General features: G+C 48.9%; 9 protein-coding genes and 1 long non-coding RNA gene across 19 annotated transcripts; 6 read left to right on the top strand and 4 right to left on the bottom strand.

Annotated features, from left to right (window-relative positions):
- The first annotated feature begins 25,045 nt into the window (after positions 1–25,045).
- On the top strand, positions 25,046–33,728 carry SLC46A1 (solute carrier family 46 member 1). The gene is made up of 5 exons (XM_004267138.4): positions 25,046–25,312; positions 26,703–27,555; positions 28,676–28,759; positions 30,901–31,057; positions 31,595–33,728. The coding sequence occupies exons 1-5, from the start codon at positions 25,085–25,087 to the stop codon at positions 31,650–31,652; spliced, it is 1,380 nt and encodes a 459-aa protein (XP_004267186.1). The 5' UTR covers positions 25,046–25,084; the 3' UTR covers positions 31,653–33,728.
- Positions 33,729–34,940: 1,212 nt separating this feature from the next.
- SARM1 (sterile alpha and TIR motif containing 1) lies at positions 34,941–52,304 on the bottom strand. Of its 2 annotated transcripts, none has more exons than XM_004267140.4 (9): positions 51,473–52,304; positions 46,424–47,039; positions 43,782–43,994; positions 43,384–43,475; positions 43,031–43,266; positions 41,064–41,166; positions 40,798–40,987; positions 35,923–36,044; positions 34,941–35,833 (listed from the first exon to the last, which is right to left on the bottom strand). In XM_004267140.4, the coding sequence occupies exons 1-9, from the start codon at positions 51,940–51,942 to the stop codon at positions 35,704–35,706; spliced, it is 2,172 nt and encodes a 723-aa protein (XP_004267188.1). In that variant the 5' UTR covers positions 51,943–52,304; the 3' UTR covers positions 34,941–35,703. The 2 variants fall into 2 exon arrangements, with proteins under 2 accessions (XP_004267188.1, XP_012387558.1); XM_012532104.3 differs by having other exon boundaries at positions 43,836–43,994; positions 51,473–52,073.
- Positions 52,305–52,373: 69 nt separating this feature from the next.
- On the top strand, positions 52,374–56,549 carry VTN (vitronectin). 2 transcript variants are annotated; one of them, XM_049701411.1, is made up of 10 exons: positions 52,374–52,624; positions 52,737–52,801; positions 53,642–53,765; positions 53,869–53,988; positions 54,065–54,412; positions 54,490–54,629; positions 54,889–55,045; positions 55,212–55,364; positions 55,777–56,127; positions 56,356–56,549. In XM_049701411.1, exons 1-10 carry the CDS (start codon positions 52,519–52,521, stop codon positions 56,466–56,468), a joined length of 1,677 nt encoding a protein of 558 aa, XP_049557368.1. In that variant the 5' UTR covers positions 52,374–52,518; the 3' UTR covers positions 56,469–56,549. The 2 variants fall into 2 exon arrangements, with proteins under 2 accessions (XP_049557368.1, XP_004267189.2); XM_004267141.3 differs by having other exon boundaries at positions 52,501–52,801.
- A 1,286-nt stretch (positions 56,550–57,835) lies between these two features.
- On the top strand, positions 57,836–58,941 carry SEBOX (SEBOX homeobox). Its single transcript, XM_033423400.2, has 3 exons — positions 57,836–57,866; positions 58,030–58,190; positions 58,363–58,941. Exons 1-3 carry the CDS (start codon positions 57,836–57,838, stop codon positions 58,741–58,743), a joined length of 573 nt encoding a protein of 190 aa, XP_033279291.2. The 3' UTR covers positions 58,744–58,941.
- A 5,218-nt stretch (positions 58,942–64,159) lies between these two features.
- Positions 64,160–69,230, bottom strand: TMEM199 (transmembrane protein 199). 2 transcript variants are annotated; one of them, XM_033423399.2, is made up of 6 exons: positions 68,979–69,230; positions 67,139–67,212; positions 66,725–66,814; positions 66,170–66,212; positions 65,846–65,958; positions 64,160–65,546 (listed from the first exon to the last, which is right to left on the bottom strand). In XM_033423399.2, the coding sequence occupies exons 1-6, from the start codon at positions 69,187–69,189 to the stop codon at positions 65,454–65,456; spliced, it is 624 nt and encodes a 207-aa protein (XP_033279290.1). In that variant the 5' UTR covers positions 69,190–69,230; the 3' UTR covers positions 64,160–65,453. The 2 variants fall into 2 exon arrangements, with proteins under 2 accessions (XP_033279290.1, XP_004267190.1); XM_004267142.4 differs by having other exon boundaries at positions 64,160–65,549; positions 68,979–69,229.
- A 75-nt stretch (positions 69,231–69,305) lies between these two features.
- On the top strand, positions 69,306–79,422 carry POLDIP2 (DNA polymerase delta interacting protein 2). Of its 2 annotated transcripts, XM_012531996.3 has the most exons (12): positions 69,306–69,550; positions 70,879–70,960; positions 72,154–72,251; positions 72,929–73,025; positions 73,194–73,269; positions 73,512–73,619; positions 74,072–74,208; positions 75,025–75,051; positions 75,261–75,386; positions 76,370–76,449; positions 76,976–77,086; positions 79,061–79,422. In XM_012531996.3, exons 1-12 carry the CDS (start codon positions 69,390–69,392, stop codon positions 79,068–79,070), a joined length of 1,113 nt encoding a protein of 370 aa, XP_012387450.1. In that variant the 5' UTR covers positions 69,306–69,389; the 3' UTR covers positions 79,071–79,422. The 2 variants fall into 2 exon arrangements, with proteins under 2 accessions (XP_012387450.1, XP_004267191.1); XM_004267143.3 differs by lacking the exon at positions 79,061–79,422 and having other exon boundaries at positions 76,976–78,029.
- On the bottom strand, positions 78,206–88,013 carry TNFAIP1 (TNF alpha induced protein 1). 2 transcript variants are annotated; one of them, XM_049701412.1, is made up of 8 exons: positions 87,853–87,987; positions 85,186–87,486; positions 84,524–84,841; positions 83,732–83,901; positions 83,216–83,305; positions 83,081–83,133; positions 82,071–82,266; positions 78,206–80,925 (listed from the first exon to the last, which is right to left on the bottom strand). In XM_049701412.1, the coding sequence occupies exons 3-8, from the start codon at positions 84,726–84,728 to the stop codon at positions 80,689–80,691; spliced, it is 951 nt and encodes a 316-aa protein (XP_049557369.1). In that variant the 5' UTR covers positions 84,729–84,841; positions 85,186–87,486; positions 87,853–87,987; the 3' UTR covers positions 78,206–80,688. The 2 variants fall into 2 exon arrangements, with proteins under 2 accessions (XP_049557369.1, XP_004267193.1); XM_004267145.4 differs by lacking the exon at positions 85,186–87,486 and having other exon boundaries at positions 87,853–88,013.
- Positions 88,014–88,156: 143 nt separating this feature from the next.
- Positions 88,157–94,511, top strand: IFT20 (intraflagellar transport 20). The gene is given in 7 exon segments (XM_012532125.3): positions 88,157–88,337; positions 91,159–91,351; positions 91,354–91,378; positions 91,538–91,666; positions 92,832–92,917; positions 93,515–93,618; positions 94,076–94,511. Coding segments are annotated over 6 exon segments (480 nt in total). The 5' UTR covers positions 88,157–88,337; positions 91,159–91,297; the 3' UTR covers positions 94,158–94,511.
- A 101-nt stretch (positions 94,512–94,612) lies between these two features.
- TMEM97 (transmembrane protein 97) lies at positions 94,613–102,533 on the bottom strand. Of its 2 annotated transcripts, XM_033423403.2 has the most exons (4): positions 102,311–102,450; positions 97,230–97,448; positions 96,898–97,042; positions 94,613–95,970 (listed from the first exon to the last, which is right to left on the bottom strand). In XM_033423403.2, exons 2-4 carry the CDS (start codon positions 97,278–97,280, stop codon positions 95,711–95,713), a joined length of 456 nt encoding a protein of 151 aa, XP_033279294.1. In that variant the 5' UTR covers positions 97,281–97,448; positions 102,311–102,450; the 3' UTR covers positions 94,613–95,710. The 2 variants fall into 2 exon arrangements, with proteins under 2 accessions (XP_033279294.1, XP_004267195.2); XM_004267147.4 differs by lacking the exon at positions 97,230–97,448 and having other exon boundaries at positions 102,311–102,533.
- LOC117200412 (uncharacterized) lies at positions 102,531–119,928 on the top strand. Of its 4 annotated transcripts, none has more exons than XR_004481971.2 (4): positions 102,531–104,476; positions 108,612–108,952; positions 110,041–110,473; positions 111,453–119,928. It is a non-coding gene; the product is annotated as an uncharacterized LOC117200412 (long non-coding RNA). The 4 variants fall into 4 exon arrangements; XR_004481972.2 differs by having other exon boundaries at positions 102,531–108,952; positions 111,453–111,572; positions 114,799–119,928; XR_004481973.2 differs by having other exon boundaries at positions 102,531–108,952; positions 111,453–114,541; positions 114,799–119,928.
- Positions 119,929–134,071: the final 14,143 nt, after the last annotated feature.

Here is a 134,071-nt window from a genome sequence, read left to right as displayed (position 1 = left end):
AATCTTTCAAGTCTCAGACTAAAACTAAACTTCCTTTGTGAACTCTCATCACAGAGTGAAAGAGAAAGCAGGTGCAGTTGCACTGCTCCTAAGTTAGCGCTAGAAGACCCTATCACAGCACATGTCACACTGCATTTTATTCTTCTGTTAACCTCCCTACATCCCCCACCAGAGTAGGTTCCATGAAGTCAGGGTCTGTCTGTACAGGTGTCCATATGCACCTCTTCAGCCTCTTGAGCTGATACTCAACAAATACATTTTGAAACAATGGATGGGTAGATGGATGAATAGATGGGTGGATGGATGGATGGGTGAGCAGATGGGATGTCCATAGGATAATTTACAAGGTTCATACCAGAGAGCCAAGCCCTCCTTCCAGCATGTTCTGAAGCTGGTCCCTGGATCTTCGGATAGGACAGATGCAGGTCATTGGTCAGGCAACAAGGCAAAGAAGTGGATGGGTTTTTACCACGATCAAGACTGTAAAGATGGGGCTTCCCTGGTGGCGCAGTGGTTGGGAGTCTGCCTGCCGATGCAGGGGACACCGGTTCGTGCCCCGGTCTGGGAAAATCTCACACGCCGCGGAGCAGCTGGGCCCGTGACCCATGGCTGCTGAGCCTGCGTGTCCGGAGCCTGTGCTCCGCAACGGGAGAAGCCACAATCGTGAGAGGCCCGCGTATTGCAAAACAAAAAACAAAAAAAACCTCTTTTCTATTCCTGTTACAGGTTGTTTACTGAGCATTTCCATCGATAACAATATCTGCCTGTAGTCAAATTAATAGATTTCTTTTGACAGTTCTTTGTATATTACAGAAGTGGATTCACACAGTATGTACTCGTTTGTCTCTGATTTCTTTCCCTCAGTGTTATGTTGGTGAGATTCACCCATATTGTTGCCTATAGTTGTAGTTCATTCATTCTTGCTGTTTATAATATTCCCTTGTGTGTATACCCACAATTTCTCTGTTTTGCTCCTGATAGACATTTGAGTTGTTTCCAGATATTTGGCTATGTTGTCAAGACTTGATATTTACTTTCAGCTCTTCAGGTATGTAGTAACATTGTATTGTGGCTTCATTTTGCAATTGCTGGTGACAAATGAAGTTGTGCAATTTCTCATATGTTTATCAGCCCATTTGAATATTCTCTTCTGTGAAATGTCTGTACAAGTCTTTTGCCCATTTAAAAAATTACGTTTTTCTTATTGATTTTTAAGAGTTCTTTATATATCCTAGATGTGAGTCCTTTGCCAGATAAATGTATTACAAATATCTTCTATTCTATGGCTTGCATTTTCACTCTTTTAAGGGTGTCTTTTGATAAATAGAAGTTTTAATTTTTAATATAGTCTAATTTATCTATTCTTTCCCTTATAATTAGTGCTCTTTGTGTCCCGTTGAAAAAAACTCTTTGCCTACTCTGAGGCTATTAAAGCATTCTCCTATGTTTTCTTCTAAAAACAACCCATCTAGAATTTATTTCTGTGTAAGGTGTAATGTAGGGGCTAATTTTTTCTTTCTATATGGCTTTCCAATTGACCCAGTACCATTTATTAAAAAGACTATCCTGGGAATGGAGATCTCAAGAGATATTATTGTAGCTTATGAAGGAGATCTTTGAAAAATGTAAGTAAATATTAGGATTACTTTTTTTTTTTTTTTTTTTTTTTTAGCGGTACGCGGGCTTCTCACTGTTGTGGCCTCTCCCGTTGCGGAGCAACAGGCTCTGGACGCGCAGGCTCCGCGGCCATGGCTCACGGGCCCAGCCGCTCCGCGGCATGTGGGATCTTCCCGGACCGGGGCACGAACCCATGTCCCCTGCATCGGCAGGCGGACTCTCAACCACTGCGCCACCAGGGAAGCCCTAGGATTACTTTTAATGCTTTTGGTTGCTAGACTGTTGTTTCTCTGCAATAGAGCCCCAAGAGGAGGTGAGGTCGAGCCAGCTCCAAAGCGTACTTTGTTACATTCTTTATTTCTAGGTGGAGTACTAAATATCTATTTTTAAAATTTGGACTTGATTCTCGCTGATAGATCTACTGTTAAAATAATTGAGACTCAGAAATCGAGAATGCATTCAGTAGACAATCCTTGGGTCCCAAGACCTTTTACAGTCGGCAGACAGAAGGATCTGAGGAGCCCAGGGTGGGAGATGGGGAGACCTCTGGAGGGATAGGCCTGAGCCTGGGTATGATGGACTTCGGGGTTAAAAATATGCCTTGGGAGTTCTCTGGCGGTCCAGTGGTTAGGACTCGGTGCTTTCACTGCAGCGGCCCTGGAGCAATCCCTGGCTGGGGTATTAAGATCCTGCAAGCCGCGCAGTGTGGCACAAACAAACGAAGAAACAAACAAACAAAAACCCCTTGATGCCCTCTCAGTTACCTTTCTTCTTTGGGATGCTCTTCCCTTAGCTGTTTGGATAGAAACATAATTTGGTCAGTTTAACCCTATTGATTAAAATCTTGTTACCCCTATTCAGTGCCAGGCACTTGTTGGACTATTTACTTCATTATTTAAATCCTCCAAATAATACTGAGAGTTTAGTATTTTTGTCACCATTTCATAGATGAAGAAATAGACTCAAAGAGCTTAGTTGGCTTTCCCAAAGTCACAAAGCTTGCAGATGTCCTAAAATTATATAATTTTCCCCTCTCCTACATCTCTGTCTCAGCAACTGATATAATAACCAGTCAGAAAATCAGCAAAGATAGAGAAGAACTAAAAAACACCATAACTAACAGTATCTAATTGACATTTACAGACTACTCTGCCCAACAACAGCAGAACACGCATTCTTTTCAAGCGCCTGGCACTGAATAGGGGTAACAAGATACTCTGGGCCATAAAACAAACTGTAACACGTTTAAAACAGTTGAAATCATACAGAGTGTGTTCTCTGACCACAGTGGAATCAAATTACAAATCAACAACAGAAAGATAACAGGAAAATCTCCAAACACTCAGAAAGATAAACAACATATTTCTAAATGGTCCGTGTGTCCAAGCAAAGTCTCAAAGTAAATTTAAAAAACACATTGAACTGAATGAAGATGAGGCATATTACAACATATCAAAATTTGTGGGACACAGCTAAAGCAGTGCTGAAAGAGGAATTTACGGGACTAAATGCTTACATTAGTAAAGAAGAAAAATCTCAAAGAATAATCTAAGCTTCCACCTCGGGAACCTAGAAAAAGTGCAAAATAAACACAAAGCTAGCAGAAAGAAAGAAATAATAAAGATAATAAAGAGCAGAAATCCATGAAATTGAAAACAGAAAATTTATTTATTTATTTATACTTAACAAAGTATCTTTAATGTTTATTTTTAAATTTAATTTAATTTTTTATTGAAGGATAGTTGATTTACAACATTGTGTTAGTTTCAGGTGTACAGCACAGTTATATATATATATGTGTATATATATGTGTGTGTGTATATATATATGTATATATATTCTTTTTCAGATTCTTTTCCCTTATAGGTTATTATAAAACTTTGAGTATAGTTCCCTGTGCTATACAGTAGGTCCTTATTAGTTATCTATTTTATGTTATAGTAGTATGTATATATTAATCCCAAACTCCTAATTTATCCCATAAATTTGTTTCCTATGTCTCTGAGTCTATTTCTGTTTTGTAAATAAGTTCATTTATATATATTTTTTAATTCGACATATAAGCGATACCATATCATATTTTGTCTTTGTCTGGCTTACTTCACGTAGTATGATAATCTCTAGGTCCATCCATGTTGCTGCAAATGGAAAACAGAAAATTTTAAATAGAGAAGGTCAAATGAGAGGAAGAAAAGCTGGTTCTTTGAAAAGATCAATAAAGTTGAGAAACTTCTAGCAAAACTGACAAAGAAAAAAGAGAGATCACATTTTTGCCTGTCCAGAATAAAGCAGCGACTATCACTACAGGCCCTGCAGACATCAAAAGGATAAGTGAATACTATGAACAACTCTACACACATAAATTTGACAACTTAGACGAAATGGACCAATTTCTCAAAAAGCACTAACTAATATAACTCACCCAATATGAAACATAAAATTTACATAGCTCCATAACTATTAAGGAAATTGATTTTGTAACTTAAAAATTCCCCCAAGAGGAATCTACAGACCCAGATGGTTTCACTGAAGAATTCTGCCAAATACAGGTATACCCCGGTTATCGAAAGTTTACTTTATGCTACTTTACTTTTATAAAAGACCTACATTAGTATCTGTTTTCGATAAGCAAAAGAAATCTGAAGGGGATTTTCATTTTTACAAAAGAATGCTAAAAGCAAAAATAGTGTCCAGAGTTTGTTTTGCAGCAAGCGTCATAGAAGCAGCACACATCCCTGGGCAGCAGGAGTGGCACTGCCAAGCTTCTTTTCTGGTAACTCCACTCAGCATCTCAGCATCAAGCTGCCATAGCTCTGAACTGTGCCTGTGAGCATCTGTGCTTTATCTCAACTTATTTTGTGCATCTGTTAGCACAATGTGTGCTAAAGAAGAAGCAAGATGTGTGTTTCTTTGATTTATTCCATTTTAGCTTAGGAAAGGTTTTCATACGAGCACTCTACTTCCAGATAGCGGGGGAAACTTGTATATAAAGAAGAATTAACACCAATTCTACAGTCTCTTCCAGAAAATAGAAGAAGAGGGAACACTTCCCAATTCATTTTATGAAGCTAATATGACTCTGATACCAAAACCAGACAAAGACGGTACCAAAAAAGTAAACTACAGACCAATAGCTCTCATGAATATAGATGAAAAGATCCTTAAAAAAATAGCAAATAAAATTCAGCAATATATAAAAAGAATTACACACCGTGACCAAGAGGGGTTTATTCTAGGCATGCAAGACTGTTTCAGTATTTGAAAATTAAACAATGTAATGCATCATATTAACAGGCCAAAGAAGAAAAATCACATGATAATATCAATCATTGCGGAAAAAGCATTCGACAAAATTTAATATTTATTCATGATAAAAACTCTCAGAAAAATAGGAATAGAGAGGCACTTCCTCACCTTGATAAAGAACATCTACGGGGCTTCCCTGGTGGCGCAGTGGTTAAGAATTCACCTGCCAATGCAGGGGACACGGGTTCGAGCCCTGGTCCTGGAAGATCCCACATGCCGCGGAACAACTCAGCCTGTGTAGCATAACTACTGAGCCTGCGCTCTAGGGCCCACGAGCCACAACTACTGAAGCCCATGAGCTACAATTACTGAAGCCCGCATGCCTAGAGCCTGTGCTTCACAACAAGAGAAGCCACCGCAATGAGAAGCCTGCACACTACAACGAAGAGTAGCCCCTGCTCATCGCAACCAGAGAAAAGCCCGCGTGCAGCAACGAAGACCCAAAAGCAGCCAAAAATTTAAAAAAATAAAAAAATAAAAAATAAATAAATAAAAATAAATAAATAAATAAAAGTAAAATTACAAAAAAAAGAGAACATCTACAAAAACCCTATAGCGAACATACTTAATGCTGAAAGACAATGTTTTTCTCCTAAGACTGGGAACAAGACAAAGACTCTCTACTCTCACCACTTTTATTCAACAAAGTACTGAAAGTGCTAGCGAGTCCAATAAGACACGACAAGGAGATGGAAGACATGCAGATCAGCAAGAAAGAGAACACCGTCCCTATTTGCAGATAACATGATTGCCTGTGTAGAAAGAAATTTCAAAGGGATTCACAAAAAGAAAGAAAAAGAAAGAAAGAGAAAAAGGAAAAAAGAAACTCCTAGAACTAATGAATATGTATTCATTCGTACATTAGTACACTGAAATTTAAAATACAATACCATTTACAAGCACTCAAAAGAAAAAAAAAAAGAAATACTTAGGTATAAACCTAACAAAACGTATACATCATTTGTATGCTGAAAACTATAAAATGCTGAAGGAAGAAATCAGAGAAGATCTAAATGAATGGAGTACACAGAGTGTTTATATATTGGAAGGCTCAACATAGTAAAGATATCAATTCTCCCCAAATTAACATACAGATTTAATACAGCCCCTATCAAAATTATAGCAGGAGTTTTTGCAGATATACACAAGGTTATTCTAAAATTTATGTGGAAATACAAAGGAACTAGAATAGCTCAAAACAATTTTCAAAAGAAAGATAAAGTGGCAGGGACAAGTCTACCCAACTTCAAGAGTTATAATATAGTAAGAGTAATCAAGACTGGTATTGGTGGGGAATTCCCTGGCGGTCCAGAGGTTAGGACTCTGCACTTTCACTGCTGAGAGCCAGGGTTCAATCCCTGGTCAGGGAATTGAGGTCCCACAAGCTCATGCAGCGAGGCCAAGAGAAAAAAAAAAAGGTCGATGAACCCATAATCAATGGAACAGAATAGTGAACCCAGAAGTAGACCCACACAAATATGCTCAGCTGATTTTTTTTTTTTTTTTTTGGCTGCTCTGTGCCATTTATGGGATCTTAGTTCCCCAACCAGGGATTGAAACCCGGGGCCTCAGTGAAAGCTCAGATTCCTGACTACTGGACCACTAGGGAATTCCCCCAACTGATTTTTTTATAAAGGAGCAAAAGTAATTCAGTGGAGGAAGGATAGCCTTTCAGCAAATGGTCCTGGAGCAGTTGGAGATACATAAGCAAAACAAACAAAAAACCTCAATCTAAACCTCACGTCTTATACAAAAATTAACTCAAAATGGATCATGTACTATGAAAATGAAAAACATGCAACTTTTAGGGAAAAAATGGGACAAAATCTTTAGGATCTAGGGCTAGGCTGACACCAAAAACACAATCCATACAAGCAAAAATTGCTAAGTCGGACTTCACCAAAATGAAAACTTTTGGTCTGTGAAAGACCCTGTTAAGAGGATGAAAGATAAGCGATAGACTGAGAAAAAAATCATTTGCAAACCACATATCCAACAGAGGACTAATATCTAGGATATAAAGGAACTTTCAAGACTCTACATTGAAAAAAAATCTAATTAGAAAGTAGACAAAAGATATGAAGAGAAATCTAATTGAAGAGAATATACAGATAGAACATTTCTTACAACTGCACGTAAATCTACAATGATCTTAAAAAAGAGTTTAATTAAAAAAATTAAATCCTTCTCTACAGATTGCAAGCGTTTGCATGACAGAGGGAAGTAAAAATCCCTTTTTTAAAGACTGTTGGGAATTCCCTGGTGGTCCAGTGGTTAGGACTCCGCGCTTCCGCTGGGGGCACAGGTTTGATCCCTTGTAGAACCGGTTTGATCCCTGGTCGGGGAATTAAGATCCTGCAAGGCACGTGGCGTGGCCAAAAAAACAAAAAACAAAAACAACAAAAGACTTTGTTGGACTTCCCTGGTGGCGCAGTGGTTAAGAATCCGCCTGCCAATGCAGGGGACACGGGTTCGAGCCCTGGTCCGGGAAGATCCCACATGCCGCAGAGCAACTAAGCCTGTGCGCCTCAACTACTGATCCTGCGCTCTAGAGCCCATGAGCCACAACTACTGAAGCCTGTGTGCCACAACTACTGAAGCCTGCGCGCCTAGAGCCCGTGCTCCACAACAAGTGAAGCCACAGCAGTGAGAAGCCTGCACACTAACGAAGAGTAGCCCCCGCTCACCGCAACTAGAGAAAGCCCACGTGCAGCAAGGAAGACCCAACATAGCCAAAAATTTAAAAAAAGAAAAAAAAAAAGACTGTTAATATTCTTCTACACACACACACACACACACACACACACACACACACACACACACGACTCCGTTGATAAAACAGTCTGGTCAATGAATCCTTAATTAATGACCATTTGCAATGAGAATTCCCAGCCCCAAAGCCTTAACGTCTCAGAGGAATGACTCTCCCAGGGTAGGATTTCCAGCTCAAGGCCAGTTCAGGGGGTATGGCCATTTTGTCAGGAGTCTCCCACAGCCCCTAACCCCCACTTGTAAATGTCCCTGGCTCTTGATAGCTGTGGGGCCTCTGGGCCTGCCCCATCTGTAAAATGGGAATGTCTACAGGTCTCAATGAGATAATATTGTTAAGTGTTTAATACAGTGACTGCGCCTTCTGTTGGTTTGCAAACTGGTCCCTGAACACAGAGGGCAAAGAGAGTCCAAATAAAGAGACAGCCACTCCAGAGGGGTAGGTGACAGGTTTAAAATCACGGGAACTTACACATCAGGCTTGTTTTGGGTGACTGCAAGAGGAGTAGATCTCCACACCCACCAGCCAGCATCTCTAAACTTTATGTAGAGGCCTTATCTGGGCTCAGTCGTATATGCCAACCAGATGGTCTCAAAACACTTGAGTATTTTAAGGCTGTGTCCTTGGGGCAGCTTCCTGGGGGTGGGAGCAGGGAGAGGGAAGCTTCTAGAGGGGAAGGCAAGCTGAAGGCACATTCCAGGCACAGGGGAGCGTGTGAGGAGCTTCCGATTGCCCTGGTCTAGCTTGCGGGTCAGCTGGTGGTCCTGTCCTCTCAATTACCCCATCCTTCTCCTCCTCCGCCTCCTCTATTACCTCCTCTTCCTCCTTTTCTTTGAGAATAGGAACACCAATTACCTGGCGATTGCAAATAGCAGGTCGTGGATTGAAGCCTGATGGGATCTGGTGAAGAAATGCTGGCAATCCAGTCTTGAGAGGATAAGAAGTCTCGTGATCAAGGAAGCCTGGGAAATGAGGTGTGTGTGCTGAGAAGGAAGTTCCTGGTAGAAGGGCATGTGATATGTTGACAGACTAACATTTCAATAGTGTGTACTTTTCTCTCCAGTGAAAAGCCCCACAGAACCAAGAGGGCTAGTCTCTGGGAGGTTCACTGAGGCTGTGGTCTGACATTTGCAAGATTCTAGGAGAGTCCTGGGGTCATGCACTTCTACTCTTTTCAGTAGAGATGACTTAGAACTGGCTTGCTAGATGTAATTGTTCATATTCATACCTTTATAGGACCTGTCATTACATAAATCAACCCATTGAAAAGAATCTTCTCTCTTGACAATTATTTGTTTAGAAAATAACCTTGCTTAATCTGCTGGGTTCACTTTCAAGATGTAGAGTGAGGTCTCTATCTGCAGGTTGGGGACTTCTTTGGAGCTTGGAGAGCACCGTCATACCAGGTATGGCCACCAGGGGGCAAGCAAGAGAGCTTGGGTCAGGTCTAGAGAGAAAGTGCATTAGGAGCAGGATGCAAAGAGATAAGGAAGAAGACAGCTAAGGTTCCCAGTCACCAGGAAGCAGGGAACCTCCCAGGCCACGGAGATTGGAATTAGTCTTGCTGCCGAAGCCTGGTCCCTGGTGTTACCTGTGGGGTGGTTGTCAATGAGCCTGTGCACGGTCCCTAAGTCCTAGCCTGGGCCTTGGTGGGGTCTGCTCTGAAAAGACTGGTGCCCTAGAACCATACTGGCTGCCTGGCTGCTTTTAGGACCATCTGTCCCAGTGCTGTGCTGTTCAGAAGAGAGCCTTGGGTAGACCCTGCTGGAGCTGGACCCAAGGTTACCCTTTGCAAACTGCACTTAATCTTTTCCATCGGGCTTCCTTTATCTCCGAAATCTATCCAAGTTGCAGCTGGGTAGAGATCAGGGTTTTCTCCTGACTGGCAATCAACTCACCTTCTGATAAGAGCGTATTGCTCTGCACGCCCCACGCCTCACTGTGTACAACCTTGGGAGAATCAGGATGCCTCTCCCATGCTGAAAGGGGCACACGTGACCCAGCCAGTCTCTCCATTTCCTGGAAACTGGATTCTTGAGAGTAATGGAATAGGGTTACAGCTGCTTTCTCCTGACAACAGTGTCCAATAAAGTGTGTCTGATGGTTCCTGCTGCCTGGATTCCCAGAACTGTCCTGCATCTTGTCTTCATTGCGACCTGGCTGTTCGGCTTTCTTTGTATTCTGAGAGTTACCCTTCCAGGGCCTTTAAACAAATCCTTTTTAAAAAGGCAGCCAGAATATGTTTCTTTTCCTTGCAACTAGAGAATGCTAAGTGACACATGGGCTGAATCTCACGAGATGACATCAAGTGTAAGGGATACTTGAAAGGGCCTGCAAATGGGTCCCAAAGCCCCTGCACGTGGGCCGAATGGTGGACACAGGAGCAGAGTGTGAGACGAAAGCTTGGGGATTCCCAGAATAACACAGCAGGAGCCAGCAAGGCAGTGAGAGTGCGCTTCCCACCCCCCCAATTATGGTTTAATTAATGAGATCAGGTAATGGGGACAAGCCAGGTGACGCTCACACGGCGTCCTGTAGAGTGATCTGTTCCTGCAAGACAGGTCACTATGGGGAGGAGTCTGGAAATCCCTTCAAAGGAGGAATAATTGGAGGAGCAGAGTTGTTCAGCCTGGAGCAGAGAAAGCACGCTATCTTAAACAATTACTTATTCGATCCTCTGACAATTATTCCTGGCATGTCAGACACGGCTATATAAGGAAAGACACATAACTTACAGTTTAGTGCCCTGATTCGGGGGAGCAGAGCTCTGTGGCTGTGCCTGCTCCAGATGGGGAGTGGGCTTCCTGGAGGAGGGGGGTATCTGACGTGAGTCTAGAAGGATGTGTAGGAAGGAGTTATTCCAGGAAATAGGCAGGGAGGGAGTGATGGGCATGGGAGAGGGACTTTTAGGCAAGGGCAGTAGCAGGGGCCAAGGGCTCTATGGGAAATGGGCAGAGTGTCTTGCATAGAGTGGGTGCTGTGTGTGAGGGAGCCGGCACCAGATCAGAAAGAGCCTCAGAGGTCAGGCCAAGGGAACTATTGAAGGTTTTTAAGTAGAGAAGTGACACAGTAAGATTTGCTTTGTATGTGTGTGTGTGTGTGTGTGTATATATATATATATATATATATATGTATGTATATATATTTATTTATTTATTTTTGGCTGTGTTGGGTCTTTGTTGCTGTGCACGGGCTTTCTCTAGTTGCCTCGAGCGGGGGCTACTGTTCGTTGCAGTGTGCGGGCTTCTCATTGTGGTGACTTCTCTTGTTGCAGAGCACAGGCTCTACGCACGTGGGCTTCAGTAGTTGCGGCACACGGGCTCAGTGGTTGTGGCTCACGGGCTTAGTTGCTCCGCGGCATGTGGGATCTTCCCAAACCAGGACTTGAACCCATGTCCCCTGCATTGGCAGGTGGATTCTTAACCACTGGGCCATCAGGGAAGTCCAAGATTTGCATTTTTTAAAATATCACTGTGGAGAAAGATTTGGAAGCAGATGAAGCCTAGAATGTATGAGACAAATTAGGAGTTAGTTGGAATAGTCCGAGGAGAGAAGGGGCCTGGGCTGGTGGAGTGGCAGTGAGGGCAGGGAAGAAATGGATGGGTGAGCTTATTGGGGTGGTAGAATAAGGGGGAGGAGAGGAAAAGAACAGGTCACGGAAGGCCTCGTCCACCAGGTAAGACACTAAGTGGTGAGGGTGGCAGCTGGTCTGAGAGCCATCCTGGCCATGGCAACAGAATCTTGGGCAGTCAAATGCCACTTTGTCAGGACAGCTAGACTGTATCTGGTTTTCAGAGGCTGACATGCAGTAACCAGGCCCATAAGGGACTGCCTCATAGTTCCAAATACCAATGTGTTAACTCTTAGTAGGGAATCAAACTTCGGAAAATCTAAAGAGATCTTTAAAGAGGGACGAGAGTACATGTGCCCATCAACAGGCACTTCTACCCCACTCATCAAGGGCCCTGGAGGCTGGAAGGGTCATCAGGGGTCACCAAGGGAGAAGGAGAATGAGGGCGTGTGTGTGTGTGTGTGTGTGTGTGTGTAGACATTGTAAGGCTATTTATGAAGACTCTGAGCAACTTGTTGGCAAGGACTGTCAACTGAGGTCTCCATGTTGCCTGTGAAGTGAAGGCTCATGTCTGCCCAGTTCAACGTCTCTCATCCTGGAGTGGATAAATTACCAACTTTCAATAAGAACCTATTGTATAGCACAGGGAACTACTCAGTACTCTGTAATGACCTATATGGGAAAAGAATCTAAAAAAGTGTGGGTATATGTATAGGCATAATTGATTCACTTTGATGTACACATGAAACTAACAACAATGTAAATCAATTATACTCCGATAAAAATTAATTTAAAAAATTATCAAATTTCATCTTTCCCTTTGATCTCCATTTCCTGGATGTCTTCCTCGTCCTATTTTGGTCCACTCTTTTCATATGACACATTTTTCCACTACAAGGAGTGCCTTATTTCTTACATCCTGTGGAAGTTAAGGATACAAAAGTTGATAAATAGATTTACATGTCATATGGTAGAGTCCATTCGTAGAGCTCATGAATGCTATAAAATTCCATATTACATAAATGTTTATGAGTATTTTTTTACAACTCAGCATCGTTTAATTTATACATGATTTTTTTTTTTTTTTTTTTTTGTGGTACGCGGGCCTCTCACTGTTGTGGCCTCTCCCGTTGCGGAGCACAGGCTCCGGAACCGCAGGCTCAGCGGCCATGGCTCACGGGCCCAGCCGCTCCGCGGCATGTGGGATCTTCCCAGACCGGGGCACGAACCTGTGTCCTCTGCATCGGCAGGCGGACTCTCAACCACTGCGCCACCAGGCAAGCCCAATTTATACATGATTTTTTTTGAGAAACATTAAAACATTGTTTTTGCAACAAGTTAATGACATGAAAAAAAAGCAGACGCGGGGATGGTAGGGAACGGAGAGACTGTTCCAGAACAAAAGAGATTTAAGAGCCGTAAGGTGCCCTTAAAATGCATTGTGTGGGCTTGTTTGAAGTCTAATTCAAACACATCAGTCATAAAAAGACTTCTTTTGGAAACAGTTATTGAATACCCAGTATTAGATCATGGCAAAGAATTGTTGTTATATTTTAAGGTATGATAATAACATTGGGATTATGTGAGAAAATGTCTATATGTTTTAGAAATGTAAAATATGGGATGAAATGACAGAACAGAACACCATAATGGCTGGAATTTGTTTTAAAATACTTCAGCAAAGGACAAAAGTGAATGAATCTGCGGCAAGATTTTGGTAATTGCTGAATCTAAGTGATGAGTATATGGGGGGTTCACTGTGCTCCTCTGTTTTGTGTGCCTTTGAACATTTTCATAATCATAAAAAGTTAAAGATGGATTAAACAGTAGCAGCAATGAAAATTAAATTTCTAGGGTAATTTCTTATCACCCTGTTTTCATTCTCTCATCTTACTGAGGAGACACAGAAATTAATTTTAAGGTTGGGAATGAGGGCTTGCTGATGCTGATTTTTCAACAGGGATTTTGTAGAAGATTGAGTGGAAGATTGTGATGTGGATGTGTTTCAGTGACCTTTCTTGAAAATTTTCAAGAGGAAATATTAAACACTTCTTTGCTTGAGAAAGGGCTCTAATGGGCTGGTTGCCTGCCAACAGTTTTGAAGACCCAGGAAGCAGCAGAGAGCAGGAGTGAGTAGTCTAGCTTTGGAAGCAGGCAGATAGGGTTCCAGTAATGTCTTTGATCCTTAATTACACAGGACTTTTTTTTTTTTTTTTTGCGGTACGCGGGCCTCTCACTGTTGTGGCCTCTCCCGTTGCGGAGCACAGGCTCCGGACGCGCAGGCTCAGCGGCCATGGCTCACGGGCCCAGCCGCTCCGCGGCATGTGGGATCTTCCCGGACCAGGGCACGAACCCGTGTCCCCTGCATCGGCAGACGGACTCTCAACCACTGCGCCACCAGGGAAGCCCTACACAGGACTTTTGATAAGTTATTCAATCGCTAAAAGCCTCAGTCTTCCCCTCTATAAAAGAGAACCGTAATAAGGTTTTATTAGGATTAGTTGAGATATTTCTGTGCTTGTCACATAGTGAGTAATCATTAACCATTAACTACTGTTATTATTCTTGCTGCATTTGGGTCACTGACATTTCTTTGTTGTTATTAATTTATTTTGTAATATGACTTTTTCAGTTTCCTAAGAAACATGCATATAGGAAAGAGTAGGGGAGATCCCACTCTCCGGAAGCTGGACGACTGCTCACATCAGTTTTTACCGGTTCTCTATTATTCATGGGAAACACCCAGGATCTCTCTGCAACACTGCTGCCTTTCCAGAAGTTGTTTTAGGATCCATAGTGGAGGGACATCTTTGCACTCGCAATTAACAGACTTAGAGTATATATGGAAAGTGATTCAGGTCCACACTTTGAAAACAGAGGAAATAGAAATAAAGAAAAGAAAATACAGACTTAAAAAGGGATTCAGATGTACATTTTGAAAACAAGAGGAATTGTAGAACACAGGTAAAGAATTTATCTGAAAGGAGATTCAGATACATATTCAAAAAAAAAGGAGGGGGGTCACGGTATTTGCTCTGAGGAATTAGGAATTCCTGCAAGAACCCTATGTTGGTATTCACCATCTGTGTTCCAGTTCATACCAGTGATCCTAAGGTGATTTATCCTGTGCTCCAGGTAGATGTTTTTGATCTTAATCCATCCTTTTATTTTTTATTTATTTTTTGGCTGCATTAGTTCTTCATTGCTGCGCGCGGGCTTTCTCTAGCTGCAGAGAGTGGGGCCTACTCTTTGTTGCGGTGCGTGGGTCGCTCATTGCTGTGGCTTCTCTTGTTGCGGAGCACGGGCTCCAGGCGCACAGGCTTCAGTAGTTGCAGCACGCAGCCTCAGTAGTTGTGGCATGCGGGCTCAGTAGCTGTGGCACACCGGCTTAGTTGCTCTGTGGCAGGTGGGATCTTCCCGGACCAGGGCTCGAACTGGTGTCCCCTGCATTGGCAGGGGGATTCTTAACCACTGCGCCACCAGGGAAGTCCCCCATCCTTTTAGAGACATCCCATTTCTTCATGTTTTAGATACACCCCTGGATACACAGTCCCATCATTTCACAGGCGTTCTTTATTTTTTTTCTCCCAGTTTTATTGAGATATAATTGACATACAGCACTGTATAAGTTTAAGGTGTACAGCATAGTGATTTGACTTACATACATCATACCATGATTATCACAATAAATTAGGTGAACATCCATCATCTCATATAGATACAAAATTAAAGAAATAGAAAAAAATTTTCTTCCTTGTGATGAGAACTTTTTGGATTTGCTCTCTTAACTTTCATATGTAACATACAGCAGTGTTAATTATATGGCTCATGCTGTACATTACATCCCTAGCACTTATTTACCTTACAACTGGGAGTTTGTACCTTTTGACTGCCTTCTTCCAATTCCCCCTCCCCCCACCTTTGGGAACCACAGATCTAATCTCTTTTCCTTTGTTTGTTTTTGAAGTAGAATTGACCTATAACACTATGTTAGTTCCTGTTACACAGCATAGTAATTTGATATTTCTGTCCATTTCAAAATGATCATCACAACAAATCTAGTTACCATATGTCACCATATAGAGATATTACATAGTTATTGACTATATTCCCTACACTGTACCCTCCATACCCGTGACGCATTTATTGATATTTTGCAACTGGAAGCTTATACCTCTTAATCGCCTCACCTATTTCTTCTTCCCTCGACTCCCTCTTCTCTCTGGCAACCACTGTTTGTTCTCTGTATCTATAACTCTGTTTCTGTTTTGTTAGGTTTGTTTGTTTTGGTTTTTAGATTCCACATATAAGTGAGATTATACAGCATCTGTCTTTCTCTGTCTGACATTTCATTTAGCATAATACCCTCTAGGTCTATCCATATTGTTGCAGATGGCAAGATTTCATTCTTTTCATGGCTGAGTAATATTCTGTTGTATATATACCACATCTTCTTTATCCATTCATCTATTGATGGGCACTTATGTTGCTTTTGAACATTGGCTAGTGCATATATGTTTTCTAATTAGTGTTTTTGTTCTTCGGATAAATACCCAGGAGTGGAATTGCTGGATTGTATGGTAGTTCTATTTTTAATTTTTTGAGGAACCTCCATACAGTTTTCCGTAGTGGCTGCACCAATCTACATTCCCATCAACAGAGCACGAGGATTCCCTTTTCTCCATATCCTCACCAACGCTGGTTATTTGTTGTCTTTTTGATGACAGCCATCCTGACAGGCGTGAGGTGACAGCTCATTGTGGTTTTGATTTGCATTTCCCTGATGATTAGTGATGTTGAGCATCTTTCCATGTGCCTGCTGGCTGTCTGTATGTCTACCTTGGGTACATGTCTGTTCAGAGTTTCTGCCTATTTTTCAATCGGATTGCTTGTTTTTTTGATGTTGAGTTGTACGAGTCACAAGTCTTCTTTTAAAATATTTAATTAATTTATTTATTATTTGGTTGCGCCAGGTCTTAGCTGCGGCAGGTGGGCTCCTTAATTGTGGCATGTGGGCTCCCCAGTTGTGGCATGTGAACTCTTAGTTGCGGCATGCATGTGGGATCTAGTTCCCTGACCAGGGATTGAACCCGGGCCCCCTGCATTAGGAGCGTGGAGTCTCAACCACTGTGCCACCAGGGAAGTCCCACAAGTCTTCTTTTAAATTTGCCCTTTTCTTTCACTGCTGAACACCTGTCACTCACTCTCAGGGCAATGAGCTCTCACCTTGGCCCAAACCCATTGCTCTCAGGTGCCTGGTGGCGTTCCGTCTTTTATCTGAAGTATATACTGCAACAGGGTCAGCTCAGGGTTTTCCCTTTTCCCATTCAGTCTTATAAAATAAGGGCAAATGTCAACCAAATGTCAAAATAACTGCATAGAAAAGCTAAGAATGGGGAAGGCTAGTGAGACAGCCTGAAGTGTTGGTTTGGGAGGGCTGCGAAGGTGTCCCAGATTAGCCTCTGACAGCCGACCTAGAAGCGTTGGAGTGTTTAAGTATGAAAGGGTCAGCGCTCGAACCGTGGAGGGCAGCTGTCTGCCTTGACAGGTTACGCTGTGGGGATGGGAGAGTGCGTCTGCTGCTGTCATGAGCGAGCCGGCCAGGGTTGGCTGGGGTTGCACCTTTTGCTTTCTCTCCCCCACTGACTGGGTTTCAGCCTCAGATATGCTTCCCTGAAATTACATCGGTCTCTGATATCAGGCCTGCCTGTCCCTAAAGCTTCAGTCCCACCTCTGAAAGAGGAGCTAATCTCACCCCAGATGTGTTGCATCTTGCTTGTTACATTCTCTAAGGGTGAGCTTATCAAGGGCCACGTTTGCTTCATTCCTTCGTATTAAATGCCCGGCTGATCTGTCCTTAACCCATTGTGGTCTGACTTCTACCCTTCCTGTGGAGCCCAATATCCAGGGCACAGGACAAAAATCTCCAATAACCGAGGCCCCATAGCAACTGTTGCCATGGGCTCTCCTGACCTCAACCGGACAGCTCGCAGCTCCATATTAGGTAAAATAGTCACCATGTAGCATCCTGACCAATCACCTAATGCCATCCTGCCAGCAGGAATTTTCTTTGTCTTGAGGCTCTGAAAGTTGGCTGCTGGCCCACAAAGGGGGTGGGCTCTCCTTTGTCTATCAGGAAGCTGGCCCGCTGTATTTGCAGCGCCCCTCACTAACACTGCTCTTTGCTCTCAATAAACTCTCTTCTAAAATACTTCGTGTCTGGAAATTCTTCTTCCAACCCATGCACAGATCACAACACTTCCCTTCCCTTGTCTCACCTGCTGAAACTTCTGGGGCACCCAGCACTGACGTATCCCACATGTCACCAATGTCAGCTGCAAATTCTTCCCTCTTGGCTTCCTCAACATTCTCTTCTGCTTCTCCTCTTCCTCCCTCTCTACCTACTCCTTCTTCCTCTGTCCATCTGAACTCATTGTGCACCTCACTGCCTCCTGCCCAGGCTCCTTGTCACTTGTCCTGTCCTCTCAGGAGGGTCTGTCCACCCCCATGGCTCTCTCTATCAGAGGCGGTTGACTCCCAGCTCTGCCCTTCCTCACGAGCTCTGGGTGCACCTGCCCGTGGGAGCCCCCCTCCACCAGGATGTCACACACGGCCACCTCGAACTCAGTAAGATCCAAACTGAACTCCGCAAGGGCATCATCTGGCCCCTGCTGACTTCTCTGGCTTCACACTCTCTCCCCTTTGTTGTAAGGTGTAGCAATACCAGACTGTGGTGGCCTTACAGCTAATTAAATCAACAAAGTATGCGAGGAAACAGAATATTTTTCAGATCCTTGGAATAGCAGCTTGACATAGTATCACAGTGATTCCATCTGCCTTCTGTTCAGAACCCATCAGTACAGGCCCCAGAGAGACTGGGATCCTGTTCCCAGACAACGGCAGAGCTCAGTAAAGGGGCTGCAATCTTGCTGGCATACAAGGCCAGGTGTTCTTTCCATGAGTGAAGGTGATGGCGGGGGAGTGGTGAACTGGCGAACACACACCCCACCTCAAAACAGGGGACAGTCTCTTTCTTTTCTTTGTTTTTTTTTTTGGTGGGATCTTAGTTCCCTGACCAGAGATCGAACCCGGGCCCACAGCAGTGAAAGCACCAAGTCTTAACCACTGGACCACCAGGAAATTCCCAAGAGATCATATTTGTTTAATGGGTAGCACAGAGCAGTTCCCGAAATGGAAGCCAATTATTACTGTATCAGCACTATCGATACATCTATGAAAAGAGCATGTTTATATGGTCAGCCTAGGAAAACAGGGTACACGAACACCACCAAGGAAGGGAAGAGCGAGCCTGGTTGATGGTGCCACAATCACTTCAGTCCCCAGACAGCTGTTCTCAGTGGTGGCTTCCCTTGTGCAGGGAGAAGATAGCCTGCCCCCAACCCCTCAACCATCCTCCTTCCTTTGGCTCTGATTCCTGCTCACCCCGCACCTTTCTGATCAGTAATTCCATCACCCATTTCCCTGTACCGGGAACGGGCAGCCCTAGATGAGCAATGTGGCCAGTACAGTCTGTGAACAGCCTTCTGGTTGGCCCCCCAGTCTCGTGTGAGTTCATTCTCTGGTGCACTCAGAAAACCAGGTGCTTGAGACCATCACCGCTGGGGTTCTGAGCCCGGAACTGAGGAAGGGCCTGAGCAAAATTGTCCTTCCTCTGAACCCCTAGACATTACCCTCATGGTCACCCCCCAACTGGGTCAGTCATGAGGAACTCCTGCAGGGCCTCCCAGAAATCAAGAAGCCTGGGTTCAGTTACCTTATTTGAGAATCCAGGGAAAATAAAAATGAACACTTGTCAAGACAGGTTTTTTGGTTGTTTTTTTTTTCAATAGCTTTATTTATTATTATTTTTATTTTTTTGGCCGTGCTGCACGGCTTGTGGGATCTTAGTTCCCCAGGCCCTCGGCAGTGAAAGCACAGAGTCCTAACCACTGGACCACCAAGGAATTCCTAAGACAGGTTTTTTTTGTTTTTTGGTTTTTTTGCGGTATGCGGGCCTCTCACTGCCGTGGACTCTCCCGTTGCGGAGCACAGGCTCCGGACGTGCAGTCTCAGCGGCCATGGCTCACGGGCCCAGCTGCTCCGCGGCACGTGCGATCCTCCCGGACCGGGGCACGAACCCATGTCCCCCGCATCGGCAGGCGGACTCGCAACCACCGCGCCACCAGGGAAGCCCCTAAGACAGGTTTTTATAGTACATTTTTTTTTTTTTTTTTGCGGTACGCGGGCCTCTCACTGTTGTGGCCTCTCCCGTTGCGGAGCACAGACTCCGGATGCGCAGGCTCAGCGGCCATGGCTCACGGGCCCAGCCGCTCCGCGGCACGTGGGATCTTCCCGGACCGGGGCACGAACCCGTATCCCCTGCATTGGCAGGCGGACTCTCAACCACTGCGCCACCAGGGAAGCCCCTATAGTACATTTTAAACATTTACATTGAATAAATTAACACATTTTAAGACACACAACAGAATGCTGTTTAACTGTGCTATTCACGGGATAATTGCATGGACCTGCGTTTCCCAGGGCGCAGAAAGCCCTTCTCTATTTCTTCTCTCTGTTCGCCTGGTGACTCCATTTCACCACCTCATGCTTCAAAATTCAGCTCCTCTGCTGTGAATCCTTCTTTGACTTCCTTGTGAGGACGTTCTATGAACTGATTTATGCAACTGCATACTTTTCTTATTGTAATTTGGAAGTGGTAGTGCTGCCTCCCACTGGCCTGGGAATTCCCTGAGGGAAGGGATTGTGTAAACGCTAGTATGTAACCCCAGCACCTGGCAGTGAGCTTGGCAAGCAGTCGATGCTAAGTGAACCGGATGGAGGGATGGAAAGATGAGAAGGTCCTATCAGGGACAAAGTGTTTAAAATGAGACCAAGAGCAGGAGTCCCAAGACAGGAAGTGGTCTGGGGAAGCTCCCCAGTCGAGTAAGTGGCTGGGGAGCTGTGCCTGCAGCCCTGCACCTCTCTGGATCCTGGACAGCCTTCCTGTCTAAGGCTCAGCTGGTCCCCTCACCTGGGACAGCCTCACTTCTTTCTGGTAAAATCCCTGCCCATCTTCAAGCTCGATTCAACAGCAACCACCATCCGTGGCCCCTGGACCCAGTCACACAAAGTTCAGAGTTGGCATGTGAGAAGCAACAACTCGAAACAGGAAATGTCTTTACCCTATCTAAAAACAAGAACAGCTCTCCAGAAGCTGTGGTTGGCCACTTGTGAAAAGGAAGCAGAGGCTTTGGGTGGAAGTCATGACAAGACTGCCATTTGGATGAGGAATCTTTGCTGCAATCATCTCTTTCACAGTGGTTGGTTGTAAGACAGTGCTCTACGGGCATGAACCAACTGGGAGTGAAGAAACCATTGTAGCTTCCACGGGCTTCCCCAAAGCTGGTCAACAAAACTTACTGAGCGCATGGCCCAGGGCTAGACAACACTGTCATTAGATACTTTTCATTCCTGAGGCCATGGCAGACAGAACTAATGGATCACATGACTCCTTCCCACCAAGCCAGAGAAGCAGCCCATCTCAATGTTGCAATCCAGGCAGCTGCAATCAATTGACTGAGGTTGGTGCATGCCATCAAATCTATTTAACATTTCATTTTATCGCGTGCCAGGCCCATTGCTAGGAGATGCAGAGATGAATAAAACAATGTCTCTGGCCTCAAGTCTGGAGGCAGGATGTGGGTAGGGGTTGGGAAGAGACAATCCTGTGAACACGTACTTATAACCAGGTGAAGTCTAAAACCAGAATTAGATGTCTGAATACGGTCCTGTGGAAGCACATACTAAGCAATGATTAATTCTGCCTGGAAGTACGGTCCAGAGATGGGTCTTGAAGGATGAATAGGAGTTGACTAGGCCAAGCAAGGTGGGAAGGGTATTCCTGGCAAAAGGACTAACATATACTAAGGCTTGGGATCCAGAAAACACTGGAGTGGGTATAGGGAGAAGGAAACCTATACCCAGGGTGGGGAGGACTTTTCCCTGCATCTCTCTAAGCCACAGATATGACATCTGTGAAAATAATAGTACCTACCTCATAAAGTTGTGGTGAGGGTTGAATAAGATAATATGTAATGCCCCCACACAGTGCCTGGTTCAAGGAAAGTCAGCTCCTTTTTTTTTTTTTGGTGGTACGTGGGCCTCTCACTGTTGTGGCCTCTCCCATTGCGGAGCACAGGCTTCCGACGCGCAGGCTCAGCGGCCATGGCTCACGGGCCCAGCCACTCCGCGGCATGTGGGATCTTCCCAGACCGGGGCACGAACCCGTGTCCCCCGCATCGGCAGGCAGACGCTCAACCACTGCGCCACCAGGGAAGCCCAAGTCAGCTCCTTTTGATGTCTCCAGAATACCAAGGGGCAGAATTCCCTGGCAGTCCAGTGGTTAGGACTCCACGCTTTCACTGCTGAGGTCCCAGGTTCGATCCCTGGTTGGGGAACTAAGATCCCACAAGCCTCCTGGCATGGCCAAAAAAAATAAACCAGAATACCAAGGGACATGAAGTTGATCTCTGGCAACAGAGCCAGGTTAGGTTTAAAGTAGGAGAACATCAGATTTTTTTAATGTTATATTTTCCATGACTAAAATGCATGTTTATATTAGAAGAGTTGAAAATATTTTAAAAAGAGAAAGAAGAAAAAAAAACCAGTCTGAGGATTGTAACCTGGGAGACAGTCTTTCAGAAAGCTCTGAGGACTGTTCTACCTGTTATAGAAGCTTTTGAGACAAAAGGTTCTACATCAAAGTAACATATTGACAGTTTCCATAGTCCAAGAAGGCGAGTAGTAGGTTATTTTGACCTCTTTACAGGATTGAGAAAGAAATGTGTCCTAAAGAGTTACCTTGCTTGTGCCAGGAGAAAACTGCTTTTTTTTTTTTTCAGGGGGCGGGGGGTGACTAGGCATTGCTGTGTCTTCTCAAGGGATCTAGTTAATGTATCATACAGCTGCTCATTGCACACTAAAGGGAGGGGGTGGTGGCTCAAATGGGCAGAGAGAGAATTTTATGGTTAAAAATGTTCTCGTCCTGCCTTGCAAATATTCTTATTTTATTGGTTAGAAGGGGCTTCTCGCCACGTGGGCACCGCAGGCTCCAGCTCTGGGACGAGCCACACCCTGTCCCATTCCCAGAGATGGACCTTGGCCTTCCATCTCTCAGTCTTAGTTCTTTATCTAGGAAATGATTCTAAGATTTCAGCTGGGCACCCCTTCCTCACTGTAGCTGACCTAACTGGGCCAAGCTTTTGTACAGGTAGCGGGGAGGGAGGGGAGGGAGCCAACCCAGGGGCTTGTATGTTTAATGTGCCATTTCCTGTCTCTAGGAAGACCACAGGGTGGTGATGGCTGTGGGGAGCTTGGGCATCCTTCAGTCCACTGGTATCTAGCCAGCATCTACCTAGTTTGAGGCTCGGACTCCTTTTGGCTCAGGGGAGGGGGGAGAGTCAATAAGCCAGCAACAAGCCCATGCACAGCCATGATGGCCAGAAACGGAGCTCTCACCACCCCAAGAATCAGGCCTGTGGGTCATGGCACAAGGCTTGCCTCCAGAAATCCACTCAGCTGCCCCCTTGTCAGGGAAGGCAGCCTTTCCTGGCTCCGCTCCTTCCAGACCAGGCCAGTCTTCTGAATTAGTACCCTCAGAGTCCCACGCTCTTCTCCTTTAAAGGTCTTTCCGCAGTTGAAATCTTAGTAGGATTTTTTTTTTTTTTTTTTTTTTGCTGTACGCGGGCCTCTCACTGTGGCCTCTCCCGTTGTGGAGCACAGGCTCCGGACACGCAGGCTCAGTGGCCATGGTTCATGGGCCCAGCCGCTCCGCGGCATGTGGGATCCTCCCGGACAGGGGCACGAACCCGTGTCCCCTCCATCGGCAGGCGGACCCTCAACCACTGCGCCACAAGGGAAGCCCTAATAGGATTCTTTGATGTCTCTCCCCGACCATTCTAGAAACTTCAGGGCCTGGTTGAGGGCTTTGTTTCCTCACTGCAGTCGACTTGAAAAAAATGCACAACATAAGAGCTGTGAGTTGAGTTTATTCAGTTTCTCACTGAGCTCTGAGAAACTGTTCCGAAGAGGTAACGGAGGAGCCGGGATATATATATAAAATTTTTTTGTATGTCTGGGACCATGCTGGGGGGGGTGGGAGGGGCTCTGGAAACACAACAGTGTAAAGAAATAAAATGTTGCCTGTCATTCCAGTTCTACAAGGATCAAGCCGTTAGCCACTGCAGTCGCCCACCCAATGGAAAGAAAAACACCTAGTCGAACATAACAAGATTACTGCTAACCACAAAGAACAGGCATCTTAAGTTAATGATTGAGTACTTTTCTATGTTTGGGAAGACACAGGAATCTAGGGTGACTGAATTTTTTCTTCAGATGTGTCTCTTAACTACCTAGGGGCGGTGTCCAAAGCACAGAATTTCCCTCAGGTGCACTGTGGGTGGATGGATGGTGGGGGACCGCAGCGGCTAATGGCTGATTTCCAGAGCCTCCCCTAGGCATTGTCCCTGACATACAAGGAGCACTCAACAAATGCACTGATAAGGGAGAAAGCCAAGTAATACCATTCCCTTTTACCGGCAATAGAACTGGCCCAGACAGGAGATCCAACTGCTTTATGCCCCTATTTCTATAGTAGGAGGACCAGGGAGCACAAGCCCACACCTAAGGGCCTCCCAGGTCCTCCACCTTCTTCTCCTCCTCCTCTGCTCCTCCAAGGGCACTGCAGAGCCAGGCCCCAGCCCCAGAAACAAGATAAGCTTCCCAGGGAAAGATCCTGTGGCAGGAGGGGAGCAAGTGACAGCCTGTTTATAACAACAACAGCACTTACAATGTATCAGACGCTTTTTCCACAGCAACTTTTTGAGGCAGGTTCTATCAGCACCACCATTTTAAAGGTGAAGAAGTGGAGGTACAAAGAGCTAAATGGCATGTCCAAGATAGTAGCGGGGCCTAGGTGATGGAACTGAGGCAGTAGAGTTGGAGGCTGCACTCTTATCCACTGAGTCGCCCCTGTCACAGCGCAGAACATCAGCATAGACATCGGAAGTCATGTGTTCTTGGGCTTCCCTGGTGGCGCAGTGGATGAGAGTCTGCTGGCCAGTGAAGGGGACACAGGTTCAATCCCTGGTTCCAGGAAGATCCCACATGCTGCGGAGCAGCTAGGCCTGTGTGCCACAACTACTGAGCCTGTGCTTTAGAGCCCAAGTGCCACAACTACTGAAGCCCCCGCGCTTAGAGCCCGTGCTCCGCAACAAGAGAAGCCCCCGCTCTCTACAACCAGAGAAAGCCCTCGTGCAGCAACGAAGACCCAACGCAGCCGAAAATAAACAAAAAAAAAATTTTTTTTTAATTAAAAAAAAAAAAAAAAGTCGTGTGTTCTTCTAGCTCAGCCTTGAGTGTCCAATGTCCTTGTTTCTTCATGAGTCAATTGAGATCCTTGATAACATCTAGCCAATAGAGTTGTTGGGACATTAATGCACTTAGAGTTTAGTACAGTGCCCAGCACATAATAAGCGATCAATGAATGTTAATTATTGATATTCTTGTTACTGTTATGGGTGTTCTGCACCTGAGGAATGCAGGGCTGTATCCTGGCACGGTCTGCAGTTGAGGTCACTCTGTAAACCAGGGGTACGGGGCCCCTCGCCTCCCCTCCCCAGCCCAGAGAGGGAGGGGCCGAGAGGAAGGGGGCCCACCACTCCTGGCCCCGCCCCACCAGGCTTAAAAAAAGAAAAAAAAAAAGAAAAAGACGCTGGGCGCAGGCGCAGAAAGCCGAGCTGTAAGCCTAGCGGCAGCTCAGCATGGAGGGACGCGCGAATTCCCGGGGCGAGTCCCGCGCCTGGCCCGCCGGGCCCGTGCTGTGCCGCGGCTGCGTGGAGCCTCTCATCTTCCTTGCCAACTTCGCCTTGGTCCTGCAGGGCCCGGTCACCACGCAGTACCTGTGGCACCGCTTCAGTGCCGACCTTGGCTACAACGGCACTCGTGACAGGGGCAGCTGCACCAACCATAGCGTGGACCCCACCGCGCAGGTAGGGGCGGCGGGGAGAAGCGAGGAGCGTGCCAGGGGCGGGCCCTGGGGGCAGCGGAGTGGGCGGGGCCTGCGTAAAGGTTGGGGGCAGCCCAGTGGGTTAGGATATTAGGTGGTGGGCGGGGCCGGAGCAAAGTTGGGGCTTGACTGAGAAATGCGTTGCGGGGATGCTTAAAGTTGATCTAGGTAAAGCGAGTTTGAGGGTTAACAAAAGAGGGTGTCCACTGAAAAAAAATGCATAAACTGAGGGACTTCCCTGGTGGCGCAGTGGTTGGGAATCTGCCTGCCAATGCAGGGGACACGGGTTCGAGCCCTGGTCCGGAAAGATCCACATGCCGCGGAGCAGCTAAGCCCGTGCGCCACAACTACTGAGCCTGCGCTCTAGAGCCCGCGAAGCCTGCGAGCCACAACTACTGAGCCCACGTGCCACAACTACTAAAGCCCGCGCACCTAGAGCCCGTGCTCCGCAACAAGAGAAGCCACCACAGTGAGAAGACCGCGCCGTGCAACGAAGACCCAACACAACCAAAAATAAATTAAAAAAAAAAAAAAAGCACAAACTGAAAGTTGAGAATTATGTTTTATTTGGCAGACTTTCTGAGGACTCAGGCCCGGGAGGCAGTCTCTGAGATAGCTCTGAGGGACTGTTCCCAAGAGGTAAGGGAGGCGCCAGGATATATAGGAGTTTTGCAATAAAAACCAGGTAGTTGGAACATCAAAAGATTACTGTTAATTGAGGAAAACCAGACATCTCAAGTTACTGGGCTTTTTTTTTTTTTTTTTTTGGCTGCACCACCTGGCTTGTGGGCTCTTAGTTTTTTAACCAGGGATTGAACCCAGCCCCAGCCGTGAAAGCACCAAGTCCTAAAAATTGGACCACCAGGGAATTCCCACGAGTCAATGAATTTAGCACTTTTCTAAGTAAGGGAAGATGCAGGAGCCTGGGCTTATTGAAATCACTCCTCTGATATGCACCTTAGCTCTCTAGAGCCAGTATCCTGTTCTGTCCCATCCTGGGTCTGTACTTGGGGCTGGCTGCAGTGGCTGAGGGCTTGGCTGTCGGCAGCCTGTTGGTCTCCATCCTGAGTTACATCAGGGCTCAGCATCAGGGGCGGCAGTAGTGGCTGAGGGCTCGATGGCCGCAGCATCCATTGTTTGCCGATGCGGCAGGCAGCAGTTTTCATTCACAGTGCTAAAAGTAAGAGAACGGATCTTGCCCATTTCCCATACCCCTCCAGTGTCAGTTTTTAAGAGTTGTACTAAAATTCTCTGAGGTTTAGGGCTCCAAAGAAAGTCCTCATCCCTGTATCTCCCAGGTTGGTGATGGTGTGGGCGATGGGCAGCCCAGAGTGAGGAACGGCACCCTGGTAATAAGACTCTTGCCTCCGCAGAAAGTGGAGACGCTTACCTCCCACTGGACCCTCTACATGAACATGGGCGGCTTCCTGGTGGGACTCTTCTCGTCCACCCTGCTGGGTGCCTGGAGTGACTGTGTGGGCCGCCGCCCGCTGCTGGTGCTGGCCTCCCTCGGCCTGCTGCTCCAGACCGTGCTGTCCATCTTTGTGGTACAGCTGCAGCTCCACGTTGGCTACTTCGTGCTGGGCCGCATCCTTTGTGCCCTCCTCGGCGATTTCAGCGGCCTCCTGGCTGCTGGCTTTGCCTCCGTGGCAGATGTCAGCTCCAGCCGCACCCGTTCCATCCGAATGGCCCTGCTGGAAGCGTGCATCGGGGTGGCAGGGATGCTGGCGAGTCTCATTGGTGGCAACTGGCTCCAGGAGCAGGGTTATGCCAACCCTTTCTGGTTGGCCTTGGCCGTGCTGATTGCCATGACTCTCTATGCAGCATTCTGCTTTGGTGAAACAGTGAAAGAGGCGACACCCGCCCGGCTCTTCACACTCCGTCACCACCGATCCATCGTCCAGCTCTATGTGACCCAGGCCCCGGAGAAGTCCAGGAAGCACTTAGCCCTGTACTCGTTGACCATCTTCGTGGTGATCACTGTGCACCTTGGGGCCCAGGACATCCTGACCCTCTATGAGCTGAGCACACCCCTCTGCTGGGACTCTAGGCTGATTGGCTACGGTTCTGCGGCTCAGCACCTCCCATACCTCACCAGCCTGCTGGGCCTGCGGCTTCTGCAGTACTGCCTGGCCGACACCTGGGTGGCTGAGATCGGTCTGGCCTTCAACATCATGGGGATGGTGGTCTTTGCATTTGCTACCATTACACCCCTCATGTTCACAGGTAAAGTGTGTGTGGGTTCAGGGACCGTTTGTCTCAGAATTGCTGGGTGAAAACTGGGGACTGGCCACCTGCTGCCGCCAAACGTAGTTCATGCCCATGTCTTCGGAAACATCACTGTGCCCCTAGCCTGCACTGGAGGACAGACAACTAAGAAACCTCATAAAAATGCCATCTTTGTTATACAGAAAATATAGACCTTCAATAGCCAAAGTAATTCATTCACATTACCAACCATAAATATTGTTAGTAAGATAGAGCCAAAGACAAAAATATGGCTCTTACACTAATTGCTCCACTCCTTGGCCTCCCACAGCCTATATTCCTGGTGCTCTTAAGCAAAGTCCAAGCCATTAATGCCTTAATACTCACTTCTCTGATAAGAATCACAGGACCTATCTCAAATATCCTTGGTCAGCTGCTTTGGGTTTTTAAAAAAGCCAGTCTTCTCAGACCGCAGCTATCAAATTCCTGCTTGTGTTAGTTCTTCTTTTCTTTCTTTCCTTTTTTTTTTGGTGGGAGGGGGCAGCTGCGAATGAGGAAGTTAGCTTTCCTGAATGGACAGATTTATTTTAATAGAGCCCTAAAATGTGTACAGTCAGCCATTCTGTAATCACAGATTTCCTAATGTGGCCGCTCGCCTGGACAGTGCTGACGGGGACCAGGTACCTTTTTCTCCTGCCCACAGCATCTTCCATGGACTCGGTGCTGGGCTCAACGCCTTCGGGGGTGCAGAGATGTTGAAGACACTGTCATTGCCCTGGGATTTGGGGGCCTTTCCCCTGAAGGGGCCCTGGGGGGCCTCATCGTGAATGCACTTCACAGGCACCACTGTTTTTTAGCAGTTTGCAGTTTTTGTTGAGGAGGTAACAGTTGCACAAGGGAGAGAAATGGTTATGAAGGAAACAGTGTAAGCCTGTGAGTAACTAAATGTCAAGGGAAAAGGAACTTGCATTTACTGTGTGCTTGCTGTCCCCCATCATTGTCTCCTTCCCCGTCAGGGAAGTTCTTCCTGTGTCCAATCCGAGTCCCTCGTGGGGTAGATACAGGACCTCTGCTACGTCTCACTTGGGCACCCCTCTCCCCAAGCCCATTTCCTTGATGATTGTTTCTTTCCTCACAGGGTACGGGCTCCTCTTCCTGTCGTTGGTCGTCACGCCTGTCATCCGGGCCAAACTCTCCAGGCTGGTGAGAGAGTCAGAGCAGGGTGAGTATCAGGGTGAGCCTGTGTCTGGCTCCTCACGCCCAGTGTTTCCTGAACTGCGCAGAGGGTAGCCACGGGCCAGGAGGCAGCTTACCTTCCTCCCTCCCACCCTGGAGAAATAAGTAGCCAAGACAACTGCATTGCTGTCACAGCGCCCAGGGCTGGCAGGGAACCACAGCGATTTGGATTTTCAGACCACAGCGTTGGAATTTGCAGTCAGCAGCTTACGATTATGTTCTTTTGCATAAGCCAAGCAGAGGATTTACTCTTTCCAGACTTCAGCTTTTCCATCTGTAAAATGGATGTGACGATGCCAGAGTTCCCTGCTTCTCTGGGGTCAGAGTGTCCAACTTTGTGATGTAGGTTTCACTGTCTCCACGTGGCGATGAAGCAGAGGCCCAGAGGGTTAAATTGATTCACCTGAGGTCACTCAGTAAGTGGTGGAACTAGGATGCACACCCAGGTCTGTTTCTAAGAGCAGCAGATCTGGGGATCTGGGTTTTAGTCCTGGCTCTGTCACAGCGGCTCTGTGATCTGGGCCTGTTTCCTCATCTGTAACACATGTGAATTGCTCTTTTTTTGTGTGTGGGGGGGAGGGGTTCTTTTATAGTTTTTTAAATTTAATTAATTAATTAATTTTTGGCTGCATTGGATCTTCGTTGCTGCATGTGGGCTTTCTCTAGTTGTGGCGAGCGGGGGCTACTCTTCGTTGCGGTGTTCAGGCTTCTCATTGCGGTGGCTTCTCTTGTTACAGAGCACAGACTCTAGGTGCACAGGCTTCAGTAGTTGTGGCACGAGGGCTCAGTAGTTGTGGCTCGCAGGCTCTTGAGTGCAGGCTCAGTAGTTGCGGTGCTCAGGCTTAGTTGCTCTGCGGCATGTGGGATCTTCCCGGACCAGGGCTCGAACCCGTGTCCCCTGCATTGGCAGGTGGGTTCTTAACCACTGCGCCACCAGGGAAGTCCTGTGAATTGCTCTTGATGACATCTGTAGGCCCTTCGAGCTCTGACAGTCTGATAGTTTAATCTCAACTTTTGTTGGGCTGTTGCTTATTTTGCAAAATTTGTGTTCTGCTGGCATATCGATTCTATTTATTTTTAAATTTTTGGCTGCGTTGGGTCTTCCTTGCTGTGCGCAGGCTTTTCTCTAGTTGCAGTGAGCGGGGTCTACTCTTTGTTGCCGTGCGCGGGCTTCTCATTGCAGTGGCTTCTCTTGTTGCGGAGCACGGGCTCTGGGCGAAAGGGCTTCAGTAGTTGTGGCTCACGGGCTTAGTTGCTCTGTGGCATGTGGGATATTCCGGACCAGGGTTCGAACCCGTGTCTCCTGCATTGGCAGGTGGATTCTTAACCACTGTGACATCAGGGAAGTCCCATGCTGTCATATCTATAAAGAATAGCTTATCAGGCCTCTTGGTCTTAGATCCCAATCCGGAAACATGTGGCTCATCCACTTTTTCCCATCTGCCCTGGAAGTAGGATCTGGTGATAGCAGAGACTCTGGTGCCATGTATAGCCCACCATGGGTTCTGTTATCCTCAGAACCCATGTGCCTTCATTCATTCACTCAATAAGCATTTTTCTAGCACCTTCACTGTGCCCAGAGATGCCAAGGGGAACAGGAGAAAAGAACAGCTCTTACTAACTGACTGCCTTCAGGGGGCCAGGCCCTGTGATAGGTGCATTACATGCGATTGTAGTGTTACCAACAATCTATGAAAGGTATTATCCTTATTTAACAGAAGGGGGACAGAAACCCAGAAAGATAAGTGTCTTATTCGGTGATCACACAGCTGATAAGTGTTGAAACTGAGAATTAGCCCAGAAATTTATCCTAAACAGGAGATGATTCCAAAGGGGATAAACCTAAAACCATTTTATCAGACTTTATCAGACTTTTGCTAGGAGATATCACATGTACTTGTAATATAGAGGTTTAATAAGAGCCATTTGTTTTGTAGCACAGGCGCTTTCCATGCATGACCTCATCGAAGCCTTATCACAACACATGATGTAGGAGTCATAGCTGAGGAAGGTGACACTCAGAGAGGTTAAGTGACTTGCTCCAGGTCACACAGCTGCGAGGTAGTGGTGTCAGGATTTGCATTTGGGTCTTTCAAATTCCTGAGTGTGCTATTTATTTCTTCACAGGTGCTCTCTTTTCTGCTGTGGCCTGTGTGAATGGCTTGGCCATGCTGACAGCCTCCGGCATCTTCAACTCGCTCTACCCAGCCACCCTGAACTTCATGAAGGGCTTCCCTTTCCTCCTGGGAGCTGGCCTCCTCTTCATCCCGGCCGTCCTGATTGGGTAATGCAGGGCCCTGACCCAGGCTCAAAATGGACCCCTTCAACCTAAATGTATCCTCTTCTTCCTCCTCCTTCCAACCTCCTCAGTCCTGGAGCTCTTCCCCTGTGGGTGTCTCAGTCCCAGCCTGACTCTCGCCTTGCAGCTGGTTGCCTAATCGTCTGGGAGCGATTCCCCGGTAGCAGGGCAGAGGCTGGTAGGGGAAGGGTCAGGCTCACAGTGCTTCTTGGCAAGGCTATGTTCTCGCACCCAGTTCCCCTCATCCCCCTCCATTTCCATTTTACAGATGGAACTACGGTGGCAGAAATGTGCTAAAGGGAAGCCTGGAGAGCTTCCTCGGCTAGTTGTGACCGGGCCACATGCTAACCTGACCCACTTGTTTCTTCCCCCAGAGCCCTCTGTCTCTGGACATTGTCTTCCACCTCTCAGCTTGGGGAGGGGGATACCTGGACCAGCCCATCCGATAAAGCCTGTGTCACTTCTTCAGGAGTTGAGGGTCCCCCCGTGTTAAATCTGGACTCTCTCTCTGGTCTCTCACAGGATACTGGAAAGGGCTAATCATTGCCCTGAATTCCAGCAGTTTTCCCAGAGCCCCTGATCTGCCTGGACCAGAGGGCAGGGGGCGAGAGGAGCAACGTGAACGCCAACCAGCTGGAAGTACACGCCTCTGGGTCCCAGTCCTCAGCAGCAGCGGCAGCTCCCCTCAAAGGGCAGTGTTCACCTTGGACCAGGTGGTCAAGCTAGACCAAGGCCCCCACCTCATCCACGCCGTGCCTGCCTGTGATTCTAGGATCTGGAATTGTAACCCAGACAGTCCCACTCAGGGCGGGCGGTGTGGGAGCCATTTGGAACAGGCATCTGTTAACCCTTTAGTCCATCAATCACATAGAACCCTCCAGGGGAGAGGAGAGGTCCTGATGGAGGGACCAGTTGAAGCATGAGGGCAGCACCTCTGCTTCCAACCCAAACTGTGCAGCCCACCGTGCTCAGTTCACGGCCAAGCAGCTACCAGTCACTCCTTAGTGATGAATACGGTACCACTGGTCAGTGCCAGCTCTGGGGGAAGGGAGGGTTGTGGGAGGGACTTGGTACCACCTGGAGGGAGAGTGCTGCTATCTCTGCGTGGGGATCAATCCCCTGGGCTTAGCAGTGCCAATCATAATAAGAAGTCTGTATAATCACCCTGGAATGAAACTTCCGGCCCCCAAGGCATTGGGCTGTGGGGCCTTCTGTTTTCCTGTTCCTAGTTTGCCCACTGTAGGTCAGATAGCAGTGGCTGCTGGAAGGGACAGGGGCCCCTGAGTTGCCATGGGATTGGTACTGGGCGTGGCCAGCTCAGTCCTCATCGGACTGCCCATTCTCTTCTCCGGAGCTGCTGGGAGGCGAAGGGCTGCCACGCTTGCATCGGGTCAGCAGAGAAGCTCCGGGCAGAGCCCTGGCCGCTCATTCCTCAGGGTCAGAGACCTACTCCCTGAAGACACCTTGCTGTGGTCTTCCTGGCTACACCAAACCAAGCAGAATCAGTTTTTGTTACCACTCAGCCCTCTAACACCTCCCATTGCTGGGCATTTCAGCAGGGCCATGTGCTGACACCATCCCTCGAGCATCTGTAGCTCAACAGGAACCTGGAGATGGGCCCGACTCCCCAGAGAATGAGGGGCCCATTTCTAGGGCGTTAGGAAAGCCTGGACCTGAAGTTGAAAGGCAGAATGGGATTTGGTATTAAGGCACTGGCTTTGATGAGGGCCATAAGCCCCCAAACAAATCAGATGACACTTGACTCTTCAAAACAGAATTGGCCACAGGGCATGGCCCCCCTGCTGGTATTTCTACCCTCATTCTCTCTCACCTGCCCTGCTAGCCAGTTTTCTGGCTAGAAATCTCGCAGGTAAAACGTGGCCCAGGGCAAACTAGGGTCAGCTGTGGTCCTCTGTAGCCTGGGCCTGTTTCCAGATTACCATCTCACTGTCCCCTGTCGTTGGGAGATCACGCAAGGAGAGGCCCCCTCCACTGACTGTCCCAGCAATGAGGGTGGTAGGAAAAAGGCTCTGGGCTGGCCTCAGGCCCAGGCTCTACTCCGGGCATTGCCTCTGGTTCGTGTGTGGCCTTGAGCAAGGCCCTCTATGAAGGGTTAGATCAGCAATGCCTCTAATTGTTTGATCATGGTTGGACAAGTTAGGAAACACTAGATTAAATACTGTTTTAAGATCCTTCCTGTCTCATACATTCTAGAATGGAATGAATGCCTCTATTCGTGGACCTAGGGGAAGGATAAATGAGTTGGAGCTGGACTTTTGACTTTTGAGTGTTTCTTGGTCAGTCATGAGCAATTCTTGGTCTTGGAGAGGGGTGGGGTGAGGCTGACTCAGCCCCGACCTGGGAGCAGCAGCTACAGCCCAGCCAAGCAGAAAACCCTGACCCCGCAGACCAGGCTGCGATGCCAGAGCCGGCTGGGGGGCGGGGGGTGAAAGGCTGTCTCTCAGCCCTTTGTCTCAGGACCGGCCCTGTGAGACCACGCCCAGGTGGAAGGTGCGGGCCAGGGTGCCTGCCCTGGCTGCGATCTGGGCAGTGTTTGTTACGGCCGGGGAGGCTGGCCCCTGAACACACTGGCCTGGCCAGGGGAGGCTCGTCACTTCAGCTGCTCCGGTGGGGCCCGGAGGCTGGGCTGTGATTCCCCAGAGAGACAGGAGGCAGGCAGCAGTAGAGAGTATGCCAAACAGAAAAAGAAACAGTGCTGGGCAACCTCTCTGAGTACTGCCCATGAGGGACCTCAGGAGGGAGTGGGACTGATTGGGGACAAAAAGACAGAAGGCTTCCCCTGGAGGAGACTCATCACACTGTATTGTTATTGTCTCTGCTCTTGAGGGCAACATCCAGTCTGCCTCAGTCACCGTCGTATCCAGGACACCGGTGGGCATTCGTGCGGCAAGAAGGAAAAGGGTCAAGTGCAGTCAGAGGACCGGCTAGAGGCAGTATCTTTGACAGGGAGGCGAGTGGAAGGAAGGAGTTCCAAGCCTGGAGCGAGACCTTTGACTTTCTGACGATGTGGCCCAAGAGCTCCGAGGGGCCTGGCCAGCACCTGCAGGAGGTGGCTCTGGGAGCTGAGCCAGCCTTCAGGTGTGAACCCACTGCCCTCAGGAGGGGAGGGGAGGGGCAGGGCAGGTGCCCGCTGAGCCCATTAGCTGGAGCCTGCATTTATTGGAAGGAGGATGCTTTCTTGCTCTCCTACCCCGGTGGAGGAAGGGGCGGAGGGACACTCCTGCTAGGTTATTTCTTTACAGCCCCTGAGTCAGCCTTCTGTTGTGAAAGCCTGTCCCCCCACGGCTAGATTCTTTGGGGCAAGAGGGAAGCCAGCCGTCTGTGGAGCAAGCCGTCTGATTCTCAGTCCCCCCGGCAGTGGACTGAGCGCCAGGAGGCCAGGTTTGCATCCTGGGGTTGCCACTGGTGACTTGGGAAAATGACATTCAGTTCCTTCTCTGTAAGATGGAGATAATACCAGGTAAGGCTGCTCTGATGATTAGAGACCATGGAGTGAAGTGTCAGGGAAATGGCAAACGTTTGTGGGCATTTGTGTTTCAGTCTTGCTTCCTAAGGTATCATTCCTTGATCACCAGCTTCAGCCCAGGTGGGAGTTTGTGAGAAGTGCAGGAACTCGGGCCCCACCCCAGGTGTCCTGAATGGGATTTTAACAAAATTCCCAGGTGATTCGAATGCACCCCATGCCCTTCCTCAGGATCTTGCCTCTTCCCAGGGAACTACAGGTTCTGCCCAGGCTACTGCTGCTGCCACAGGGGGGCTGCCTCGCCCCAGCTCCCCCTGAGCCAGTTCGGGGGCAGCCTTGGACGGGTGAGGGGCTGAGGAAGGGAGCTGGGCCATGATGGGCAGAGGCGTGGCACACAGCACCAAGGCCAGGTAGGGTGGCTAGCTGCTCTTCGAGAGGCAGCGTCCCCTGCTCAGCCTCAAGCAGGGGGCTCCCGTGCACCGGTGAGCGCAGGCCGCGGCTGCAGACCAGCCAGAGTGAGGGCCGGCTCAGTCTCACCCTGACCCCAGATGTGGCAAAGGAGGATGCACATCAGAAAGGCTGGGAGTGGACCTGGGACCAGACCAGGCCAGCTAAGGGCACTGAGTGGTTACAGGGCAAGGCCACAGGATGGCAGGAAGTGGTGAGCCCAGGGGCCAGACGCAGTCTCGGTGGAGAGCCGTGGCTAGCCTCTCATCCCTAGCTGGCTCCCGGGCCCAAGCCCTTGCTTGGTGGTGAGGGTTGGGCATTGCACTGAGCCCTGCCCGAGGCTGCCTGCCTTCACTCTACTCAGGCTGGCTGTTGGCAGGGCAGCAGAGGGGTTAGCGTGCAGCACACCCTCATTCTCCAGTCTCCAGAGCTGAGCAATGACCCTCCCACGCCCGAGACAGGACCTGGGGGCAGGGGCTAGGGGAGGTCTTAGCACCCCCAATGCCTGGCTTCCCTTCCCTTTCCAGATACTGAGGAAGCTGGGTTGGAGGTGGACGCTGAGGGTCGGGGGAGGCAGAGAGCCATTTCCTGAGAAGAGCCCAGGCTGTCTCAGCCCAGGGAAGCCGGTTTGAGGAGCTGTTCCATTGGGGGGGATGGTGGAAATGGGGGGTCACGGCAGGGCTTGGGAATTAGGGACTGGTTAAGCGGGGCCCAGGGGTGCAGCACCCTCCAAACTGGTGTCAGAGCCCGCAGATGAGTCCCGGGAGGCGCGGCCCTGCAGGAAGCGGATGATCTTCTCGATGGTGGCCTCCTGGTACTCGTGGGACCACCTGTGGGTGCAGAGGCTGGTGGGTCAGAGGGCTGGACAGAGGGAGCTGCTGGCTGGGGGCCTGTGTAACCCGCCCTGCCCCCTCCTCACTTGATGCCATTGAAGGCGAGCACAGCCTGCATGTCCTCGGGCAGGGCCTGGGGCTCTGGCCACTGGAATCCATCAATGACGGGCACGATGTTCTTGCCACAGTTCAAAGCAGTCACAATCTCCTAGAGGAAGAAGAAGGGAAGAGGAGGACACGTGGAGCCCCATCCAGGGACCTCGGGGCCAGGCTGAGCCCAAGGGGGGATGTTGGCCGTGAAGTCCACGTTGACTTCTCCCTCATCCACTGTGGTATGATAAATCTACATTTGCCCTTTGTTCCAGGTTCTCGGTACAGAGCTCCTAAAGCCCTCTCGCATGACCTGGGGGGTGGGGCTGTGCCGAATAGCTTCAGGATGGGGGCTGGTGGCCAGGAAGACTAAGCTGTGATTAGAGGGTTGGAACTTTCAGTGCCCCCCTCACCTCCAGGGAGGGGAGAAGGGCTGGAGACTGAGTTCCCTCATCAATGACTTAATCACACCTACATAATGAGACCTCCATAAAACCCCTAAGGACTGGTAGGTTGGTGAACACATCTAGGTGTGGAGAGGGTGGCCCGGAGAGGGCATGGAAGCCCTGCCCACGCTCCCACCCACCTTACTTTGCCCTGTGCATCTCTTCCATTTGGATGTTCCTGAGTTGTATCTTTTAAAACGAACCAGTAATAGTTAAGTAAAGTGCTTTCCTGAATTCTGCATGTCATTCTAGCAAATTATTGAACCTGAGGGGGGTGGTCATAGGAACCCCTGCATTTGTAGCTGAGTCAGACAGCAGTGCAGGTGGCCTGGGCCTTGCGACTGGGTCTGAAGTGAGGGCCGACTTGTGAGACTGATCCCTTAAACCATGGAGTCTGACACTGGCTCCCGGTGGGTAGTTAGTGTCAGAACTGAATTGAATTGTGGGACAGCCAGTTGGTGCTGGTGAAATGGAGAACTGGTTGTTGGTATGGGAAAAAGCCCACACAAATTTGATGTCAAGAAGTACATCGCACCCCCTGCATCCAAACTGATCCACCCTGAGCCCTGCCAGTTGTAGTCCTTATTTATTTCTCAAATCCTCTCATTTTTCTCCACCTCCACCCCCACCAGTGCCCTGCTCCAACCCCGTATTACCATTAGCCCCTACCGGGTCTCTTCTCATCCATTCTTGCTTCCTCTAATTCATTCTCCATGTTGCCCCTTCACCTAGCTACTCTTTGCAAAATGCAAATCTGATCATGTCACCCCCCCTACTTAAAACTTCACGACTCTACATGGCTCTTTGAATAAAGTTCAAGGCTCTGTGCGGTTGGCCACAGCTCACTTCTCAAACTCTATCCCTGTGCTGTCCTCCCAGCCACACAGACCTTGCAGTCCCTTAGATTTGCTACCTCCCTCCCCCCACAGGGCCTTTGCACATGCTGCTTCCTCTGACTAGAACACTCTTCCCTGCCATTTCACCTAGCTGATACCAACTCATTTTTCTGATCTGAGCTCCATCAACTTTCCTAGGGAAGTCTTCCCTCACTTCCTGACCAGGTCAGATCCCCCGTTATAGGTTCTCATAGGCTCCACATCACATGCTACACTTACAAATTTAAATTCACTAATGAGTAATTTACTTAATATCTGCTTCCCCACCAGACATAAAGGTGGGAACCATGTCCAGGTTTCACTCACCTTGTATCTCAGGATCTTTCACAAAGCCTTGCCCGTAGTCTGCCTTTGCTAAATACTTAACAGCGGACTGGCTGAATGAATGAATGAGACAGCATAGCATTTAGGGGTTATGCTCTGGAATCATCAGATCTGGGTTCACATCAAGTCTCTGACACAGGCTCTGTCATTTGAGGCAAAAACAACAGGCTCTCAAAGCCTCTGTTTTCTAATTTCTAAAATAGAGTTAATGATAGTCCCTATCTTGCAGGATTGCTGGGAGAAATAACTGTGCTATCCCATGGCAAGTGGTTAGGCTAGCGACTAGCATGCAGTGTATGCTTTAAATAAATAACAAGTGTTATTACTTCCTCCTCTGTAAAGTGGGGATAATAAAACTTACCTCACTAGGTTGTTCTGAGGATATTCCTATTAATGGGTGCTCTGGTAAGTGCTTATTGAATGTTTTTTTCCTTTCAAGGGGGTACCACAAGGATTGGACTTTTTGAGTGCAGTTCACTTGTGGTTTTCCATATTGATTACCCACTAAATGTGGCTTTGAGGAAAGCAGTTTTAAAACCAGAGGCAATTCAGTACTAAAAACAACCAAGGAGGGATGATGGAGCCTTTGGGACTGGTCCAAGGCAAATGCTCCCACCACCTGCCCACTCCTCCCTCCTTGCAGTTGGCTGGGACAGTGATGGACGCCAGGCACCCTCGTGGAGCAGAGCCTTCCTGGGGAAGGAATCTGCATAACTTCAACCCTGATTGGCTCCTGGGGCACCTCTCCATTTTACAACTGAGAAGAAGGAAGCCCAGCGAAGGGGAGGGACTTGCTCCCAAGTCACATACATGCCCAGCCCAGGAGGGGGCCAGGTCTCTGACTCAAGCATTCAGATTCCAAGTCCAAGGCTATTTCAACCAAGCCCTCTGCCTCTCTGCTGAGCACTTGGATGAATTCTCTGCAGCAACTTATGTGGGAACCTTTAGACATTTGTTTCATCCAGAATTACACAGAAGCAAAGACAGCACACTGCTCACTGTACCGATTCAGAGGCTGGCCAGTCTGACCTAGTAAACCTGGTAGATACGTATGTTTCTCCCAGTCATCTCAGCTTCATCAGAATCACTCATCTATTTAATCATTGATTCAATTATTCTAAAAACTCTTCAAGAGCCTACTTTGTACCATGCATGGTTTTAGGCATCAGGGATACAGCATGAACAAGGCAAGGTCTGAGCTCTCACGAAGCTCACAGACACTCCTCTCTCTCTCTCAGAAGGCCGCCTGCCACCTGCTCTAAGCCATGATCCTCCAGGGTGTCTCTCTGACCCAGCATCCCCTCCCCAAACCAAACCCAGTATTCAGACCCTCCTACATGGCCTCTGGGGCCTGACCCTCTTCCCCACTGTCAATCTGGGCTGCACCCTAGTGTGAAGCCTTCTCCCTAAAACCCACTGGTATGGCATCACTGCCCTCATGGGATCCCTTTTGCCAGTGCTTTCAGCACAGGTCTTCTCCCTGCCTTTAGGAACCCCATAACCTGGTTTCTTAGTTCTTATCCAGCCAGTGGTGTGCTGGTACATGTTTAACAACTAGCTCTCCAGAGGGGGAAAAAAACAACCAAACAAATAAAATCCTGATTTGTAGTTTTTACCAATTTCTTTAGTGTAACTACTCCCACCACGGCTGATTTCAAGCTACTGGCGTGACATCACTGAACTCGGAGTTGGGAAAAGATGCAGTCAGTCTGGTGTCAGCTGATTCCAATCCTATCTCACCACCTCCCCTCCCACCCTTCAGATCTGAGACATAGGACAAAGCTGGATCTTAAGAAAGTGCATGGGCTTTGGAGTCAGATAGACAGGAGGAGTTCAAAGCCCAGTTCTGATTTCTGCCCAGGCAGTGTGGCCATGGGAAAAATTATTCTACTTCTCCGAGCCTTGGTTTCTTCATCCGTAAAATGGAGAAGGCAATACCAGTGATAATGCAGGTTTCTGGCACCCTTCTCATGCCTACTTTTTTTTTTTTTTTTTTTTTTTGCGGTACGCGGGCCTCTTACTGCTGTGGCCTCTCCCATTGCGGAGCACAGGCTCCGGACGCGCAGGCTCAGCGGCCATGGCTCACGGGCCTAGCCGCTCCGCGGCATGTAGGATCTTCCCGGACCGGGGCATGAACCCGCGTCCCCCGCATTGGCAGGTGGACTCTCAACCACTGCGCCACCAGGGAAGCCCCTCATGCCTACTTTTCTTCTTTGCTCCTGCTGTTGCCCTGCCTGAGATGCCTTCTCTTCCACTGGCCTAAATTCTTAAGACTCTTCTCAAGTTCTGCTTCCTTCACGAAGCCTCCCCGGATTTTTCCAGCCCTTGATGTTTTTTTCCTTTCTCCATATTCTCATAGCAAGTAAGAGGTTCGCCTACCCGGCTTTACGTTGACACCAATTTATGTATGATCTAGTCATTCTGGTCATATCCTTGTCTCCTTAGCTGCTTTAGGACAAGGGCCCTATCCATATGACAACTGCTTCCCTTTGCCCTGGCCCCAATTCCTGCTGACTAACGAGTAATGATTAATAACCTACAGATGTGATATAGATCCATCCATCCATTCTACAAGTTCCCAATAAGTTTTTACTATGCGTTAGGCACTCAGGATACAATGGGGAATTAAACAGTGGTAGTACTCACAAAAATTATATTAATAATCGTAATTGCTGCTATCATACAGCAGTTCTTATGTGCCAGGCATTCTGCTAAGCACTTCACAAATTTTACTTCTTTTAATCTTCCTAACAATATCCTAGGGAGTTAGGTACTATAACTATCCCACTTTCCAGTGATAAACATGAAGCTGATTAGGGTTAAGTAACTTGCCCAAAGCCAGAGCCAGGATTTAAACTCACAGCTTTGTGCTCTTAACCATTCCACTGTGCCTGTCACTATGCTCTCCTGCCCCCCTTCCCTCACAGAGGTTATTTTTCAAAGCGTGTTCATCCTTCTCTGACCCTCACAACAATTCTACGAGGTGAACAGGACAGGTAAGTTACCCCCATTTTGTAGATGAGAAAACTGGGGCTCGGAGAACCTAAGTAAGTTGCTCAAGTCCTATTACAGTCAGAGCCATGGCTCCTGACTTCCAGCTGGGCTATGGAGGTTGCTGGAGTATATGCAGGTGAGAAAGAATGAAACGGGGACCTTGTGCCCTGGGCCACAGGCCAATGCTGGGACCACAGAGGCCAGCACTTACCTTGTGCACCCAGTCCTTGCAGTCGTGGTCCTGCATGCACTTGTCCAGAGCCCCAGCCGACAAAACCAGCACAAAATTGCGGGCACCCATGATACTCTGAATGAGCTTGTCCTCGAACTTGCCCGCTTCCAGCTTCTCCACATCAATGAAGACACTGAAGCCGTGCAGCTGCAGGTGCACCTTCAGGAGGCTGCAAAGAGGTCCTGTGTCACTGCCACGGCCTCCCCACAAGGCCCCAGGCAGCCTGCCTGTCCGCCCCTCCTCACCTGGCGAGCTGGGAGCCCGAGTTCCGGCGGTAGCTGATGAAGACGTCTGGAGTGTCCCCGCAGGGCTTGCAGCCGGTGCAGGGCAGCGGGGAGTGTAGCATTTCTGAAGCAGACAAGAGACGGCTTGGTGAGGGTGGGCCTTCCCCATCATTCACCACGAGGTACATCATCTCCTGCATACCCAGCCCTCTCAGCCCAGCCCAGGCAGGGTGGCTTGCTCCATAAAGGGTCAGAGAGGTGGAGAGATGGGGCCTACACTAGAGCTCCAGACCTGCACAGCCAGCTGCCCACAGGTACTCCAAACCCAACCCATCCCAAATCCTCCCCAGACCCCACTTCTTCCTAGTCTCCCACCAAAGCCAGAAACCTGGATATCAGCCTCAACTCCTGCCTCTCATTCATTCATTCAACAAATACTTACTAAGTGCTTTCTGTGTGCCAGGCAGTATTCTTAGTGCTTGGGATACAGCAATGAACAGAACAAACCCTGCCCTCATGGAGCTGACACTCAATGCTCAGGGTCAGGCACCATGCTCTGTGGATTCTGCCTACCAACATCCTGGACTCCAGCCTCAGGGCCGTCCCTGTGTCCAGGCCCTCAACTCCAGCGTCCTCAGTGGTCTCTCCAGATCCACACCTGCCCAGTCTAATCTTTTTGCCGCAGGCACCAGAGAGCTCTGCTTAAAATCCAAATCTGAGTGTGTCATTGCCCCCACTTCAAAGCTGTGCATGGCTCCCTACTCCCTACAGGAGGTGTTTGTAAGCTATTTTTGCTGTAGCACTCTCTTGTTTTTAAAAAATTAAATCTTGGGGATTTATTGGGAGCTGCAATGTAAAAATGATAGAAGTTAATCTGCTTTGGTTGAAGCAAAAGAATGGGGCCAAAGCCCAGTCCCTTGTCCCCTGTGGGAGCTTAGTACATACTTATTGAATGCATGCATGCATGAAAAGAACCCATCTTATAATATTCAGACAACAGTCACAGACAACGTTTGTCTCTTTACGAGGTATAAAGGCAGAGGTTGAGATCCCAGTTCTGTCATTTAATGACTTATAACCTTACAAAATGAATTTAAATCTCAGTTTCATCATCTGTAAAATTAACACCTGTGATGGAACTGTCCTTTATCTTTGATTATGATGATGGTTACACAGGGGTATACATTCAAAACTGTTCAAACTGGACACTTTTAAGTTAAATTATACCACTTTTATTCTTTAAAAAGTTTTAAAAGCTGACTTTAAAAAAACAAACACCCACTGCACAGAATGGATGTAGAGATTAATGAGATAATACCTCATTAATCATAATATCTCATAATCAGGACCTGGCCTCTAGTAATTGACAATAAATGTCAGCCAAATAGTAAATTAGTAAATTAAATTAATAAATAAAGAGGGCTGCTAGAGCCCTAGGATCCACTCTGCTCTCACGACCTCCCTAAAGCACCCATACTTTGTCAGCTGTGGACTAACAGGATAAGCCCTCTGTCTTCCCGCCCACATCCCCTGTACCCAGCCCCCATGCTGTCTCACCTCCACACTTGCATGTACGGCTCCCTCTGCCTGGGCTGCTCTTCCTGCTGCCACCACTCTTTTCCCCACCCCCAACACATCCTTCAAGACCTGGTCAGGCATCCTCCCCTCTCCAAAGCCTAGGCCTGGGTGGACAGGGTAGGTGGTGCTTCCTCTAGGCTCCCACTGGAGTCCTGGGCATGCCAGCTCCTGCAGCCACGTGCCTGTTTATACATCTGCCTTCCTCCCACCCTCCTACCCACCTCAGATTGGGAACTTCTTGAGGGCAAAGTGCAACATATTCATCTGCATCCTCAGAGCCCAGTGCAGCACAGCCTATGTGCTCAATCAACCCGCAGTGAGGCTCTGAGCGCCCCCCCCCCATGTGTCTCCCCTCACCCCTCCAGGGCAGGGGCAGGGGCAGGGGTAGGGGCCCAGGTGGGCAGGCTGACCTCTGGCGGCCGTGAGGATGCGGGCGCGGTGTACGCCCAGGTGGATGCCGCAGTCCTCCAGGAGCTGCTGCTCCGACACTCGGTGCAGCAGGGAGCGGTCCAGGCCGCAGCTGACCAGGCCATATGTGTATTGACGGAAGCGCGGGTCCAGGCTGCCCAGCCAGTCAGCCAGGTTGCTGCGGTCGCATGTAGCGTAGTTGGCGAAGGTCTTGAGCTCCGTGAGCTCCCTAAAGAATCTGCACCCAAGGGAGGAGAGGATGCTGACATCTTGACTGGGCACTGGCTAGAGGCGGAGGGGGCGTTTAGTTAGACGTGCCCTGGGCGGGGGAGTATGCGGGCTGGAGGCTCCGCACCTCTTGCGGGTGAGGCCTGACTTCATGCCCAGGTCGGTCTGGAGTTCCTCATCCGTGAGCCGCAGAAGCAGGTCTCCATCCACCTGCTGCTCCTGGAGGAGGGGTCAGATGTAAGGAAAGGCTCCCATCCTCAGCATTTGCACCCCACCCAGCACAAGATCAAGAGCAGGGACGTGGAGATGGCGGTAGGGGAGGCGGATGGGACCCAGATGAGAACCGAATGACCCCGAAAAACACTGAGTACAGGCTCCCCACCCCCAAAAGTCCACCCTGGTGCCGCTGGCGTGCTGCGCCGGGATGGGGCGCGGTCGCCTGTGTGCAGGGCGCCCCTAGCGGCCACGCGGCCCTCGGGGATGCGGCTGCTCCGACCGCCAGCCGGCGACCCCGTGCGGCTCTACCCGGAAGCTCTCGCAGTACTGGGAGAAGCCGATCTGCTGCAGCCATGTCTGGACCTCGGCTTCCTTCCAGCTGGCCACGCTGGGCAGGATGGGCCGCGGCACCTCCTCGCCTAGCAGGCGCAGCGCGCGCTTCGCCAGCGCCGACGTGGTACCGTTAGTGGAGTAGGAGACGAGGCGTTTCAGGCTCTGGATAGCACCTATGTCGCTGAATACCTGGGGAAGTGCGGAGAGCATGTCTTGGACCCACCAATTCACCAGCCGCCCCCAAACGTGCATGGTCCCTTCCCTCGCCTCTTCTCACCGCTGAAAACCCCACCGTCTGCCCTTGCCCTGCCTTTATCCAATAAATCACCAGGTCCTGTGGATTCCCCCTCCAGAAGCTCCTTCAACTCTTGACCAGGTAAGTCCCTCTCATGCCTCCCCTCTACAGCTTCCATCTGCCCTGAAATCAAGTCAAGTTCTCAGTATGGCTGCCAGGCCTGGCACAGTGCAGCCCCTGCCCACCAATCCCCGCTCTACTCCCCCTTCACCAAGCCACCCACCCATGGAGGCTCTCCCACCTCTGGGCCTCACTCAACCTGTGGTGTTTCCAGACGCTTAGTTCTTCTAGCCTGCTTGTGGGAATCCTACTCATCCATTGGATCCAAATTGATTGGCACCTCCAACATGCAGCCTGCTTTGATTGCCCCACAGCTTGGCCCATACCTCCAGTTAGGCCTTGTGCTACACTCTGGATGCTACTGTTGTTAATTGATAGTGCAATTCCTACTGGACTGTAAGCTGAGGTCATGTCTTAGTCACCCCTGGAGTCCCATAACTGGCACACTGCAGGGCACAGAGTGAGGGCTCACTATGTCTATATTGAACTGCGCTCACTTGGCCTTGCTGGGAAAGAGGTGCCAGAGCTGGTGGTCATGGCTGCTGCCAAGACCCACTCCAAGGGGTCCTCACTCCCTACTTCCCTTTAAATCCCTCCTCCCAAAACAGAATGGCCTGTTTTGTAAAGCCAGTCCTCCCATGGCCCAACTCTGGGGTGCAGAGAGGAGAATCAAAAGCTCCTAGAACACTGGACCTTGGAAGAGGCCTCAGAGACCCCCTAACACAACAGTCTCTTCGGCATCTATGGGGACACACGTGATGGGTGACAATCACCTGTGAGACACGCTCCTCTGATGACCCCTGTCCAGCCCCAGATGACCACTGTCGCACAGATAGGGTGGTCCGTGCAGTGTGCACCGCTCCCTGTGCACCAGCGGTCACTAACCCCCCAAACCTCCAGAGGAATACAAAGGAGGGAGTGACATTATTGGATAATCTTAATTCTGTAATATTTAAAAAACTAACACCAGAAACTTTCGATAATTTAACTATTACTAGTCTCACATCCAGGGTAAGAACTGCTGCTGTGGTCCACTCCTTCAGTTTTCCAGAGGTCAAAAGTGAGGCATATAGGGACTTCCCTGGTGGCACAGAGGATAAGACTCCGCGTTCCCAATGCAGGGGGCCACGGTTTGATCCCTGGTCAGTGAACTAGAACCCACATGCATGCCGCAACTGAGAGTTTGCATGCCACAACTAAGGAGCTCACAAGCCGCAACTAAGGAGCCTGCCTGCTGCAACTAACACCCAGCACAACCAAATAAATAAATAAATAGTAAAAAAAAAAAAAAAAAAGAATATCCCACATTAAAAAAAAAGTGAGGCACATAAAGGCCCAGAGAGGGGAAGCCAGGTACCCACAGTCACACAGCAATTAAAGCAGAGGGCAAAGGCTGCATATCAGGTCCTGAGATTGGGGACCCTTTGGGACTTGGGTGGGAGTTATCTAGCTGACACATGGATGTCCTGCCTCTGTTTACTCCATCTCCTTTTTGGACTCCAGACCCAAATGACAGAATGGCCCACTGGAGCACCCCAGGTTGTCATCCCTCAGGCACTTCAAACTCCATCTGTCCCATTGAACTCACTTTCTCTCCACCCTCAAACTATCTCACCCAGTTCACCTTATCTCAGTAGCACTGTCACCATCCACTGGGTTGTCCAAAGCCAGGACTATCCTCAGCTGCTCATCTTCCTTCACCCAGCCACCCACCAAGTTCTAACTCTGTCTCTTCAGTACCTCTGGAATCTGCTTCTCTCTGCCTCTGCTGTCATGCCCTGGTCCTCACCTCCACCATCCCAGCTGCCCCCTGCCATGGCCTTCTATCTGACCCCCCTGCCTGCAGCCTCACCCTTGCCTACCCCATCTCCACGCAGCAGTCAGGGTGATCTTTGTAGAACACAGAGATCATGCAGAGATATATGTCCCCTACATAAAACCTTGGTCTTGCCTTCAAGGCCAGAATGATGGGTCCCTCAACTTTCTCCTTGTTTCACCTCTCATGTGTATTTCAAGTCCTAGTTTTTTGTTTGTTTTTGTTTTGTTTGTTGTTTTGTTTTGTTTTTGGCTGTGCCACCGGCATGCGGGATCTTAGTTCCCTGACCCGAGATCAAACCCGTGTCCCCTACAGTGGAAGCGTGGAGTCTTAACGAATGGACCGCCAGAGAAGTTCCTCAAGTCCCAGCTGAATGTCATTTCCTCTGGGGCGCCTTCCCAGTTTCTCTTTAACCCCCTCCCCACCCAACCCCACACCCGCACCCACCTTGGTCTTGCCCTGCAGACTCTTGATGGCAGCCTCGGCACAGAGATAGAAAGCCCCGATGCACTGCGCCTCCAAGCGCGACGAGTCAAGCAGCGGCACAAGGCGCTGCAGGTCGTCAGGCCCGCGGCCCTGGCTGGTGTCACTGGCGTCCACCAGGCAGCGGGCGAAGCGGCCAGGGTCCAGTGAGGCCACTAGCGGCTCCACGAGGGCCAGCGTGCCCGAGCGCTCCACCTCGCGTTCCACCTCCTTGTTGGTGGCCAGCACCGCCACGGCGAGGCAGGCGTGCAGTCGGAGCATCTCGTCCTCGGAGAAGGCGAGCGGGAAGAGCCACTCGGCGGCGCGCTTCTCCACCATGCGCCTCTGCGCCGCCTGGCCCCCGTGCAGCGCGCAGTTGGCCAGCGCCAGCGCGCAGTGGCGGAGCAGCGGTGGGTCGGTGCGGCGGCACCAGTACAGCACCGCGTCCAGACCGCCGGCCGCCACCAGCCGCTGGCACGTCTCCTCCGAGTGCTTGAACATGTGCTCCAAAATGCCGGCCACGCTCCGCGCCAGCTCCACCGGCTCCCGCTCTTTTGCCAGGTTCAGGATCACGCCCAGTCCGATGCGCGCCACTCGGTCTCTGCCGAAGGAAAGCGGGAGGGAGGAAGTGGAGGTGCCGCAGCCCGGGGTGCTTATCTTAACCCAGGGCCTCGTTACTTATGCTTTCTGGGCCTCGCTAGCGTCAAATAGTACATGAGTCTGGTCCTTCCTGCCTCCTCCACCTCCCTCATCTCCTGCCCTGGGACAACCAGACTTCTCTGATTATAAGGGTGCTCCATCCTGGCCACACCCATTTCTTCCCAGACACCCTTCCCTGGAGAAACAGCATGTGTAGTGGTTAAGAATTCTAGCTCTAGAGCAGATCTCCTGGGTCCTGGTTTCTTCTCTACCATTTTCTAGCTGTGGGACCTTGGGTACCTTCCTTTATCTTTATTGGTTTCCTCATCTCATAAATAGGATAAAGTGCATACCCACCCCATAGAGTTATTACGAGAACTAATGTAAAAATGCATTTAAAGTGCTTGGCACAGTTCCTGGCACATAAGAAAGACTCAATAAATGTTCATTTCATCAAAATTCTCTGCACTCTATGCTGTGTGACTGGGGTGTATTTATTCATTCATTCAAAACACCATTTATTGAGGCCTTACTGTGTGCCAGGCACTGCAGTAGGGGCTGAAGATAAACAGTGCCTAAGAGAGACTGGAGCTAATAACAGCTAATATGGAGACAAACAGTAAGCAAGTAAACAACGAATGAACAGGATAATAGTTATCTGACCAAAACGATAGCAAAACCAGGTGCTGCGATGGAGAGTGCCTGGGTGGAGGGATATGTCTGAGGCAGTGACATCTGCGAGTTAAATGTCCAGAGACCCCTGCTTGCCAGTATCTGGAAGGAGAGCATAATAGGCAGAGAGAACAGCAAGGACAAAAGCCCCGAGGGCTGATGAGCTTGGCACGTTCCAGGAAAAGAAAGAAAGCCAGAGATGTTTGCAATGTCTAAAACAAACAAGGAAAAGTATAAAATCAACGAGGGACTCATATATAGAATATATAAATACATATTCAAATGAACAAGCAAAAGGCAGTAAATCCAACAGAAAAGGGGTGAAGGACACAAATGGGCAATTTACCAAAGGAAATTCAAAACGTTAACAAGCAAATAGAGATACTCTAATTCATTAGTAATCAGAGAAATAAAAATTAAACCAGCTATCACTTTACACCCATTAAATGGGCAAAAAGCAGAAGCTACTTCAAGTGGTTGAGGTGGAAGTTTCAAGGGAAGAGTGAGGAAAGAGTTCCTGGGGGCCGTTTGAGCCATCTCAAAGCATTTGGACTTCATCTTGATGGCAAATGGGGAGTCACTGAAGGGCTTCAGGAAGGGGAGTGACCTGGTTAACACATAGGTTTTAGGAAACTCGCTCTGGCTGCTGTGGGGAGGACAGGTCAAAGGGAGAGAGCTTGGAGGCCAAGAGAGGAGACAGGAGAGCTGCCACACTCCAGGCAGAGGTGAAAGTGTCCTGTCTTCCTGACCTCCACCAGTGATGTCCCTCAAAGACTTATAGGCCCAGCCAGCTATGGAGTCCTTGCCCAGTGAGCACCACAGTGACCACAGTGCTTATGACTTTGTGTCCATTGCAGGGCCCAGCTGAGCCCAGAACATGGCCTGAGGCCAGGACAGCTTTGCTGAGCTGATCACTGAACTTCTCTGTAGCCCAAAGGAACAGATGGGTTCTAATCATCCACTCGGGCAGACGGCACTGCAATTGTTCCTTTAACCAAGGAGAAAGCCAAGGCTCAGAGAGGTTACGTGGCATGCCCAGGTTACACAGCTGGTGAGAGGCATAGCTGGGATTTGAACTCACATCTGTCTGTCTCCAGGGCTCAAGATCCTTCGTCTGCACTTTGTGTTTCCAGAACAATCTGACTATATATACTCCAAGAAGATCAGAACCAGGAAGTGCTTAAGAAGTCATCTAATCCAACAACACCCCGCCTGAGGCTCATTGAAGGGAAGGGCATGTTCAGGAACATCAATTCAGAAAGAGGACTTTATTCACATTTCTATTTTTTTTTTTTTTTTTTTTGGCCGCGAGGCTTGCAGGATCTCAGTTTCCCGACCAGGGATCAAACCCAGGCCATGGCGGTGAAAGCCCGGAATCCTAACCACTAGGCTACCAGGGAACTGTGCAATTGTGCATTTCTTGAACCCCAGCCCTCACCTTTCCCTATGCACTTGGCACCTTTATAGAGTTGAACTCTGTGCTAGTTGTGACATTTATTCACTCAATTCCCAATTCTTCTACAGTCTGAGAGGCTGTGGGTCTGAGATCAAATCACAGCTCTGAAAGAGGGGTAAATTGTCCATATATACACATATATAAGCCTGTATATGTAATATACACATATATGCAAGTGCTTGTATATGCAGACTCTCTCTGGAAAGACGTACAAGAAACTTGTTTCACTGGTTTGCCTCCAGTGAACAGAAAGAAGAACGTTTAAGTGCGTATCTTTTTTGTACTTTGCACTTGAATTTATGTGCAATGGTTGTTGTTGTTTTTTTCCTTTTCCTTTCTTTCTTTTAAAAACCTGTCGCCTCCACTTATTCACTGTGTATTCTTGGGAAAGCCATTTAACCTCATTGTGGTCTCCTGAAGGGGGCAGGCTGTGACTTTAGAGGGCTAGCAGTAAGAGTGTGGTGGGACCAGGCTCGGAGCGCCCTACCCTGTTGGGCTTCTCCTGGTATTCGAGGGTCAGTGGAGCTGTGACCTAGGCTCCCGGGCAGTGAGTGTGGCAGCACCCAGGGAAGAAGAGAGCTGCAGGAAAGGGAATGGCAAAAGGAGTGGGTGCACTGATGGAAGAACCTTCTTTATGAGGAAGTTGGTTGGTGGAGGAAGGAAAAAATTTCATAGACACAAATTCTCAGTGTGTCATCACCCTCTTCCCTTCTTGCCCTCCCAGCCTCCTCTCGGAGCAGTGCAGAGGTGTGGGGAGATTATGCCTTTCTCTGGAAGGATTTTGATCGGGACCTGGCTCTCTGGGTTCTGTCCTTGGTCCTGAAGTGATGCCAACACCAGCACGTTGTTTCTTGGGACCAGAGACATGGGTTAGTGCGCCTCCTTTCTCAGTAATTCTGAACCAGGTGAGGATTGTTATTTTCAGCCTTGAAAAGTATCAGTTCTATTTGCATCTTGCAGCCCTCCTCTTCTTAGGGTGCTGGCTGCACCCATTCTCCAGGAGTTCTAGTTATAGCTGCCCTATCCCACATACCAGGCCTACAGGACACGCCCTTCAGTGCTAGCCCACCACATCCAGTGAGCACCCACTCCATTTGCTAGCCCTCCACATTCACAGCCCATCCCCAACAGGACACCTGTTGTTAGATAGAAGATTAACGACTTACTGAACAAGCAGAATCCTAACTGGGCCTCCCAACTTAAATTGCTTCATTCATGCACTTTTGAAAGTTGTATCATTTCCACCATCCACAAGCTTATCTTTACTTTTTGAAAAGGGCAAGGAAAACGCCCCTAATCCATGCCCATCACACCTTTGAGAGCTTCATAAATGGAAAGTGGCCCTTCCAAAACCCTTCTAAACCTGAAGGGCCCGAGAATTCAGCATGAGACTGGAGTGTGACAGCCTGGTCTCCTCCGGCATTAGAGGGGCAAGGAAGTGGGTCAGTGGTCCTCATATTCCAGGGGAGATCCCAAGAGGCAGGGAAGCATAGCAACCAGCCTTCAGTTGGACCCCACCTACTGTATCTTGGCACGTGTGGGGAAGATGTAGGGAACACATACTGTGGCCCCTGCCTAGCTCCACACCTCAGTTTTCTCTTCCCCCACCATCCATCCCAACTGAAAACACCCATCGTGTTTCCCATGAGCAGGCACAGCATGAGATCATGTCTGTCCTGTTACATGAAGCAAAATGAAAAAGGAGGAAGCAGGAAGTGGACTGCTGGGGGTGGCATGAAGGCAGCAGGTAACCTTAGGTAAGCACTCATTTCAGCCTGGGGGAAGAGGAAAGGGGTCCCCCCTCCTATTTTCTGAGCAGTGTGTTCTCTTTCTCTTTTAGTGGGAGTGAGACGGTATGGCAGAGAGAAGGTAGCACGGAAGGATATCCAGGCCCATCGGGAGGAGGGCTGTGGGTTTAGAGGGCTTGGGCAATGGGATCCCAGCTCCATCCTCAGAACCAGGGACAGATTTCTGTCCTGCTACTCCATTCCTCCCCTCTCTCATTTCTCACCCCACCAGCTCTGGGAGTGAATCCTGGCTGCACCATTAGTTCACTGTGTGACGCTGGGCAAGTCACTAAACTTTCCCAGGGCTCAGTTTCCTCATCTGTAAAATGGACACGCTGGTCCCCAACAGGGATATAATGCAGGGGTTTGTGAGGTGAGGCAGGAAAGGCACAGTGCGAGGCACACGGGAGACTGAGGCACTCGACCGCCCTTGCGACCCTATACCACGCGGCGCTCTCCGCCCCAGCCCGGCCCCCTCACCGGTTCTCTGCCACCAGGATCTGCTCCAGCAGGCGGGCAGCCTGCACGCGCGTCTCCAGCTCCGGCGCCTGGAGCAGGCGCAGCAGCAGGTCCAGACCACCGTCCAGGCGGATGGCGTCGCACAGACCCTGGGCTACCTCGCGGCCCATGGCTGGTAGCAGCCAGGCCTCCTCCACCAGCTGGAAGACCTCGGCTAGGCTGGCTCCCACGGCCCGCACGCCGCCCGCCTGCTTCAGAGCCGACAGCGCCTGCTGCAGCTCGGGCAGCGCGCGCTCCAGGGCGCCCTGCACCTCGGTGCTCGCCCCTGGCGACACCTCGCGGGGCCCGCGGCTGCCCGCCGCCCACCACGGCCCAGCGCAGCCGCTCCCGTCCGGCCCCGGCACCGCTAGCCGCTCGGCGCCCGACCGTGGGCCCGACATGGCGAAGAAGCGGCACAGCTTGTAGGCGGAGAGAAGCAGCGTCAGGACCATGGGCACGGGGTTTCAGGGGACATCCCTGGAGAGGCGGGGCCGGGCGGAGCGACCCAGACCTTGGGAAAAGGAGGAACCAAGAGGGGACCAGGGGGAAGATGATGCAAGAGGGAGGGTGGAGAGAAGGGTAACAGGCAAGGGCACCGACCAGAAGTTTGGGGGAGGGGTGAGGGCAGGATATAGGACGAAGAAGTTGGGGAAGGGGATGCAGGCCCAGATGCAGGGGACAGGCGGGAGGAGAGAGCGGGAAGGCGAGGAACGGACCCAGGGGCCAGAGGGTCTAGAAAGCAGCAACCAGAACAAAGAGCGGTTCCAGTCTCGCCTAGGTTCGCAGGGATGCTCTGCAGGAGCCCCGCCCCTGAGAAGCTGTGGTCGGGGAGCCGACGCCCCGCCTCTCGGTCTCGCGGGGCTCCTCCCTTGCCGCCTGCGTAGCCCCACTCCCAAGTCTTCTCCAGCTACGCCCACACGCTGGCCGGGCCTCTCCCCCTAGTCACGTTCCCTGCCTCCTCTACTGGTGGCAGGGGAAGGAGGTGGGAGGCGGAAGGACTGCTTCGGTTTTACGTTGGAGACACTGGGATGACACTGGAATGTGAGGGCAACACGGTTGAGTGTGCCTTTGCCCTACTAGTGGTTAATGCAATCATAATAGCAACGCTTGAGACGCTTTATGCCTGTTTCTCAAGTAAGTCTTACATCGTGCCTACGAGGTAGCAATTACTGCTCCCATTTAACAGCTGAACCGACTGAGGTCCATGGAGAAGATTCTCCAAAGTCACACTCCCCTCTGATTATAGAACAGAAAAAAAGCATCGGAATCTCTGAGGATCACTCCCTCCAGGTGGTGGGAGGACTTCCAGAGGTATGTGAACCCCTGAAAGTGGGCACAAAATCAGGCGTTGTGTGCCAGTGAGCATTTTCTAGGTAGAGGGATCCTATTTCTCACTGGAGCCTAGAAGTGTGGGGAACTGGGCCACTTGTTACCGATGGGGGAGGATGAGGGTGGGGTCAGGGAGTGGCCTGCTGAGAAGCAGTAAATTAGTGGAAGACTTAGGAATCACATCCAGTCCAAAGGGTTAATATTCACCCAACTTACCGTGCTGTGAAGACCAGCTTGGGGACATCAATGCACCCTGGAGATGAACCCAGAAATGAAACTTTGTTCTTTTATGATAAAAAAAGTGTCCCCAGCTCCTACCCCCTCTTTCACCGCCCTAAATACACAAGGGGTGGGTGAACCACCCAGCCAGGGATGTGCCTGATCAAACAGGTCACAGGTCAATAACCACTAATGGAGAATGAAGTTGGAGCTACTCCAGGAGTTGGGCATTTTGTCTGCTTTAGCTCCCAACACCCTGTGAGGCGAGTATGATTAGTCTCATTTCGCCCAAAAAAAAGAACTAAGGCAGGTAAAGCAGTTTGCCCCAAGGTCCCACAGCCCGTGACGGCAGAGTGGGACTTCTTTCTGCCCTCCAGATTCACTGTGCTAGTGCACTTCAGAGACGCCCCTGAGCTTGGTAAGGATCCTATTCACAGCTCTCCCAGGCCCGGAGTTCCAGGAACATGACCCTCTGCTGCAACAGCCTCTGGGGTCGGGTCACTGGGGGCTGGGCTGGGGGTTGAGCAAACAGAGCAGTAGAAAAGGCAGCTCCTCTCCTCTGGTTCCCCTCCTCCTTGTCTTGCCACTCCCTCCCTTCCTCAGGCATCAGAGCAGAGACCGCAGAGAACCTACTTCACCAGGCTCGAGGCTGGAGGCCCCGCCATGGCATCCTCAAGGCCCCTTCTGATGCTGGCCCTGCTGGCGTGGGTGGTTCTGGCTGACCAAGGTGCCGGAGGGTGTTGGTGGCCATTTGGGTCAATGTAGGGTGGGCAAGGGTGGGCAAGGGTGGTCTGGGCCTGGCCGTGCCAACTGATACCCCGTCCCCACAGAGTCATGCAAGGGCCGCTGCACTGAGGGCTTCAACTCCGACAGGAAGTGTCAGTGTGACGAGCTCTGCTCTTACTACCAGAGCTGCTGCTCCGACTACGTGGTCGAGTGCAAGCCCCAAGGTGCGTTCAGAGTGGCTGGGCGGGCCTGGGGTCCCCTCTGCAGCTGGAGACTCACTACCACCCTCCCTGCCTGCAGTGACTCGTGGGGATGTATTCACTCTGCCAGAAGACGAGTACAGCTTCCATGACTACCGCGAGGAGACCAGATCCAATACCAGCGTCCAGGCACAGCCAGAGGGCCCCACCCAGACCTTTGTCCGGCAGGCCCAGCCTGAAGAGACTACTGAGCAGGCACCTGTTCTGAACCCTGAGGAAGAAGCCCCAGGACCTGGGCGGGAGAACTCAGAGCCTGAAGTGGGGACCGTCATGCCCGAGACTGGTAATCTAGGGATCTCCGAGTCCCCAGCAGAGGAAGAGCAGTGCAGTGGGAAGCCCTTCGACGCCTTCACCGACCTCAAGAATGGTTCCCTCTTTGCCTTCCGAGGTGATCTGAGGGGCAGGTTATTGGGGTAGGGGTCTGCCCCAGGAGCATCCTCCCTCACACAGCCTCCCTCCCTCTAGGGCTCTACTGCTATGAGCTGGATGAAAAGGCAGTGAGGCCTGGGTACCCCAAGCTCATCCGCGATGTCTGGGGCATCGAGGGTCCCATTGATGCTGCCTTCACCCGCATCAACTGTCAGGGGAAGACCTACCTCTTCAAGGTGCCAGACCCAGGGGCTGTGGGTCAGGGCCGAGCGTATCTAGGCAGAGGATGAGGGCTGCTGTGCCCAGGATCAAAGTAGGCAAGAAGGCTGGATTCTGGCCTGTGGTCCCTGGCTGGGGCTCTGTGAGGACACAGAAGCCCAAGGCTCCAGGTCCTGGGTGACAAGCCTGGAAGTAGGGCTGCCGCCTTGGGCGGGGACTCTGCCTCTGTGCACAGCCAACTGCCTCCTCACCCTCTTCTCCTTCCCGACCCCTCAGGGTAGTCAGTACTGGCGCTTTGAGGATGGTGTCCTGGACCCCGATTTCCCCCGCAACATCTCTGAAGGCTTCAGGGGCATTCCGGACAACGTGGACGCAGCCTTGGCCCTCCCCGCTCATAGCTACAGTGGCCGGGAGCGCGTCTACTTCTTCAAGGGTACTCGGGAGGTGGGAGGCAGGGTGCGCACGCGCTGCAGCAGTCTTGGTCTTCTTTAAACTTCGCTGGCGACAGGCCTCAGATTATCCCCACCCCCCTCGCCAGGAGCTCCTAACTTCCGCAGCCTCTGGGCTTTCCAGCCTTGCTCATGGCCACCCTTCCGCAGGGAGACAGTACTGGGAGTACGAGTTCCAGCAGCAGCCCAGCCAAGAGGAGTGCGAAGGCAGCTCCCAGTCGGCCGTGTTCGAACACTTTGCTCTGCTGCAGCGGGACAGCTGGGAGGACATCTTCAGACTTCTCTTCTGGGGCAGTTCCTCTGGTACAGAGGGAGGGCAACTCTTGCGTACCCATCCAGAGGGCTGGGATCCCCCAGGGTAGAGGTAGGGCTGAGCTGGCCTGAGGGGCTGTGACTGTGCATCTATCGGTCAAAAGCTGTTTGCTCAGGCCAGACTTTGCTTCTGTTGACCTTTGTAGGGGAGGCCTGCCTCCACCCGGACCCCACACCTTGGACTTTGCCTAGCACAGCCAAGAGCACAGCCAGCAGAAGGAGGAGCTGTAGCTGAGGCAACCGGGGAGGGATATGGTGGAGGGAGGCCAGGGGAAAGCGTATCGAACAGGTAGTCGGAAGGCTGGGATGCTGGGCTCTGCCATTAACTTGCTGTGTGTCCTTGGACAAGGCATAGCCCGTCCTTGACCTCCAGGGCTCCCCATTAACCCCTTCCTTGCCACAGGTGGTGCTGGAAAGCCCAGGTTCATCAGCCGGGACTGGCATGGTTTGCCTGGACAAGTGGACGCGGCCATGGCTGGCCACATCTACATCTCAGGCTCAGCTCCCCGCTCCTCTCGGACCAAGATGACCAAGTCTGCGCGTCGCAATCGTAAACGCTACCGCTCGCGCCATGGCCGTGGCCGTGGCCGGAGACGCAGCCAGAACTCCTACCGGCAATCTCGCTCCACCTGGCTGTCCTGGTTCTCCAGTGAGGAGTTGGGCCTGGGAGACTATAACTATGATAACTACGAGATGGACTGGCTTTTGCCTGCCACCTGTGAGCCCACCCAGAGCGTCTACTTCTTCTCAGGAGGTGGGAGCCCTCGCCAGCCCTGTAGCTGGTCTAGCTGGGTCATCCCTGCTGTCCCTGGTCCTCATGGGCTGAACACAGCCCTTGAGTGGTGACTCCAAAATGCCAGGCCGGGAGTCCTCTGGTGCATTGTGGATGTTCACTTACCCTTCCAGGAGAGACCCAGGTCTTAGGGCAGGATGGGCAAGGCCAGGCAGGGTCTCATGCACCCTCTCCCAACCTCTCTTCCAGACAAGTACTACCGAGTGAACCTTCGCACGCGGCGAGTGGATGCTGTGATCCCTCCCTACCCACGCTCCATCGCCCAGTACTGGCTGGGCTGCCCAGTCCCTGCCCACGAGTAGGAGTCCGAGTCCAAACAGCTGGGCCTCTGCTGCTCCCTCCTCCAACATCCTCCTCCCAGCTCAATAAAGATCCCTTGGCCCTGAGTTTAAGACTACTGTCCTGACTGGGGTGGACAGGCAGGAGGCAGGGATCTGCCTGGGTAAAAGAGGGGAACTTGGGCAGTCAGTGTGACTTGGGGGAGGGGACAGAGAAGATCCTTCTTTGTGTCCACCCTGTGTTGGGCTCAGGCCCTCTCCACGAGCCAGAAAAGCTGTGGGTTGGGAGAGCCTCGTGAGAGAAAGCCTTCCTCGCACACGGAGCAGCCCCCAGCAACCCACCAGCAGCTAAGCAGGAGCTTGGACCCCTCTGAGGACGACAGGAGTCACCAAGCTACCCTACCCAGCCCTGGGTTTGTTTTGCCCCTTGTCATTGACTATGGTCTTGGAAGGGGCAGGGGCGCAGGAGGTGGTGGGTTCCAGCTCAGCTTTTCTGCCCATCCTGGACCTGAAGTGCTGTTAGCTCAGACCCTTGGGTCCCTGGGGAAGCGGTCACTGTGCTCCCCCAAACCTATCCCTATGATAATGGGCCTTTGAGGTCTCTGTCTTGGGTCTGGGGTGCAGAGCACTGAGGCGGGAGAGACAGGAAGGGCAGGAACTGAAAGGAAATTCAAATGCACCTATTTCTCTTAGAAAAGTGGCCCAGAAGACTTCCAAACGATGAGTACACTGTAAAAACAAACATCTTTCTCAAAACCCCTCAAATGTACTTGTGGAACCTCCTCCGGTTCCAAGTTCCCGGACTGTAGGAGGTCCATCTGGGCTCTTGAAGGGCCAGGGACAAAGGGCTAGGAGCAGGCAAAGCTCTAAAGCAGAACTGAGGGTGATCTGGTGGCGACATCTGCTCCCAGCCCTGCTGAGCGGAGGGTGGCTGCCGCTCATCTGCTGTCCGGCTTCTCATCCTGTCCAGCTTCCCCAGCCCCATCCTCAGTTGTGGGATAGGACTCCACCCACTCTCCCCCAAGGCAGCCAGCACCAGAGCCCCAGGAGGAGCGTCTAGAAAGGGATCTCGTTGGCTTCCTGGATGGAGCCCTGGGAGGATTTTCACAAAGTACAGGATTTCAGACACAGACTGCCAGAGTTTGAGCTTTGAGGAGGGGGGCTGGGGCCAGCTTCTTTTGTGAAGCCCCAGAGGAACAGGGTTGCCCCACCCATACCCCTGCAAGCCCCCTTTTCCTCCGGGGCTTCTCAGCCCTCCTCGAGCTGGATGCTAAACCTCCCGCCTCCTGGAGGCGGGGCCAGCCTTCTGAGCAGGATAAAACTCCACGCGGAGGGGAGAGGTGTGGGCACAGCCTTGGCATGGCCATCGGGCTCCTAACTGTGCCGGCCCCATGGCCAGTCCAGTGGACGCGTCCCCTGCAGGTGATCTGGTGGGGAAAGGGTGGGCAGGGCGAGGATGTGGGGAAGGTATGATGGGGAAGGTTGAAGAGGGGTGGGGAGTAGGAGCTTCAGGGTCTGTTGGCTTTGATGCTGCAGTGGAGGCTCTTGCAAGGAGTCCTGACTTGACCCCCATCCTGGCCTGCAGGCCATGCCAGTGGGTTGGGTCCCCACCGGAGAAAGAGGACTACCTTCAGCAGAGGGCAGCTGCTGGAGTTGGAGCGGGTGTTTGCAGCACGGCCTTACCCTGACATCGGCACCCGTGAGCACCTGGCCCGGGTCACCTGCCTTCCTGAGGCCAAGATACAGGTGAGCTGTTCCCCTCCCCCTGACCTCAGGGTCAGGGTGCTCTCACACAGCAGATTTCTAAGCTTGAGTCACAGTCCCTTCTCTCTGGATATCCTGCCTCCAGGTTCTGCTTTCCCTGTACCTGGGGGGAGGGGATGCTGGCACCGGAAGAGACTCCTTCTTTCCTTACCAGGTGTGGTTCCAGAACCGCAGAGCCAAGAGAATCAAGAATAGGAAGCCAGGAGGCCTAAGTCCCAGGCCCGAGCCTCCCCAGAGATCCCTTTCTCTTCCGGACACCATCCAGCAGTCCTGGGAGCCCCGCACCCTTGGCCAGCCTCCACCCTCCAACAGCACAGCTCAGTGTGCCTCTGTGTGTCGACATGCCTCCTGTCCAGCTCCTGGCTTGGGTTCAGGGCAGGGCTGGGTAGGGGCTAAAGCTACGGCCCCATGGGGACCGGCTGGGGCTTCAGGGGTCCATGTCTCTTCAGAGCGAGCTGCTCCCCAGACCTCACTGGGCAGCCTGTCTGACCTCATCTATGCCTCGGCAATTGTCACCAACATGGACCACTCCTAATCTAGGTCTAGAACTTGCAAGTCCCTTCCTCTGGCTCCTGTAGCCCATCCTGCCCCTTAAGACTGAACACACCAGAAGCGGATCCCCTGCCCTCTCCTTTTACACCAGGGAGTTCTCTTATGGGAAGAAAGATTAGCTCAGGGATCCCTCTCTTCCGCTGTCCTCCAGGCCAGCCTAGATGCGGGTGCTATGGAGTGACAAGGGCCTGGCTTCTGCTACCCAGCACCTGCCCCTCCAGGGACACCTGCCCATCATCTTGGCAGGAGGTACCTTACAGAGGGATGAGGTGGGAGCCCATGTTTCCCACTTTTCCTGCCAGGCCTGGTCCCCAATTCTTCTCATGCCAGCTGACAACACGTCCCCCCTCTAAAGGAGAATGGGCAGCTGCCCCTCACCCAAGGGCCCTTCGGGCCATTACCTAACTGACTGTCAAGTGAGCTAGGAGAGTGCCGATCCTCATTTTAGACTGCAGGGATCAATCCTTAACAGATCAGGGCCCCCTCTCCTGTCCTCCTGCCACCTGGATGAATTAATCACAACCATGGATCTGAAGAGGGAGTGATATTAAAGTAATAAAGTAGAGATAGGAACGCAGGGCTTACGTTTATTTAATTTTCACAAATATCAGATTGGCTGCCCTCTGACCTGGGGCTGCGGAGACAACCTGACAGATTTCGGGATGGGGTGGGTGTGGTGCATGTGGTAGCATTGGGTTTTGATATCACTGTCGTCTGTAATACCAACTAATCTCCAAATAAAACCCAAACTCTGTACCTTAATCTGGATTGTTGTGTGCTGCAAATGAATTGGGACGACGGGGGCCGTTTGCTTTTGAAATTTATCTCCATCACCTAATCCCTAAACAGGGCCAGGTTCCCCGCAGATTCTGGGTGGGAGGTATTACCCAGGCTTCTGCTGGGATTGGTTAGAGGGAGAGTTAATCGAAGGGCTTAGGGCTCTGGCTGACAGACCCTGGAGAGATGGGAGCCTCAGCTGCATCCCCTGCTCCCGGTCCCACTTGTTCCAGGACACTCCAGCTGCCTCCACTCCTGGAGCTGCTCTGCCTCAGGAAGAAAATCTTGGGATCTGCAGTTGGTCTGTGCCGGATTCAAATCCTGCCTGCTGTGTAGTCTTGGAACTCTTCAAAAGCCTATGAACCCGAAAAATGGGGATGATAATACTCATCTCCTCTCTGTGTTGGGAACAAGAAGCAATAATGTAGGTGAAGGGCTTCACGTGGTGCGTGACACTTAGTAAAAGCTCTCAACGCACGCTAGTTCCCGCTCACTCCCCCTACGGCGGGCCATGAGAAACTGGGAAGGTCCCAAACTTCTTGCTCCTCTGGCCTCCTGCCAAGGACTCCCCTTTCTCCTTGGGAAGCCCTGGACCCAGACTGCACTGGAGAAAGCACGGTATAGTGAAACAGAGGGAGTGGCTGGGGCTGAGAGCAGAGTTCCCTTCTCTGGGATGAGAACTAGAGGACGGGTCACCTGATTCCTATTTCTCATTCTGCCTTTGCAGATGGACGCCACCTGCACCATGGCCATTTCCTCAGCAGGCACTAAGGCTTTGACTGCTTTAGTCTCAGAAGCCAGCCCATAAAGGAGCTCTATATTAATGCCACAGAAACCTATTGGCTTGTGAGTAGGGGGCTGGGGTCAGGTAAGGATGCCATCCCAAGAAAGAGGAGTGTGTGGGGAATTGACTCCAATGGCATCCTGAGAAGATGCCCTGGGTCAGAAGCTATTTAAGAAGCCCTGCTCCACGGGAATTCCCTGGCGGTCCAGTGGTTAGGACTTGGCCCTTTCACTGCTGTGGGCCCAGGTTCGATCCCTGGTCGGGGAACTAAGGTCCTACAAACTGCTTGGAAAAAAAAAAAAAAAAAAGGTCTGCTCTTTATCTAAAATTTGGAAGTCTTTCAACCTGAATCCAGGTACATGGTGGCTGTGAAAACTTGAGGATATGTGTGCCCCCCGGCCCACGGAGTTTAGCACAGGTAAGTACAGCCATGACTCTCCACAAAGCTTCAGTGTAAGCTTTTTTTTTCTCTCTCATGTTTCAGGGTTTTATAACAACTTATTTTGCACAATAATATCTTTGTATAATAATTTTTATTTTAAAATGTATTTATTACTATAATCTACTTAATCATCTTACTGCTGATTTTTAAGTTGAATCCAATATAGAATTTTATTTTTTTTGGCCTCGCCGCTCAGCTTGCAAGATATTAGTTCCCCAACCAGGGATTGAATCCAGTCCCACGGAACACCAAGTCCTAACCATGATGTCTCCATGTTGCCTGTGAAGTGAAGGCTCATGTCTGCCCAGTTCAATGCCTCTCACCCTTCTCACCCTGGAGTTGATAAATTACCAAATTTCATCTTTCCCTTTTTTTTTTTGGGCTGCACCACACGGCTTGCAAGATCTTAGTTCCCCAACCAAGGATCAAACCCATGCTCCCTGCAATGGAAATGCAGAGTCCTAACCACTGGACTGCCAGGGAATTCCCTCCAATATAGAATTTTATTATTAGACATAACTCTGAGATGAACACTGGCATGTATTACAAACATCACTTACAGATATTGATAAATCACTTTTTTGTGTGGGTAGCTTTTATTTTTATTTATTTTTTAGGGGGTCCTATTGAATTTTATTTATTTGGTTTTGGTGCTTTAAAATTTTTTTTAATTTTATACTAGAATATAGTTGATTTACAATGTTGTGTTAGTTTCAGGTGTACAGCAAAGTGATTCAGTTATACATATAGATATATCTATTCTTTTTCAGACTATTTTCCATTATAGGTTATTACAAGATATTGAGTATAGTTCCCTGTGGTACACAGTAAGTCCTTGTTGATTTATCTATTTTATATAAAGAAGTGTGTATATGTTAATCCCAACCTCCTAATTTATCCCTCCCCCAACTCTTTCCCCTTTGGTAACCGTAAGTTTGTTTTCTAAGTCTGGGAATCTGTTTCTGTTTTGTAAATAAATTCATTTGTATCATTATTTAGATTCCACATATAAGTGATATTATATGATATCTTTAACTTACTTTCACTCAGTATGATAATCTCTAGGTCCATCCATGTTGCTGCAAATGGCATTATTTCATTCTTTTTTATGGCTGAGATAAATTGCTTTCTAAAAGGGCTGTTGGTATGCCTTTTTTAGATACTTATTTTTATTTTTTTATAAATTGATTTATTTTTTTATTTATTTTTGGCTGCCTTGGGTCTTCGTTGCTATGCGCGGGCCCTCTCTAGCTGCGGCAAGCGGGCGTCACTCCTCGCCGCGGTGCGCGGGTCTCTCACTGCGGTGTCCTGTTGCCGAGCACGGGCTCCAGGCACGCGGACTCAGTAGTTGTGGCGCCTGGGCGTAGCCGCTCCGCCGCACGTGGGACCCCCCGGGCCCAGGCCCCAAACCCGTGTCCCCCGCACTGGCAGGCAGACTCCCAACCACTGTGCCAGCAGGGAAGTCCCTACTTTTTTTTTTTTTTTTTTTGCGGTACGCGGGCCTCTCACTGTTGTGGCCTCTCCCGTTGCGGAGCACAGGCTCCCGATGCGCAGGCTCAGCGGCCATGGCTCACGGGTCCATCCACTCCGCGGCATGTGGGATCTTCCCGGACCAGGGCACGAACCCGTGTCCCCTGCATCAGCAGGTGGACTCCCAACCACTGCGCCACCAGGGAAGCCCCCTACATATTTTTTAAATACCTCTTTTTGCTGATCCCTGATGTAGATCATAACTGTGCAGATATCTTTAGGTCAGTGTGTGAAATGTTTTCTCTAAGAAGAGTTGAAATGGAGGATGGTTCTATATTACTGACTAAAGCCAAAGGACAAAGTGATGATCAGTTTAATCCCCAAGTCCGTCTCATGGCACATGAGTTGTCAGGCTCCCTAGTACCAAAGCTTAATGGTGACCCCACAAAAGTATAGGCAGTATTCTCCACTCTTCCCTCGAGCACCCTAAGTATGAAGTAAAAGAAAGGAGAGAGAATATAGAAAATTAGGAACTGCATCAGACACAATGAATACTTCAACCTCAGACTCCTGAAGGTCAGGAAGAGAAAAAAAGAGCTAACAATTATTAAGCACAGGGTGAGAATGAGTTCCCACTCCATGTTAGTACTTCATATGTACTTTCATTTGACCAATTTTCTAACTTTAGGAAGAGACTGAATAGTGTTAAGTGTGGAGAATGGTGACATGACAGCGAAGAGCCAGGGGTTCTAGTCTTGGCTCTAATAAGCTCTGTGGCCTTGGACAGACCAGGTGATCCTCCTGAATATTAGTGTCTTTGTGAATTGCTTCGTTGGGAAAATTAATCTAAGTTTTTGTGGCATTTAAAAATTCTGTGGTTCTCTGTTGTTTATTTATATTTTTGGCTGTGTCGGGTCTTTGTTGCTACGTGCCGGCTTTCTCTAGTTGCGGCGGGTGGGGGCTACTCTTCGTTGCGGTGCGCGGGCTTCTCATTGCGGTGGCTTCTCTTGTTGCGCAGCACGGGCTCTAGGCACATGGGCTTCTGTAGTTGCAGCACGTGGGCTCAATAGTTGTGGTACACAGGCTTAGTTGCTCTGTGGCATGCGGGATCTTCCCAGACCAGGGCTTGAACCCGTGTCCCCTGCATTGGCAGGGCAGGCAGATTCCTAACCACTGCGCCATCAGGGAAGTCCCTGGTTCTCTGTTCTGATTTATATGTTTCAGAATAAAATCTGTGTATTTTTTCCCTCATTTTTCTTACTGTTCTCGGCCCCAATACCCCAGAGATATTCATTGTCAAAGGTGGAGAATGGAATACAGACCAAAGCAAATAATTCAAATAGATTTTTTAAGCACATAGCATAGATATTGGTCTGAAGGTTAAAGTTCTTTCCATTTGCAAGACCCAGTCACTTGAGAAGGGATGAAGTCTACAAGAATTCTAAAAATCTGGCTTGGCTTTGCTTATCAGGCGCAATGAGTGACTCAGTGTAGCTTTTTAACTCAATCTTAAACAGTCTGGGTTGCTAGAAACACTGTACAACGCCACCTGCATTTTTTCTCACAGTTGACATTTCTTCCAATCAACAACAGAAATCCTAAGATTTCTCAATAAAGTTATCCGAGGCGTAACAGAAGGGCCTAAGCCCTCCCTCTCTCTCATGCAGAATATTGCCCTGAGAGGCTGACTTGCTATAATTCAAGAAATTGGCAATATTGTAGAGGAAACATCTACTGAGCCAATGAGTGTATAATTTCTAAGAACAGAATAGTGTCCTGGGAAAAAAGAAGACCATGGGAGCTCATACACTGAACAAACGGAAAGACAGAATCCACCATTAGGAGCAGACCCTGACCAATTCTCACAACTATGGAAATCTTCGGGCTTTTGTGTTGTTGTGAGATTTGAAATAAGAATACACTGGATACAATAAATATTTATTGGATAAATAATAATGCTGCTATAATTTCTAAACGTCTTATACAGATTCTATCAATACACCACTAATCTAAGTTCTTAGAAGTTTAACATTACATAGAGACTTCAGGACAACCTAGGAGTCTTTGGCTCCATTTAACAGAGGAAGAACCGAAGTAGATCATTTGACCTCTCTCAGCCTCAGTTTTGCCTTCTGGAAAAGGGGCCTAAAACCACTTCCTTTTCCAACCTCCAGGATTGTTGTGAAGACAAAAAGCAATCATGTAAAACAATTAGTCAACTGTGAACTTTTACATACTATTGTTTTGCACCTATCCAAACATGTTTAAGAATCCACATAAAATAACCTACATTAGGCTAATGTATAACAATATGTACACATATCATATATATTATAAAGTGTATACTCATATTTATATAATTATACATGTAGTTAAATCTGAAAATAGTCCCCTGTCTACCAATAATATCTCCCTTTATTAGTTGAGACAATTCACAGTAGGCATACTCTCCCCACAAATACAAACAAGCACAAGGGGTTTTGCAATTAAAAGCAAACATACTGTTTTGCCATCTGAACTGTTTTCATTTTTGGAAGCAGAGCAAAGGGTGATAGGAAGGTGGGAGGTTTAAGGAGGGCTGGTGAGTGGTGGAGACGGGCAGAAGCATATAGAAAATCTGAGCAAGGCAAGCAGAAGGAAGAAGATGAAAACAGAAACTAAGATTCCAAAAACGTAGCTGCCTTGCTTCTGAGTCCACCGTCCTGTACCACCCGGCTTTCTCTTATTTGATGTCCTCTAATTGGTTCCCCTTCCAGCACAAACTGAAGAAAGGGAATCCCTTCTGCTTTCTTGGAGTCTTCTGATCTAAATTACAGGTCTGCATCAAGATGTGTGAAGCAAGGATGACCACTGGTTTCTGCACCTGGGCAAGTTCAAGGCAGTACGGTCTACTTCTGGAAAGGCCTGGATTCTCTTTACTTCCAATGGAAGAAAAAAACCCAGCCCCAGCAATGCCCAGAATGGACTGTAGAAGGCAGATGGGCACCGGGTTCAGGAGAATGTACAGATAGACCAGTTCTTTCCAGTCGTTGTCTGAGTCTCCTCTACTGCCCACTCTGTAAATTGACAGAGGATGGGGCTCCCTGCAGGAACAGCAGGTGGTCTTGGCTCGGCCCTCTGACTAACCGGAGCTGAGTACAGAGAGCCTGATGGGTTGACTGAGAACCAGTGATTGGCAGCTGGGAGCCTGGAGTCTCCAGACTTTGATGATGAAGCACGGTTACAGCTCTCCCAGCTCACCTTCCATCACCCGCACCATGATGTAGAGCTCAGCCAGACCCACCACAGAGGCCACGATCAATGCTGCCAGTACCTGCTGGGAAGTGAGAGAACCAGGCTTAGGGGATGCAGGCCAGCTTCCAGCTCTGCAGCCTCTAGCACCTAATAAGGATGGAGAGGACCTCAACCCAGCCCATAAGTTGGGGGGAAGGAAAGAAAAGAGAATCTGGATTCTCTTGAGGTTATTACCTACCTCTATGACTGTTGGCTGGATCTAATGTCCCCCTTGTTTATCACATATACCTAACCTGTTCAAGGCATTTTCACATATGTCCTCCCTTTCCCACTAACACTCCCACCTGGGGCACCCTGCCCTGACCAGTACCTACTCACCGAGGTCATTTCTGTGAAGATATACTGGCTTCCAAGGTAAGTGCAGACGAAGGCAGCTGCCACCGTGACAATGAAGTTAAAGATGGTGATGACCAGAGCCTTCACTGACCTCACTTTGGGGAGGAGCCCAAGGAAGAAACCGTTAGGTCAGCATCCTCCAAGAGGCCCTTTTATCTCATGGCTGCCTCCCCCCTCAGCTGGGTTTCCCTCCAACAGCAAGCCTGAATAGCTCAGGCTTAAACCCAGAGCACTGGAGTGGGAAGCAGGGCCATGACTGACCAGTCCCAGGACAGGCTTTAGCAACCTGATTTCCTAGTACCTCACCTTGCTTTCCCAGGTCACTGAGGGTTCCACCATGCCTTGAATCCTGGGAAAAAGAAAAAGCAAAGGATTTCAGAATGGAAGCAGCTCAGAGGCAGCCCAGCAAGTATTCATTTGTCAGTCTGGGCTCAGCCCTCTTTATTACCCAACACATTAGTTCTGCCTTCTCCATGGATTTTGTCTGGGACCAGTTGGATTCTTCTCTGGACCACAGGTCAAGCATCTCAGAGAAGAGACATAGGTTCCCAGTACCCATGTACCCCTCTCCTGCTCCGGGGCAGGAGCATACAGAGAATAGGACGGAGCCACGTCAGAAGAATGGCTCCAGGCTCATCCCCACCCTCTATAACCTTTAAGACTCAGTCACCATCTGAGCCCAGAGACTCAGTAAATGAGTTGGGAATTGTATTTGGCTTGTATGCAGCACAGAGCTTCTACGGTCCCTTAATAGTACACAAGCCAAGTTTCCATGTTGCTTCTTTCATTTGTACCTCTTCCCAGAGCAGGGCCCTGCTTTCAGGGGCTACACAGTCCATGTATTGAAGAGCGGGCCCTTACCTGACAGGTGACATTGCGGGTGATCCGCTTATATTCCTCATTGGCCAGATGTATCTTAATCTTCTCCAGACGGGCAACTAGCTCTGGGTTCTGAGGCAGAAAAATCAAATGAGAAGAATGATACTCCCAGCTTGCTAGAAAGCATGTCACAATCACTAGTCTCAGGCGACAAAGTACTAAGAAGACCCACGTACCAGTTCTGCCTCCAGTGCTTTGGAAACTATTTTTTTTTTTTTTAAATTTCAGTTCTCCAAGCTGTCAGACTAGGAGGACAATATCTGGTTCCCCAACCCCAGCATTCAAGGATTTAAAAGACAAATTTTTGAGCCCAAATGTTGATTCATAAATTTGGATGTATCATGAGTAAACCCAACTCAACCAACACCCACTCTCACAAATATATCCCTTACATACCCGAGGAGGCTTCACAACCTCTGGGAGATAGATTTCACTGCCTTCTAGGAGCTCATGAAGGTATAGTGTGGAACCTAGGAAAAAAAGATTTCCACAAACATAATGATGCATAGAGCTGAGGTTGAAGGATTAACATCAGAGAAGGGTCTAGCTCTTCAGTTCTTTCTACCAAAATAAAACATGGCCATGCCTATACCAATTCATCTCCAGGATCATTTTCAACTGGGAAGAAACTAGGACAATCCCATGTAAGTATCTCCTAGTGCTACATACTGACTTTAATTGTTGGCTCTCAATTACCCTACCAATGTCACAGCCAATAACATGTAAGCCATTTATATTTGCCTTTAAGTTACGTAATTTCCGTGGCCACAACAGAACTTGCCCTAAATAGGTTTAAGGCGTAGTGGTGGCAAATACTCACAGGACACTGTACTAGATGATCTCTAGGGTCCTTTTCAGTTCCAATAATTGAAGAATTACCCTTCACACTTCTGGGTAGGCTGTTAATTCCGGCAAAAGACCTCACATGTCAGTTAGTCCTACTGCCCCCCTTTACATGTTCAGGGAACTGAGGCCCAAGGAAGAGAAATGACTTCTCCAAGAAGAGTTAATAGCAGAGTTAGGTCTAGAACTCATATGCTACTCCCCGTTCAGATCTTTCAACACACTTTTCCATCATCCTACATCTAAAAACAAAAACAAACAAAAAAATCCCATTAGGGAAATCCCTGGTGGTCCAGTGGTTAGGACTCCGCACTTTCACTGCTGAGGGCCCGGGTTCAATCTCTGGTTGGGGAGCTAAGATCCCACAGGCTGAGCGGCGCAGCCAAAACAAAACAAAACAAAACAAACAAACAAAAAAACCCATCAGATTTGGCACTCTTGCTAAGAAATCCAGATTCCCAAACAGGGCAAGCTCACTATGCTAAGTTGTTTTTTAGTGTGGCTTAAAAGAAAGAAACTGAACCTGTGCAGTGGTATTGGGTTAGAACTTGGACTTCCTCAAGGGTCTGGTGGGCCTAAGTGGGCCTGGAAGTAAAGAGGAGACTCAAGAGAACAGAAACTGCACAAGTAAATTTTGTCATCCACGAAGAATTCCCATGGAAATTATGAAGGGAGTGGGCTCCCCAGTGTTTATGAGGTGACTCTTTGGCTGGCCAGATGATCATTCCATGGGTGAAGGAGAGTGATGGATTTGAAACCCAGTTCCCCTAAAATTGAGTTCCCTTAATGAGTTTATAATTAATCTCTCTATCCAAAACTTTATTCCCTTTCTTGTTCCCTCTAACCTCAATCCTTTGCTAACAATACTAATGAACCAGAGTCAGATGACTAAAAGTGCTATTGCTGATAACATCTTTAATGTACTAAAAGTGCTGTTACAGATATCATCATAAACCTGCAAACTCAGGTTGTTTCTCCAGGGCAAGGTAAGCTAACAGACGCCGGAGCCATGGACCACCTGGCCTGAGAATCCTTAATCAGAGACATCCTGACTCGCAAAACGACAATTAGGAAATGTCACATGACAGTGATTATTCCCAGTCTCTTTGTTCTTCTCCCTTAAACGAAAACCCCTTAACTCAAAGACCAAGCTGAAATGCATCTGAGGCTTGTCTCCCACTCCCTTGCTTGGCACCCTGCATTGAACACTGTACTTTCCTTCACCACAACCTTGCCTCAGTAGATTGGCTTTGCTGGGAATAATGCAAGCCGCGAGTTTGGATCCGCAACAGATACATCCCTCATAAAAATGCTAGAGGTAGGAAAAAAGACCTCAGGAGAGACTAAACTCTGGAAAAAAGGAGGCGACTCTGGACTGGAGACTGGGGCTCACCCCTTTCTCTCAGGTACTGATGCAGGTCCCGGATCAGGCGGAAAGAAACCAGGCGAGCGGGGCCAGCCGGACGATCGCCGCCCTTGTGCTTCTTCCCTAGCACGGCCTCAAATTCTTCTCGCAGCTTCCCGGGCAGCTGCTCTGGCTCCAGCTCCCCGCCGGCGCTCAAAGCGCGTACAAGTCGCTCGCCAACTAACAAGGAAGACGCCATGACTAGCCGACTTTAAGGTCAGGTGACCCCGGGCTGGGACTTCCGGCCGCCTGTGCCGGAAGGAGCGCGAAGCTCGCGGGGCGGGGCAGAGGGCCAAGGGGGCGTGGAAGCGGCGCGGGGCAGTGTGGGGCGGGGGCGGAACGCCGCCCGGCGGCGGGTCGAACCCTGTGTCAGCAGCCCAGCGGGTACTCGGGCGGGACATGGCAGGCTGTGTGGCCCGGCGGGCCCTGACCGTGGGCAGTCGCTGGTGGTCCCGGTCGCTGACCGGGGCCCGAGGGCCGAGGCCACTCTGTGCGGCGGGTGGAGCTGGGACCTTCCCACCAGTGGCGACCACGACGACGCGGAGGCACCTCTCGTCCCGGTGAGGGACGAAGCACGGGGGCCGAGCCCGGAGCCCAGGGAGCGTGTCCCGGGCCAGAGGGGAGGCCAGGGAACCCGGCCGGCTGGGGGTGATTGGAGTTCGACCCGGGAGAGGGTTCTGGCCGGGAGCCGACTGCGCTGCCCGCGACGCGTGCCAGGAGCGGACAAGGGAGCGCGGCCCAGAGCCCTGGGTTGTGCAGGGCTGGCTCTGAGGGGGAACTAGTCACCCTCCCGGAGCGAATCTTACTTCCCAGAATGTGGGAATCCGAGCGCCGCTGTTAGTGGGCAGCCCTTTAATTAAGTCCTAGGGCTTTCCCCCAGCCCGTGACTGGGCCAAGGCCTCCCACAGAAAGATGCTAGAAGTGGGAAACAGGATCCGAATCTGCGCCCTGCGTGGGTCCCAGGTTTCAATGTGACCTTGGGGACACACTTTCTCTTTATGTGACTTGGGGAATGGGGTTTGAGGCCATGGGGATGGTGTGAGCAGTGTCTCTAGGGATGGGCCAGGCAGATCAAATTGGGGCAGGTGAATCAAGTGGCAGGAAACATAAAGTTCACATCTCCAAAATAGTAAGAAAACAGTGCTTTGAAGGACCCCTAGAAAGAGCAGCCCTGTCCGGAGAGACCACTGTAAGAGCTGACCTTTTAGTGGGTAAGATTAGACACGGACACTGGAGAGAGATGATAGCTATTTCCAATTTAAGGCTCCTGTAAAAACTGATTAAATCTGAACAAAAACTAGATTGAGAGAATAATAGTAGGTGTAGTGCAGGGGTGAGGACTGCAGTTTAGAGGGGGAGATGGACATGGAATTATAACACAAAATAAGTATTTTTTGAGCACCGTTTATACACTAGATTTTGAGGGAGCACAGGCTAATCAGACACAGGCGTTGCTCCCAAAGAACTTGCAGTCTCTAATGGAGATAAGACAGGGACACAAATAACTGAAATGCAAGGTGGAAAGGGCAGTTAAAATGCTGTGGGAGTTCAGGAGGGTGGGTCAGGGAAGGAATGGAGGCAAGGGATACAATTAAGCAGGGTCTGAGGGCATGATATGAGGAATGCTGAGAGTCAAGAGAGAAGAAAGTGATCTGGGAGCAGTCAGATCTTATGGAGGCATCTGTGGCTGGACCTCAAAGGAGGAAAGGCAGAATCTCTGTGGAGTGGTGGCTTAGCAGGACCCTTACCTGCTTCAGCTGGCCCCACTGCTGCCACCCTTCTCTGCTGTCATTGCCCTGGCCCCTCAGTATCCTAGTAGCTTTTACTGATGGATTAGTCCCTTCACTTCTTAGCTGTTCAGTTGCTTGTTCTTTTCCTTCCTAATCAGAAACCGACCAGAGGGCAAAGTTTTGGAGACAGTTGGTGTGTTTGAGGTGCCAAAACAGAACGGAAAATATGAGACTGGGCAGGTGAGTGCTGGGCTGCGTCATCTTTCATTTTCACTGTGTACTCTGCTTCTGAAAGGGTCAGAGTTGGTCACAGGCCTGAAAGTTACGGTTTTCTGCCTTGGTGTTTGGTGCCAGACCAGAATCAAGTTTTTTTTTTTTTTTTTTTTTTTTTAAGACGGGTTTTCTGTTTTCCTGGATTTGAGTACATTTCATGTGTCATTGGGTTCTGTTTCCAAGTTAGTGTGGACAGAGATGGTTTGGACTGTATTGAGGAGAGAGTCCTGTTGCTGAAGAGTCGTGTAACATAGTGGCTGGTAGGAAGCCAGTGGAGGGAGCTTTCAGAAAAGCAAACCTGCTTTCTGATGCTTTGTCATAGTTGAACTGATTGCAGTGAAGTAAGCTCTGGGTGTGAGGCTCTTTTTCTGTGTCAGCTTTGTGCCAAATCCACTGAGATAGATTTAGGCCCCTTGTAGGTAAGGAGGACTTTTTGTTTATTGAACTTTTTTTTCCCGTATGCCTACAATGGACTAAGCTTTATGCATTGGTGTTAAATCAGAAAGCAATGCCTTCATGGAGTTGACAGTCTAGAAAGGAATTACAATATGCAAATGGTCAACGGCTGTACAGTGTGCTAACTGGAGAGGAGGTGAGGGAAGGCTTCCTAGAGGCCTCAGCTATGGCCTAAAGGATGAGTAGGGGCTTCCCTGGTGGTGCAGTGGTTAAGAATCTGCCTGCCAATGCAGGGGACACGGGTTTGAGCCCTCGTTCGGGAAGATCCCACATGCCGCAGAGCAACTAAGCCCATGTGCCACAACTACTGATCCTGCGCTCTAGAGCCCGTGAGCCACAACTACTGAGCCTGTGTGCCACAACTACTGAGCCTGTGCTGTAGAGCCTGTGCTCCGCAACAAGAGAAGCCACCGCAATGAGAAGCCCACGCACCGCAATGAAGAGTAGCTCCCAAAGCCCGAGCACAAAGACCCAATGCAGCCAAAAATAAATAAATTAAAAAAAAAAAGGATGAGTAGAAGTCAGGCAGGTAAAGAGGCAGTAAGCATGTTCCAGAGTTGGTCTGGGTGGATCACAGAGTTCAAGGGAAAGAGTAGCAAGACCTTGTGCTGGAGTTGCCACCACTTGTGCCACTTAGTGGTCGGGGCCCCACCTGGATGGACCTGCTGGACTGCACACTGACTGAGGCCTCTCTTTTCTCCCAGCTTTTCCTTCACAGTGTTTTTGGCTACCGAGGTGTTGTCCTGTTTCCCTGGCAGGCCAGACTGTATGACCGGGATGTGGCTTCTGTAGCTCCAGAAAAGTAAGTTTCCCTATCATTGTGCCTCACAGTATCCTCAGGAGGAGGCCTGACTCATGGCAGACATACATAATTGGGGTCCCAGCACTGAAGGCAGCATCCTTCTGGGCCTTAGGAGCGGTCCCAGAACACTCCCTTGGCACTAATACCCATGGAGACAAAAGTCTTAAGCTAGGAGGTCCCTTTAGGTCTCCCCAAGATGCTCTCCCAAGGCATTCTCAATTTGCATTATAAGTACCCCAGAGGGCATCTGGGGGACTAGGCTTCTTGATTTCTTGATGTTCAGTTAGAATCTTTCCCTTAATCTCTTATCATCACTAGAGTACATTAAAAAAGAAAAGGCCCAGCTCCATTAAATGATCACAGACAGCCCCCGGGATGTGAGAAGAGTGGGGTGCGCTGGGCTCCAGGGACTAAGGCAGCAGTTTGATTTTCTCAGCTTGGCCCTTTTTTTCTAAGAGGCATCCAGAGAGTGAGACAAATAATGACTCTACACCACACTCTGTTGCTTGCCCCTGACTGAGGAATGCTGGGCCAGGGTGTGCTGCACAGCTACCCAGCTGGTGCTAAGCTCCTTCAGCTCGGGCACTGGTCTGTTGAGGTGAGGGGGTGGTAGGGAGCTGGGGCAGGCACTGCTTCCGTTTCTCTGGGGTTGATCTTGGGCTTCTCCTGCCCCATAGAGCAGAGAACCCTGCCGGCCATGGCTCGAAGGAGGTGAAAGGCAAAACTCACACTTACTATCAGGTGCTGATTGATGCCCGAGACTGTCCACATATAGTAAGTAAGCAAGATGGTTGCGCCTGGGGTTCCTTTCCATGGGAAAGCCCCGAACCGTGATGGGGACTAAGAAGGAGAGGGGTCAAACAGGCCCAGATCAGCACTGGGCCCTAAGTCCTCAGGACTGGATAGTGACCGAGAAGATCCCTGACTCGCTTCTTGCCTTAGTCTCAGAGATCTCAGACAGAAGCTGTGACTTTCTTGGCTAACCATGATGACAGCCGGGCCCTCTATGCCATCCCAGGTGAGTAAGGAGCATCTGAGTGGTGCCTGTCAATGAGGGGGGTCTGGTGTGTCTCAGGGAGAGGATTCTGAGGCCTTTCTGCTGTCCTTTAATCTGCTGGGAGGAAGTATAGACGCTGAGAGCAGTGGTGCCAGGGTCGTCCCACCCTGCCATAAGGCCAGGAATTGTGTTTCTTTTCAGCCCCATTCCTCCCCGCCTCTTATGTGAGTTTCACTGTCTCTTTGTCTCTGTCTCTCTGCCAGGCCTGGATTATGTCAGCCATGAAGACATCCTCCCCTACACCTCCACTGATCAGGTTCCCATCCAGCACGAGCTCTTTGAAAGATTTCTTCTATATGACCAGACAAAAGGTAACTTCTGTCATAGAGGGAAGGTGGAGTGGGAGGGCCCTTTCTTCAAAGAGAATATCCCAGCCGCAATTTCAAAGCTCTATTTCTACAATCTTATTTAATCTCCCATTAGACCTGTCAGGTAGATGGCTATTATCTCCTCCTTACAGATATGGAAACAGACTCAGGGATGATGAGAAGGGACTCAAGGTTGCTAGGTAGTGGCAGAGTGAGGTCTGAAAACCAGGGCTCCTAACTCCCAGTCCATTTCTCTTCCTCTGACGTCACATACCTCCTCAGGGCTTATTCTTGGTAGGCAGTTTTGTGCGTTCTTCCAGCCTGTGCTCTTGCTCACGTTTGGGTGTCTTGTTTACCTGGGCCACCACTGGGAAGGGTTTTCTAGGAGGAGCAGTTGGGCAGGGTGTAACGCCCTGGATGCTGGCCTGGACTAACCAGTCGATCTCTTGCCCCAGCACCCCCTTTTGCGGCTCGGGAGACGCTACGGGCCTGGCAAGAGAAGAATCACCCCTGGCTGGAGCTCTCCGATGTCCACCGGGAAACAACCGAGAACATCCGTGTCACCGTCATCCCCTTCTACATGGGCATGAGGGTATGTGCCCAGCCTGGGACCTCCCCTCAGGGCTAGGCCCCCAGGTTCTGTGTGGTGTCCCCAGTGACTGCTGGTGTGGGTTCCAAATTTAAACCACGTGCCTGTGGTTCTGCTTTCAAGTGCTGCATGTATTGATTGGGATTGAGCAGCCTCTTGGCAACAGCTGACACTAAGACCTAGAGCAAGGAAACTCTCAGATCCCAGGAAGGAGGCCTCCTGGCTGACTCTTCCTTCTCTTCCGGCTCAAAGGGAGCCATGTCTATGAAGAATATACACATACTTGTTTAAATCAGTGTAGGCTTATCTTCCCACTTTTTATGCATTTATTGAGCTATTTCTTGCTTGGCCATAAGCTAGGTCCTGGGGATACAAATATAAATGAAACCCTGTCCCCTGCCTTTCAGGAGCTCATGGTAGTGGCGGGAGGCCAACATACAGCATTCCAAGTATTGAAATAAGGTTGGGATATGGAAAGGCCGAGGAGGAGGACAGCAGCCTGGACCAGCAGTAATGTGGGGGAAGACAGGGAGGGTGGTGAGAAAGGGAAGAGCCCCAGGGCTGGTTTTTGTTGGCATCCAGCTCTGTTCGTGATCTTGATAGGAATGAAGAGGAAGGGCGCCAGGGATGGACCCAAGGGAGGCTGCCTCCCTCTGGGCTTGTTGGCCATAGTTGAGACATCATCAACCCACAGATACCTGTGGCTTTGTTCTGTCTTTGCAAGTACGTGGAATACATCCACTCCCTTGGAGAGATGTTGATTGGAATAGACTTGTTCCTGCCCTCTGGGCCTGAAATTCTTTGTGTTTTTTCCCCCAGGAAGCCCAGAATTCCCACGTCTACTGGGTGAGTGTCTCCCTCGGGAGGAGGGGAGCTCAGGAGGTGTACCTGTGGGCACAGGTTGGGAGGTGGGCAGGTTTACCTCTGGGGGCGGGAGGTGAGACGGTGCAGTGCCGGTGTTGGTCTTTGTTGCCCTGTGCTCTCCTAGAATTCCAAGGGAGCTGGCCCAGGGTCTATTCCTTCTCAGATGTGAACTCTCTCCCCTACCCCCGCAGTGGCGTTACTGCATCCGCTTGGAGAACCTCGACAATGACGTAGTACAGCTCCGGGAGCGACACTGGAGGATATTCAGTCTATCCGGCACCTTGGAGACAGTGCGGGGCCGAGGGGTGGTGGGCAGGGTGAGCATCTTTGGGCCAATAATGCTCAGTTTCTAGTCCTGCCCAGCAGGCCTAGGAGCTTAGTGCATGGTTTCCTCCTCCTCTGTGGTTAGGGACAGAGGCTTAGTGTGTGAAAGCTTAGGGCTGTTTGGGGTGAGAAACCTCACCCGTGAGATCGGTTTTCTTATAACGCATTTCACAGATGAAGAGACTGAGACTGAGACTGTTGTTTAACTAGCCCATGGTCCTGTAGCTAGTAGAGGCAGGGCCTGGGTTTGAATCCAAGTGAGTCTGCCATCAAAGCTTGTGATTGCCAGCCTTTTAAAAAATCTACTGGGATGCCCTTGGGTGGGGCATGGACCCGCCACCGCTCCTGGTCGTCCTTCCTCTGCCTCTTTACACGTGTTCATCCTCTGCTGGTCCTTGAAGAGATCTGATTTTGCAATTCCTGCGTTACCCTATCCAGTCTCCAGAGAAATAAAGTCATGAGAGGACCACATTCAACAGGCATTCATCCATGTTAGCAGGGAGCTGGGGAAGCAACGTGGGGTGGAAAGAACAGGGCTGTGGGGTTAGTCTGTTTTCAAATGCCCACTGTGTTGTTTATTTACTGCATAACTTTGGGCAAGTTAACCCAAATCTCCGTTTCTTAGGATCACACCTGTTACCTTATGATTACCAGCAGACTTAAGTTAGCAGAAGTTTGCTGAGCACAGTGTGGCTCCTGGCACTTAGGTGCTTGGTGAATGGGTGCTGGACAGGGTATTTACAGAGTAGATCCTGGGCTTAGCATCTTTGCCTGTAACCTCAGCCATTCAGCCTGAGATTATCTTTCCCAGGGTCAGAATAAAAGGCCCAGGGCAATGGCTGTGCTGTGGAAGGTGCTGGTCGGCCGTTATGGTGGGAGGCATGAGGGGGCATCCAGCCCGGACTGGCAGTCAGCATGTGGCCCCGGGGTACAGGGAGCTTGTCTGGCCTGACCTATTTTGCCTGAACCCTCACAGGAACCAGTATTATCCAAGGAGCAGCCCGCATTCCAGTACAGCAGCCACGTCTCCCTGCAAGCTTCCAGTGGGCACATGTGGTGAGTAAGCATATGCTGGGGCAGGGGCAGCTCAAGTCCACGGACACTGCGGGTCAGAAAAAGTGAGAGCTTGTAGCTTGCAGTTAACTCTGGACCAAGTGAAGTCCTGAGGTGGAGCCTTATCTGCTGTTCATTGCTGTGTGGGTCTTGTCTGATTTATGACTGTTTTCCAGTTCCCTGTGATTTTGTAGAAGGAGGACTTAGGTCAAAGAGGTCTGGTGACTTTGATGCTGCACTGAGTTGCCCACGTAGTTGGGTTTTTTTCCCTGGTGTTTCACTCCTTAACCTGAAAGTATAGTTGGGTAGCTTATGCAGGGTGTATCTAAGGGCCAGATTCAGGAGAGCTTCATTTCTTCTTCTCACGTAGGGCCAGGATAGGCTCTTGGGTCTCTGATCAATGTTGTCCTGGCATGAGCCAGGCAGAAGAGAGCCCAGGCCTGTCTTATCCTGCCTCAGTTCTGGCGCTGAGGACATAGGGCTCTACAGGCTTCAACTCTCACTCCCTCTAAACCAGTTTCTCTCACAGGGGCACATTCCGCTTCGAGAGGCCTGATGGTTCCCACTTCGATGTCCGGATCCCTCCCTTCTCCCTTGAAAGCAATAAAGATGAGAAGACACCACCTTCAGGCCTTCACTGGTAGGCCAGCTGAGGCCCTAAGCACCCAGGCTCGGACCCCAAAGAACAGCTCACATCCCACAATTGCTGCAGAACTCTGTCATGGGCCACAGTGGGTCTCTTAATTGTTTGCACCTTTTGATTGTGGGGTTCTTATTTTGGCGGGTGGAGTATAACTGTTTTCTCCAGAAGACCCATGTAGGACTCCTCCAAGGGCGGCCTTCCCCGTAAGCCCTGCCTACGCTGTGTTCCAGTAAACCTTTCCATCAGGAACTCTGTGTTCAGCTGCCATAGGTCTGGAGGAGTTTCCTAGCCTGTCACACAAGTTGTTTAGAATGTGAGGTTTGGTCAATAAACCAGTGCACGCTTGGCCCCCCTTGCCATTTCTGCCCCCCGGGTCTCAGGCTCCCTTTTTGACCCGGCAGGGGCCCTTGGTTGCTGTCCTTACTGCCCTTCCAGGAAGCTGCCCCTTCAGCTAGAGTATCTGTCTCTTTCCTGAGTCTGGGGGTTGGCCGATGTCTCCCAGGTCACTCAGCCAGTGAGGTGGGGGCTGGACTGGACTCTTGTTCCCTTTACCCTCTGCCAAGTGCAGAGCGGGAGGCCAGCGTCAGGATCAAAAAAGTGGCTCGGCTCTTTGTGCTGGCCAACTATTGGCATTTCTGGCCTCCGTGGGCCTGGGGGAGAAGTGAGGCAAGCCTGTCAGGTTTTCTGGAGCAATGGGCTTGCCAGCACAGGTCTGTCAAGCCTCCCGATCACAACTGCAGAAACTCAGCCAAGGAGCGTTAGGTATGGACAGTGATGAAGCCAGTCTACTTTCTGAGCTTCTCACAGATCTCCAAGAGCCAGAGATAAAATGTGCTGCATTTTTGCCCTGATTCTTAGGATTCCTGCTCCCCCACTACTGTAGTGATTGTTACAGAGGTTGTTTTCTTGAATTAATATTAAATTTCAGTTCCAACCCTTATTAGTGGTGTCCTTAATCCTCCACCAGGGGGAGCCTGGGTTGCAGGGCAACTGAGTGCAATGGGGCATAGGACCCAATGAGAACATAAAGTCAGGTGGTGAACAGAAATACAATTATGATGTCCACAGCAGCGAGCTGACCAAGCTATACTCACTGTAAGCACAGCTCTGTACCACTGAAGTGTAACACAATTTTATTAGAAATTAGTGTTTTTTTCCATCACCTATGTTGAGCAACAAAGAATTGTAGTTACATGATAAAGGAGTTCTGTCATGTCAGGACCTGTGCCATCCTTTAAGCAGAACTTGGTCAGGTAACAGAGTGATTAGAACCTAATCCTGGTCCATGTAGTTAACAGCAGGCTTCCAGTTGTCTCAGAAACTGACAAGAAGGTTTGACCTTCATCCACACTTTTTGTTTACATTCCCCTGGGCTGCTCAGAGTTGAAAAATTCACACAGCCAAGAGCTGCTTTCTAAGTGGGGCTGGGAAACTCAAAGAAAATACCCCAAACCCTTACACCACAGTCTGATTTTAAAAGCTAAGATTACTTCAGTGAGTTCAATGTTAGTATTCAATATTTAAAGACCAAAGAGATATTTTCAATTGGACAACATAAGTGCCCAGAGTCCCAGAAAGACTACTCACCACTGAGACAGCTGAGGATCTGAATGTCAAAGCAGTAAAGAGAGGCTACAGGGGCTGGGGAGGTCAAAGGACAAGCATTAAAATGCCTCAGTAGGGAGCTGGGACTTTGAGTATTAAAGGGCTTCAGGAAGGCAGCTGAGGAAACAGACCAGGGCCCTCAAGCAGAAGCATTCCAGTCGCTGTGGGAAAGCCACAAAGCCAAAGCCAGAATCCGGTCAAAGAAATGGATTTGTCTTCATCTTGTTACTCCAGTGAAGGCTGGAAGAACCGTTTTTAGCTGATCACCAAGGTGCCTCACCTGAAGTCTTTATACATTCAAGACAGCGACAAGTGAAAAACGCTTAATTAAAGTCACCTTTCCCCTGCCCCACCATGTCATTTCAGGTCCTTGTGAGTGTCTGCTAACCCTGGCCTGTCATTTGCCCATAGGCTCATGGGTCAGCCGTGAAGAGCCACCTAGCTATAGTAAGAGTAAAGAGACATGAACTTGGTAAGCTATGTCCCTTCCTGACGGAGTGGGTACTGCCAAGTGCTATGCTGCTTTGTTAGGCTGGCTGAACAGCTCCCTCACTGGCGGCATTCTTTTGGAAAAGAATTTGGATAAGCAGCCTCCTAAGGGCCAAGCCAAGCAGAAGGGAATGAATACCAAAGCCCTGAAGAGGAACCTGCACCCTTGCCCAAGAGCCAGTGCTTGCATCTCCACAGCCAAGTACCCAACAAGAAAAATGAAGAAACCTTTCAAGGCTCTTAGGCTACTCACATTATCCTGTGTTCAGGGACTCACCACTGGGCAGAACCACCATTCCGCAGCCAGGACACAAAACCAATAGCATGGATGCAGGGCAGGGAGATGTATGGCCAAGCACAGCCGCCTCTGCACAGGGCCTCCAGGAACGTGGGGCTCTGCGCTTGCTGTCCTCAGCTGATGGCAGGCAGGTGTGGTGCCCACGGGCTCCGCAGCCTTCCTGCTGCAGCTCATGCTCCTGGCTGCAAGCAGCTCCCGGCCCGCATGATGGCTCTTTGGGTTTAGAGTGAGTGAGGACAGCATGCCTTGGAGCCAAGGGCAAGAGAATCAAAGACCAATCATGGAAGACTCTAGAAGTCAGTACGTGACCCTAAGATGTAGGGGCAAAGTATCCTTTCTTACAGGGGTGTTATGAGGACCATAGGTCCTAACTCACACATCCTTACCCCCTCAGTGCTCTCTGGGCCAGCTGCTTGGCCAGTTTGGCAAAGCCAAAGATGGTCAGTTTTTTTTTTTATTGCTTCTTTCCCCTCCCTCAGATTGATTCTACAGGGAAAAGGGGGTTAGGATCAGAGAAGGATGACGTGGGTCAGGGCAGAATACAAATCTCCTGAATAAAAGTACAAAGTGCTTTACAGAAACAGATCCCAAAGGCATCAAAAGGGCCGAGGGTTCTGTTTTACCCAGGGTCTTGGAACCCTGGAGCAGAAATACCCAGTCTCCTCATTATTAGACTTAAAACTAGTCATTTCCTAGATTATTTTTTAAAAACCAAACTCATTAAGCCTGTGCTTAAACACCTTAGGAAAAAAGAAGCCCCACCTTCGGTAAGAAATTGGGCCTCCACAGCACCAGAAGCCACCTTCCCCACAGAGTGAACCCATTCCCCATGGGCCTCCCCTGAGGCCTAAAGTAGCCCTTCAGCAGAGCAAAGGGGTGCTCAGCCAAGGGCCACGGGGAATGCTCTTGGCAGGGGGGTGGGCAGGTCAGTCCATTCAGCCCAGGGGCAGCAGTGGCTCCCTGTGGCAGAAAGGGAGATGCTGAGCAAAGGGGCTGGGACTCAGTCATCCTGAAGTGCTCAGGGAGCTAGGAAAAGAAACGCAGTCCCTCCCCTGCTCAGGCCCTCTGACCTCCCAGGCAGGGCCTGTCATGCCTCTGGGTGCTAGAGCAGAGACCCAAGCCAGCAGCAGCGTGGGGTGGCCAATGGGGCGGGGTTCCACAAGAGAGGAGACAGGGTATCTCGTGCCCTGACTCCGGGAGGGTCTTGTCAGTCACGATGGGCAGACTGGTGGCCGAGCTGCCGGTCATCATAAGTGCTATAGCGCTTGACGTGGATGCGGCGGACACGGTCCCGCAGTTCAAAGGTTTCCTCGTCTTCACTGGGGGACGCCTGGCTGCGGTTCCGACTTGTGGCCTCCAATAGGGAGTTGTCAGGGACTCGGGGGGTCTCGTAGAGTAGAACGTTGAGTGTCTCCTCATAGATTCGGGCCTCTGGGAATTCCACCTGGGGCAAGGGGGACGAGAGGACCGAATGAGGCTTTACCCCAAAGAGGGAGCAGCATGTCAGGGCCCCTGGCCCTGTGCTGACTCCATAAGGCCTCCAGAACTCTCTCAAGAGACATGACTTCCTATCTCAAGAGGGAGGGCGGGGGTCTTCTTCTGAAGGAGGCGTGAGGAGACGGACTCTACGGACACAGAGACGCGGAACGCTAGCACCCTCCCCCTGCCTCACCCAATCCCAGACCAATGGACTAGTGTGTGTAGAGGTTATAGCCTTGGCTCTGTGGTCAGGCCTAGGTACAAATACAGCTCCCCCACTTATTAGCTGTGGGGCCTTGGACTTAACCTTGCTGTGCCTCAGTTTCCACATGTTAACATCTACCTTAGTGAGTTGTTGTGAACATTACATGAAAGATGCCAAATGCTTAGCAGAGAGCCTGACGCACAGTAAACGAAAAATAAAAGCTTGGCTGCTCTGAGGCCTTCACGTGCACACAGCTCTCCCCGAGATGAGCTGCCCTTCCACCCCAGCAATGCTCTGCCGTCTCCAAAACACACTGGCGGTGGGGTGTGGGTGCACAGCTATTCTCCAGGGAGGCACCATCTGCTTGCAGCTGGGGCAAAGAGAGTTAGCTATCTCCTATCAAATCCCTTACATGTGCCTGGCATTGCGTTGTCACTGCAGAGGCTAAGCTGATTGACCAGAAACACCCAACCAGCGGGGGCCAGAGGAGATCTGAACAGCTATTTCTACTAACCTGCACTGCTTCTCCTAAGAACTGTCTCATTTTCATAACAGCTCTGTTAAATTCACACTCTTATTCTCAGATTTCTAATGAGGAAACTGAGGTCCAGATGGTCTACATGGCTTATCCAAAGTCAGAAAACTGATAAATGGTGGGACCAGAATTCAGATCTGACTTGGGCCAACTCCAAAGACCCGGTCCTTCCCATGGCATCAGGCTGTTCCCTGCTGGTCAACAGCCCTGCCTCTCAGCTGACCAAAGCAGAGTTCTATACCATTCCCTAAACCCCACGCATTGGCTTTTGTCCTTGAGCAGCACCATCACGGCAAGTTTGGGAAAGACAGCAAAATGTATGCCCGGTGGCAAAAGGTTCAGCCCCACTCACGCGGCAGAAGCCCCATACCTTGGTCTGCTTCTTCTCGGTGGCGTACACGATGGACGTGCAGCACACCTCTGCCAGCTTCCGACCCTGCCCGTAGAACGACCAGCAGCAGATCTCGTCGCCGATGACATCCTTGATGAAGAGCACACGGCCGTTGAAGCGCAGGGAGAGCTTGTCGAACAGCTCGATGTTTTTCAGCAGGTGGTCATCGGAGTTGCTGAAAAACCAGTGAGGGCCCGGGGGCCTGGGAGTGAGGGAGGTCCCAGCACAGGGGCGGGTGCTGGCCAGGATCTCTCCTCCCCTCCGCTGTCGTGCTCATGAAAGGAGGAAGAGTCAAGATGCCAGAGGGACAGCAAGAGAAAGGGTCATGGGGCCCCCTTCGGGTTTGGGGGCCTGTGAGGAAAAGGAGGTGAGTTTGTTTTAAGTTAAAGCAGAGAGGACTGAGGGAGGGAGGTCTCCTCTTACCAGGCTGGAAGGAAGGAGGCTCGCTGCCATCTCAGCAGGAGGACCCCCTTCCCTGGCTGTGGGGTGTGACGCTGGCAATATGTCTGCCCACGGGGAGTCCCTGAGAGGGTTTGGGTCTCCGAGCCTGCAGCCTCCTGCATATACTTAACTATGGCCTGTTGAGAGGCCACTGGGGGACAAGGGGGACACTGGCCCAGCTATGAAGAGCGAGGGCTGCCTGAGGAGGAGTCCCAGCCCCTTGGCTTCCCAGCCTTCCTCCAGCCCATAGAGAATGCAGGGAAAACACCTGGCCCGCTGCCTGACATGACACACGTTGAGAGGCTGTTACAGGTTCAGTCCCATCTACATCCCAGCCAGGGCCCCGCATTGAGTTCCAAATGCCTCGGTTCTGATCTCTCTCCTACTATGTTCTCTTCCCGAGACCCAGACGCACGCCAACTGTGCCAGGCGTGCAGGTGGCCTCCCTTGGGTCTGCTGCCCGATTTCTGTCTGCTCAGCCCTCCCCGCTGCTTCTGTGGCACTTCCCTGGGCAGTGCACCCCACCCCTCATCAGGTGCCTCCCCTACCTGGTGTAGGAATACTTGTTGTTGCTTCTGTTGTATAGCAGCTTCACCACGGGCTGTGAGGGAAGAGAGCATGAAGGCCAACGGCCCGACACCCCCAGCCCGCGGCCCTCGGCGATCCCTCGGAAGTCCCAGTACCTTGGTGGAGGATTCGATGAGCCTCTCCTCTTCCTTCAGGGATGTGATGACAGGGACGTTGCACACAGGCTGGTAGGAGTCCTTCTTGTCCTGGGTGACACACAGCCAAGAATCTTTTTTAGAGATCTTCTGTTTGCCAGGCTTAGCCAGGCTTTCCCCAGGAGCCATCAGAGCCCCTCTGCCATGGCCACCCCCTACTTGTTGAGGAGGCATCAGGTAGAGACAGGAGGCCCCTGGCAATAGAATTGCCAGCTGGCAAGCAGACCCCCATTCCCAGAAGCCTAAAATCCAGATATCCAGGCAGATAAACTCACGGTCTACTCACACCGCCTGAGTCCGTCACCTTATAAAACGACCGGCTGCCAGCTTGCTTGGCCTGGGCAACAGCTGGTGTGTCTAACTAGGTTTGGACTCATCAATCGTACTGACACGTAGTCTTCCAGGAACTGGACCCTACCTCCCTGAAGGAGGGGGCCCATCCCGACCTCATCAACCTGGCTGACTCTGCCTCCGTACCTGCAGGGCAGTCTGGCACATGTTCACCAGTCCCTGAATGAGGTAATATTTTGCTTCAGCCATCAGTTCCTTGATTTCTTGCCGGTTTTGAGGGAGGATGATGGTGTCATCTCGGAGGTAATTCAAAATGGTGCCAAAGTGCTTTCCACATCGGTCTATGAGGATCCAGCCTAGGGATTCAGACAGGCCCCAGAGGGTTACTGTTTGCCTCCAGGTACCTCAGAGCAGGTAGCAGGCAAAGGCCACCTGACGAGCCTGGTGGCAGGTGATAAGGGGCACAGAGCCCACAGCACTGGGTAACGGGAGTGGGAACAGAACCTCCAGCTGTTAAGTCCATGGTTGCATTTCACCCCTCCTCCCTGAAGCCAAGAACTGGCACATACCGTGGGAGACACAGGCCCTCCAGGCTCTGCGGAGGCCCACAGAGTTTGTCTAAGCTCAGGAGTGCTCAGGCCCACCTCCCGGCAACACAGAAACACCTGGCCCTGCTTGCCTTTGGCCCGCTGCCCAGGCACTATGGCAATGGCTCTTTTGAGAATCTAGTCCTATGTGAATATTTTAAAAGTATGGATCTTCTCCCTGGAAAATATGTAAATACACAACATTCTATGTATAACTTCAAAGAATTCTGAAGCTCTACTAAGAACTCCAGGTGAAGGAGTCCTGCACTAGGTGAACAGGAAAAATGAATCTAGATTCCAGATCTGCCAGGCTTGAGCCACGCCCTGAAATCACTTCCTCAGGAACTTCTCCTTCCTTCCCCACCCCACCCAACAAGCCCCAGCACCTCACCTTCTTTGTCGGTCAGCACCTCCATGCGCCCACTGAACATGGCCTTGAGCATGGTGTCATGCCGGGTTAGCGCCCGCACGGTGGTGTAGTACAGGGAACCACCCACATTGAGCTGGACGTATTTGTTGCCCAAGCCTCCTCCCTTGAAGCCGCTTAGCTTGGGCTTGGCCCCTGACGCTGGGCACAGACAGGTATCCCCCGACATCTCCCGCTGCAGGTAGATCACCACACGGCAGGAGGTTGGCTTGGAAGGCCCCGCCGTGGTGGAAGGGTCACGAGTGAGTGGCCAGTGGAGGCCAGAGCCTCACACTCTCAGCGCTGTGAGCAGGAGATGGGAGAGAAGACAGGAGTCAGCAGAGGAGAGCCCTCAGCCAGGAGGCAACAGGAAGAGAAACACTGACCAACCAGTCATTCTCTCCTTATGAGCCCAAGTCTCCCTGGCGAGGCTAAAGCCCTAGGCAATGGCAAAAAAGACATTCCTGCTGTTCTTCATGGTACCAGGAACCAGGTCTGGGAGCACAGTCTCCCAGAACCTCATGCTGGTCACCTCACCAGTCTCCCTGAGACTTGGCCCAGCTCTGGGTGGCAAGGAGGCCAAGTAAACTCTTGGAGCTAATCAAAGACAGCTCCAGGAACAGACTGGGCAGAGCAGAAGTCCTCACCCTGGGGATCCACCAGTCAGATTCCAGTTGTTTTCTTCTCAGTGTTCCCAGGATCCAAGATTTCCGGCCAAACCTACTGGGAATCCAGCCAGCCTAGGAGTTTCCCAGGAGTCTGAGGGACAGGATACACTTCCTTCCTAACGATTCTAGGCTCAGGAGCAGCCTGCACCAGTGCTTCCTTTGAGCACCACCCAGAGTCTGGTTTCAGGAAGGCAAGTAACAGCAGCTTCAGGAGAACATGGATTGAGCCAGGCTGGAGTAAGCCGGCCAGTATTCCTGGCAGAGGTTACCCTAGCTCCCCCAAGGTTTCCTGACCTTCACCTTTTTTGGCATCAGCCCTATCCCAAGTTCCTGAAATTGTCACCATTTTTCAGGATAGAACAACTACAGGATGGCTATTTTTGCTTCTTTTTCCTGAGAACAGGTCCAGCCTTATCTCCTTCTCTCTTCCTGCCCAACAAGAATGGGGAGAAAGGGCCAAAAAAGACCAGATGATAAATTTAAAAACAATTAGGTGATTTGGAAACTGAAACACTGACGGGAGTTCACAGGAGGGAGAAGCAAGCAAAGCAGAGGAGGGCAAAGCCAGATCACCCCTTATGATCTAATTCTATATGTGTTTTGGCTTTCTAAAGAATCACTAAAATTCATTCACTGAATGAAAACAAAAAGCAAACATTCTTTGCATGTTTATTATGTTCCAGGTACTATTCTAGGCATTTAATATATATCAGCTCATTTAATTCATTTGGCAATAAAACAATATTGCGTACCTACCAAGTTAAGCAGGAGGGATAAAGAGATGAAAAGATATTGTCCTTGACTTCAAGGAGTTCAAAGAAGCATGATAATGTCAGTTAACAAGAAAAAAAACAATAAGCGTTAGCATTTATCATGCCCCTGCTTTGTGCCAGGTACTGGGGATACAGAAGAGAACAAACAAGTCAGCCTCGTGGAGCTTACATTCTCGTGGGAAGACAACAAACAAGAAAATGAATAAATAAGCAGGCAATTCCAGAAGGTGAGAAATGTAATAATAAAGATAATAAAACAGAGAGTGACTAGGAAGAGGTACTATTTTAGATGGGGAGCCAGGGAAAGCCTCTTTGGGAAGGTGACTTTCCAGCTGAGCTCTAAGAGCATTCCAGACAGATGGAAGAGTAAGTGCAAAGTTCCTCAGACACAAATTTTAGGAACAGAAATAAGGCCAAGATGGCTGGTGCATAGAAAGAAGGGGGAAGTTGGCTGGATGTAAACTCAGGGAAGGCAGGGGCCGGATCATATTGGAAGAGTTTGGATTTTATACTAATTGCAATGGGAATCGATTGTAGGGTTTAGAGCAGGGGAGTGATATGATCTGAGATCACTCTGGCTACTGTGTAGAGAATGGACCGCAAGGGTGCAAGAGACCAAGTGGGAAGACTGGAGGAAGCAGTAGTCTAGGTAAGAGATGATAAAGGCTTGGACTGCAGTGCTGGTAATGAAATTAAAAAAAAAGCGAAATGACCTCATTTCATCATCACAACTTGCAGAAGTTTACCTCGTTATCTCTTTTAAGTGTAACCCAGAAGTGCACTGGTTTTCCCACGTTTACTGCTCCACTCTCCAAACAGTGCTTAGCACAATGCTATGCACATTTAAAAGTATTTGTCAGTTTGTTAGACTGAAATTGTCCCCGAAAAGATTTAGGTAGGTCCCTGGGAGGAATGTCCGAGGAAGGCCCAGGGCAGGTGCTGTATGAAATACTGAATTCCTTTGGTGGCTTGTCACGTACGTATGAGATGAGCCCCCACCAGCAGATTGCTCAATCAGTAAGTAAACTTGAATAGTGTGAGGTCACCTAACCTTCCTCTGCCCACCCCAAAGGAATAAATCCACTCCTTAACAGGTTTTAACAAATTCCCTATGTATTTTGTGTCTAGCCCAATTTCCCCAGGATCAGAGAAAAGGAGCTCACTAAAGGCTAGGCAGCTGCCAACAGAGGAAGACAAATCCAAGCTAATCTATTCTTTTCCAACAAAGCAATTGCTTTAAGCCCCTGGATGACGTCAGCTCAGATTCCACCGGCTCAGATTCCGCCCAGGCCAATGGGTTCCAGGAATCCTGTGGCAGGTGACGCCCCAGAAAGTAACTCCGGTGAGAATGAAGTTTCCACTGAGAGCCTCAATGCTCTTCCTTCCGGACTTTGTGTGTGGATATTTGGGGATGCTAGGGGCGTATCCGTGTCACACTCGGCGAAGCGAATGGCAACCCAAGACGAATAAAGGACAAACAACCACGGCGGTGTTACAAGGTGGGGTCCTAAGGAAAGAAGGTCCCAGAAATTCGTCATACTGGGGATGGCGAGGGGAGGAGCCGATCTTGGTTAGAAAGGGCGGATCTAGCAGAAACCCAAGGTGTAAATCTTATGCTTTATCCAAAGGGTCTGGGGAAATTCATCGAGACCCAACCTCTCCGTGGCCTTTGTAGAGTCTTCCCCAGCCCGTACCCTTCCCTACTAACGAGAAACCGAGACCGGTTCTGACACCCACCCCCAGGGCAGGATTTCAGCTCTCCACCTCCCTTCGCCGTCCCACGCCTTTTCCCCAGGACTGGGAGGGACTCTCTTTGCTCAGCCCAGGACCCGTCCATCCCTTCCCCTAGGGCATGGGCCGGCTCGGCTCTCACCCTCCCAGGTGGCGCCTCTCCTCTCAGCTGGGTTGCAAGTCGACACCGTGCCGCCCCTAGACTGTGTCCGCCTGCCCTCCAGCAATCCCGGGCCTTAAACTCCCATCCTCTACCCGCGGACTCCGCCCCAAGCCAGCGGGAGCCTGAGACTATAAGGCGGGGCAGGCCCAGCACCCAATCAGGGCGGAGGGAGGAGCCCCTGAGAGAATCCCGCGGTGAGCGCACAGCTACTTCCGGCAGCATTTCCGGCGCAAAGGCCTCTGGGTCTTGTAGGCAGCCGTCTCTCCTCTCAGGCCTCTGTTTCCCAGCAGGCTCTGCGGGTGTACGGGCTTACGATGTCGGGAAGTGATGTTAGGCGTGAACAGGTCCTGTAGCCGTGGCCGCTGCTGAGGCTGGCGAGCAGGGCGCCGGCTGCCACTGACCGGAGAGAGAAGCTGCCTGCCGACGTCAGCCTGGGTCGCAGCCGCCGCCGCCGGGGTAAACAGGTAAGCCATGAACTTCGGGTCGGGGGACGTGGGCGGGCCCGGGGCGAGATGAGCCTGACAGGCCCGCGGCCCGAGGAAAAGCCTTCCCAGGGTGAAAGAAACGTGGGAATTCCGCCCGGCTCTGGGAGCGGTTTTACCCCCGGCTAGGGCCTGGAGCTTTACGCGCTGATGCTCGCAACCGTTTTAGGAGGAAACTGAGGCTCAGATAAGTTCAAGGAGTTTACGTAGTGAAGACAGCCAGCTCCATCATCCAGGTCTTCCTAATTTTCCCCACACCCCACGGATGGAGCCTGCTCGTAGCGCCCAGCGTGGGTCCGGAAGAGCCCGGGGGCCCGGGGGGTGGAGAGCGCGTTACCACCCTGATCTTCAGGGAGCTTAGTCCGGCTTTTGTGCCCGGTGCTCCTCAGGTGCGCGTGTGGTGGTAGCTGGGAGAGAATGCCGTAGTCGGCTGTGAACCCTCTGCCTACACTTGCTCTTCGGTCTGACCCATCTCATTCAACTATGTGCCTTCCAACCGTGCAGCTGGCTCCGGCCAGATACACGGGAATCTTGCCTGACTCTCCTTCACTCCTCCTCAAACCCCTGCATTCAATCATCCTTTACTAAGTCCTATCAACTCGACTTACAAAACATCTCAAATCGGACACTTTTCTTCAGCTCCAAGCCTTGGTTACTGAAATAGCTTGCTCTGTTTGTTGTCACAGCCATTCATGCCACAGACATTTGCTGAGTGCCAGTTCTGTGCAGGCACCATGCCAAATGCTCGGGTAACAGTGATGAACAAGACAGTTGTAGCTCCATCCTCTTATTCCCTCCAACCCATTCTCCATCCTGGGTTAGAGTGATCTCTCTAAAAGGCATATCTGACTATGCCACTCTGCGGGCTGCCCATTAATTACCCTTATGAGAAAATCCAGGCTCATTGCTGCAGCTTTCAGAGCCCTCCGCCATCCAGCCCTAGCCTCCCCACCTCGCCTCATCCCGTTTCTCTCTTCCCCTTGCTCAGTGTTTCTACCACGCTAGCCTTTTGGCTCTTGGAACACATCAAATTTCTCACAGCCTCAGCATCTTCACACATGCTTTTCCTTCTGCCTGGAATACCTCCTCCATCTTTAACTTGAAAAACTTCTGGACACCCTTTAGGTCTCAGAGTGTCACTTTTTCAGAAGACTTTTGTTTACAAATGTTTTTTGTAATTTTGTTTACATATGAATTATGTCCTCCTGCTTCGGCTTCACGTAGCACCATGTGCTTTTCTTCATACTGTTATCACAATTCATGATTATCTTTTTACTGTCTGTCCAGAGGTCAGAAGCGAAAGCATTAAAGCATTTTCTTCACTTCTCTATCCCCAGAGCAGGGACTCAGTAGATGTTTGTGAATAAATGCAAGCTCTCAGGGAAGAGAGTGGAAGTTGAAGCAGATCTTTGTGCCCTCAGGTTACTTGAAGCAGTTGTTCTAATTAATCAGCTGGTAGGTGTTAAATGCTTAGACTATATGTGTAAATAGAACAAATAGGAAGACAGATCTTTTTTAAAAGCCCAATTATAAGGGAGCTCTGGATGATTAAAATGTTTCAAGATGAAGATGCTAGCCAACTTACTTGAATGGGCTCCAGTGAGGCCAAAGGCTCTGGACCACGGTCATACACAGCCAAACATACATTAGTTGGCCCACACAGTGTTGGATGTTTTTTTTTTTTCCTTGCTTAAAAGTTTTGAATTAGATACTCTCCTTTAAAAATCAGATTTCATATATTAATCTGGATTTCTGGTCCTCTTGAAAATCAGTTCTTGCAAGAATGGAGCTTAAGTCTTTTTAACCATTGCTCTTCCTATGGCACACCTACCCCGGGAAGTCACTCGCAGAATCACCCCATTCAGAACAGAACTTCTCTAAGGAAGCTGGAAGGGAAACAGGTGAGGCTGGGGGAGGTGGGAGGGAAGGGCTGGCGCAGGGCCAGGTTGTGGTAGCCTTCGGAACACCTGGGGTGTGGGAATTGGTATAGCAGCCAATGGCTAGACCTCAGTAGCATTGCCTCCCTTTTTAGACAGGGTATGTGCTCTCTTATTTTTATTTTATTTTATTTTGTGTGTGTGTTTAAGCCAGAACGAGGGTGAGTTTTCAGTGTTTCCTTCCCAGAGTTGAGGCATCCTTTGGACCAGGAATGCAGGGTGGCCTGGGAAGGGAGAAGTTATCTCTGCTGGTTCTCTTGTCTACGGAAAAAAAAAAAAAGCCAAACTCCTTAGCTTAGCACACAGGGTGTTTCTGATCTGGCTCCATCCGACCTTTCCGGCTCCATCCTCTGTCTTTTCATCTTCTAGGCAGGATAGGCCCTTCCAGTGGCTTCATGCTCTTGTCCAGGCTGTTTTCTCTGCTTGGAATGCCTTTCCTTGGCCCTTATCGGTATGTTCTTGATGACATTTCACTTCTTTTTGTGTTTTCTGCTAGAAAGAGACTGACCCCTTTGGGTCCCAGTTCAGGCAGCTGTGCCTGTGGCATACATTTTGGGTAATATTCTTACACCTGGCTTCTTATTTTTTTAACCTTAATTTTTAATTCACTCAGATTTTCTTTTACTTGTCTTTTATGTTGTTCCTGTACTATATTTGAAAAGCTCTTTTATGTCTTTTTGGGTACATAGCTGTGGTTAAATAAATATGCTTATGGCTCACAACTTAGTTCACATGTCACTTCCTCACCCCAAGTTAACTGTTCTATTCTCCACGCTTTAGTGATATTTCTGTAAAAGCACTTAACACAGTATTATTTTTCAGTGTACATGTCTGTCTTCCTCCAGCTAAACTCTGTGCTCCTCCAGGGCGGGCACCATGTTGTACTCATCTTTACCCCCAGCATCTAGCAGTGTTGGCATGTAGTAGGCCCTCAAGAAATGTGTGTTGAATGAACGATGCCTGTGACAAGCAACTGGACTTTATTCTTTCCTGACCCTTGCTCCTATGACACACCTCTTCCTGGCTGACACTGTTACCCCTTCAGAGCAGGACTGCTCTTCTCTAGGGAAGCTGGAAAGGAAACAGGTGAGGCTCAGAGAGGCAGAGGCAGAGGGAAGGGGGAGCCTTTGGAACATCTGGGTTTTTGGCATTGGTGTCTGGGGCCAGGAGTGGGGCTGGGCTGGGAGGAGGCATTTCCTTGAGTGGCTGGGAAGTGATCGGGGATTGGGGCTGGTTTCTTTACAGCCATGGCCAAGGACATCCTGGGTGAAGCAGGGCTGCACTTTGATGAGCTGAACAAGCTGCGGGTGTTGGACCCAGAGGTTACCCAGCAGACCATAGAGCTAAAGGAAGAGTGCAAGGACTTTGTGGACAGTGAGTGTCATCTGGGGACACATGGTGCCACTCAGCTTTGTGTCCCGCCCCCACCGCCGGACTGCAGCTTTTTGCCCTGCCACAGTGGAGCTGCTGGCTCCCAGAAGGTTGAGCCTGGCCTTCATGAATTCCCGTGTGCCACCCACCTTGTCTACCTGCCTTCTTGTGTAGTCCCAGAGCACCAATCAAAACAAACACTGCAATGGAGAGAGGAGGGTATTTGTTTAGATATGCCATCTCAGGAACCTTAAACTTCAGAACTATGGCTTGGGGGTGGGAAGTGGAGTTATGATTTGATTTCTTGGGAGAAATAGTGTTCTCAGTGCCCGGCTTGCCTTTATTGATGGATTGATTGATTGCCATGCCTCAGGGCATGGCCATAAGTAAATAAATAGTTCCCTGACCAGGGATCAAACCCGTGCCCCCTGCAGTGGAAGGGCAGAGTCCTAACCACTGGACTGCCAGGGAAGTCCCTGACTTGCCATTATTTGGAGTGAAAATTTCTAGAGGCAGTTCAAAAGACTCATTTTTTTTAGCTAGAGATACCCGGGATGCCTCCTGTCCCAGCAGCCAAGCAAACCCAGTAGCAGTGAATACAGAGCAGATCTAGCTAGAGCAGGGATTTCTGAGCTTTTGGACATCTGTAGGCTGTGGAGAGAGCTTGACTGGTGAAAGGTAGTGTGGGTTCTCTCACCAATCTTCTGATTGCTGTGTGCATGTCGTCCTACCCTCTGGGCCTTAGTTTACTCCTCAGTAACATGGGGTTCCACTACAGCCAAGGACATTGAAAAAAGCAAATGCGAGATTAAGTCCTTAAATGCTTTGAGCTTTTTATTAGCTCAGGTCATAGGTGGAAAGCCCCTACCCCGCCATTAACTGAAATCTAGTGTCTTATCTGAGGCTTGTCTAGAGGCAGTGTTCACGTCCTGAGGCGGTTCTTTCATGAACACAGCCCTTTGTGCCTCAAGATCCAAATATGCCCCAGTCCAGCTCTGGGCACCTGGCCACCCTTCTCTAGGTTCAGACCAAGGGTGTCAGACACCAAACGTTTTCTGACACAAATTAGAAGGCGCAGTTAGCCCTGCCCTCTTGCTGCAAGGGAATGCTGAGGGAGAGTGGTGATGCTGAGAAAATAAAACATTTTGTTTTGTTCTTTCCCCAAAAGAAATTGGCCAGTTTCAGAAAATAGTTGGTGGTTTAATTGAGCTTGTTGACCAACTTGCAAAAGAAGCAGAAAATGAGAAGATGAAGGTAAGATCAGCATGAGTTTTGTCTAAATCTTGGCCTGGTTCACTAGCCTCTCATCCTTCTGCCCTCTTGACTTATTTGGGGGTAGGGGAAGGTGGGCGGGGATTCTTTAATTAGAACAAGATTTTAAATAAGAATACCCATGCAAATATTGAATGATTATGTTGTACACCTGAAATAATTCCTGGTCCAGTTAACCTACTATTGAACTCTTATATGCCAGTGTACTTTGTCATTGTTTCCTTTAATCTTCACGTCATCACTGAGATAGGTGTTTACCCTCATTTTATAAATGAAAAAATGAAGGCGTGCAGAGTGTAGATGACTTGGCAAAGGACACAAATGGCACACCAAATGGGCCACCGTGTGCCAGGCTCTGGGGACACTCCTAGGTCTGCGTCAGAGCTGCAGTTCCGTTCTCACCAGGCACTTTGGGATCGTGAGGTTAATTAAGCCTCTTTCTGACTGACTCCTAAAGCTCTGAGGCTCAACTTTCCCCACGCTGCGCCCCACCCTCCACCGGCCCCAGGCAGCGTCCCTTCCCCACTTGAGGACTTTAATGAAGCCATGGCTTTCTTTGGCAGTATCGTGTTTTTCTAGGCCATTGGTGCTCGGAACTTGCTCAAATCTATAGCAAAACAGAGAGAAGCCCAACAGCAGCAACTCCAGGCACTAATAGCTGAAAAGAAAATGCAGCTTGAAAGGTAAGAAGTTCTGACATAAAGCAAGTTCTTTACTGAACTGCAGTTCTATTTTTCCTTTTCGAATGGTCACCTCTTGTCCTTATTCTTCATCATCGTTCTCCCAGGAATAGTGTCTTAACTTGTCATCCTGATTAAAATAAAAATAAAATTACATTTCATGGGAAAAAATGTCACTATCAGACAGCCTCTAGTAGTTTGAGAGCACGAACACTCAGGTAGTGAGTGTCCAGAGTTGGCTGGCTCTCTGAAAGGAAGACTCGCAGGGCTAGAGACTTCTCATGGGTGGCCCTAGGTAGGGCTTTGCCTCTTATTTTTTCTCTCTTTCTTGCCCTAACTTCATTTTGAACTCACACCGTTTCTTGGAATCATCTAAATCATTTAACATTCTTCTCTAGAAGAATTAAGTCCATGGTTTATTTCATCCATTTTGAGGGCTTCTAACAATTTTGTTTTTCAGGTATCGGGTTGAATACGAAGCTCTGTGTAAAGTAGAAGCAGAACAAAATGAATTTATTGACCAATTTATTTTTCAGAAATGAACTGAAAATTTCATTTTCTAGCAGGAGGGCAAAAAAAAGAAAAAAAACCCACAACCCCCAAAACAAAAAAACCTCTGTACCAATCCAGTGACTTGACTAATGACCCAAGTGTGTTGTGTGAGGTGTTGTGTGAGATGTTGTGTGAGGAATGCAGCATCTCTGAAGGCAATAAAACAAATCTGGGGGAGCTTGTTTCAGACGTCAGTGCCTATCTGCAGGCGAACACCCAGTGGCCATTGTGGTCCAGGTTCTCACCTCTTGCATTCTCAGTCTGAACTGAGCGGCCTATAAACTTTTTTTGTAAATTCACAAAGCTTTGGAAGGAAAAGCAATAAATTATTATTTTCAAATGGCTTGATCTACCTCTTTTCCTGGTGCCCTTGAAATGTACATTTAACCCTTTGTAAGAGAACCCTGGGCTCTCTAGCCCCTGGTCCACAAAACAAACCAGGCAGTGGTCAGCAGCTACCTTTATTTTGACCAGACACAGGAGTCAGACGATGCTCCCAACAATCAGACCATTAGGGCTTGTAAGCAAAACAGGCAAAAAGGGGGAACTAACCAGAACCAGCATCTACCATTTTCCATGTGTGTTCACAAGTTTGTTTTTTTTTTTTGAGTTGGCCTCGAGTATGAATTTAGAGAAAGCTAGCAGAATACCAAGTACTAACGTGAAGAGACCCTATATGCACACACTGGACCTGTCATGCACAGCTCCCCACCACCCGTTGCCTTTGACTGGGAATGAGACAGGAAGGAATTATTAAACTATTCGGTAGGACGAAGTTATCCAGTAGGAGGGACACCTCCAGCGCAGGTTTGAGACACCAGATGTCAAAGGAACTTGTTAGGTGGTCTGTAAAAAGTAATAGAAGACAGGCTTGGAAAGAGCATAAACAAGGCGACTTAAAAAAATCTCTTCTCCTGGGACAACCTGTTTAAGACAGGAACAGTACACCTTCCAATTTGACCCATTTCTGACTGAAGGTCATGCCAAGGTTGAACGTTTAAGGAAAACTAAGTTTAACCCTCTTACAGAATAGCTCACCCCCACCTAGGTGTGGGGACAAGAAAACAGTTTTTAATGAACATCACAGAGGCACAGCTTCAAGCTTAAAAATGGCCTGAGACACCCCAGTGACACGCTGTAGAGTCATGAGTCAAAGGGTTAGTCACAGGTATACTGTGGATCAAATGACTCATGAACATGCCAAGTAGGCCGTGTTGCTTGGAGGTTTATCTGGTGTCTGGTCTGGTCCTGCCTTTAGTAATCCTACAATGGCACTTGGGCACACAGTGAGGCCTTTGGCACCCCTTCCCTATAACCTAGCCCTCACCCCTCTGCTCATCCTCAGGTGATCGGTCTGTTTATGTCAGTGCCCTTGGAAGACAAGGGTTTGATGTGCCTCCTGCCAGTGCCTTGGCCTTGTGTGTTGCTGCTGGTGTGTTTCAAATACTACTGAAAACATGGGTTCTGAGCATTTTCCTGGTACTGGGTCCAACAGGAAACTGCCCCGTGGTCACCTCTCCCCTGGACCCGGGGTGATTTTTCCTCATTTTTTCTTTCTTTTCTCCTCAGACTTGTAGTAGGGGTTGTGCAACATGAAAAGCAGAAGTATAAGAGGGATGAGAAAGTAGGGCATGTAGACAGATATAAGGAATAGTCGTTCGTGGAAAGTCTTAGGTCCTTGTCCTCTGAAACAACTGGCTTTGGAGAAATCCTCGAGTAGAAATGTGGAGAGGATTGGAATCAGAGTTGTCATCGTTTGAACCGAGTAGATGATTGCAGGGGTGCGGATCCACCTGCAGCCTCCTGAGGTCATCGAGGAGAGAAAGAGATAAGGGTTAGATCTGCTCATGGCTCCAGGTATGTCCACAGCATCCTCCACCCTTCTCTGCCTGCTCCCTTCAGCTGAATCATTCTAGCTCCTTTTCCACCAAGTGGAAACTGGATGTGATATAATAATGCCCAAGGTGCAGACTTATGTGACAGCTGGAGCCCTAGCCACTGACTGCCAAAGAACACTGGGTGGTGTCAGAATTAATTCAGAAAAACTCTAGGGCAGTTAAATCGCCATTACTAGTTAAACCAGGTTGGTCTAAAATGCAATTGGGGGAAGGGGAGGAGGCGGGGGCAGCCCTGTCAGCAACATCTCTTTGCTAAGTAATTATATATAGGTGAGAGGGATCAAGAGATTCTGCTAAGAGATGGCTTGGGGGTTCCAGTGGGAGAGAAGCTGTACAAGCTTAGTTACCATGAACACTGGTATGGCCACCTTCTTTTTAAAGGCATTCGTCATGGGGACGCTGTAAGAATAATTTTTAAATGAGAAGTTAAGCCATTTAGACATTAGCTTGATGCTACTGCTTAAAAGCCAGTATGATACCACCCAAAGCAGAAAAGTAAACGCACCAACAAGAAAGAAATTCTGTTGGGGGGGTGAGGTGGGGGGGGAGGGACAATAAAAAGGAACAAGCTCAAACTTGAAAGTAGCCTCAGGTTTCATGTGTGTGAGAGACTTCCAGTTGACTGAGGCAGTCCTGCAGCCCAGCTGACCACAGACACTAGCCTGAGCCACATTAATGTCCCTATACAAGATCTATCCTGGCCGTTCCCACCAATCCTATATCACCCTCATACAGCCTCCAGGGACCACTCCCCTCTCCCTTGGTAAAACTTTCCCAAAAGATTTCTGGGACCTGGTTTCAGAGCAAAAATGGGATTTCCCCATTTACTAACCTTTGAAGAAGGCATATGTTGCGACAGGAAAGAAAGGCAGCTGAAACACAAGCTCGCAAAACAGGAAGGACTTAAACCACACCGGGGGGTTCTGTAGCAGGGGGTCTTTGAACTCCTCAGTATACCACTGCCGCAGGTTTCTCAGCTGGGAAAAGATGAGGATCACAATGAATACAGCTACCTGGCAGGACAGGCTTCAGCAGGTCCAACCCGCTGGCAGAGCCTCTCACTACCCAGCTCCCTTGGCAGCAGACGGCACACCCAGCTGGCTTTTGTGGTGCAGCCTAGATGGTCATTTAATAAAAACTCACTAGCTCTAACTCAAATGTTACCTTCTCACAGCAGCTTTCCTCAGCTCTTCCAGCCCGTGTGCTACCCAGCATGTCTGTGATAACACATGTCCAGGTGTGGATACTGTCAGGAGCAGTAGTATGTGGCACTTAGTAGGCTCTCAGCTGAATGCACAAACGTGAAGTATCTGCCAACAATAGCCTTCTTTATAAAGAAATGATGTGAAAACCATCCTGACGTTTGTCCTTTCAAAATAGCAACTGCACAGCAAGCTCCAAGGGCCAGATTGCCTCAAATACAGAAATAAGTTTCCTTGTCTTTTTTGGGGGGGCGAGGTGCGGGGGGAAGTGTAAGGGAGGTAAATCTAACCTCTGCGAAGTTGCAATTTTAGACAATCTAACTTATCCCCAAATCTCAAGTTCCTTGTCATTCTTTACCCCCCTAATTCTAAAGTTTTTTTTCTCTTTTAGGAGATCAGTAGTATATTTGCAGAGGAACAGACTCTGCCTCACTCTGGAGAGTGAGTGCTCTCAGTTCTAGCTTGGGCCCCACCTTCGTGATGACACTGTCAAATCAAAAGATGCAGATCCATGTAGACGAGGCTGCAGGCAGGGGAAGGAAGCAGGAGGGTTTGAGGCTGCCCATTTTGTGCTCTTTTAAGAGCCCAAAGCCTAGGGCTCTCCACACTATGTAGACTACTGAAGGTCTATCACGTTTCACATTTAACCTCCTGGAGATGGCATCTTGATATGATAAATCAAGACAGCTTCCAAGATAAGCATTTGGCTTACAATGGAAAATCCAAAGATATTTTCCCTGTTAATTTTTAATCTAAAGATAAAGGCTCACTATTGTGAAATAGAGGCCTCTGTGCTGCAAGTGAGCTTTAAGCAAACATCCAGAAACAAACATTCTGTTAGCATAATATTAATTACAAAAAGGCCTTAGCTAGATAATCAATTTATTGACCAAGTGATCTTGAATTTGTATTTGACTTGAAATTTAAATCCACAGCAATATCCTTAGCTTCCTTCTAAGCACTTTTCAGGATGGTAATGTGGTAGAAAATATTCATTGCACCTCTCCTGGGCTCTATTTTCTCATCTGTAAAACAAGCAACTTGGACTAAATTTTTTAAGATCCTTCTTTGCTTTCTAGATTTACTTAAAAAACAAGATTGGAAGGATGTATTTTGAAAGATTTATTGCAGAATTTAAAAGGCATTCTGGTTCATTTGGGCTTCCCTGGTGGCACAGTGGTTAAGAATCTGCCTGCCAATGCAGGGGACATGGGTTTGATCTCTGGTCCGGGAAGATCCCACATGCCGTGGAGCAGCTAAGCCCGTGCACCACAACTACTGAGCCTGCACTCTACAGCCTGCGAGCCACAACTACTGAGCCGGCGTGCCACAACTGAAGCCCACATGCCTAGAGCCTGTGCTCTGCAACAAGAGAAGCCACTGCAATGAGAAGCCCGCGCACCGCAACGAAGAGTAGCCCCCGCTCGCTGCAACTAGAGAAAGCCCACACGCAGCAACAAAGACCCAATGCAGCCAAAAACAAATTTATTTTTTAAAAAAAGGCATTGTGGTTCATTTGAACTTCACTTTCTATTTAATTCATATACATTCAGATCCACCTATTTCATAAATCCAGGCAGATTTGTACAACACTGTAATTTCTAAGGGCTGCAGGATGATAACAGCAAAATTTAAAACACAGTTGACCCTTGAACAACATGGGTTTGAACTGTGCAGGTCCGCATATATGCAGATTTTTTTCAACAGTAAATACTACAGTACTACACGGTCAGTCGGTGGCTGGCTGAATTTGAAGATAGGAACGTGGGTATGGAGGGCTGACTATAAACTGTACATGGATTTTCGACTGTGGAGGGTCAACGTCCTTAACCCCCAAGCAGAGTGATGAGCATGGTACCCAGGGGCTGAGTGCCTGGCTCTGAGTACTGGCTCTGGGCAAAGCACTTAATCTCACTAAACTTGTTTCCCAGTTATAGTACCTACCTCGCTGTTGGTAAGATAAAAAGAGTTAATACTTACAGTCATTAGAACAATGGCTAGCACACAGTAAATGTTAATGTAATACATATTTGGAGAAGTTCAATTTAATCCTATTAAAATCTCAGCATGCAACTGGTCATTAATAATTATTAGGTAAGACCCCCAAAAATAAAACTGTTTCCATTTATAACTGACTCACATTTGACTCAACTTATCATTGTTATCATTGTTATCCATTAAAATATTCACCTGGCCTACGCACATGGATTTCTAGACCGAAGTTGCTACTGAACAGTCTTGCACTCCTCTTAGAACGAGCGCACAAACTTTCAGCATCTAGATGCTCACTTGTTTTCCCGTATTTTAACAGAAGCAATGCTACCCAGCTGCAGATGATACTACAAAATGCTTCCCATCCTCTCCATGTTCTAATCCAAACTAAATTCTTATTGTTTCACAGTAAGAGTTTTTCCAAGTGTTGATCTGCTTCAAACCAAGAAAGATATTTGCAAATTTTAGCCTAACCATTATGTGATCTCCACAAGCTTTTTAGTTCTGGAGAAATTCCTTCTATTTAGGGAGGAAAAACACAACAGATGTTAAAATTTGGCATTTTTCAAAGAGAATGTGAAAATAACTCAGGGCTTTTATTATTATTTCCCCATACAGAAGCAACAAAACCATCATTGCCCACCCCAAAGCAACAAGGGTGAATAGAGACACAGGCCTTCCAAGCTGGGTGGCCCCTGTGTTACTAAGGTCTTTAAACAGTATCATAGACAGACACACACACACACACACACACAAACAGTTACAGAGTTTCTGGTCAGATTCTGCCTATGTTGGCCCTTGACCTTTTACAACAAGTCAACTTAAAAAAATAAAGTTGAGAAAACTACCAAATCAAATATATAAGTTTAAATGGGGTCTTTATGATTTTGGAAACATTTTAATTGTATTTTGTGAGTGGAGAGCAAGAACTTGTGGGAATGGCACATTCACAAAAGATAGGAAAACCAACAGCTGTTAAGTCTGGAACGGTTGGCTACCTGGAGTAACATAACTGCTATGTATGTATGTATGTATGTATGTATGTATTTATTTTGCCTGTGCCGGGTCTTAGTTGCGGCACTTGGGATTTTCGTTGCGGCAGGCGTGTGGGATCTAGTTCCCCGACCAGGGATCGAACCGGGCCCCCCAAATTGGGAGTGCAGAGACTTACCCACTGGACCACCAGGGAAGTCCTATGACTGCCTAGTATTAAAGGGACTCATAACATCAGAGACTGTGAACAGGCAGCCTGCTTGAGTTCTGCTGGCCCCACAGACTTTGCACAGACATGGCTCTCCTTTCTTCAAGGCAACTAATGGCTAATGCGGAGCTGTGACGACCTGTTTAGAAGGATCATGTACCACCTGGGCCTGTGTCGTAGGCTGAATAATGGCTCCCAAAGACATCCACATCTTAATCCCTGGAACCTATGAATGTAACCCTATTTGGCAAAAGTGACTTTGCAGATGTGATTAAGTTAAGGATTTGGAGATGGGAAGACTATCCTGGTTATCTGGTGGGCCCTAAATGTAATTACAAGTGTCCTTATAAAAGTTGGGCAGAGGGAGATTGGACTAAAGAAGAAAAGGCAGCAAAGTGATGGACCGAAGCAGAGATTGATGTGATGTGGCCACAAGCCAAGAACACCCACAGCCACCAGAAACTGGAAGAGGCAAGGAACAGATCCGCCACTACGACCTTCAGAAGGAACGAGGCCTACAAGACTCATTTCAAACTTCTGACCTCCAGAACTGAAAGATAATAAATTCGTGTTGTTTTAAATCACTGTATTTTTGTAATTTGTTACAGAAGCAATAGGAAACTAATACATCTTGTATATGTTTGAGCTTGTGATTTAACTCATCTCTCTCCTACTTGACAGTTGAAGCTACAGAGCCCTGACTTGCCCAAGGAACTCAAGAAGTTCTTGGAAGAACCACGTCCCCAGACAATGCTCTTGCCACACACAACCTACACTTTTCCCAGGAAAAGGTAGGTCAGAGGTCTTCCCATTTATGCTTGGAGCTAGAAACAAACCAGACTACAGAGTGGGGGTTTATTGTTGAGCAGTGGCTCTTAACCTTTTGGGGAGGGTCAGACCCCTGGAAAAGTTGATGGAAGCTATGGAAAACAAGGCACACACAATTTTGCATGCCCTCTTAGGGGTTCATGGACCTCAGGTTAAGAACCCCTGCTCTGCAGAGAAAAAGCATTTAAGGAGAAACAGAGGTAAAATCAAATCTTTAGGTAGACACGTCAGGCTTGCCTATAGTTCTGCAGACAGATTGGAGAAGTGTAGAACTGAGGACTGGAATTCCGTGATAGAAGGTTATAGGGTCCAGACATGAAAATAAAACTCAATAAATAAAAAGCATTTAAAGCAAAAGTTAAAGTTTGGGGTAAAGAATGCTCTCCAACAACCAGGAAATGGGGCTTTCGCCTCCGTTTCTACTCAGATGCTCATTCTTGCTCAAACCCAATAAAAAAGGCCGATTTGAAAAGGTGTCGTTTACTTACGAGCTTTTGAAGTTGCTGGATCCTAATCTTGAAATCAGGACGCTCTGCGAATGTCCCTTAGAGGGGTCTAATACTACTTGCGTTATTTCTTTGGGATTAGTCGGTATTTTTAAAGCTCTCCCAAGAAACACAACTTGAAAACAAATCCAACATGTGTCCATAATTTAGACACTGGTTCATCCAGGCTACTTCCCTCAAATACTGAAAACTGACCAGAGCTGGGGTGTGTGAGTCTTAAACCCAGGGAAGAACTGTCTTTAAAAGGAGCAAGGTGTTTGGCCCCAGGAGCCTTGGGGAAGCGGCTGGGAGAGACAAAGAAAACCCCGAGGAAGAAGTCGAGTTGAAGGGTAAGGAGGGGCCGGAGCGCCGGCGGGACCCAAGGAAAGCAGGAGGGAACCCTGAGTGGGCGAGGCGGGGCGCCAGGGCGAGGCGGGGCGCCAGGCAGGCGGGGAGATCACGGGGACGCCGGGGCAATCGCTACGCCGAGGGGCGCCAACCTCGGCGACCGGCGGCTAGGACAGACGGCGCCCTCACCTCCACGGGGTAGAGATCGCGCGGAAGCACCGCCTGCAGGTCCACGAGCAGGGTGATGGGGATGTGGGAGAGGAAGTAGAGGCCCAGCAGCCACTCCAGGCCGCGCCGGGCGCCCAAAGGCCCCATCATCCGTCGCTTGGCAGAGCAGGAGCCCAGACTACGCTGGAGGGAACGCGACGTGAGAACAGGCCCGCAATCGCGCCATCCCAGGAGCCCGCGCCCCGCCCCGCCCCGCCTCGAGGGCGACGAAGGCCGCTCCCATTGGCTGAGAAGCCGCGCGCGGGCCGGGAGCGTCCGCCGAGGAGGCCAGCGGACCGTTTCCATTGGCCATGGGGACCACCGCGTGACTTGGGGGCGGGGCTGCTCGGCTGCCGCGTGGGGCTGCTCCGGGCGTGGGGCTTGCACAGCCAGAGGTCCTGCCTGTCGCGGGGCCTTCCGGCCTTCTCTCCGCTATCGCGTGTCATCCGTGGCCCTTTCGCTCATTACTCTTACGTTCCTTCGCTCCATCCGTTCAGTGCTTGCTGGGAGGCTCCTGTGTGCCCGGCCGTGGGCGCTTATGGAGATGGAGCGCCCAGTGCAGTGGGGTGTCACTCATCAGGGCCGGCCGGACAGTGCGTGGTGGTCCGGGCCATGGCGGCAGTCACGGGCCGTGGGAACAGCGGGCAAGATCCCTGTCCCTCCGGAGTTAGGGTCCCTGAAGCCTTCTGAAGGATGTGTAGGAGGCAGCCAGCCTCAATTAAGAAAGAAGCACGGGGATATAGTAGGAGGTAAAATTGATAATTCGTGGTGATTGGCTGTGGAGAATGAGGGAGGCTCAGTGGTTCATTTTTATTCTGCAAATATTGATCTTTAGTTATATGCTGGGTGCGGGTCTGCCCTGGGACAGGATGGGTGGGGCTGCCATTCACTGAGAAGAGTGAGGTAGAGGAGAAGTGAGTTGAAGAGAAGGTAATTTGGTTCTGGCCATGGTGTTACTGAGCGGTAGCCTCTGCGGCATCTGAGTGGAAAAGTCTAGCAGGCAGTTGGCCGAACATGTCTGAAGATGTAGATTTGTGAGGCATCAGCGTTTGATGGGAGTTGAAGTTTTGAGAGCAGAAGGCCTGTGAGAGATCTTAGGTGACCTGCAACCTTAGGGGTCATGGGACAAGGGGGCTGAGATACAGGTAGACAGCAGGAGTGTGATGTCTCAGAGGCACGGGCAAGGAGGGAGGGTCAGCTGTGTCAGAGCAACACCTGTGACCTTGTGCAAGCAGCTGTGGCTGGTGGAGGCAGGAGCCTGATGACAGCAGGGCAAGGAGATGGGGAAATCGAGGCAGGGAGCTAGACATCTGATTATGAAGGGGAAGAGAGACGGGGCAGTGGCTGGAGGGGGATGTGCTCAAGAGAGGCTTATTTATGTACTTTTCAGATGAGAGAGACAGGAGTACTTTCATTTGTTTAGATGCTGCTTGAAGTTTCTCGGTCCGGGGAAAGGTCGTCCATGTAGGAGGACGAGAGCAGGAAACGTGGCTCAAGGCCGCCGAGGAGCTGGAGAGACTGGATCAGGTTTTGGTCAGAGGAGTGCTGTGCTCCCCAGGGTGGGCCCCGTGGCACTAGGACAGAGAACTGTGGTCAGGGTAGAGGACCCAGCTGAGATGTGTGGCCATTGATCTGGAGGCCCCACTCTCCTAGGCTGTGTGCTTTTCTCCATCATGAGATCTGCACAGAAAAAGGCTGTTCGACTTGTCCAGGGTTGGGGTTAGAAAGACAGTGGTGATGTTGAGGAGTTGAACAAGAGAGTAACTGAAGAGACGGAGCCCGCAGTTCAAGCAGAGTAGGGAGTGAGTGACGTAAGGCCAGAGGGGGCTGGTAGACTGGGAGAAATTGGAGAAATGAATGGATTTGAGGCCTTGCTGAGGAATGAGCGCTAATGTGATGGGAGTAACTGGATGGATGGGCCGGAAGGTTGGGAGAGTATGACACGCGGGTACAGGTGTGTGGGTTCCAGATCTCAGACGTTCTGCCCATGGGAAGCTGTGGCTGAAATGGAGTGGAGGGGAAGGTATTTGGAGATGAAGTCAAGGGACGGAGAGCCAGGATGTGGGATGGATGGGCCACAGAGGCCACCTTGGATGGTGGTGGCAGTCGGGTGGAGAGAAGGCTGTGAGCTCATTGCCAAAGTCTTCGGTAAGTAAGGGGAGTGACCAGGAGGGAGGTGGGCATGGGTTGAGGTCTGGCTTAAACCTTGGAGAGTGGAGGGGAAATGGATGTGGCCTTGGGGAGCAGGGAGGCTGGTGACCCCACCTCCTGACCCTGAGCTAGCGGACTGTGAGAAAATGAGCAGCCAGTGCTGGGGAGGGCCGTGGGGAAGCCGAGCCCTTAGGGGCAGGGGAGCTAGGTGTCATCTACTGCAGGAGGTAAGGGCTGAGGGTGTGGAGGGCTTTGTGAACCCCATAGTAGAGGGGTTTAGGCTCTGGAGAGGAGAGGGGTGTTTACTGGGGAGGAGAATCAGAGCAGGGTGGAGGGAGAGCACAGCAGGAGAGGCAGTGGAGGTTCCTTCTGGGATGGTGAACAAGGGATAAACATTGTGAGAACACAAAGTTCTGGCATCCCCAGGGCCTCTAGGGGGTAGGCTGGAGCGCTCCTGCACAGCTGTACTCAGGAGGGGGCCTGGCAAGAGCGCCCCCCCGCCAAGAACGGCTTTCAGGACATGGAAGACACCTTTTAAGCTGTAGTCCATGCTGACTGTAACTGCTTGCCACGGGGAGGGAGCGTGGGGCCCCCAGGCTGGGATTTGCCCAGGGAATGGCGTTAAGTGTACAGCTGTTAAAGTGACTTCCTCCAAAAGCATCTCACTCAGTCAAGTTTGTTATCTGTAGATAAAGATTTTCAAGGCCAAGCACTTCTGGAAGGCTCTCCATCCAACAAAATCTCTGTCCAGCTGCTGTCTTATGTTTGAAATTCCTTTAGTGGGGGAACCAAAGCTTGACAAGGTCAGATAAGTAGTAGAAGATAAATGGCCCTGGGGAGGAGGACAGGGTTAATCAGCAGATTCTCACCAAAAGCAAGTGTTGAGTGAAGAATGACTTAAAAAAAAATGTTCTGAGCAGCTTCCTTGTCCTTCTGAGTGAGAAGAGGTGATGTTTAGCACCTTTTGAAAATTATTTGTATTGTGATGAGACAAACACCACTAGCCCAACAATGGACCCTGCAGTGGTGGAAACAATTCTAGCCCGTAACCCCAGCCGAAAAGTGCTCGGAGAAGGCCTGCGCTAGACCTGCCACCTTCCTCTTGGGCAGCAACTATGCAAGGCTCTTTCCTCTCCTCTCTGCTTTTGTTTCACTCTTCTCTCTCCTTAAAATGCACTCACCCCCCTCACCCCACCCCTGCCCGCCTACCCATTCTTAGGTGTTTTAAGTTCCAAAGGCCTGCTGCCCTGACTGCCTCTGCCTGGGGGATCGTTGCTGTCTCTGAACCTCCGAGGCTTTGCCTCTGACATGTTCATTCTCTTCACTCTGAGCAGCACTGATCTGAGTACATGTCTACACCATTTTAGGTGTACGGTTCAGTGGCATTAAGTACATACACGTTGTTCTGCAACCATCACCACTGTCCACCTCCAGAACTTTTTCATCATCTCAAACTGAAATTCTGTACCCATTAAACAATAACTCCCCATCCCCCTCCCTCCTCTCCCCAGTAACCCCTATACTATTTTCTGTCTCTTTTCTAGGTACCTCATATAAGTAGAATCATTCAATAATTTTCCTTTTGTGTCTGGCGTATTTCACTTAGCATAAGGTCTTCAAGGTTCATCGATAGATCATGTATCAGCATTTCTTTTTTTTAACTAAAGTATAGTTGATTAACTAAAGTAAAGTAATGTTTTGTTTCTGGTGTACATCAAAGCAATTCAGTTATTTATATTTTCTTTTTAGAATTCTTTTTTATATATCCTTTTAAGTAATATATATATTTTTCATATTCTTTTTCACCATGGTTTACTACAAGTACTGAATATAGTTCCCTGTGCTATATAGTAAGACCTTGTCTATTTTTATGTATGTTAGTTTATATCTGCTAATCTCAAACTCCTAATTTATCCTTCCTCCCCCTTTCCCCTCTAGTAATCATAAGTTTGTTTTCTATGTCTGTGAGTCTGTTTCTTTTTTGTAGATAAGTTCATTTGTATCTTTTTTTTTTTTTTAGATTCCACATATAAACAATATCATGATATTTGTGTTTCTCTGTCTGGCTTACTTCACTTAGTATAATAACCTCTAGGTCCATCCATTTTGCTGCAAATGGCATTATTTCGTTCTTTTTTATAGCTGAGTAGTATTCTATTGTTTATATATATATATATATAAACTTCTATATATATATAGACAATATATTCTATTGTTATATATATTTATACACACACATACATACACACACACATCTTCTTTATCCATTTATCTGTTGATGGACATTTAGGTTGCTTCCATGTCTTGACTACTGTAAATAGTGCTACTATGAACATAGGAGTGCATGTAGATCTAATCTCTGGAGACAAGCAGACCATTGGTTGCCTGGTGCTGATGGAAATGGTTGGGAATGGGACAAGGGAATATTCTGGGTGATGAAAATATTCTGTATCTTGATTGTGGTGGTTGTTACATGGGTGTATATATTTTTCAGAAGTCATAAAGCTATACCCTTAAATTAAGTCTTATTGCATGTTATACTAAGCTCATAAAAAGTCACTTAACATCATTAGTCATTAGAGAAATACAAATCAAAACCACAATGAGAAACCACCCCACATCTAAGATAACTATAATTTAAAAAGCAGCAACAACAGAAAATAACAAGATTAGAGAGAATTAACAAGTGTTGGGGAGAATGTGGAGATACTGGAACCCTGTACCTTGCTGGTGAGAATGTAACATGATGCAGCCACTGTGGAAAAGTTTGGTGGTTCCTCAAAACGTTAAAATTACCATATGACCTGGCAATTCTACTCCTAGGTCTATACCTAAAAGAACGGCAAACAGGGATTCAAACAGATACTTGTACTGATACATAAATGTCATAGCAGCATTATTCACAACAGCGAAAAGGTAGAAACAAGCCAAGTGTTTATCAGTAGATGAATGGATAAACGAAATGTGTTATATACAGTTGACCCTTGAACAACATGGGTTTGAACTGCATGGGTCCACTTATACTTAGATTTTTTTCAATAAATACATACTACTACATGGTCTGTGGTTGTTAAATTCATGGATGTGAAACCAAGGATGCAGAAGGCTGACTGTAAACTTTACACAGATTTTTGGCATGGAGGGTCAGTGCTTCTCACCCCTGTATTGTTCAAAGGTCAACTGTACTTACAATGGAATATCATTCAGCCATAAAAAGTAATGAAGTTATGATACATGCTGTAACATGCATAAGCTTTAAAAACATGCTCAGTGGGGCTTCCCAGGTGGCGCAGTGGTTGAGAGTCCGCCTGCTGATGCAGGGGACACGGGTTCGTGCCCCGGTCTGGGAAGATCCCACATGCCGCGGAGCGGCTGGGCCCGTGAGCCATGGCTGCTGAGCCTGCGCGTCTGGAGCCTGTGCTCCGCAACGGGAGAGGCCACAACAGTGAGAGGCCAGTGTACCGCAAAAAACAAACAAAAAAAACAAACAAAAAAACCAAACATGCTCAATGAAAGAAGTTGGATACAAAAGGACAAATATCTAGGAAAGGAGAATGCTTAGAGACAGAAAGATTAGTGGTTGCAAGGGGCTAGGAGGAGGGAACTGGAGTGATTGCATAATGGGTACAGAGTTTTGTTTGGCGTGATGACAAAGTTTTGGAAATAGTGATGGTTGCAGAACATTGTGAATGTAATTAATGCCCCTGAAATATACACTTAAAATGGTTAAAATGACCAATTATCAAAGAACTAAAAAGAAACAATTTTTAATTTCAGCAAAAGTTGAAAGCAAAAAAAATTAAGATTTTAATTTTGTAAAGGTAATGGTTCTCAGAGATGTAATTTGATACTTTTATCTCTACCTGCCTACCCTACATTTTCACTGTGACGTCTAAGAGATGCCTCCACCTCAGCTATGTCCAAAGCCATGACTTTCTGCTTCCACTCTGTTCCTCCAGATTCCTTCCCCCATAGTTGACCCCTCCTCTGTTTCTCAGGCCCAAACAATGGCATCATTCTTGGCTCCTTCCTTTTTCACAAACTCCAGATGTGAATTGAAGAAAAATAAAGCTGATTCTATCTTTGAAATATATCTAGACCTACTCATATATGAGCACTTGCTTTATTACAGGATTACTACTGGTGAACAGCGAAGTAGATTTTCAGTAAATGGTGCTTCATCAGCTGACAATCTAGATGGAATGAAATCAAACAAAAATCAATTGCAAGTGAATTGTGGATCTAAATGTGAAAGGCAAGATAAACTGGAAGATGACACAGTAGAATATCTGATCTCAGGGTGTGCCAAAATCTGAGGGCAGGAGACTTCGGTCTGCTGTGTTTATGAGGTATCTCCAATGTAGACGCCCAATATTTACAGAAGGAAAACAAAAGAAACTTCAACATGCTCTTGAGCGATATACACACATACAAGTACTTGGATCATTGTGAAGACACACAATGTTCTTAAAGGTAAGATTTAATGTCATATAAATGTCACTTCTCATTAGTCTATCATCTAATGAAATCCTAATTAAAAACCCATTCAGGGAATTCCCTGCGGTCCAGTGGTTAGGACTCCGTGCTTCCACTGAGCAATGAGGTGTGATAAGGCCTACCAGGAGGTAAACAATAGTTTAAAGCCACAATTATTACCATTTTGTTGAATCTAGGACACTGTGTATTATAAGGTGCATCACTGGTTCGTGTGCCGCTAAGAAAAACACTGCCACCTAGCCTATGACTTCTTAGTTGCCTCCTGATTCAAAGATCTCACAGGTATGAATGGCACTGACGCATGGATTCTCAGACAGATTAACAACAAAAAAAATTAAAATGCCAGAATAGACCCCAAAACCTACGTGATTAGTAGAAGATTAATATTGCAGATAGCTGGGAAAAGAGGGATCTTTCATCGACTGGTATTGAGAAAATTAGGTGGTCTAGGAAAAAAGCCTCCTATCTCACACCTGATACACACACACACACACACACACACACACACACACACACACACACACACACACACACACACACACACACACACACACACACACACACACACACACACACACACACACACACACACACACACACCCCAGCTGGACCAAAGATGCGAAACCAAAAAACAGTTGTAGAAGAACTTGAGGGATAATAATTTTTATATTATCAGAATAGGGAATACCTTTCTAAATATGTCATGAATTGAGAAGCCACACAGAAAGACTGATAATCTGACTTCTTGAAAGCAAAACCCAGAGGCAAGGCTGACACTGCCCTACAATCTAAGTGAAAATACAAAAGGTAAGCTGGGAAGTAGCCTGGCTGCTCCTCCCACAGAGGGCTTGACCCACCCCATCGTATTTCCAGGGTCCTCATTCTCCCCAGACCCCCAGTCACATGGCTGCTGCCAGTGCCAGTCTATATGGGACCTCAGCCATCACCTAAAATTCGAGGGTTATTTTATACAAACATAGTGGGTTGAATGGTGGCCCCAAAAGATGTGTCCCCTAGAATGTACAAAGGGACATTTTCTTTTTTTTTTTTCTTTTTCTTTGCAGTACACGGGCCTCTCACTGTTGTGGCCTCTCCCGTTGCGGAGCACAGGCTCCGGATGCGCAGGCTCAGCGGCCATGGCTCACGGGCCCAGCCACTCCGCGGCACGTGGGATCTTCCCTGACTGGGGCACGAACCCGTGTCCCCTGCATCGGCAGGCGGACTCTCAACCACTGCGCCACCAGGGAAGCCCAGGGACATCTTCTGAAAGAAGGGTCTTTGTGGAATGAGTGAAGGATCTGAGATGAAGTCATCCTGGATGAGGATGGAGGAAAGTGCTTGGAGCCATGCCAGTGACAGCACGCATGCCGAGTTGCAGGCCACATGGGATGGTCGGGTGGTCCTGGTCTGGGTGCTCTTCTGGAAGTTTCCATTTACCTACCTGAGCTACCCCTCCGCTCCTGGACCCCACTGCCTGGGGAGAACTTACAACAGCAGGTACAGGTAACACATCCTCTTTAACGGGTGGCAGCCCGGCAACTCCTGCAAAAGGTCCGGCAGAGGCCCATTCAGACTGGGCCATCCACACGGCATGGCCCCTCACTCCCAACCACCAGCCCAGCCCCGCAGCCGCTGACAGGGCAGGGAGCGTGGCCTCAGGAGCAACTGCAAGCGCTCTTGCTGCCTGGGAGGGTGTTTCCAGACCTTGATCCAGGCACACCTGGGAAGGGCTGGCTGGCTGACTCAGGCTGCCCAGATCGGCCAATCCTTGCCCATCAGGGGCTCACAGTTGCAGAAAATGGGCCTTGCTGCACCAGCCAGGTCCAAGGAACAGGTGTGAGGTCCTGAGGGTCAGGATGGACATGGGGCTGTGACTTCGGCTTGTTTTCTAATCCTTTTAACTGACCCATGAGTGGGAGGCAACTGCAAGAAGACCCTCTCCTCACAAGAGGGATCTAGGTGTCAGGGAGAGGAGGGCTGGTGGGTGGAGACAGAGGCCTGGTGCCTGGGTGCAGTGGAAGCCTCTGGAAGAGCCAGTGGAAGGAGGCTGCACAGAGTGAAGCCCAGGGTCGCAGACATGTCCAGGAGCTGCTGTGTGTTAGTTCAGGCCCTTCTCTGAGCTGCTCAGGGTCAGCTCTGACGGACAGGTGGGGCTGGGGTGCTTTGCTTCGAGGGCTATGGGCGCAGTTCCTGTGTGCCCAGCCCTGTGGGGGTGCCTGCCCAGGTGGGCCCTGTGGGCTGCTGGGTGCCTGCCCAGGTGAGCTCCATATCCTGGGAGGTGCCTGCACAGGTGGGCCCTGTGCCCTGGGAGGGGGCTGCCCAGGTGAATCCCATGCTCTTGAATGTGCCTGCCCACGTGAGCCCCGCGGGCTGCTGGGTACTTGCCCAGGTGAGCTCCATATCCTGGGAGGTGCCTGCCGGAGAGAGCCTCCTGTGCCCTGGGAGGGGCGTGTGAGCTAGCGTCCTCTCTTTGCAGCCGGCACGGAGTTGCTTAGCGACTCCCCCGTGGACACCATTGACACTGCTGGGATGAGATGAGAACCAGGAGAGGCTGCTGGTGTCTGAACCTCTGCCCGGGCCCGTCTAGAGCAACGAGGTCAGTAGGTGGGTGCTGGCTGCTGTGCTGCGTGAGGGAGGCCCCATGGGTACCTCTTGTTTCTTCTACCTGACACCACGGAGGCACCCCCCCGCCTGGGACAGAGGGTACAGCCTGCCCCAGGCAGGTGGGAATTCCTGGTGACCCTGTCGGGGACACCAGAGGGACGGAACAGGCAGGAGGGGAGTGGGCGCCCACGCAGAGCCATGGGGCTCGGGGCCCAGGGGGCCTTTCTGGGTCTGCGTTGGGAGTGGACGAGCAGTGGTGAGTGTGACCCAAGAAAGCTGCCCTGGTGACATGAGACTGACCCCGCTCAGGGAGACAAGCCTCCCAGGTGACTCCCAAAACAGGATTGGAAGACAAATCCTGTTAAAAGAAAGTTTTGTAACATGAATCCTGCTGAAGGAGAGGTTTTGCAAAGCTGATCCCCTAAGAGGAGGCTCCGTGAGCTCTTCCCCTCAGGGGGGGACGTGGAGCCTGCCGGGAACAGGCAGTCCCCCTGGGCGGGCGGCAGGTGCAGAGCCCACTCTGTGGCCCCATGTCTGTGCTTCTGGGCGGGTAACTTGGCTTCTCGGAGCCTCAGCTTCTCAGTCTGTTCAAAAGGTGATGGCAGCATGGATTGACTAGTAAGTTGCCCAGAACAGAGTAGAAAGGGGTCTTGTGGAAATTGCACAGAACATTGTCTTTAGGGGAATCGCAGGTCCCGTTTCCCACAGGTCTGTCTTCAGGATCAGGAGAGCGGATCTAAGCAGATTTGCAGTAGAGCCTGGGGACGGGCTCGGTTTGGTGGGTCCTCCTGTCTCCTGAATCATGGACGGGGAAGCTTCAGCGGGCAGTGGCAGGTTCATCCCACCTCTGGAAGTGTCTGGACTCCAAGGCCCAGCAGCCGCTGAGCCCTGCGTCTGGGCCCCTCGGAGGCAGGTGGGACAGGCTGGCCTCCTTCCTTCCCAGGACATGTGAGGTGCAGGCTGTCGTCAGGGAGAAGCAGGGATGGAGGGGTATCCTGTGTGGGAAGAGGACATGGGGCAGCTTGTGTACGTGGATGTCCACACCAGGAATGTGGGTCAGTGCAGGGGGACTCGGACACCAGGAGGTGCAGCTGGTGGGCCTGAGTAAGCAGGGCTGGGGGTCCCGTGGAGGCGGTGGGTCGAGCTTCACCCGTGCTGGGCCTTGGACTCCCCGGCCTTCCTTGTCCTGGTCACTGGGGAGGAGGGGCTGAGCGGTGCTGGTGGAGTGACCACCAGGCCTTGCCAGTGTTGGCGCCTCCGGCTGTTGTCAGGGAGCCTGTGGGGTGTGGGTTTTGCCGTGCCCGCCAGGGAGGAGGTCTGGAGGGCTCCGGCAGGAGGCACTGGTGTGGCCAGCACCTGTGCAGAAGCTTCCAAGCCAGTGTCCAGAGAGAACCCCTGCCTGTGGATTTCAAGTCCACATACACAGATCAGCTTCTAGTGGGCTCGGATTATTTTCTAGACACAAAGTCCTAACACCCTGTGTGTCCACGGCACATGGAAAGGCACATCTGATGTGGTTCCAGGTGCTGCCTCTGGACCCCCTCCTGCCTGGACGCCGCGCAGCCAGTGTCACCATGTCGTGACTGTGTGTCAGGCGGGGGGCAGGGGGGAGAGCAAATGGTCCAGGCCCACGAGGGGCCGTGCCATCCACGGAGCCAGTGCTGTGGCTGTAGGTGTGCCCTCCGCTCACCCCACTGGCAGAGGCTACTATCCCCTTACAGATGGGGAGGCAGTCGGTGTGGCACCTGAGGTCGGGGCCTGTGGCTGGCAGGCGGTGGCGGTCAGCAGGGGGTACGCACGAGGTCAGGGAAGGCTCTCAGTGTGTTTACAGAGAAGATGTGAACGTGGGTGCAGGTGCAGAGCTGCCTGCAGATACTGCTGTGAACGCCCCTGAATTCTTTCCTGAGAATATTGGCGGAGGGGCATTCAGACAACAGGGCAAACAGCTTGTTCTGGTGGCTGTTGTTGGGGAAGTGGGGCATAGACAGGGGCTCAGCCCGCAAAACCCTAGAACCGCCCCCAGAATGGCAGGAAGTGGTTCTTCCACCTACTAGACATGGAGGGAAGGAGTGAGGTCTGCGGGGCCACCTTCACTTTCGGGGACTTGGTGGGAGGCTCGTATGCTCAAGGCTAAGACGGGTCACAGCACACAGTAGGGGTGCATGGCGGGATCCCTGTGCTGGCTTCCTCATGCCCCCTCCTTCACTCGAGGGTCTTGAGAGTATCTCTTCCCCCAGTGAGGAAGGGTAAAACCATGACATTTTCCCCCAGGGAAGCTCATTAGGGACTTGGCCCCCAGCTGGGGCTGGTCACCTGGCATCGTCTGCCCTCAGCCTCCAAAATGCCAGTGCCCAGAAGGGGAACCAGTGTTCAGCATGAAACACATGGTTTGTGCAAACGGCGTAGGTGCAGGGGCCGCCCCTAACGGGAGGGAGGTTTAGATAAAAGCAGGGAGCCGTTCCCCAGCTGTGGTAGCTTCCTGGGGCGGCCATGACAAATGACCACAAATGGAGCCTCAGAACAGCAAAAACCGATCCTCTCTGTTCTGGAGACCAGAAGTCTGAGATCAAGGCGGCTCAGGGCTGAGCTCCCTCCCGAGGCCCCAGGGGAGGAGGCTTCCTGGCTTTTCCAGCCTTTGGAGGTTCCAGGCGTCCCTGGGCTCGTGGCCACATCCGTCTCCATCTTCACGAGGCTTGTCCTGTGTCTGTCCTCTTCTGTCTCTTCTAAGGACACCTGTCACTGGATTCAGGGCCACGCTCATCCGGGATAAACTCATCTCCAGATCCGTAAATAGCGTCTTTAGATCCTATTTCCAAACAAGGTCCCATTCCCAGGTTCTGGGGGGCCAGGATGTGGACATAACTTTTGGAGGGGGCCCATTCAACCCATACCGCAGCCCAATTCCCAGACGCTGACCAAGGGCCATCCATGCCTACTGACCTTCCTCAGGACAGCAGTCAGGTTAGCGATGTTCTGTCTTTCTGCACAGAGGCATCTTTTGTTTCATGCACTTGATGGGGGGAAATGCTGCTGGCTGACCTCCCAGTCTTTCCAGGGACCATGCCGAGCTATCCTCCCTGGGAGTGTGGGAGCACGGCCAGGGCACCCTGTATATGCTCTGTGCTTACCGCTCAGTGGTCATACACCTGCTTGGGGCTGGGCACCCTCAATAGGCTAGACTGGCCCCTGGACCACTGCACTTTCTACCACATCAATAGGTGCACTATGTGCGGGCCTACGACCATGATGTGTGGACAGGCACTCATGCCTGCCGCATGGCCTCCAGCCCACCATGGACCCTCCAGTCCTGCTGTGGACACCACCATCCAGTCATGGACTCCCGCTCCTGCTGTGGACACCCCCATCCCATTAACCCCCAAGAGACCTGCTGAATAGGGGTGAGAACTCCACTGAGAAGAAGAGACCAGGGATGTGCATGTGCCTTTGAGGAAATCATTGCTCAGAAGACCCCAGCATCTATCAGCAGTCTTCTCCGTGATCTCTTGACCTTTGCTCTTCCTCTTTTCATCTGATATCTTGCCAGATCGTTCATGGAGAAATTAGGTCCTATCTGGCAACAGCAGAATCGTCTTCCCAACACATGAGAAAAGAACAGGCATGGGCCCGCACCCATCTTATCCTTCCCTGCCTGCCCGGCCCCATCAGGTCAGGAAGATGTGTCCCTCCTCCTGTCAGAAGCCAAATCCCAGATAAAGAACTTAGATGTAAAGGAAACCAGAATATTGTTTTGAGCTATGGACGCATAAAAAAAAAACCAACAACAGCAAAAACAAATGATCAAATTTCCCAAAATATGGATGTTACAGAAAAACCCGAACGAACTTTTGGGCCAACCCAATAGGTGCAAAGAAGGGCGCGGGGACCTTTCTGCTCTTTCTTCCCCGAAGCAGGAGAGAACATATCCTCCCCCTCAACCCCCACTCCTGCCGCCATGGAAGACTTCCTCCCTCTGCTGGAAGGAGAGTGACATTGTTACCGTCAAGGGAAGAAAGTGGAGAATGAGAGAATTCTGTACAAATGGAGTTTGTTAAACGTAATTCTCATACTCCTTCACTTCCCCACACAGTGTACTTCCTTTTCCACCATCGCCTCTCTTTGTTCAACACAATAGAAAAGCATTTAGGTTTTGCCACTTCTCTGGGTCTTTCTTCATTTCTGTAGTGGGGCACCCTGTGTCTTGTAAATCTTATGGGAAATAAATGTGTATGCTTCTCTCCTGTGAATCTGTCTCCATTTAATTCTCAGGACCAGCTGTCAACTCTAAGAGGGTGGAGGTGTGGTTTGTCTCGGTGACATTTTTCTCGTCAGCATCTTTGAATTCTGCCTCCTTGGCTTGATTCTTCAGTGTGCTGACATGCTCTCAGCTACCATCTTCAGAAACTGTGAGAATGAAACACATTCTTTTTTTTAATTTTATTTTTTAAATGTATTATTTATTTTTGGCTGTGTTGGGTCTTCGCTGCTGCGCGCGGGCTTTTCTCTAGTTGCGGCGAGCGGGGGCTACTCTTCGTTGCGGTGCGCGGGCCTCTCACTGCGGTGGCTTCTCTTGTTGCGGAGCACGGGCTGTAGGCGTGTGGGCCTCAGTAGTTGTGGCACACGGGCTCAGCAGCTGTGGCTCACAGGCTCTAGCGCGCAGGCTCAGTAGTTGTGGCGCACGGGCTTAGTTGCTCTGCAGCATGTGGGATCTTCCTGGACCAGGGCTCGAACCCATGTCCCCTGCGTTGGCAGGCAGATTCGTAACCACTGCACCACCAGGGAAGCCCATGAAACACATTCTTACCCTATGATCCAGCCCTCAGAATTTTTGGTATCAGTGGACCCAAATGAGTCGATTGCTTACATCTACTCAGAAACCTGCACCAGGATGTTTAGGGCAGCTTTATTCAGAACTGCCAGAACTTGGAAGCAACCAAGATGTCCTTTAGGAGGTGAATGGACACATAGACTGGGCTACATCCGTGCAACAGAATGTTCTTCAGCACTGAAAAGACAAGAGAGAGATATGGAGCCATGGAGAGACAGATGGGGCACCTGAAATGCATATTACTCACGGAAAGAAGCCAATCTGGAAAGCTGGCATAACTTAGGGTACCAACTACATATGATATTTGGGAAAAGGCAAACCATGGAAAGGGTGAGAAGACCATTGCAGCGCCAGGAGTTTGTGGCGGGGTTGAGGGGTGAGGGCTGATAAATAGGTCGAACACAGAGGCTTTTTAAGGCGGTGAAGCTATTCAGTGCGATACATTCATTCATGGTGAAATACATTTGTCAAAACCCATAGAATGTACCACACCAGGAGTGAATCCTAATATAAACTCTGGACCCCGGTGAAGGTGTCCATGTAGATTCATTGATAGTGACTGACACACACAATGTCGTCGGATAGTCAGGGAGCGGGGGTCTCTGAGCACCTGTGGGGATGGGGACGGGGAGCAGCAACAGCAGAGCAGGGTATATGTGGGACCTCTCTGTACTCTGCCCAATTCTGCCATGAACTCAAAACTTCTTTAAAAAAATAAAGTCTATTTAAACAAAGAAACAAACATTCGAGTAGTATCACAAGGCTGCTCGTCTTCAGTCCTCAATTTTTTTTTTTTTTTTTTGGTACACGGGCCTCTCACTGTTGTGGCCTCTCCCGTTGTGGAGCACAGGCTCCAGACGCTTAGGCTCAGTGGCCATGGCTCACGGGCCCAGCCGCTCCGCGGCATGTGGGATCCTCCCGGACCGGGGCACGAACCCGCGTCCCCTGCATCGGCAGGCAGACTCTCAACCACTGAGCCACCAGGGAAACCCAGTCCTCAATTTGTCTGGGCCACTTGAGAGTGGAACTTCAGCAGACATTGTCCTTTCAACCCGCATCATTTCAGAGTTTCATCTGACATCTGCTTTTTATCTCACTACAATCTTTTTTAAGATAATATGTCTTCTTTTTTTTTAAATTGACGTATAATTGGTGGGCAATATTATATTAGTTTTCTGTTATAACACATAGTGATTTGATAGTTTTATACATCACAAAATGATCACCAAGATAAGTCCAGTTACACGTCACCATACAATGTTGTTACAGTATTATGGACTCTATTCCCTATGCTGCATGTTACATCCCCATGACATTTGTTTTATAACTGGAAGTTTGTACCCCTTAATCTTTCTCACATACTGCGCTCATGCCCCCAGCCACCTCCCCTCTGGCAACCACCAGCATGTTCTTGGGATCTGTGAGTCCATTTCTGTTTTGTTGTGCTTGTTCTTTTGTTTTGTATTCTACATAGAAGTGACCATCATAAGTTATCTCTCTCTGTGTGACATATCTCAGCATAATACCCTCTAGGTCCATTCATGTTGTCATAAGATTTCATTCTCTTTTATTGGCTGAGTCATATTCCACTGGGTGTGTGTAAATATGTACATGAAATCTTTCTTCTCCATTTGCCAACTGATGGATACTTTGGTGGCTTCCATATCTTGGCTATTGTCAGTACAGCTGCCATGAACATAGGGGTGTGTATATCTTTTTGAATTTGTGTTCTTGTTTCCTTCAGAAAGATACCCCCAAGTGTAATTCCTGCATCATATGATAGTTCTATTTTTAATTTCTTGAGGAGCCGCCATAATGTTTTCCATAGTGGCTGTACTAATGCACATTCCCAACACAAGTGTCTGAGGGTTCCCTTTTCTCCACATCCTCGCCAACTTTTTTTTTTTAAATTAATTAATTAATTTATGGCTGTGTTGGGTCTTCGTTTCCGTGTGAGGGCTTTCTCTAGTTGCGGCAAGTGGGGGCCACTCTTCATTGCGGTGTGCGGGCCTCACGCTATCGCGGCCTCTCTTGTTGCAGAGCACAGGCTCCAGACGCGCAGGCTCAGTAATTGTGGCTCACGGGCCTAGTTGCTCCGCAGCATGTGGGATCTTCCCAGACCAGGGCTCGAACCCGTGTCCCCTGCATTGGCAGGCAGATTCTCAACCACTGCGCCACCGGGGAAGCCCCCTCACCAACTTCTTATTGGTTGCCTTTTGGATGATAACCATTTTTTCAGGTGTGAGGTGGTAATTTCATTGTTGTTTTGGTATGCATTTCCCTGATGATAAGTGATGTTGACTATGTAGTCATGTATGTGTTGACCATCTGTATATATTCTTTGGGAAAATGTTCGATCTTCTGCCAATTTTTTATTTGGGTTTTAGTCTTTTAGAGGTTGCATTGCATGAATTCTTCGTCCGTTTTGGATATAAACCCCTTTCCCGATATATTGTTTGCAAATATTTTCTCACGTTCAGTAGGCTGCCTTTTCATTTTGTGGATAATTTCTTTGCTGTTGAAAAGCTTTTCTTTTAGGTGGGATCCCATTCGTTTATTTTGCTTTTGTTTCCCTTGCTTGAGGATACTGATCCAAAAAATATTGCTCAGACTGATGTCAAAGAACACACTGCCTATGTTTTCTTCTAGGAGTTTTATAGCTTCAGGTCTTACGTTGAAGTATTTGATTCATTTTGAGGTTATTTTTGTAGATGGTATGAGAAAGTGTTCCAAATAGATTCCTGTGCATGTTGCAGTCCAGTTTTCCCAACAAGATTTATTGAAGAGGTTATCTTTTCCCCATTGTATATCTCACCTCCTTTTTCATAGATGAGTTCACCATACATAATGGGTTTGTTTCTGGGCTCTCAGTTCTGTTCCATGGATCTGTGTGTATTTCTTTTGTGCCAATACCATACTGTCTTGATGTTTCCAGGTTTGTAGTATAGTTCGAAATCAGGGAACATGATATGTCCACGTTTGTGCTTCTTTCTTAAGATTGTATTGACTATTCAGGTTCTTTTGTGTTTCCACACACATTTTAGAATTCTTTTTTCTAGTTCTCCAAATAATCCCATTGGCATTTTGATAGGAATGGCATTGAATCTCTAGATTGCTTTGGGGTGTGGAATCATTTTAACAATACGAATTCTTCCAATCCATGAGCATGGCATGTCTCTCCATTTGTTTGTGTCCTCTTCAATTTCTTTCAACAGAGTTCCAGTTCTCCGAGTACAAGTCTTTTACCTCCTGGGTTAGATGTATCCCTGGGTATTTTATTTTTGTTAATGTCAGTGTCGATGGAGTTCTTTTCTTAATTTATCGTTCTGATAGTTGTGAGTGTATAGAAATGCAACTGATTTCTTTAGATTAATTTTGTATCTTGCAACTTAACTGAATTTTCTGATGAGTTCCATTTGTTTTTGGGTGTCATCCTCAGGATTTTCTCTATAGAGTGTCATGTCATCTACAGACAGTGACAGTTTTAAACTTTTTCCTCTGCCATTGAATTCATTTTACTTTTTTTTTTTTTTTTTTTTTTTTGCGGTACGCGGGCCTCTCACTATTGTGGCCTCTCCCGTTGCAGAGCACAGGCTCCGGGCACGCAGGCTCAGCGGCCATGGCTCACGGGCCTAGCCGCTCCGCGGCATGTGGGATCTTCCCGGACCGGGGCAAGAACCCGCGTCCGCTGCATCGGCAGGCGAACTCTCAACCGCTGCGCCACCAGGGAAGCCCTACTCCTTTTTTTTTTTAAACAAACATTTTATTTTGTTTATCTTTATTTTTTTTGGCTGTGTCGGGTCTTAGTTGCAGCATGTGGGATCTTCGTTGAGGCAGGATCTTTTATTGCGGCACGTGGGCTTCTCTCTAGTTGTGGTGTGTGGGTTTTCTCTCTCTAGTTGTGGCACACAGGCTCCAGAGCGCATGGGCTCTGTAGTTTGCGGCACGTGGACTCTCTTGTTGAGGCGTGTGAGCTCAGTAGTTGTGGGACATGGGCTTAGTTGACCCGTGGCATGTGGGATCTTAGCTCCCTGATCAGGGATCGAACCCGCGTCCCCTGCATTGGAAGGTGGATTCTTTACCACGAGACCACCAGGGAAGTCCCCCCCCACCTTTTTTTAAATTGAAGTATAGTTGATTTACAATGTTGTGTTAGTTTCTGGTGTACAAGGAAGTGATGCAGCTTTATATATATATATATTATTTTTCATATTCTTTTCCTTTATGGCTTATTACAGAATATTGAATATAGTTCCCTGTGCTATACAATAGGACCTGTTGTTTATCCATTCCATATATAAGAGTTTGCATCTGCTAGTTCCAAACTCCAAGTCCAACCCTCCCCTGCACCCCTCTGTTCTCTATATCTGTGAGTCTGTTTCTGTTTTGTAGATAAGTTCATTTGTGTCATATTTTAGATTCCACATATAAGTGATATCATATGGTATTTGTCTTACTCTGCCTTCACTTATGATAATCTCTAGGTCCATTCATGTAGCTGCAAATGGCATTATTTTATTCTTTCTTTTAAAAAAATATTTATTTATTTATTTATGGCTGTGTTGGGTCTTTGTTTCCGTGCGAGGGCTTTCTCTAGTTGTGGCAAGTGGGAGCCACTCTTCATCGCGGTGCGCGGGCCTCTCACTATCGCGGCCTCTCTTGTTGCGGAGCACAGGCTCCAGACGCGCAGACACAGTGATCGTGGCTCACGGGCCTAGTTGCTCCGTGGCATGTGGGATCCTCCCAGATCAGGGCCCGAACCCGTGTCCTCTGCATTGGCAGGCAGATTCTCAACCACTGCACCACCAGGGAAGCCCTATTTCATTCTTTTTTATGGCTGAGTAATATTCCATTGTGTGTGTGTGTGTGTGTGTGTGTGTGTGTGTGTGTGTGTGTGTATCACATCTTCTTTATTCATTCATCTGTCGATGGTCATTTAAGTTGTTTCCATGTCTTGGCTATTGTAAAGAGTGCTGCTATGAACATAAGGGTGCATGTATCTTTTTGAATTATAGTTTTGTTGGGATATATGCCCAGGAGTGGGATTACTGGATCGTATGGCAACTCTATGTTTAGTTTTTTGAGGAACCTCCGTACTGTTTTCCATAGTGGCTGCACCAACTTAAATTCCCACCAACAGTGTAGGAGGGTTCCCTTTTCTCCACGCCCTCTCCAGCATTTGTTATTTGTAGACTTTCTAATGATGACCATTCTGACCAGTGTGAGGTGGTGCCTCACTGTAGTTTTGATTTGCATTTCTCTAATAATTAGCAATATTGAGCATCTTTTCTTGTGCCTATTGGCCATCTGTATGTCTTCTCTGGAGAAATGTCTATTTAGGTCTTTTGCCCATTTTCTGATTGGGTGGGGTTTATTTTTGGTATTGAGTTGTATGAGCTGTTTGTATATTTTGGAAATTAAACTATTATTGGTTGCATCATTTGCAAATATTTTCTCCCAGTCTGTAGGTTGTCTTTTCATTTTGTTTATGATTTCCTTTGCTGTGCAAAAACTTACAAGTTTGATTAGGTCCCATTTGTTTATTTTTGCTTTTATTTCTATTTCCTTGGTAGACTGACCTAAGAAAACATTGGTATGATTTATGTAAGAGAATGTTTTGCCTATGTTCTCTTCTGGGAGTTTTATGGTGTCGTGTCTTATATTTAAGTCTTTAAGCCATTTTGAGTTTATTTTTGTGTATGGTGTGAGGGTGTGTTCGAACTTCATTGATTTACATGGGGCTGTCCAACTTTCCCAACACTACTTGCTGAAGAGAGTGTCTTTTTCTCATTGTGTATTCTTGCTTCCTTTGTCGAAGATTAATTGACTGTAGGTGTATGGGTTTATTTCTGGGCTCTCTATTCTGATCCATTGATCCATATGTCTGTTTTTGTGCCAATACCAGTCTGCTTTGATTACTGTAGCTTTGTAGTATTGTCTGAAGTATGGGAGGGTTATGCCTCCTGCTTTGTTCTTTTTCCTCAGAATTGCTTTGGCAATTCTGGGTCTTTTATGGTTCCATATAAATTTTAGGATTATTTGTTCTAGTTCTGTGAAAAATGTCATGGGTAGTTTGGTAGGGATTGCATTAAATCTGTAGATTGCTTTGGGTAGTATGACCGTTTTAACAATATTAATTCTTCCAATCCAAGAGTATGGGATATTTTTCCATTTCTTTAAATCATCTTCAATTTCCTTTATCAGTGTTTTATGGTTTTCAGTATATAAGTTTTTCACCTCCTTGGTCAGGTTTATTCTTATGTATTTTTTTGATGTGATTTTAAAAAAAATTATTTACTTATTTATTTATTTGGCTGTGCCAGGTCTTTAGTTACAGCATGTGGGATCTAGTTCCCTGGCCAGGGATTGAACCTGGGCCCCCTGCATTGAGAGCATGGAGTCTTAACTGTTGGACCACCCGGGAAGTCCCTGATGTGATTTTAAAAGGGATTGTTTGTTTCCTTTCCTTTTCTGATATTTCATTGTTAGTGTAAAGAAATGCAACCAATTTCTGTATGTTAATCTTGTATCCTGCTACATTGCTGAATTTGTTTATCAGTTCTAGTAGTTTTTGTGTGGAGTCTTTAGGGTTTTCTATATATAGTATCATGTCATCTGCATATAATTACCTCTTCCCTTCCAATTTGGATACTTTTTATTTCTTGTCTGATTGCTGTGGCTAGGACTTCCAGTTCTATGTTGAATAGAAGTGGTTAGAGTGGGCATCCTTGTCTCGTTCCAGATTTTATCAGGAAGGCTTTCAGCTTTTCACCGTTGAGTATTATGTTGGTTGTGGGTTTGTCATAAATAGCTTTTATTATGTTGAGATATGTTCCCTCTATACCGACTTTGGGAGAGTTTTTAAAATGAATGGATGTTGAATTTTATCAGATGCTTTTCCTGCATCTGTTGAGATGATCTTGTGTGCATGTGTGGTTTGTTTGTTTGTTTTCTTTTGGCTGCACTGTGCGGTTTGCGGGATCCTAGTTCCCAAACCAGGGATCGAACCCAGGCCCCTGGCTGGTAAAAGTGCCAAGTCCCAACCACTGGCCTGCCAGGGAATTCCCGATCTTGTGGTTTTTGTCTTTTCTTTTGTTGATGTGGTCTGTAACGTTGATTTGTGTGTGTTGAGCCATCCTTGTGACCCTGGGATGAATCTATCTTGGTCGTAGTGTATGACCCTTTCTATGTGTTGGATTTGGTTTGCTAATATTTTCTTAAGAATTTTTGCATCTGTATTCATCAGAGATACTAGCCTGTAATTTTCTTTTTTGGTAGTGTCTGTCTGGTTTTGGTATCAGGGTGATGGTGCCTTCATAGAATGACTTGAGAGTATTCCCTCCTCTTCAGTCTTTTGGAAGAGTTTGAGAAGGATTGGTATAAGTTATTCTTTGTATGTTTGGTAGAATTCCCCAGTGAAGCCATCTGGTCCTGGACTTTCGTTTGCAGGGAGGTTTTTTTTTTTTTTGCGGTATGCAGGTCTCTCACTGTTGTGGCCCCTCCCGTTGCGGAGCACAGGCTCCGGACACGCAGGCCCAGTGGCCATGGCTCATGGGCCCAGCTGCTCCGCGGCATGTGGGATCCTCCCGGACCGGGGCACGAACCCGTGTCCCCTGCATCAGCAGGCGGACTCTCAACCACTGCGCCACCAGGGAAGCCGGGAGGTTTTTTTTTTTAATACATTTATTTATTTATTTATTTTTGGCTGCATTGGGTCTTCGTTGCTGCACACAGGCTTTCTCTAGTTGTGGCAAGTGGGGGCTACTCTTTTTTTTTTTTTTTTTTTGCGGTACGCAGGCCTCTCACTGTTGTGGCCTCTCCTGCCGCGGAGCAACAGGCTCCGGAAGCGCAGGCTTAGTGGCCATGGCTCATGGGCCCAGCCACTCCGCGGCATGTGGGATCTTCCTGGACTGGGGCACGAACCCGTGTCCCCCGCATCGGCAGGCGGACTCTCAACCACTGCGCCACCAGGGAAGCCCTTTTTTAAAAATTTTTCCATTTTTTGTTTGTTTGTTTTGTTTTTTAGGGGACTACTCTTTGTTGCAGTGTGCGGGCTTCTCATTGCCGTGGCTTCTCTTGTTGTGGAGCACGGGTTCTAGGCGCATGGGCTTCAGTAGTTGTGGCTCACGCAGGCTCAGCAGTTGTGGCGCATGAGCTTAGTTGCTCCGTGGCATGTGGGATCTTCCTGGACCAGGGCTTGAACCTGTGTCCCCTGCATTGGCAGGTGGATTCTTAACCACTGCGCCACCAGGGAAGCCCAGGAGATTTTTTTTTTTTTTAAATTACAGATTCTACTTCACTTCTAGTGATTGGTCTGTTCAAATTATCTATTTCTTCTTGATTAAGTTTTGATCGGCTGTATGATTCTAGAAACTTGTCCATTTCTTCTATGTTGTCCAATTTATTGGCATATAATTGTTCATAGTATTCTCTTATGGTTTTTTTTTTTTGTATTTCTGCATTATCAGTTGTTTTTTTCCTCCTCTTTTGTTTTTTTAATTTTGTTTATTTGGGTCCTCTCTCTTTTCTTCTTGGTGAGCCTGGCCAAAAGTTTGTCAATTTTTGTTTACCCTTTCAAAAAACCAGCTCTTGGTTTTATTGATTTTTTAAAATCTCTATTTTATTTGTTTCCTCTCGATCTTTATTATTTCCTTCCTTCTGCTGAATTTAGGTTTTGTTTGTTCTTTTTCTAGTTCTTTTACTTGGTAGGTTAGGTTATTTGAGATTTTTCTTGTTTTTGTTTCTGAGGAAGGCCTGTATCGCTATGAACTTCCCTCTTAAGACTGCTTTTACTGCATCCCACAGATTCTGTATGGTTGTTTTCATTGTCATTTGTCTCAAGGTATTTTTAAATTTCCACTTTGATTTCATAGTTGACCAGTTGGTTTTTTAGTAGCATGTTGTTTAGTCTCCATTTTTTTCTCGTTTCTCTTTCTGTGGTTGATTTCTAGTTTCATGCTGTTGTGGTTAGAAAAGAGCTTGAAATAATTTCTGTCCTCTTCAATTGGTTGAGGCTTGTTTTGTACCCTGGTATGTGGTCTTTCCTTGAGAATGTTCCATGTACACCTGAAAAGAATGTGTATTCTGGTTTTTTTTGGATGTAATGTACCGAAAATATCAATTAAGTCTTACTGTTCTATTGTGTCATTTAGGATCTCTGTTGCCTTATTGATTTTCTGTCTGGAAGTATTGTCCACTGATGTCAATGGGGTGTTAAAGTCTCCTCCTATTATTGTAGTCCTGTCAATTTCTCCCTTTATGTCTGTTAGTATTTTTTTTTTTTTTTTTGTGGTAAGCGGGCCTCTCACTGTCGTGGCCTCTCCTGTTGCGGAGCACAGGCTCCGGATGCGCAGGCTCAGTGGCCATGGCTCACGGGCCCAGCTGCTCCGCTGCATGTGGGATCTTCCCGGACTGGGGCACGAACCCGTGTCCCCTGCATCGGCAGGCGGACTCTCAACCACTGCGCCACCAGGGAAGCCCTGTTAGTATTTGTTTTATGTGTTTAGATGCTCCTATATTGGGTGCATGTATGTTAATGAGTGTAATATCCTCTTCTTGTATTGATCCTTTTATCATTATGTAGTGTCCTCTTTATCTTTCTTTATGGCCTTTTGTCTGATATGAGTATTGCAACCCCCACTTTCTCATCATTTCCATTTGTATGAAATATCTTTTTTCATCTCCTCACTTTCAATCTATGTGTGTCCTTTGCTCTAAAGTGGGTCTCTTGTAGGCAGCATATTGTAGGCTCTTGTTTTATTATCCAATCTGCCACTGTGTCTTTTGATTGGAGCATTTAGTTCATTGACATTTAAGGTAATTATTGATAGATATGTGTTTATTGCCATTTTAAACCTTCTTGTATTTAAGCCTGGATTTTGTATTCTTTTTTTTTTCTTTTCCTTTTGTGGTTTGATGGTTTTCTTTTGTATTATGCTTGTGTTCTCTTCATTTTCGTTTTTGTGAATCTAGTGTATGTTTTTGATTTGTGGTTACCCTGTTTTGCAAGTATGTTAAGCCAGTACTGTATCTACTTGCTTTAGATTGGTAGTCATGAAGGCTCAAACACATTCTAAAAAAACCCCTACATTTTCCTCCTCCCCTCCCCCACATTTTATGATTTTGCTGTCCTCTTTTACATCTTCATGTTTATCCTTTTGCCGCTCATTGTGGTTATCGTTTTCACAATTATTTTTCTAATTAATTTAATTAATTTATTTTTGGCTGTGTTGGGTCTTCATTACTGTGCACAGGCCTTCTCTAGTTGCGGTGAGGAGGGGCTGCTCTTTTTTTTTTTTTTTTTGTGGTATGCGGGCTGCTCACTGCCGCGCCCCTCCCCCCGCTGTAGAGCACAGCCTCCGGACGCGCAGGCCCAGTGGCCATGGCCCACGGGCCCAGCCACTCCGCGGCACACAGGATCCTCCTGAACCAGGGCACGAACCCACGTCCCCTGCATTGGCAGGAGGATTCTTAACCACTGTGCCACCAGGAAAGCCCTGCTTTCATTTTTTTTTTTAATGTGTCTTTCTGTCTGCTGTTTTTTTTAAAAAAAGTATTTATTTATTTATTTATTTATTTAGGTTGTACTGAGTCTTAGTTGCAGTGGGCAGGCTCCTTAGTTGCGGCAGGTGGACTCCTTAGTTGTGGCATGCGAACTCCCAGTTGCGGCATACACGTGGGATCCAGTTGCCCATTGAACCCGGTCCCCCCCGCATTGGGTGCATGGCGTCCCATCCACTGCACCACCAGGCAAGTTCCCTGTCTGTTGTTCTTGTTGGGTGATTTCCATGATTCTGTCTTCCAGATCACTTCTTCACCCTTCTGCATTATTTAGTTTGCTATTTATTGCCTTCAGCTCAGCTTTTGTCTTGGCAAATGATTTTTCTAATTTAAATCGGCTACTCTTTATAGTTTCTAGTTCCTTTTTACAGTGATCAGCATTTCTGTGGATAGCTTTTCTTAATTCCTTCAGTGTTTTTATTATCTCCTTTTTGAGGGCTCTAGCAGACTGGGGAGGTCTGTTTCATTGTTCTTTCAGTGGAATTCTCTTGTTCTTTTAATTGGGAGTGGGTCCTGTGCTTCTTCATTTTACTTATAATTTCTCTGACTATGAAGTTGGGAGAAACAGTGTCTACTGTTGTCTTGAAGGGGTGTTTTCATGTGGGAGCACCCCTGTGTAGCCTCCATGAGCCTAATATTTTTGGTGCAAGGGCTGCTTTTAGTATGGATGCCTGCCACGTCTTTTCTCGTTGTGTGCTGGCTGATATCCCCTTGATAGGGGGTGTGATTAGTATTGTGGTGACCAGAGCCTTCACTGGATGCTGAGCAGCGCCTCCTCTTTGCTCTGTGATTGTAAAGCCCTGTTGAGGGCAGAGTCTGTTCCCCAGTTGTTTGAGTAGAGGCCCCCAGATCTGTTTCTGAGCTGCAGTGTGAGGTAGGTGGGACTGGAGCACTTCCGCTGGGAGAGGAGCCACTGCGTATTCCTCTGCAGGAGCTGTCCACCAGGAAGTGCACTCTGTGGTGTCGCCTATCACCTACCGTTCCCACTCACAAAGCACACTGTCGTTGCCACTGCCGTTGGCCCCGCTTCAACCATGAGAATGCTGGCATTTGGCCTGGGTGTCCCTCAGGCACTGTGCTCACAAGGCCACCAGCACAGATCCGAGGTCTGTCGAAGTCAGGTACAGGGACTGCCATAGTTGCGCACCTGGACCTGCCGTGGAGGTACAGAATGAGCCTTGACCCTGGCCCTGCCTCCGCGTGCCTATAAAGACCTGCAGCTGCTAACACCAGACCCACCCCAGCCATAGGAGTGCAGCTGGGGTGTGCAGCAAGGTGGCCGGGACTGCCTGTGCTGGTCTCTCTCTGTTCTGTGTGCCACAGTCTGGCTGCTGTACTTCCCTCTGAGCCTCTGAAGCTCCCTATCTGTCCCAGCTGATCTCCCAGCTGGTAAAGGGGGTTCCCAGGCTGAGGGAACCTTTCCTCTTTCACAGCACCCTCCCAGGGGTGGATGTCCCATCCGGAGTCCTTTTTTTTCTTTCACATTTCCTGGTTACCTGACCTTTCTTGCAACTTTGGTTGTATGAGATCTTCTGCCAGCATTCAGTAGGTATTCTGTGAGAATTGTTCCATACGTAGATGTATTTTTTATGTATTTGTGGGAGGTGTGCTCTACATCTTTCTATTTCGCCATCTTGCCAAAATCTCTCATTTCTTTCTTTCTTTTTTTATTTTTTGGCTGCGTTGGGTCTTTGTTGCTGCACGCGAGCTTTCTCTAGTTGTGGCGAGTGGGGGCTACTCTTTGTTGCAGTCTGTGGGCTTCCCATTGCAGTGGCTTCTCTTGTAGAGCACGGGCTCTAGGTGTGCGGGCTTCAGTAGTTGTGGCATGCAGGCTTCAGTAGTTGTGGCTTGTGGGCTCTAGAGCACAAGCTCAGTAGTTGTGGCACACGGGCTTAGTTGCTCCGCGGCATGTGGGATCTTCCCGGACCAGGGCTTGAACCCCTGTCCCCTGCATTGGCAGGTGGATTCTTAATCACTGTGCCTCCAGGGAAGCCCCATTTCTTTCTTTTTTAAGCTGGAATAATATTCCATTGTATGTATATACCATATTTTGTTTATCCATTCATCCATTGATGGACATTTGGGTTGTTTCCACCTTTTGGCTATCGTGAATAATGCTGCTTTGAACAGTGGTGCACAAATATCTGTTGGAATCCCTGCTTTGAATTCTTTTCAAAGAATTGTATATACAGTTCTTGTGTATATATACATACATATATATACACAATATATATACGATATATATATATGATGTGTGTATATATATATATATATATATATATATATATCATATATATATCGTGTATATATCCAGAAATGGAATTGCTGGATCAAAGGGAAATTCTAATTTTTTTGAGGAACTGCCACACTTTTTCATAGCAGCTGCGCCATTTAACATTCCTATCAGCAATGCACAAGAGTTCCAATTTCTCACATTCTTGTCAGGATATTTTATCATACAATATCTTGTATGATTTTTTAAAAATATCTTTTGCTTTAAATATATTTTTATCAGCACTTCGTAGCTACAGATTCCAGCTAATTCTAATTGTGGGAAAATGACTATCATATAAACTGATCGTAAAGTCCTCATTGGCAAACCAAGTGGTCAAAACAGATTTACCTTCTGTTAGAAATCTGGCTTCATTTTATACGTTTCCATAAAAAACCTCTCACTTCTGAATTTCAAGACAGAACTGTGCCATGAATTTGTTGCCTGAATGAAATAAAGTACTACCAGTTTCAGTATTTCTTCCTAATGCTCTCTTTGCTTTACTTTCAAGGTGTTCTCTTTCAAGATTGATGTATTATTTGACAGTAATGAGATGAAAGAGGTGAGGTCCTTATTAAAAAAAAACCAAAACACACAAAACTGTTTACTTGGCAACCCAGGAAGTTTTTACACACAGGGACATCGTGCCGCAGTAATATTTAAGATGTATGAGAAGTATGTCTATCTTTTGTAACGTGGGAGAATGGTGATCATGAAGGGGTAGGTGGAAAAGGACACCCTGAAGGAGAATGGTGATGGCGGAAAACAAGTTGAAGTTGACTCTCTTAAAAAACATATGTGCTGGGAGCGGAGTCAAGATGGCGTACTAGGAGGACACGGAATTCGCGTCTCTGCGCAACTACGGCACCCACCAGGCACTGGTTGGGTACCAGTGACTGGGTAGGACGTGGGGCATGGTGGGAGTGAAGGGGGAGGAGAAGTGGAGGCAGGACGGGACTGGTGCCCATGCCCAAGGGGGAAATCGGGGAACCACTGGGAGGGCAGAGGATCAAAAGGTAGTGTGGCCAGGTTTCCCCTGCCCACTTGGGTCCCCAGGAACCTGCTGAGATCCCGGGCCTGACCCTTTGCCCACCAAGGCCCCCTCCAGCCATGCGGGTCCTGAGGGAGAGGGAGGGAGGGAAGAGGGAGCAAAAGTAAAGGCCGGAACTCCGGGACTGGCACCCCTGAGGGGTGGCTGGGGGAGGGGAGGAGTTCCTACACCCAGCGGGACCCACCCATGGTTAGGGGTCCAGCGGCGACGGGGGAGACGGTGGGGGAGGGGTAGAAGGAATGGAAGGGAACATGGCCAGCGCTTTCCTTGTCCACTTAGTCACCGGGGAGCCTGTTGGGCTCCAGGGCCTAACCCTCTGCCCTCGGAGCCTCCCTCCTGCCACGCACAGCCCAAGCCCCACCCCTACACCCCCACCCAGGGCCCCACCTCTACACTCGGAGACTCCCTCCAACATGCTGGGCCTAAACTCCACCCACAAACCTTCACTCAGGGCCCTACCTCCAAACTCCAGAACCCCACACTCCAGAGGCCCTCCTTTCCACGTGCTGCCTCTCCCCTTCTGCACAGGTCCTAAGCAGAGGCCCCGCCCCATGCTCAAATGTCACCGCCCCACCCACCTAGGTCCTGCCCCACCCTAAACCCCGCCCCTGCCTAACTTCTACCCCCACCTAAACTCTGCCCCCATAGCCAAGGCTTTTTTTTTTTCTTTTTTTTTGAATTTTATTTTTTATACAGCAGGTTCTTATTAGTCATCCATTTTATACACATCAGTGTATACATGTCAATCCCAATCTCCCAATTCATCCCATTCCCCCCCACCCCACCCACTTTTCTCCCTTGGTGTCCATTCGTTTGTTCTCTACATCTGTGTTTCAATTTCTGCCCTGCAAACTGGTTCATCTGTACCATTTTTCTAGGTTCCACGTACATGCGTTAATATGCGATATTTGTTTTTCTCTTTCTGACCTCACTTTGTATGACAGTCTCTAGATCCATCCACGTCTCTACAAATGACCCAATTTCCTTTTTCTGGCTGAGTAATATTCCATTGTATATATGTACCACAGCTTCTTTATCCATTCGTCTGTTGATGGGCATTTAAGTTGCTTCCATGACCTGGCTATTGTAAATAATGCTGCAATGAACACTGGGGTGCAGGTGTCTTTTTGAATAATGGTTTTCTCTGGGTATATGCCCAGTAGTGGGATTGCTGGACCGTATGGTAATTCTATTTTTAGTTTTTTAAGGAACCTCCATACTCTTCTCCATAGTGGCTGTATCAATTTACATTCCCACCAATAGTGCAAGAGGGTTCCCTTTTCTCCACACCCTCTCCAGCATTTGTTGTTTGTAGATTTTCTGATGATGCCCATTCTAACTGGTGTGAGGTGATACCTCATTGTAGTTTTTGATTTGCATTTCTCTAATAATTAGTGATGTTGAGCAACTTTTCATGTGCTTCTTCGCCATCTGTATGTCCTCTTTGGAGAAATGTCTGTTTAAGTCTTCTGCCCATTTTTGGATTGGGTTGTTTGTTTTTTTAATATTGAGCTGCATGAGCTGTTTATTTATTTTGGAGATTAATCCTTTGTCCGTTGATTCGTTTGCAAATATTTTCTCCCATTTTGAGGGTTGTCTTTTCATCTTGTTTATGGTTTCCTTTGCTGTGCAAAAGCTTTGAAGTTTCATTAGGTCCCACTTGTTTATTTTTATTTCCATTACTCTAGGAGGTGGATCAAAAAATATCTTGCTGTGATTTACGTCAAAGAGTGTTCTTCCTATGTTTTCCTCTAAGAGTTTTATAGTGTCCAGTCTTACATTTAGGTCTCTAATCCATTTTGAGTTTATTTTTGTGTATGGTGTTAGGGAGTGTTCTAATTTCATTCTTTTACATGTAGCTGTCCAGTTTTCCCAGCACCACTTATTGAAGAGACTGTCTTTTCTCCATTGTATATCCTTGTCTCCTTTGTCGTAGGTTAGTTGACCATAGGTGTGTGGGTTTATCTCTGGGATTTCTATCCTCTTCCATTGATCTATATTTATGTTTTTGTGCCAGTACCATATTGTCTTGATTACTGTAACTTTGTAGTATAGTCTGAAGTCAGGGAGTCTGAATCCTCCAGCTCCTTTTTTTCCCCTAAAGACTGCTTTGGCTATTCGGGGTCTTTTGTGTTTCCATACAAATTTTAAGATTTTTTGTTCTAGTTCTGTAAAAAATGCCATTGGTAATTTGATAGGGATTGCATTGAATCTGTAGATTGCTTTGGGTCGTATACTCATTTTCACAATATTGAGTCTTCCAATCCAAGAACATGGTATATCTCTCCATCTGTTGGTATCATCTTTAATTTCTTTCATCAGTTTCTTATAGTTTTCTGCATACAGGTCTCTTGTCTTCCTAGGTAGGTTTATTCCTAGGTATTTGATTCTTTTTGTTGCAGTGGTAAATGGGAGTGTTTCCTTAATTTCTCTTTAAGATTTTTCATCATCAGTGTATAGGAATGCAAGAGATATCTGTGCATTAATTTTGTATCCTGCTACTTTACCAAATTCATTGATTAGCTCTAGTAGTTTTCTGGTAGCACCTTTAGGATTCTCTATGTATAGTATCATGTCATCTGCAAACAGTGACAGCTTTACTTCTTTTCCGATTTGGATTCCTTTTTTTCTTTTCCAAGCCAGGACATGGAAGCCACCTAAGCATCCATTGACAGATGAATGGATAAAGAAGATGTGGCACATATATACAATGGAATATTACTCAGCCATAAAAAGAAACGAAATTGAGTTATTTGTAGTGAGGTGGATGGACCTAGAGTCTGTCATACAGAGTGACGTAAGTCAGAAAGAGAAAAACAAATACTGGATGCCAGCACATATATATGGAATCTAAAAAAAAAAAACACGTTCTGATGAACATAGGGGCAGGACAGGAATAAAGACGCAGATGTAGAGAATGGACTTGAGGACACGGGGAGCGGGAAAGGTAAGCTGGGACGAAGTGAGAGAGTAACATTGACATATATACACTACCAAACGTAAAATAGCTAGCTAGTGGGAAGCAGCTGCATAGCACAGGGAGATCAGATCGGTGCTTTTGGACCACCTAGAGGGGTGGGATAAGGAGGGTGGGAGGGAGACGCAAGAGGGAGGGGAAAAGGGGATATACGTATGCATATAGCTGATTCACTTTGTTATACAGTAGAAACTAACACAACATTGTAAAGCAATTATACTCCAATTAAGATGTTAAAAAAAACAAACACATGTGCCTATGCACCTCCTGGAGAGTCTTCACTTATCCCCAGGGGTATATGTATCCTAGTTTAAAGAATGCTTGTGTAATTAATTTTATCCCCCTCCCAACTAGACATTATTTTTGCTTTATGCAGTCTTTGTTTGCTTAGTTTCCCCCACATGTTCACCAGTTTCTTTGTTCATTCTTGTATTGGAAATCTGCTTGTAATTATCCTGTCTTCTTGAAGTATAGCCTTTAGGATTGCCTTTGGTGAGGATCTGTTGATAGTAAACAATTGGTTTTCTCAAAAGATCTTTATGTTTTTACACTAAATGTTAGTTTATAATTCTAGGTGAATTTTCTATCAGAACTTTGGCTATATTATTTGGTTATCTTCTAGCTTCAGTTTTTGCTGTTGAGAAGGCAAGTTTCACTGTTATTCTTTTTAGGCAATTTTTTGTTACATTTAGGACCTCCTCTTTGTCATTCTGCAGTTTCACTAAGTTGTCTATCCTGCTTATGATTTGTTGTGCTTCCTAAATTCAACGATTCCTATTCCTAACTATGATCAAATCTAAGAAAAG

Source organism: Orcinus orca, chromosome 19 (genome assembly GCF_937001465.1).
Source record: "Orcinus orca chromosome 19, mOrcOrc1.1, whole genome shotgun sequence".
Classification (NCBI taxonomy): domain Eukaryota; kingdom Metazoa; phylum Chordata; class Mammalia; order Artiodactyla; family Delphinidae; genus Orcinus; species Orcinus orca.
Note: the sequence above shows the minus strand (reverse complement) of the source record. Positions and strands in the feature narration are given on the sequence as shown.

Excerpts from the sequence above, each read along its gene's own strand:
- SARM1 (XM_004267140.4), bottom strand. The coding sequence starts at position 51,942 with ATGGTCCTGACGCTGCTTCTCTCCGCCTACAAGCTGTGCCGCTTCTTC. Across the intron at positions 43,476-43,781 it reads AGTACTGCGAGAGCTTCCGG|GAGCAGCAGGTGGATGGAGA; the intron begins GTAGAGCCGCAC and ends CCCCTCCTCCAG. Across the intron at positions 35,834-35,922 it reads CTCGCCTTCAATGGCATCAA|GTGGTCCCACGAGTACCAGG; the intron begins GTGAGGAGGGGG and ends CTGCACCCACAG.
- TMEM199 (XM_004267142.4), bottom strand. The coding sequence starts at position 69,189 with ATGGCGTCTTCCTTGTTAGTTGGCGAGCGACTTGTACGCGCTTTGAGC. Across the intron at positions 67,213-68,978 it reads TCAGTACCTGAGAGAAAGGG|GTTCCACACTATACCTTCAT; the intron begins GTGAGCCCCAGT and ends TTTTTTTCCTAG. Across the intron at positions 66,213-66,724 it reads CCCGCAATGTCACCTGTCAG|GATTCAAGGCATGGTGGAAC; the intron begins GTAAGGGCCCGC and ends TCTTTTTCCCAG.
- TNFAIP1 (XM_004267145.4), bottom strand. The coding sequence starts at position 84,728 with ATGTCGGGGGATACCTGTCTGTGCCCAGCGTCAGGGGCCAAGCCCAAG. Across the intron at positions 83,306-83,731 it reads TGTGCCAGACTGCCCTGCAG|GACAAGAAGGACTCCTACCA; the intron begins GTACGGAGGCAG and ends TGTGTCACCCAG. Across the intron at positions 80,926-82,070 it reads CCGAGAAGAAGCAGACCAAG|GTGGAATTCCCAGAGGCCCG; the intron begins GTATGGGGCTTC and ends CCCTTGCCCCAG.
- SEBOX (XM_033423400.2), top strand. The coding sequence starts at position 57,836 with ATGGCCAGTCCAGTGGACGCGTCCCCTGCAG. Across the intron at positions 57,867-58,029 it reads AGTGGACGCGTCCCCTGCAG|GCCATGCCAGTGGGTTGGGT; the intron begins GTGATCTGGTGG and ends CCTGGCCTGCAG. Across the intron at positions 58,191-58,362 it reads TTCCTGAGGCCAAGATACAG|GTGTGGTTCCAGAACCGCAG; the intron begins GTGAGCTGTTCC and ends TTTCCTTACCAG.
- VTN (XM_004267141.3), top strand. The coding sequence starts at position 52,610 with ATGCCTGTTTCTCAAGTAAGTCTTACATCGTGCCTACGAGGTAGCAAT. Across the intron at positions 52,802-53,641 it reads TGGTGGGAGGACTTCCAGAG|GCATCAGAGCAGAGACCGCA; the intron begins GTATGTGAACCC and ends TCCCTTCCTCAG. Across the intron at positions 54,630-54,888 it reads GGAAGACCTACCTCTTCAAG|GGTAGTCAGTACTGGCGCTT; the intron begins GTGCCAGACCCA and ends CCGACCCCTCAG.
- SLC46A1 (XM_004267138.4), top strand. The coding sequence starts at position 25,085 with ATGGAGGGACGCGCGAATTCCCGGGGCGAGTCCCGCGCCTGGCCCGCC. Across the intron at positions 27,556-28,675 it reads TACACCCCTCATGTTCACAG|GGTACGGGCTCCTCTTCCTG; the intron begins GTAAAGTGTGTG and ends CTTTCCTCACAG. Across the intron at positions 28,760-30,900 it reads GGTGAGAGAGTCAGAGCAGG|GTGCTCTCTTTTCTGCTGTG; the intron begins GTGAGTATCAGG and ends ATTTCTTCACAG.
- POLDIP2 (XM_012531996.3), top strand. The coding sequence starts at position 69,390 with ATGGCAGGCTGTGTGGCCCGGCGGGCCCTGACCGTGGGCAGTCGCTGG. Across the intron at positions 70,961-72,153 it reads GAAAATATGAGACTGGGCAG|CTTTTCCTTCACAGTGTTTT; the intron begins GTGAGTGCTGGG and ends CTTTTCTCCCAG. Across the intron at positions 73,270-73,511 it reads GGCCCTCTATGCCATCCCAG|GCCTGGATTATGTCAGCCAT; the intron begins GTGAGTAAGGAG and ends TCTCTCTGCCAG.
- TMEM97 (XM_004267147.4), bottom strand. The coding sequence starts at position 102,439 with ATGATGGGGCCTTTGGGCGCCCGGCGCGGCCTGGAGTGGCTGCTGGGC. Across the intron at positions 97,043-102,310 it reads GCGATCTCTACCCCGTGGAG|CTGAGAAACCTGCGGCAGTG; the intron begins GTGAGGGCGCCG and ends ATCTTTTCCCAG. Across the intron at positions 95,971-96,897 it reads AACATATGCCTTCTTCAAAG|GAGGCTGCAGGTGGATCCGC; the intron begins GTTAGTAAATGG and ends CGATGACCTCAG.